Source organism: Ascaphus truei, unplaced genomic scaffold (assembly GCF_040206685.1).
Source record: "Ascaphus truei isolate aAscTru1 unplaced genomic scaffold, aAscTru1.hap1 HAP1_SCAFFOLD_1117, whole genome shotgun sequence".
NCBI classification, from domain to species: Eukaryota; Metazoa; Chordata; class Amphibia; order Anura; family Ascaphidae; genus Ascaphus; species Ascaphus truei.
In genome coordinates this window covers 1-113,750 of record NW_027453983.1, presented here as the reverse complement: position 1 = coordinate 113,750, position 113,750 = coordinate 1, and the positions used below count along the sequence as shown (strand labels likewise).

Genomic DNA, 113,750 nt, shown 5'->3' with positions numbered 1-113,750 from the left:
CTACCTGCCTGCCTGCATGCATGCCTGCCTGCTGGATGTCCGGTGTCCCTAGCGGCAATCTCATTGGTTCCTTGGCCCGCCCGCCCCCGCACACCTCTCATTGGCCTCACACACTCACACCACCCCCTTGGCCCGCCCCCCACACCTCTCATTGGCCTGAGGCGGAGTGACGGGCCAAAGGTCCAAAAAAATAAATAAAACACACACACACACACACACACACACACACACCTCTCTCCCCTCTCCAAATCACCTTTTCCCCCTCCCCAGCGGCATCACCTCTTCCCCCTCCCCAGCGGCATCACCTCTTCCCCCTCCCCAGCGGCATCACCTCTTCCCCCTCCCCAGCGGCATCACCTCTTCCCCCTCCCCAGCGGCATCACCTCTTCCCCCTCCCCAGCGGCATCACCTCTTCCCCCTCCCCAGCGGCATCACCTCTTCCCCCTCCCCAGCGGCATCACCTCTTCCCCCTCCCCAAGCGGCATCACCTCTCCCCGCTCCAAATCACCTCTCCCCGCTCCAAATCACCTCTCCCCGCTCCAAATCACCTCTCCCCGCTCCAAATCACCTCTCCCCGCTCCAAATCACCTCTCCCCGCTCCAAATCACCTCTCCCCCCTCCCCGCTCCAAATCACCTCGCTTCCCGCAGCTGCCACGCGGCGCGTAAGATGGCGGACCCCCTTCCTCCCTCGCGGCGCCGAGTCAGACGGTGGCGGCGCCCGGAAGTACAGGTAGGTGTCGCTCCCCACCTCCGGCGCCAAACGGAACTGAGAAAGGGCGCATCAACTGAGGTGTGTGTGTGTGTGTGTGTGTGTGTGTGTGTGTGTGTGTCACTGTCCACTGCCCCCCCCATCTATCCACTGCCCCCCCCTCCTGTCCACTGCCCCCCCCTCCTGTCCACTGCCCCCCCTCCTGTCCACTGCGTCCCCCCTCCTGTCCACTGCGTCCCCCCTCCTGTCCCCCCTCCTGTCCACTGCCCCCCCCCTCCTGTCCACTGCCCCCCCCCTCCTGTCCACTGCCCCCTCCCTCCTGTCCACTGCCCCCCCCCTCCTGTCCACTGCCCCCCCCCTCCTGTCCACTGCCCCCCCCCTCCTGTCCACTGCCCCCCCCTCCTGTCCACTGCCCCCCCCTCCTGTCCCACTGCCCCCCCCCTCCTGTCCACTGCCCCCCCCCCTCCTGTCCACTGCCCCCCCCTCCTGTCCACTGCCCCCCCCTCCTGTCCACTGCCCCCCCCTCCTGTCCACTGCCCCCCCCCTCCTGTCCACTGCCCCCCCCCTCCTGTCCACTGCCCCCCCCCCTCCTGTCCACTGCCCCCCCCCCTCCTGTCCACTGCCCCCCCCCTCCTGTCCACTGCCCCCTCCCTCCTGTCCACTGCCCCCCCCTCCTGTCCACTGCCCCCCCCTCCTGTCCACTGCCCCCCCCCCTCCTGTCCACTGCCCCCCCCCCCCTCCTGTCCACTGCCCCCCCCCCCTCCTGTCCACTGCAGGAAATGCAGGGGGAGGAATCCATGCCTTTGAGGCGCCCCCCCCCTCCCTTTGACGCCCCCCCCCCTCCCTTTGACGCCCCCCCCTCCCTTTGACGCCCCCCCCCCTCCCTTTGACGCCCCCCCCCCTCCCTTTGACGCCCCCCCCCCTCCCTTTGACGCCCCCCCCCTCCTCTCCCTTTGACGCCCCCCCCCTCTCCCTTTGACGCCCCCCCCTCCCTTTGACGCCCCCCCCCTCCCTTTGACGCCCCCCCCCCTCCCTTTGACGCCCCCCCCTCCCTTTGACGCCCCCCTCCCTTTGACGCCCCCCCTCCCTTTGACGCCCCCCCCCTCCCTTTGACGCCCCCCCCTCCCTTTGACGCCCCCCCCCTCCCTTTGACGCCCCCCCCCCTCCCTTTGACGCCCCCCCCCCTCCCTTTGACGCCCCCCCCCCCTCCCTTTGACGCCCCCCCCCCTCCCTTTGACGCCCCCCCCCCTCCCTTTGACGCCCCCCCCTCCCTTTGACGCCCCCCCCCTCCTTTGACGCCCCCCCCCTCCCTTTGACGCCCCCCCCCCTCCCTTTGAGGCCCCCCCCCTCCCTTTGACGCCCCCCCCCTCCCTTTGACGCCCCCCCCTCCCTTTGACGCCCCCCCCCTCCCTTTGACGCCCCCCCCCCCTCCCTTTGACGCCCCCCCCCCTCCCTTTGACGCCCCCCCCCTCCCTTTGACGCCCCCCCCCTCCCTTTGACGCCCCCCCCTGCCTTTGACGCCCCCCCCTGCCTTTGACGCCCCGCGCGCACACACTGACTGACTGCCGCACGCACGCACACACTGACTGACGCGCACACAAAGCCTGACTGACGCACGCACACACTGACTGAGGCACACACTGACTGTGTGTGCGTCAGTCAGTCTGTGTGTGTTTGTGTTTCTGCCTCAGACTCACTGACGCGCGAGCAAACACACAGTGACTGACGCACACACGCTACATGAAGCTGTAAAGGAGGGAGGGAGGGGGGGGGACTGGATTGATGTGAATGGGGGACAAACAGAGAGAGGGGGGAGGAGAGAGAGGAACGGGAACATTACATCCCGGGCAACGCCGGGTCTCTCAGCTAGTTACTAATAAAGGTGCAAAGCTCTCAGATAATCTTAATAGTTTTCCAAATGTATACCACACAGCAGAAGCATTCTCGCCAGATTTACACACACAGCTTTTGTTAGGGTCTTGAATTAACTGACAAAAGAATGTTGCAGTGATTGGGGCTGATATGAACAATAGAACAAGGGTAGTCGCAGAACCCAAAGAGCAACGTTTCAGGTCCCCTACATGTACCTTTCATCAGGTGCAGGACCTGAAACGTCTGTCTCCGTTGTTTCTAATTTGTTAAGTAGAGCGCTCCTTTATCTTGGTGAGTGCTGTTACCCTTGTCCTATTGGGCTTCTTGTGTGGGATACAGTGACCGTTTCTTCCTTGTTTCACCTTTTGTTTCTCATATAAAGGAAAAGCAATTTATATTCACTGGTGCTCCTGGTTCAGGGAATCATTGTCTGCACTCCAAGTTTCAGCAATCAGATTTTTTTTGAAGGCTGAGTTATGAAAGTATATTTTTTTTAATTTATTTTTTAGAAAATCACCAGCTGTATTTAAGACAATAAAATATGTATTTATATCAATATACTGCAGAGAATTGCAGTAAATAGTGTGATCAAGGTGAAAAGAGCAGCTCTGCTACTTTCTGGATTTTAGAATGTTTTTTTTTATTAGAAGAATAGACACACAACTAAAACTCCCAATCGCACAGCCTCTCCCTCAATGGTAATTGATATGAATGTTCTATAGTGACAATTGCCTCCTTGCAGCTGATGTCTGAGTGGGCGCTCCGCTCACCCACAGAGAGATTCTTCCGGGTCTCAAAACCGAAAAGACAAGAAGACCGTGCACCATAGGCGAGTTGCTAATAACTACAGCTCAACCCTCTTATAACACTGTGCTTGGGGTCCAAAGAATCGCATTGCGTTGTAAGCGGATCGCGTTAGAAATAATGTACAAGTGTATGCATTGAACAATAAAGTATTTAAGATACCAATAATCGTGTTGTAAAGTATTCATAAATACAAAAATTGGGAGCCACGCTTGCATCGCGTTATAAGCGGATTCGCGTTGTGGCGGATAGCGTTATAACGGGTTGAGCTGTATATTGGATACACACAAGTTACTGATGCTTTTTGTGTGTATCCAATACATTTATTAGCAACTCGCCTCCGGTGCACGGTGTCTTTATTTTCTTTTATATATCTATATATCTTCTGACACAGATTTGATGTGACATTGTCTTTGCCCAAATAAAACCTGTAATGTTCCTTCCATTGCTCACAGGTCGATATCCCCAGGGGAAAATCTTGTTGAAGAGATCAGGAGGAGGACCACAGCTGACAGCTGAACATCCACATTTAAAACTGCTCCACTTCACCCTGAGAGAGCCTAGAGCTATAGTCTCTAAAGGAAGAACAACCACTTCAGGGTCAGAGAGAACTGCAAAAAAGCACTTCATTTCCTTACAATTGCAGCACACGTGTACATTATCTACGGACTGCCTCACAGTACAGCCTTTCTCATTGAAACATTTTATTTTTTAATAAGCGCACATAATAAAAGCAGGATGTAACATTACGTTATTCCTTTCTGTTTTGCGTTAGAGGATCAAACTTAGGCTTGAATGTCTAAGTATAACTTGAACACTGAAGCTAACTTTATGCAGGGTAGAGAAGCTGGTACAAAGTTTAGTGCACCCTCTGGTCACCTAACCATTCATTTCTGTTTAGCCACATGTATGTACTTCTGAAACGCCAATGCTCTTGAGAAAATGGTATAGCCGCCTACAATAAATCCAACCAGCCCAATCAAAAGCACAGTCCTGCCGTCCCCACTCTTTTGTTGTTTAACCTACAGATTTATTTAAATAATTAAATGCTGGGGTTCTCCAGAGCTGAATCACACTATTTTTAGCTAAGGGGACCCCTCGTTCCTGAGACGCTTTTAGTGGTAGGCGTTTTCCTCCCCTTTGCTGCTGTTTCTGATACTGCACTTGAGTCCCGCTGCTAGAAACACACCAACCTCATTCTCCCTTTGTACCTTATTGTAGCACCCCCAATTCTCCTACAGGGACTATATAGACCATCCATTAGATGGTAATAAACTGAAGGGAATATTTTTATTTGTTTATGAATATTCCATTTATTGTTGTTTTTTTATTTAACCAAATTTAAATGTCCCTTTCCAGTGTAATAAATGTATATATTTTTTGCCAACATTGGTGTAGTTACTGCTCTGTCCCCTCATCCTCAGGCCTTTCCCTGTGGATGTATTCTGGTAGCTAAGGAATTTGAAGTGCGTTTGGGTATGCAGCTCTGGGTAGTGTTGTAGAATCCAGCGCCTCTGGATTTCCCCAAGTCCGAAGGCCCAGATCCACAAAAGGGTGCTAAACTTCAGCATGCCTTTACTCTCATTCATTAAAGGCGTGCTAAAGCTTGGCACCCTTTTGTGGATCTGAGCCAAAGGGAGGTAACTGAGCTGGGGTTCTACCTATGCAGCCACTATCCCTAGAGTCCAGCACAATAAAGGGAACTGCGGCAAGTCCCTGGGTGCTACCTTATTGTTCCACTCTCCCTTGCAAGCTCTTGGGAGTAGGGCAGGGTTCTCAACTGCAGTCCTCAAGACTCCCCCCAACTGGGTCAGGTTTTCAGGATATCCTTGCTTCAGCACAGGTGGCTCAATCAGGTCTTGAGCCCTTCTTCAGTACTCATCTTACCTACTGTACCAGTGAAGGTTATTTTATGGTTTTATGTCGCATTGCATTGGGCTGTAGAATATGTTCTCTAGTTCTGAAAAACAATTTTAATTCTAAAAAAGGAGCAGGCCAAAAACAATGTTATAAAATGGAGCACAAGAAAGATTATGCATATTATATTGATAAGTTGTATACATTTATTTTTAAAATAGGAACAAAATTGCACCAGTGTTAAAAAGGGGAATCTAGCTTAGGATATTGGGCATTCAGAAATAGGTAACCATACACACAAATCTGGTACGTTAGTGATGCCACGAGCCCAATGTACAGTATATGTATGGTTAGTAGGTATTAGGAGTCCGGCTTGGTGCCCATCGAAGAGTTGCTGCTCAAATAGTGGTCCTGTAGTCCCTTGACTTGGTTGTCTGTTAAAGATGAACGCAAAAACACTTCCAATGGCATAACATGTCATCACTTAATACAAAGTAAATAAAAAATTGCACACACAATTTCAATGAATAAAAATGTAATGTAAGGAGTAAAGGTCCTTAAGCCTAGTTGAGTCTTTTTTTTTTGGTCTAGTGGGGTCATTTCCTCCTACCGTGGGGGTACTGCCTGACGTCCTAGCTGGTCTCTGGAGGTGCTAGCGTCGCAGCCTTCACGATGACCTCTCTAACAAGCCTGCCTCAGTTGGTCTAACCCTACGTGTTTCATGGGGCTCCTCGAACTTCTTCAGGGCTATAATCAGTTCTTAATTTCTGCCTGCTTTGTGTAACTTCCCCCTTAACCCTGTTAACGTAACCCAATTTAATTTAACCCATTACAGCTTCCAATACATGACATATTTCCTAAGTTGGAATGTATCTTTTAAAAGCGGTAAAAATAGAATGTTATAAGAAAATAGAGAAATTAGAACAAAAAATGGATTTGGGCTGCAGCTTTAAAAATATGTTAAAAAAAATCAAATTCAAAAAAAAAAGTACAATATGAAAACGAGTAGAAGATGCAAGGGAACAAGTCCCAAAATACCTCAAGATGGAGTTGCAACAGTCATTGTATAGGAAGATGCTTGTCCCTTTTAAGTGTGGTCACAATTCATATAATACGTGTTTCTTTATATAGCACCTTACAATACATGTACAGTAACATCATATAAGAATGGGAATAAACGCTTCAGACAAAATAATAGAAAAAGGAGTCCCTACCTCAAAGAGCTCACAATCCAAGGCCATAGTGCAGACGCGCACGTGACGGAGCACATGGGGTCACGCGCGCCTGCTCCAGAAGCAATCCGTGGGGGGGGGGGGAGAGATGCGTGCCCGTGACATGAAGTGAGCGGTTCGCTCTCATTGGCTGAACCACTCGCATGACCCGGCCATCGCACCTGATTGAGGTAGGGCGTTTTGTTTGCGCCGCGCGACATCGCATGGACTATGGACACGGCCTAAATTTATGTAGGAAACAATCTATCCCACTATAACACTATAACACTCACGATTTGTAGAAGAATAATAATAACAATTGGCTATTCTTGTATAGCTTGCAGAGACATTTTGCAGGTCCCTGCCACATGGAGCTTACAATCTATGTTTTTAGTGCCTGGGACACGGGGAGATAAAGTGACTTGCCCAAGGTCACAAGAGGCAGCCATCGGGAATTGAACTTGGTTCCCCTCAGTGCCAGTCAGTGCCTTTACTCACTGAGCCACTCCTTCTCCCCATATTCTCTTTAGAATATCCAGATTCACTTCAAACGGTACACATGGATCATGCAGATAAAGTTGCCTTTATTGTTTAAAGGAACACCGCGAAAGCGACGTTTCAGGCCCGTACAGCAATAAGAATAAAATATGTCATCAGAAACCCAACAAGCACAACCTCTAGCATACGAAACAATATACTGGTGTGTGCACGTATCATAAGTCAATAATACATCACCCAAACCAAGTTCAGAAGGAGAATTCCCCAGGGAAATTGAAGAAAATATATTGTTTAAGAAATATATTTCAACCAATATAGTGTGTGTGTGTGTGTGTGTGTGTGTGTGTGTGTGTGTGTGTGTGTGTGTGTGTGTGTGTGCACATTTTATAGCACTGTCAGCAGAGAATAATATATGCACATTAAATCTCTGCTCTTAAACTCTTACAATCTATTGATTCCTGATCAGACACACAATAATTCCATAAACCCAATCGGGACAGCTCAACACTTTGAATTACCCCCAAAGTGTTAGTAAAAATAATTGAGTCCACATAAAAAATAAAACAATGTTGTACGGCTGCAATAAAAGTCACAGTTATTTAGTGATGTAAATGGTTGGCAATAAAACAGCAGACAGAATAATAAAAAGCTGCTCTGTCTTGTCTACATCACAAATAATCTTAACAAAACATCATGTTCAACCTGTCCTTATAGTAAGAGCAGTAAATTGTGTCCTGCTTAGCCCAGTAATACTGTGTGTAGTGGCGGATTTATAATTTTGCTGCCCTTAGGCCCATACAGGGTTGCCACCTTCTACGGAAGGCCAACCCAGAGGGGGAAAAAAACACTTACTTGGCTGCGTCTCCCGGCATCCTGCTGCAATTCCCCCTCCAACTGTAGTGAACATGGCTGCGCCATGGCAACCGGACGTTACGTGACGTCACAACGCTACGCGGCACCGTGATGCCACGTGGCGTCATGTAGCGTCCAGTTGCCATGGCAACACGGCATCATTTGATGCCGCGCAGCCATGTTCACTGCAAGTTGAAGGGAGAATTGCAGGAAAATAACGGAGAATGCCGGAGACGCTGCCGCACCACCCCGCCGCCACCCAGAGATTGACAACAGCAACCCGTAGCCCGGAGGTAAGTGCCCAAAACCCGGAGTCTCTGGGTAAAATCCGGAGAGGTGGCAACCCTGGGCCCATACCTTTTTGCCTTCCCTAAATTTTTCGTCTCGTCTTCGAACCAGCAAATGAATTGATAAAATCATCAAATGACAACGATGAGAGTAGCTGCTGATTCTATATTGAGAATCGCCAAACTATTGCGAATTCGATTTTGAAATTCTGGGGAACCCCAACCCTCGCCCCCCGCCCCTGTCACACACATACTCTTCCACTTACACACACACACACACACTCTTACACTGACACACACCTCTCACTTACGTGACTTCAGGGGCCAGCAGGGAGAGGAAGGATAGCAGATAGCTATGTGGGGCGCCGCAGGGCCTAGGGCAGCATGGGTAGGGTGACCAGATGTCCCGGTTAAGCAGGGACAGTCCCGGTTTTTCGTGCTATGTCCCGGTTTCCAATTAATTAGCAAAATGTCCCGTTTTTTTATTGTAGTCCCAGTTTTTAGTGCTGCAGGAGAAGGATGCGGAAAGTAGAGGATGCTGGCTGCCCTCCAGGGGCGGGGGGGCAGAGATTGCAGGTGAATGCCGGGCGGGAGACGGGGTGGGGGCGGTGATAGCAGGAGAATGCTTTGCTGTGATTGGAGGAAGCTGGCGAGGGGCGGAGTTTTGACGAGGTGGTGCAAGCCGGGCCCTCCACTTCCCTCAGCACCACCCCCCTCCCTTCTCTCCTACTGCAGGCCCCTTCCCATGGCACCGCCCGTCTGTCCCTCCCTTCCTTAGGGCCTGCTGGGCTCTCCTCTGCACCGGCCATGCTGCTCAAGCAGCCCATCCACCGGCCTCAGGTAACCCACATGCCTCAGCGCACCCTTATACCATCCTCTCAGACACCTTACGCACCCCAAGGCCAGAGAGGCGTTATTTTTATGTGTGTGTTTTGGGAGGGAGGCTTATTGTGTGTGTGTCACTGTGTGCGTCACTGTCTCTGTGTGTGTGTGTCACTGTGCGTGTGTGTCACTGTGTGTGTGTGTCTCACCGTGTGCGCACGTATATTGGGGAGAAATGTTGAGTGTGGGGAGGGGAGAAAATACATGGGGGTGGGGGTGTAAGAAAGAGGGGGAGCAATGAAAGTGTGACTGGGGAGTGTAAGAGGGGGGTGAGAGTGAGGAGGTGTGTGAGAAGGGGGGGGTGCACGGCCGCCGAAACGTGGGTGGGGGGCCCCGGTAGAAACGTTGGTCCTTGGCCCCGGGAAAGCTGTCTGCGGCCCTACATGGCTGTGATGTCACTGACATGACATTGACTGCCACGAGGAGAGCAAGAGACCCTATTTTGCAAAGTGTAATATACACATGTAGCCCTGATAGGTTTTGGGCTATTATTCTGTCCTCCTCCTGGCAGTAATTCATAGTAAGGATGGGTTGCCAGGAGTAATCATGGGTTTTCTCCACTCATTGCAGTGCAGTGAGTCAGAGAAGGTAGTGTGATCAGGCCTTGTGTCCAATTAGAGGCACAGGGGTGGTGCCTACTGGATCTGTACTTTATGCATTGTACTTCCTGATTTAGCCAGTCTGCCTCTACCGTGAGAGAAGCAAGATTTACCCAACTAAGCTGTCAGGGCACTGGCAGTTTTGAGGCCTTCCCTTAGGGGAGCGGTGGGAAACCGATACCTCTTATCCCACAAGGGGATAAGGGAAGAGCAAGGACCGCTCTTAGTGCCCTTTGGCTGGGAGTGGATCTAGGGACACCCTAAAAAAGGTGGTTTGTGGATTTCAATGAAATTTCCTGAAACCCCTGAATCCACAAAAGCCTGAGTGAAGATGGAGGCTGGTCCCCAGGAGAGTGAAACCGGCAGGAGCAGCCGTGAAGGTTGAGACGAAGGAGGAATAGAAGAAATGCCCAGAGAATATTCCTCTATCTTTGCTGGGCACTGGAGTTTCCAGATTTAGGACAATTTCAGGCAAGATGACCTTTGAGTCCACAGTACAGACACAGCCCCCTGACACGTCTCCTAGTTCTCTCCTATTCAGGTAATTTGGTATCACCTAATTGCATTGGTTCCTCCTCTGTGAGAGGTATAGTAAGAGGAGTCTGAAAGTGGGGGGCAAGTCGAATTATTGGGGTTTTTGAGGGGCGGTCTCGCTCAGTCTGTCGTTCTCGCATCCGGGGAACCATTCGGATACAGAGGGCAATTAATTCCTCCTTGTCCTTAGGGGTGTCCCGGCAAGTCAGTTCATCCTTTAAACTCCCAGAAAAGCCCCGCCAAAATGCTGCCAGCAGAGCTTCATTGTTCAAGCCCGTATCTGCAGCAAGGGTACGGAATTCAATGACATACTGGCCCACGGTGCGGGTTCCTTGCCGGATTTGAAGGAGCGCAGCACAAGCAGAGGACTGGGAGCATTAAAAACTCTTTTGAATGCTTGGAGAAAGTCAGAGGTTGTCAGTCAGTGGGTATTCCTTTTCCCAGAGAGGGGAAGCCCAGGCCAAAGCCTTGTCTGTGCAAAAAGGTGGTTTTAGGCGCTCCTATACAGAGTGCGATACAGTGATAAATAGAATACCAAAATAAAATAATACAACCACTGAAGGGTGTATACAGTGCACTAGTTAACTTATATAAGTGAAAGTGCAAATGTGTAAATAAATAAATACAGTGAATTAAAGTGAAAAAATCGCAGCTCAACCCTATGAAGAAAAGGTCCAAATTCTCTTCTAGTCGAATTGTAGGTGTAGCTTTGGGGAGCGCAGGTATCACCATATGTGGAATAAACAAATAATATACAATGTAATACAGTGTATATACAATGTTGCACTAAAGTGTCATCTCTGTCCTATTGAAGAAACATCACACTGAGACCACTGTCATCCACCTACCTGAGATTAGAAGTTTTGGATATTCCAAGCCACATCTGTGTGGAAACTGCTGTCTATTATCTGTGAAAGTGTGAGTCCCCATTTTGCTGACACCTAGAAGTCACATACATTCCTGTAATATATTACACTATGTATATTATTTTTTTTTCCACATATGGTGATACCTACACTTCCCAAAGCTACACCTACAAACAAAGCTTTGTCTGTCAGTAGGGATAGGACGTATACTACCCTGGATCGATGGGTACAGAACATGGAGGGCTGGAGTTCGAACTGGATCAAACACTGATCCAAAAATCCTCTACACGTCATAGGGTCCCCTCCATAACGTAGAGGCGTCGGGATCCGTGGTTCCCTGGGCATAGGGGATGATAGAGCTGCGATCTCTCTTCCTCCTCACCTCTCTCTTCCCCCCCTCATGTCTCTCTTCACCCCCTCACCTCTCTTCTCCCCCCCTCACGTCTCTCTCTTCTCCCCCCTCACCTCTCTCTTCTCCGCCTCACCTCTCTCTTCTCCCTCCTTCACCCTCTTCTCCCCCTCACCCTCTTCTTCCCCCTCACCCTCTTCTCCCCCACCTCTCTCCCGCCCTCACCACTCTCTCTTCTTTCCCCCTCACCTTTCTTTCTCCCCCCCTTAGCTCTCTCCCCCACCCCCCTCGCTCCCCCTTTCCCCACTCCATCTCCCCTCCTCACCTCTTTTCCCTGACCTCTCTTTCCCCCCCTCACCTCTCTCTCTTCTCCCCCCTCATCTCTCTCTCTTCGCCTGATGGGGTTCCCCAAGAGCTGCTCCCCTCTGCACAGGATCAGCATGCTAAGGGTTAATATTTGCTATATTGTGTGGAACGTCAACCCCACCCGCTGGAATGTTAATGAGCCAAGAGGACAAAGGACTTTGAATTCACCACTGCATTCAATCTGTACCCCTTCAGGGTACATCTGCGTCGCCCCAAAGGCGGACAGCCTTTGGCGCAGCAGAAGGCCAGCTAAAGAGTGTGAGCCGTTTGCTGATGGTTAAGCTTCTCTATTTCAATCTGAAACTCACCAGCCCTTTTATCCCCTGTACCCAATTTACCAACTCTATCTGTCCATCAAATGTCTGTGAATTGACTGTATAACCTCTGTTCTTTTAAAGCTGCAGTTCAGTCAATATCCTGCATGTGTGTTTTTTTTAATAAATCAGTTCTGTAGTAAGAAAAAATACTTTTAGCATTTTCTGTTTTAAAAAAACAACTTTGAAAGACCAATTTTCTTGTATTCTATTTTAACAAGCATGCTTGTTCCTATAGCAGTGATTTACATTCCCCATATTTAAAGATGTAGCCAAACTTTGCCGATCAATAGACGGAGAACGAATTGACTGGTAGCTATGCAGTTCTTTAGGTAATTAGAGATTGCCCACATGAAACTATTGAAGTAAAAAAAAAAAAAAAAAAAAAGACTGAACTGCAGCTTTAATGTAACCATGTATTATTATAACTCTGTGCCCAGGACATACTTGAAAACGGGGGGGGGGGGGGGGGGGGGGGAGGGGGGTAACTCTCAATGTATTACTTCCTGGCAAAACATTTTTATAAATAAAAAAAAACCTTACTATTACCACTGAAGCTGATGCTGGAATCCCACTCGTAAATGGAATGTAAGTGATTCGGAATCTATGTTGTCTGTTAGGATCCATTTTGACTTGTCAGATGTGTTAGAAAGCCATTCTGTAAGAAAATTGCGAAATCTGCTCATTTGTAGAAATCATAAGAACAAGCGAATTGTTTGTAATACATTTTGGGTACAAAATAGAGCCTATCAACAGGGCCGCCGATAGGGGGGGGGGGAGAGCCGGGACAGGAGTCCCGGAACCGGTGGCTGCGGGGGGGCCCGGCTGGCCGGCACTGCAAGTTGGGCCGAGCTTGTGATGCTGGCACGTGCCAGGCCTCTCGGACGTCGCTGAGCGCTGGAAGCAAGCTGGGCTCAGCTTCCGGTGCGCACCGGCATGCGAGGGAGGCTCGGCGCGTGCCAGCAGCTCGGCGTGGGACAGAGTGAGGGAGGCAACCCCTCCTTTATATTATTTACTAGCTGAAAGTACTCAGCATTGCTCGGGAATTCTAAGAAACCAAATAATACTGAGATTTATAAATGGACAATTACATTTTTTCGTTTACTGGAAAAAAGGTTGTACATTTTTATTTTAACGCTGTTGGGTAAACTATATATGTTTTTAATTAATCCATCAGGCGCAAAAACATACAAATTAGTTATGTCACTACTGATGTAATTTGTGATGTCACGTATATGATGACATCATCAAAGCATGGGGATAGGGTTGCCAGGTGGCCACACGCACACGCACACGCACACGCACACGCACACGCACACACACACTTTCTGCTTCCTCCTCTCCTTGGCCCCACCCCCAGGCTCCTAACACCTCTCCCTGATTGGCTGCATTACCCAGCAGCAGCCAATCATGATGGAGGAAGCTGCCCAGCCCCCTAGCAACAAACCCTGCTAGGGGAAACCCCACGCCTCTTCTCCCCTCCCCTCCCCCCCCCCAAGCCAGTCAGGTCACTATGTCCAGAGAGGTATTACCTCTCATTTTTCACTGGACAGTGTCCAAATACAGGACAGTCAGGGTTCAATACTGGACACCTTTCAACCCTACATGGTGAGCATGGAGTTTTTCAGCTGACAGCTCTGCTTTTGGCCACGTTGTATATGTAGCCCCTTTTGTGAACCCCTGCACTAAGGAACTACTGGTGTTGTGTTTACCTGCGGCTTCAGGAGCTCTGAGCCTCCGCTGTTGGGGAGCCTGGAGTCATACCCTCACTTATCATGGTGCAGCGCCTCCACTTACCCAGAATCCCCATAGTAGAGGATCTACCCTGAGCAAGAAAACATAACAATCGTATTGTGCAACAGGCAACCTTTTACTATTGATACTAACTAATGGAATCATGCAGAGTACACATAACATGCATAAGACCCTTACACTCTACAATCACAACATAATACACTGTGGCTCGGCCACACCTTGATAGGGATAATGTTCTGTACACAGGTGGCTCTGCCACTCTCCCAAGGAGTATGTCCTGCAACTAGTATCTGTATGGAATAGTTTGCTGGCACACTAGTGCCCCCAATCAGTTAGTGGGAGGCGGGATCAGCGCCTGGTGACCGGTGTAGGTGCACTTGTTGACTAACAATACCTCCCGGTCACTGCGGTGACCACACCACTTCACAAAGGGTCCGTAGTGTTGCTCCAGCCTTGCGCCGACACTTCGCTATGCTGTGTGGTCTGTTCTCCAGACCAAGATGGCGTCCGCGACTCCGGCAGCTGAACCCGCACTAATGGAATACGTCCCTAACTGCTACGGCCGTCCCTACAAAAGCGGCACCCTACGATGACAGGGGTAATACTCCTGGGGGCTGGGGAATGTATCTGACCTAAGCGGAAAGGTCACTGACCCTCCGCTCGCGCACACGAGGTTCCGCCACCTTCCTCCTTCACCTCTCACTCGTGTGTCCCACCGCCCACACGCTTCCTGTCTCTTCTCTATCCCGAGTCTCGCACCCTATTGGTCCTCAGCCTCAGCTGACTCTCCCACAGTTCAGAGTTCAGAGTGCAACCCCCAAAGTCCCTCCAGATTGGTTGCCTTTCGCGCGCTTCCCTCGCGCATGCGCAGCCTGACTATTCACACAGTGACCTTACTGGCAAAAGAACAGTATGGCGCTTCCTTTATTAGTGACAGCGCGGAACCCTCATACATATATACACATCCTTACATTCTCCCCTCTCCAGAATCCAACGTCCCCGCTGGACTACCTAAACAACATATATATATGAACTTATTTACACAGCCCTCTCTTCCCTAGATTAGGTTACACATTTCGTTGAACAGTACCACCATAGATTGCATTCTATGCCGAGCCCACTGCTGAGCCTCATAATGGGGTGCCCCAAATTGATTGTATGCCATTCGCATGGGAGGCTGACTGGTTCTTTGACTTCGCCGAGGTGGATTCTCTTCGGCTTCCTCTGCAGAGTGTCCAGTCTCAACTGGTGTTTCCATCTCTACCCTTGAGGGGTTTTCAGCATTAGTAAAGTCTCTCTGGGGTGTGAAACATGGGCTTTGTGGATCTAATGACTGACTCACTGGAGTCAGATTGTCGATGTTCGGGCCAAGAGGCTCTTTACCCGTGGCTGCTTCGGGAGATGCCCCCGCGGCCGGAAGGCCCCTTTGAGAGGTTCCTTCCATCGGATCCTCAGAGGTGGCAAGTTTTACAGTCTCTAGGCCATCCTCTGGGTTTTCAACTTCTCCATCTATTGGTGTAGCGGGTAATTCCAACTCGTCGTTCCCTACTTGAGGTATGGGAAGCAGGTGATTCCTATGCCACACTTTTACGCGGCCTTCGGAGTCCTTGATCCGATACACGGGAAGGCCAGGCATCTGTGACTCCACCTCGTACACACCTTCCCGCCAACGGTCGGCCAATTTATGTTTCCCAGGAACACCTAAGTTGCGTAAGAGGACCGCGTCCCCGGGGTGAATTTCCTTGTGACGTACTTTGTGATCGTAGCGTCTTTTATTTCCCGCATTCAATTGCGCTGCCGTTCGTTCAGCCAATTTATAGGCCTGCTGCAGACTGTCCCTTAGCCGCTGTACGTATCGGAAATGCGTTCTGTTGGATACCCCATCGTTAGATATCCGCAGTCGCACATCCACCGGTAATCGTGCTTCTCTTCCGAACATCAAAAAGTACGTGGTATACCCGGTGGACTCATGCCGGGTACAATTATAAGCATGTACCAATGTCTCCACGTGCTTACTCCACTCCATCTTTTTTTCAACCAAAATAATTTTTATTGAGTGCATGGTACAATAATCACATACTCTTCCAACCCATTATCTTATACAAAGGTATCCATAACAACTCTTTTTGTAAATAAATTCACAAAAGACAGACTGGGGTTACAAACAGACCAACAGGACCTACAGACAGACTACACCGGGGAGGAGGTAGGGAAGGGGGGGGGGGGAGAGGTTGCCACAGAACGATGTCGACTCCGCTGGGCGCATCTTAGAGGCTGTGGTTTTCGTTGAGGTCTGGGTTCTTGAGTTTGGTAGGCTTTTGGTCTCAGAGGACTCGCAGTAACAGCAGCTATGCTTATCTTTTTCTTTACTTAGTTTAGTGAACCTCTAATCTTGTCAAGGATCTAAGGCCTTCTGTCCACTACACTTCATCCAAGGAGAACGCGCCTACATCTATTAAAGCAGTATGTTGGAGGCATTAACCCCTGGGATATCGTTTAGGTCTAGCCATGGTGACCATACTTTGAGAAAATTTGTGCCGGTGTCGTTAACTAGACTCGTTAACTGTTCCATCCGGCAGACGTGCCAAATTCGATTTCTAATTTTTGGGATATTTGGTAGATCCGGTTGCTTCCACAATGCTGCGAGTTCGCACCTCAGGGCAGTTGCAAAATGTGCAATTAATTTGTGCACCGACCTGTTTAGCCCCGGGGTGCCTCTGGCCAGCAGAAACAACCAGGGGTCCAAAGGGATCGTGCAGTCGAGAATTCTCTGAAGCCAATTCCTGAGTTCCTCCCAGATTGGGAGTACTTTGGTGCAGCCCCACAGCATGTGTAGCAAGTCTGCCCGCTCCCCACATTGTTTAGGGCACAATGGAGGGCAACCTTTAACAAACTTTGACAATCGTGTTGGGGTCAGATACCACCTCATCAGGACTTTATACGCGTTCTCCTTTAATGTCGTGCAAATTGAGCTCTTGGCTGCTGCCAGGCTGATCTGATCCCAGACTTTGTCCTCTAATATGTCTCCTCCACTCCATCTTTTGTGGGCTTGTCAGAGTTCCTAACATATCTAACAAAGTGCGGTTGAACCGTTCGGGCAAAGCATCCCCTTCGGGGTGGTACGGGGTGGTACGTGACTTGGCAATGTTCAGTAGTGTAAGCAATTCCTTTATCAGTGTACTCTCAAAGTCCCTGCCCTGATCAGAGTGGAGACGATTTGGTAATCCATAATGAATGAAATACTTTTCCCACAGGACTCGGGCCACCGTTACGGCCTTCTGATCTTTCGTAGGGAACGCTTGGGCGTACCTGGTGTAGTGGTCAGTGATCACGAGAACATTGCTAATGCCCCGGCTGTCGGGCTCAATACAGAGAAAATCCATACACACCAGATCCATGGGGCCCGAACTTTTCAAGTGTGCCATGGGAGCCGCCCTGGTGGGCAGTGTTTTCCTTTGTAAGCAGCGATTACACCTTCGACAATGCTGCTCCACAGACTCTCTCATCCTAGGCCAGTAGAACCTATCCTGTAGTAGCCCAAATGTCTTATCAATGCCCAGATGGCCATGGTCATCGTGAAGGGCCCAAAGGACCATAGTCCTCAAGCGTTCCGGTAGAAACAGCTGACGCCGATCGGGATGGTTGTGATATGGGATCACCCGATATAACAAATAATTGTCCATTTCGAACTTCCCAAACTCATTCAACAGGAGTTTCACCAAGTTTTTGGGGGCTTGCTTAAGTATAGAAGGATTATCTTGTTGTACCGCTTGACGGGCCAGCTCCACTATGGGGTCTTGAGTTTGGTAATGCACTAGATCCCTCCACGAGATGATATTATCTTCCGTGATATTCATCCCTTCTCGACCTTGATAGGCCCGGGGAATGGCTCGCGAGTGGCATCCCAAAGAGTCAGCAACCCGTAATTCCGAGAATGCCACCTGATTATTGACTACCGCAGCCACGGAACAGAGAGCACGGATCCCGGGACCCGGTATTTCTTCCCATACTTCCTCATCAGGGGTGGATTGAAGGCCAGGTCGATGAGACAGGGCGTCGGCACCTATGTTGGTGGGCCCTGGTTTGTATTTAAGGTTGAAACTGTAGTTGGCCAGGGCAGCTAACCAACGGTGTCCCGTGGCGTCCAATTTGGCGGACGTATTTATATATGTCATGGGGTTATTGTCCGTGCGTACTTCGAACTGTACCCCATACAGGTAGTCGTGCAGCTTGTCCACCACTGCCCATTTTAGGGCCAAGAATTCCAGTTTATGGACCGGATAGTTCTGCTCACTAGGTGTCAAGCTTCGGCTCGCATAGGCCACTGGGCGTAGCCCCGTCTCATACTTCTGGTGCAATACAGCTCCCAGCCCACTAAGGCTAGCATCTACATGTAGGACATATTCCCGTTCTGGATCCGCATAGGCCAAGACCGGGGCCTGAGTGAGGCTAGTCTTTAAGTTCAGGAATGCCTGTTCACATTCTGGGGTCCATTTCTCCCCAAAGGGTGTTTGCGCCGTGACCCCCTTTCTCTCGGTTTCTCCTGGATATACCTTTAGAAGATCGTTCAACAGTTTGGCTTTGCTGGAGTAGCCTTCCACGAACTGCCGGTAATAGCCACAAAATCCCAAGAACGACCGCAACTCTTGGATATTATGAGGCCTAGGCCAGTTCACCACAGCCTCTATCTTCCCCGGATCGGTGGACACCCCTTCGGCCGATACGATGTGGCCCACATACGTCACTGAGGACCGACAGAATTTACATTTGTCCAGAGACAGTTTGAGGCCCTCCTCCTGAAGTCTATCCAGTACCTTCATTAGTCTCTCGGAGTGTTCTTCTAGAGTTCGCCCGAACACTATAATGTCATCCAGGTACACTAAGCATTCTTGCGGATTCAGGTCTCCGAGAGTTTTTTCCATTAATCGCTGGAACGTGGCCGGTGCCCCACAGATCCCTTGCGGCATGCGGGTGAACTGATAAAACCCTAGTGGGCAGATGAAGGCCATTTTTTCTTGGTCTTCCTGGCCCATGGGTACCTGGTAGTATCCTGACCTGAGATCGAGTACACTGAACCATGTACTTCCCGTCAGAGCGTTCAGTAGATCCTCTATTCGGGGCAGCGTGTACTGATCGGGAATGGTGCGGGTATTTAGGGTTCTGTAGTCCACGCATAGACGTACGGTCCCGTTCTTTTTGCGGACTACCACGATGGGTGATGCGTAAGGACTTCGGGATCCCTGCACGATCCCAGCCCTCTCCATTTCGGCGAGTAACCTCCTCACTTCGTCTACGTCCCGTGGTGCGAGCCGCCGGGAACGTTCCCGGAAGGGAGTGGCATCGCTCATTCGGATGGTGTGACGGGCACTGCGGCTGCACCCCACATCCATATCACTGGTGGAGAACACATGTCGGCGCTTTTGTAACTCGATCCGCAGCCTTTCCCTCCATTCCTCTGGGAGCGGAGAATCTCCAAAGTCGAATTCTAGCCGGGATCCGGAGGTAGGACCATAGTGACGGGGACGCCCCGTTACGCCCTTCTCTTCGGGGGTCACGGGGTATATTCTGCCCAGCGGCTGGCGCCGATCAATGCTCATGGGATATGGAGAGATGTTCCGCACGTATACCCAGGTGCGCTCCGGGATTTTCCCAGGCCACTTTTTGACGGAGGCCAACACCTCGTAGCCCAGCCGGTGCTCATCCTGGGCCACACTTTCTAGGGAGAAGAGCTGATCCTCCGGGCGTCGGTCCGGGTAATGACATGCGGCGACCATCATTCTTCCTTCCCCCGGGGGAATTTGAGTCAGTCCCCACTCTTGGCTATAGAGCATCCCATGCTCCTCTTCCGTCGCAATTTTTCCGCAGACCTCTTGGAGGACGGGACAGGCCGCCAGGGCTAGCAGCGGAGCCTCGCCCGCTTCTTGCAGATACATTCGGAACACCGAGCGCACAATGTCAGTGTTAGTCCCCAAAATGATTGGGGCGCTGGGGTGATCCTGAGGTTCGGGGCACACTAAGGCCTCCACTTCCATGGGGTGATGTTTACCCGTGTTCAGTTGGGGAATATCTAACTGCACCTTTACTACTCCGTCTATGGGGTAATCCTCATGACTCAATCCCCTTAGTCGCAAGGCATCCGCAGAGAGCAACGGTAATCGATGTAGGTGTTGGTCGTAGAAGGGCCGGTATACGATGGTCACCTGGGATCCCGTGTCCAACAATGCGGCGGCGTAGATGCCCTCGATAACTACCCGAATAATGGCGGCGGGGCCGATTCGGTTGCTTGGGGAGGGCGGCGACGCCTCTCCATCCTCCAGGGTTTTGCACGGCATCGACTGCGCTGGCCGGGACGCCGTTTTCCGCAAGGTGGGGCAACGGGCGCGCAGATGTCCCATCTTCCCACACGCGTAGCACTGCGTTTGGCTGAGGTAATTCTCGCTTCTCCCGGTTGGTGAACTTCGCCCGGTCGTGGGACGAGGTCTGGGCGTCACTGGTGCGCTGGCATCCTCGGGGTCGGGATCCCCCGGTTCGGGCACGTCGGCCTTGGGTTCCACTTTCTTGACTTCCTTACTCCCGGGCTGGAGCTTTTTCCCAGGGGCTAGGTCACGTCCTATGTAGAAGCACATGCACACCGCTGGTAGGTGCTGGAGGGGGGTACTTATCTGCCGGTGCTCTCCTTGATAAAGGCAATCTATTTGCCGAAACGTTGGACCTTTGGTGGCACAATAAACTGCACCTTTAGAAAGACCGTGTGCCTGCTTCCATTCCTTTGCTAGGTCACGTCCTAACAACACCGTCTCGTGCGCTTGGACCCGATCCATTAGGTCGTGAAACGATAAGGCTTGCCCGGGCGTTAGGCAGCTACTGACCCGCACCGACACGGGGTGCAGGGGTAGGAGCCCCCTCAACAGCTGAGTGGTGCGCAGTCCATTGGCTTCCATCCTTGGCAACACGCCCTTCCTCACCAGATTCCATAAATGCAGGTGCAGTCGCCTGAGGAAGTCGGATACCATTTCCCCTTCCTTCTTGGCTAACGCATGGAATTTGGCCATCAACGCATAAGTATCCACCGGAGCCCCATACGCCTTCGTCAGGCAGTAGATGAGATCCGTTGCATCAGCCTCCGGATTGTCATCTCGGTAGTAGTGCACCATGTGGGACGCGGGGGGCCGTAAGCACTCAACGATGCGCTGTCTTCGGACCGCGTCCGTGCAGGTCCATTCAGGCAGTACCTGTTCGGTATGATCCAACCAGTCCTCTATCCCTACTTCCCCTTGGGGCGTGGGTTTCTCACCGGAGAAGGCCTTTAACTTCCTATAATGGAGCGACTGGGTGGTGTTGTGGAGAGCGGCTGCTATCGCGGGAATAGAGGTGTCTCCCGGTAAGCTATCCCCGACTGCGGGGTAGGTGTCCAGTCTTGATAGGCTAAGTCGGTTGAGGCCAGACCGCAGGCCGGGCGGGGTGGACGAGGAGCCTAGGCTCAGGGCTGCCGGCCAGCGAGGCTGCAGGCCACGGTCAGGGGAGTGGTCTGGGCCCCCAGCCGCGGCACCTACTGCGGGTGTATACTCTCTCTGTGGGGTGGAAGTGGCCAATGGTGCAGGGGTGTCCACTTGGACTATGGGGCAGCGTATCCCCGGGGCCTCGGGCAGCAGCAGTATACGGGGAAAGGCCTCGGGGCATATGTCTTGTTCAGTGGCATACAAGACCCGGCGCCAGGCCTGGTCGCGGTCGTAGAAGTGGTCTTGTACTTGGGCATTGTCCAGGAGCGGGAGCTTTCGGACCTGCTCGGTCACAGTACCTAACGAGATCGTGGCGGGGACGTGGCCCAGCGCGAAAGCACGATTCAAGGGAATCCCGCGCCGCTGGGCCCACTTGCGCACCTCGAGCGCCGAGGGCACCGACATGATGTGGGTTGGTTGCACAATAGAGAAAAAAAATGTGGGGGCACCCCAGGTCTAAGATCTCAGCAGCGCCTCCAAATGTAGCCCCTTTTGTGAACCCCTGCACTAAGGAACTACTGGTGTTGTGTTTACCTGCGGCTTCAGGAGCTCTGAGCCTCCGCTGTTGGGGAGCCTGGAGTCATACCCTCACTTATCATGGTGCAGCGCCTCCACTTACCCAGAATCCCCATAGTAGAGGATCTACCCTGAGCAAGAAAACATAACAATCGTATTGTGCAACAGGCAACCTTTTACTATTGATACTAACTAATGGAATCATGCAGAGTACACATAACATGCATAAGACCCTTACACTCTACAATCACAACATAATACACTGTGGCTCGGCCACACCTTGATAGGGATAATGTTCTGTACACAGGTGGCTCTGCCACTCTCCCAAGGAGTATGTCCTGCAACTAGTATCTGTATGGAATAGTTTGCTGGCACACTAGTGCCCCCAATCAGTTAGTGGGAGGCGGGATCAGCGCCTGGTGACCGGTGTAGGTGCACTTGTTGACTAACAATACCTCCCGGTCACTGCGGTGACCACACCACTTCACAAAGGGTCCGTAGTGTTGCTCCAGCCTTGCGCCGACACTCCGCTATGCTGTGTGGTCTGTTCTCCAGACCAAGATGGCGTCCGCGACTCCGGCAGCTGAACCCGCACTAATGGAATACGTCCCTAACTGCTACGGCCGTCCCTACAAAAGCGGCACCCTACGATGACAGGGGTAATACTTCTGGGGGCTGGGGAATGTATCTGACCTAAGCGGAAAGGTCACTGACCCTCCGCTTGCGCACACGAGGTTCCGCCACCTTCCTCCTTCACCTCTCACTCGTGTGTCCCACCGCCCACACGCTTCCTGTCTCTTCTCTATCCAGAGTCTCGCACCCTATTGGTCCTCAGCCTCAGCTGACTCTCCCACAGTTCAGAGTTCAGAGTGCAACCCCCAAAGTCCCTCCAGATTGGTTGCCTTTCGCGCGCTTCCCTCGCGCATGCGCAGCCTGACTATTCACACAGTGACCTTACTGGCAAAAGAACAGTATGGCGCTTCCTTTATTAGTGACAGCGCGGAACCCTCATACATATATACACATCCTTACATATATATTGAATTACCCACTTATTCTATGCATTATGGTAGAGCTAGTACCAGTTCTTCAATTAATGTTGCAGTTGGTAATTTTTATGGCTGAACAATAAAGGATTTAAAAGAAACTACAAATGTATTATTCATTTCCATTTTTCTTTATCTTTTTGTTTCTTTATTTTTCTATTATATATGTTAATAGTGGAGCATCGTCTCACATTGACATTAAAATGCTTTAGAAGCTGGTATGTACATACTGTATATTTTATAAGATAACATCTACGCATTTTTATGACATTGATGTCAACTTCTAATGACCCAAAATATGTGAGATTTTACTGGTTGTAAACAAATTTTTAAAAATTACTTTTTTTCATGTAAGAGTACAGACTTTAGACTGAGTGGGACTTGATTACAGGGCACAGATGCTAAAGATACATGAGACCTGACTGCATGGAGTGATGTGACTACGGTATGTAAGTGACATGTGTGACTATTGTATGTTAGTGACATGTGTGACTCCTGTATGTAAGTGACATGTGTGGCTCCTGTATGTTAGTGACATGTGTGACTCCTGTATGTAAGTGACATGTTTGACTCCTGTATGCAAGTGACATGTGTGACTCCTGTATGTTAGTGACATGTGTGACTCCTGTATGTAAGTGACATGTGTGACTCCTGTATGTAAGTGACATGTGCGACTCCTGTATGTAAGTGACATGTGCGACTCCAGCCCTGTGCTTCCCGCGCATGCGCACGAACACCCGGCGTTTCCCTGCACCATGGCGGACAGAGCGGAGCTCGAGCAGGAGGCAGCGCTGCAGGGAGAGAAGATCCGGCGGTTGAAACAGGACAAAGCCACCAAGGAGCAGGTAAGCACCGCGGACAACTACCCGCAGGCCGCATCGAGCCTCGGGTGGAGTTAGAGCAGCAGCCGGCGGAGGGGAGGGGTCGGAGCCCCGCCTGGCTGCGGGTGAGACCGGGGATTACTGGGCCGGGCAGGTAACTGGCTCATGTTAAGTGTATGAGGAAGGGACTGGCAATAAGGGATCAGGATAGTGACAGGACGTGTGTAACAGGAGGAGGATGAGTGATCATAACTGATAGTATCAGACATTCCTGTTACTCTATATATTTATATATCCCATAGCTCTCTAGACACCCTCTTTATATCACTTTCACTCTTTTCCCCCCACACACTTCAGTGGGATCACCCACTAAAAGCCATCACCCACTTCCTAACATTAGTTGGGCCCCAGAGACATAACATAAGCATCACATCTTTAATGCCACAGATTAATGTCCAGCTGGCATTATAATACATTATATAATATAAATTATATTATAGGAAGGTGAGTTCACCTTCCTATAAATTCCGATAACATTCCTGCAAATATTATCAATCCCATAGACTTCAAGAGGATCACCCCTTGGGGAAAAAATCATAAGGCTTAGCCGTGGTACCGCAGACTGTGCGGGCTGAGCGATCAGACTGTGCGGGCTGAGCGATCAGACTGTGCGGGCTGAGCGATCAGACTGTGCGGGCTGAGCGATCAGACTGCCTTAGTGTTTGCGTCCATACGGCGGGCGCGTGCGTAAGCGGGAGGGAGCGTGTGTTGCGCAAGAAATAAGTTCAAACTGATTTTTTTGGCACGACAGGCTGGTCACGTGAGCGGTTCAAACCCGCTCCGTGATGTCACTGGGACGGCGCGCGTACCATGGCCAAAAAACGCACCCGCTTCAAGCAGGTGACGTACCGCGCACAGTCGAAGGCACTATGGACCTGGCCTTATGCCTGCAACCATGAGTTAGACATCAGTAGGATAATAGGTATATGAAATGTTTGTGCAGTTTCCTTCTCATGTTTTTAAAACACCTTTGGAGGGATTTAGGTCCATATACAGTAAGCAGTGCTATTCCGTAACACACCCTCCGGGTGACAGCAGACACCTTACAACCTATGGAAGGGGTTTGCCATTTACTAAATATTCATCCTTAACACCATTGCTGCTAGATGACTGCAGCGAAGCGATTGCAATCCCTAATTCCAGAAACGATTTCTTTCTGTTGGATTTGTGGTGTTATTCAGTACCAGTGTTATGATTGAACTGACCCCCTGGTTCATCCTCATGTTACTGGCCACTGTCACTGCAATCCAGTCTCGGGGTTTCATCATCTCACTGGGCTCATGGGAGGTGCATTTATTCTGCTGAACAATGTCATGTTTTATGGAGAGAAGTGAAACCAACATTACTTTGATGTATTCACTTGGGAGGAGGTGAATCTTCGTGATTCATGCAATATAAAAGGTTTATATAATCAGACGTAAGCTATCCACAGGGGTGTTGTGTTGCCTTGCAGATGCCTCTGGCAGCAAAAGGGTTAAGTAAAGCGGCGAAGGAGTTAAAATGATGAAAGCCTTTTTATATTTTTGCTTATTACTAAAACCTTTTTACTTTCATGAAATATATTTTAATGTTTGTGTATGTAGTAAGCAGAAATTAACAGTAGGAGAAGTTTGGTTTCTTCAATACAGTAGTTACTCCTTTAATGTCTGTGTCCTGAGAGGGACCTGCTACATCCTCCACAGGCCATGGACAAGGTGAGGAAAAATCTCACTAACCCTAGACCCCAAAGCAAAATGGTTAATTTCTGAAGAAACTAAAGCAACCACATTTTTATTTTACCCTTTTCAGTACCCCAAACGTAGCCGTCTCTCTTATGGCACCCCTGCTGTTTAGACCAAACGCATCCTCTCCTCGCTTACTCGCCCTCCTTTTTACACGCACCTGCACGCATCTTACACACTCCACATTCACCCCCACACGTACTCGCCCTTTTCTCAACACAGGCATTTACCCCCCCTCCTTTGTCACACAGCCCACTCACCCTCTTTCTTAATCATAAACACCACGTTCAACACCCCCTTCTCTTAACCACTCAATTTCTCCACCCTACACAAAGCACTAACCTCGAACTAACCTCTCACAAAGCCATCACACTTTCCTTCAATTACACCTAAAATATGTCTGGTTCGTCATGCGCCGTCTGGAGGTGAACATGGTCCTCTGAGTGAGGAGAGGCGGATTGAAGCCTCCGTCTCCAGGCAGTATGGGACATGCGCGCTGAGTAGCCAGCATCGTTTTTCCCCTGCACCCTTGGCAGAGGGTCTCGGCACACCAGGCTTCTTAGGCACCCTGGTTGAGTAACACTGCTCGATGGGCTAGAAATGCTTGTTTTCCAGAGGGAGGTCGCGTTCACATGATCAGAACAGGAGTGTCCTCAACTTCCCTTCACATCCTGAGGGCCTGCCCATGACCATGTTATCTATACACCAAGCGATCATCTGGTTGAGTACCAGAAGACTAACGGTACTCGGGTGCTACCTGCCTTCTGACACTCTACGGCAGGGGTGCGCAAACTTTTTGCTGTGCCCCCCTTTGCCTGCTCTCCCCCAGTGCTTGTGCCCCCTTCCCCCCCCCTTACCTTCTCTAGCGGTTCAAATGATGCCGTGGGCTCAAGTGATGTCACGTGACCCCGCGGGATCATTTGACACTGCATTGCCATGGGAACGCGTCGTCTGTGTCAAGGTAAGAGAGTTACAGAGGCCTCGCGCTGCCTCCCTACATTTAATTTAAATGCTTTGGGGATGAGCGCAGGGCCTCTGTGAGTGCCGACCACCTACCCCAAATAATCTTGTGCGCACCCCTACTCTAAGGCAGCGGTGCGCAAGCTGGGGGGCACAAGATTAACTGCGGGGGCGCGGGGTTTACAGAGGCCCCGCGCGCTTCCCGAAGGCACTTAAATTAAGTGCCGGGGAAGCAGCGAAGGCCTCTATACCTTACTTACCGTGGTTCAGCCGGCACCTGGAGACGTGTCGCCATGGCAACGCGGGGTCATGTGACGTCACGTTGCTATGGCAATGTAACGTCATGACGCCCAGACGCCGGGAACCACGGTAAGGAGGCAGGAGGGGGGCGCGCGGAGAGCAGGACAGCCGGCAGGGGGGCGCAGAGGGAAAAGATTGCGCTCCCCTGCTCTAAGGGATTAGCACGATTCCATTCATTTACTGCAGTTTATTGCATGGTTATATTGTTCACCCTTTCAAAGCCAACAATCTTGCTCCCGTTCATGTGTTCTGCCCTTCGTTGGTCTTCCTCATCCCCTATATGTTTTCGGTCTGGGATGGGTGTACTCCCTAAATGCCTATTTGCGCTTCTGTACTTTGTTTTCTTGATGAGTAAGTAGCGTACAGAACACCTACAAGCTCATATTGAACCCCCAAAATACCCACAACATATATATAAGCATATAAGTTTCACAGAATAGTGCTACTGAGCATGGCAATATATATATTTAAAACCAGAGACATAACATAAAACACAGACAAAGGCTCAGTGCACATCCAGAAAAACTTATATACGGTACAGTGCCTAAATATACATGTATAAATAACTAATAAATAAAATGGTCTTTTAGTTTAACATTTTGGTCTGCCGTGTAGTTGGCTCAAGGGCTTACAACAATTTGGCCAAAATGTTAAACTAAAAGACCATTTTATTTATTAGTTATTTATACATGTGTATTTAGGCACTGTACCGTATATAAGTTTTTCTGGATGTGCACTGAGCTTTGTCTATATTTTATGTTATGTCTCTGGTTTTAAATGAGTAAGTAGCGTGTTAGAAAAATTTGAAATAAGGTCCCTCTTGCCACAAATGGTTAGGATGTCTCTTGTGTTAATTCTTATAAAATACCTTTTTTTAGTTGGAAGTAATATTCATGTTTTGTCCAAGATTTGGATTAATCCTGCTTGTTTTTCTGGCATTATTAGATTGCTGAAGAAGTTGCAAAGTTGCTGGAACTGAAGGCTCGGTTGGGGACAGATGACGGAAAACAGAAGTTTGTGCTTAAGACCCCGAAGGTAGAGTCACATCTAATCAACATCTAATCAACAGGCACTCCATTCATTTTAAGCAGTTATTAATCAGGCTCCTAATCAATAACAATGTTTTGATTATCCCTGTGCTGGAGAATATTTCCATCCTGTTCATTTGAATGAAACTTAGCTCTACTCCAGCACCACGTAGATGACTTCACAGCCTATTGAATAAGTGCTGTAGTGCGTGGTTATAGCTTTAGTAATACTTAAAGCTTCTGTCTCACTTAAATTATTACAAATAAATAAAATACAACTACTATATAAAGCAGGAGAAATCCCAGTACTGTAAGTAAAAATATCAACATTAAGGGGTCAATTCTATATAATCCGAGGTTGCTTTGGTGCATACAGTATAGAATTTACCCCTAAATGTGCATTCTAACATGAAATTCCGGGGTCTTTGCCGTAACCCCTTTGCTTTCTGTGACCAGATGCGTCGTTGCCAGTGAACAAATCACTGAGAGTTATGTTAATGATATGCATGTCCGCACATCATTTTGTTGCATCAATGTTTGTAAATATTAAGTTTCACAATGTGAAATATGTCCTCTTTTATATAGTCCCTCTTCATAGTCTATTTGGTATTAGCATAGTATAATATTATACTGTGATACTTAGATAGTATGGGACTCCTTTTCCTAACGGTTACTTTGTCTGAAGTGCTAATTCTCATTATGTCTCCTATTATTATGTCGCGTGTATTACGGCTGCAAAGTGCTATACAAATATGAATGCCTTTCTCCTTCTCAGGGCACCAGGGACTATAACCCTAAACAGATGGCGATCCGAGAGATGGTTTTTAACACCATTATCAATTGTTTCAAACGTCATGGAGCAGAGAACATTGACACTCCTGTATTTGAGCTGAAGGTCAGAATTGTGTATAGTACTCATTGTATGTATGGACAGTAACCAGAAATCTACTGAAGTGGGGTGTTCTACTAGAGTTGTTCTTACTCTAAGAAAACTATTTAGCTGTACAGTTGTTCTATATACAGATTATAACAGCATACGACATGTTGGTTAAGAAGGTGGAGGTTTTAGAAGCGCAAGTTTGTAGGTTCGGTACCAGCCCTGGCCACTTGCCTGCCCAATGAGTGACACTGCCTGCCCAATGAGTGACACTGCCTGCCCAATGAGTGACACTGCCTGCCCAATGAGTGACACTGCCTGCCCAATGAGTGACACTGCCTGCCCAATGAGTGACACTGCCTGCCCAATGAGCGACACTGCCTGCCCAATGTGCGACACTGCCTGCCCAATGTGTGACACTGCCTGCCCAATGTGTGACACTGCCTGCCCAATGTGTGACACTGCCTGCCCAATGTGTGACACTGCCTTTGTACAGTTTTGGGTAAATCACTTAACTACTCAATCGCTTAGGATATACACTGTAGTAAAACTATTATACAAAATAGAGACAATAGGCGCACTTGCATATCCGTGTAGTCCTGCCACAGGTGCTTGTGAAAACTAAAGGTAATCACGTTTGTAGCAAAGATGAGAGGAACCAGTACTCGCGTCGACATGTTCAATGGGTGTTAGGTTGAGATTATAGTGCTCGCGACGGAGCGGGCGGCGAGAACAGACCTCTTTCCTGCGAGGCTGCCCATAGTGCGCGCGGCGATTTTTGAAAAGACAAATCATTTTGTCTTTTCACGCGTCACATAAGCGGTTCAGCCAATAAGGGCGAGCCAGCTTTGCGATGCGTCCGCCATGCCTCCCCAATAGCTGGAAGGTCAGTTCACCCATCACTCGGGCAAGAGGTGCGCGTGATGCCATGTGTTCCGTCGCACACGTGCCACAATAATCTCGGCCTTATTCAGGTGAATTCACTTGAATAAACACATTGAAAACGTCCATGTGAGTGCTGACTCTGTAGTCTGTATATTCTATAACAGAATTATAACCTCTTACCCATTCTAGCAGCCATGCCAATAAGCACAATATAAATGTACAGGTAACTGCATGAATACCTAGTGAAGCACTTGGGAATTGAAAGTCTTTATATATCAAAATATACTTTATCCTTGTAACAACATGTTTGACTACAACATAGTTGACATTCCAAGTACAGTAGTTGATTAAATGTATTGCCTGTAATATACCCCAAAGACTGCCACAATGAATGCATCCGAGATATAATTGTAAATCCCTTTAGATGGCAGTAAGAGTAAGAGATATATCTGCGTAAAAAATCCCAAGAGCACAAACCACTGTAGACAAATTGATATTCTAAGAAGTTTCATTCCTATTTTTTTTTTGTCAATTTAACATCACTTTTTCATTATTATTATTATTATACAGGAAACATTAACTGGCAAATATGGAGAAGACTCAAAGCTCATCTATGACCTTAAAGACCAGGGGGGAGAATTGCTGTCTCTACGCTATGATCTCACTGTATCCTTTCCATGGGCTTGGTGGATTTAATAAGATCCTCTTGCTTCCACAGTCTTCTAATGTCAAGCAGACATAGGGATGTTGTTCAAATTTGACACAGCGGTGACGAAAGCAACTGCACTGCTGCAGTCTTATCAGCAACTGAGCAGAAGTATAATCGAAGTGATAAGGCCACCACAATTTACGTTCTGACATTTACATGTTTTAGTTTAGTGACAGACCGATGTACGTTTTAAAATTTGCAAAGCAGCTCTTAATTTCTGCCAATATAAGAGGGGCAAAGTGGGTTTATTAACCCTGTGAGTGCCGGCGGGGCTGTGGTGCCCGAGTGTCACGGCCCCTTTGGCACAGGGTGGTCATGTGACCACGGATGCCATTTTGGAGGAAACGGAAGGGGGACCCTCCTCCGTTTCCTCACTGGTTAGATGGTCCTGCGGTTCCTGGGAACGCAAGACGCGATAACTCAGAACATACAAGCCCTTTGAAAACCGGAGTGCCAGTTCCCATGATGGAGTAACTACTGCCTGGGGAACTCGGAGGGTTGTAGCTGTAGTAAAATCCATACTAACCCTCAATGAGTCTTTTTTTTTTCTTCCAAGTTCTGAAAAGGCTCATTTAAAATAAAGTTTGTTTGTGAATTACTGACCAACAACTAATTGCAGAACTAATCTATCCTGAGTACGTAGCCAGTTCTATTAGTGAACATAGCAATGGAGTGGAGGAGACTTGACTTAAAAAGAGGGCAAGAAATAAGTTGGCAGAAAGAGTAAGATCCAACAGGTGGAAGGTTATTTGCAGTTTCCTGACTGTTTATATGTCACAGTTCAAGAGAAAATGGGGAATAGAAAAACTAGGGGACAAAAACGGTCTGTGTAGCCAACACAAATTGCATATGTAAAACAGTTAACAGATATCCCCAAGCACAAGTCATTCACTACATGCAAACTTCTTGTAGTACATTTCATAGCCGGTTTATTGTGACAAACAGCAGAAGCAGATGTAACGTTTCAGAGCCTATCTGGACCTTTCTTATGTCGCAAAATAATTCCGCTTTTCTTTTCTTTTCTTTTTAATTCTTCCTTCCCACGGGATTTGCAGTATTTGCGCAAGTGCCGATATAAGACGCAAGTTCAACCCGAAGTTCCTTTATTGTCATTCTGGCCACAAGCAATTTCAAATTCTTAAAGAAAAGTGCCTTGTTATCATCCGGGCTCGACAAACTAAGGAAAAACCCACTCGCCCCCGTCCCCAAAAGTAACTCTTCCCCCCCTCCCCCCCCAAAAAACCTTCCTGACCCCCCTCACGACTCTTACCTGCGGCGTGGTGCTGTGATCTCCGTCTTCTCCCCTGCAAATTGTACATTACTTTGCAGGTCCTGCAAAAATGGCTGCACGGCATCAAATGACGCCTAGTTGCCGTAACGTCACGCAACGTGGTGCCGTGTGACGTCACGTTACCATGGCATCGCTGCGCGGCAATTTTTTCAGGACCTGCAGGGGAAAGAGTACCATTTGCAGGGGAGAAGATGGAGATCGCCGCACCCCGCCGCAGGTAAGCACTCGACAGAGGCCAAAATGCACTTGCCCGTGGTGTGCGGGCGAGTGCGTTTGTCGAGCCCTTGTTATCATCATCCATCCTAAATACCTTATAATTCCTTTACAGTATTTGCTCTAAATAACTCAGCTGGGAGGCTGACCCTTCCAGCTACTGCCTTGTTTGTACATACATATATTTCCAGTTTATCCAACTCCGCTCCAGTTTTGGATTATACTCCAAAAAGTATAATTAAAGTCTACTATTGACTAAGTGGCCTTTAGTCAATGTAACGTACAATTCCAGTATTGTTAGCCTTTATTTACAAGGTGGCAACATCTTCGATAGGAGACGGGGTCCTGTGGCAATCGAATATGATATCAGAAGTCCAATAGAGTCCTTGTGTTGATGCAGACGTGGTTCACAATGTTTTCGGGAGAACCCTTCGTCAGGTAAAAAACATACAAGAGGCAACATGTTCCCCAGCAGAGTACAACAGGGGTTTGAAAGAAAGTGACAATAAACGTATAACATAAAGGTACACTGCTAAAATAAGGTAAGGTTGAGACTTGTACAAGGAGCTTCCATTCCTTAACTCTGTGCTGTCAGGTGCCGTTTGCCCGTTACTTGGCTATGAATAAAATTACCAACATTAAGCGTTACCACATTGCTAAAGTGTACAGAAGGGACAACCCAGCCATGACCAAAGGTCGCTACCGGGAGTTCTATCAGTGTGTAAGTTAATTCTATCCAGAAATATATATTCCATTTGTCTTATTATAATTTTTTTTTCCGCCCAACATGGACAGTGGGGTTCACCTGCAGTAATGTTGCCCCTGACTTTCTTTGTACTGGAAGCCTTCACTGGCCAGCCAATGAATAAGGGAGATGTCACTTCGACGTGTAATGTTGCACTTGTTTGTTGGCCATCATTGCTAATAACTGTAGAACAAGGCTTTATAAACGGCACAAAAGGAGAGAAGCCTCCAACAGTTTAATACACTATTTAATAGTTTCTGAGGATAAAAGCAGGTAAAGAGTAAAAATAAAAAGTGTACTTACCTGAACTAGCGGTTCCCTTAGAAGTGATCAGTGGTTCTAAGACTGCGCTTATAGTGCCGGCTACGGATGACGTCACCCGTCTCCCTTGTGAAAGTTGTAATTTGAGTTTTGGAGACGTCTCTTGCTACAAGGGGAGTGACATCAGGCAAGGGGGACGGCAGAGGGACGGAGACGAGCAAGGAGGAAGGCTGAAATGGAGAGGAGTTGTAATTTCTGTTTGTGTGCTGAATTTATTTTACTTTAAATTATGGGAGAATGTGCTATTTTAAAGTTGTTCATATAGTGTGTTTCACTTGACAGACACACAATCAATCACACACAATCAATCACACACTCATCCCCCCTCTCCCTGCACTCTCACAAACATCCCCCCTCTCCCTGCCTCAGAAGCTATCTGATTGGTTTATAGCCTGTCACATGGTGAAACCGTCGCTGTAAAAATCAATTTCTACTGACTACACAGATTTAGGTCGCTCTGTCGCGCCTACTATAAGCGCATGCAACGGATTCAATTAATTTGTTTTGACACGACGTCGCGTCGCTGGCACTATAAGCGCAGCCGAATGCCCCTGATTCCCGCATTGCAAGAAGACTTGCCCACGTGGGCACAAAAGAGCCACAGGTTTAAGCTCGCTCTGACAGCCAATAAAAAGCAGCAATGTCATTGGAGAGTCCATTTTGCCAGCAAACAGGAGGTCCCAATACTGGAAGCACCACCGTTCAGCTCTTTCTGATCCTCCGGTTCTCCTGAGGTTAAAAAAAGATAAGAGGCCTACAGTACCGAAATGAAATTCCTCTGTTTTTTTTTTATTTTTCATTAGCTATTCCAGAAGATGGTTGTTTATTTTTGTGAGTGTTACCAAATGAAGAATTTCAGTAGCGCTGTGATGCGATTGTATGATCCATTCCAGGCACACTTAGGCCGCACTTGAAGTCCTGGCGACGTGAAGGCGTGACGTCATCCGTCGCTGTTGTAGCAGCGTTTTTTGCCTATAGTGTAGGAGGCAAGAGACGTGGGGGCATGGCTATGAGCGGTTCGCTCTCATTGGCTGTACCACTCACGTGTCCGCTGACGTCACACGGCGGTCGCCGAAAAATCAATTTTCATTGACTTCCAGCGATCACGACCAAGCCGTCACGGTCACACCTACTATAGGCGCACGCGACCGCTTAAGTAAACTTGTTTTGATGCGCCGTTGCCAGGACTATAAGCGCGGACTTACCCTTTTAGGCCGCGTCCATAGTCTGCGTGACGGCGCATGCACCCCTACTATATCCGAGGGCTCAGCCTTGCTCTAAAAACCCCTAGTGTATTTTCATGTATACTTCAAGACTCCCAATGTACCATTAAGTGTAAGCTCTTCACAGCACGGACTCCCGATCTTTACTGTATACATTTGATGTAATTCTCCCCATTTTTATTTCTCGGCTTTCTATCTTGTATAATTAGTTTCTCTTCAGTATGGAGGTCAATCCCTTAAAGGTTGGATGTAGGTGGACCTCTGAACTTGATCAAGGCATTTCTAGTAAAACAAAGGTTTTAATTTGACAGATAAAATATTGTCTTGGCCACAGAAATATTTTTGTTAAGTAGCAGTCTGTGGATCTAGGAAAGTAAGGCCTCGTTCAGGGTACAGGCTTCAGAGGGGGGGGCGTGCTTACGTGTGGGCGGACATTACAAACAATGTATTTAAAGTGAATTGCGGTTGTCAGGGTAGCAGCTGCCCTGTCTCCGAAGTACGGAGTTGACACTGGCTACAGTTTCAATAAACAACCCAAGTTGTTTATTCAAGCTGCAGCAGCGTCGCTGGTACTTCGGTGATTTCAAGACAGCAACACCGATCCTTAAGCTGCTGTCTGTCTCGCCCCGCCTCCTCAACTCTTGAAAAAGTCTGCTGGGGATGATGTGCACACATCGCCCAGCAGACTGACACGCGAACGCGCGCCCTCCAACTCCTGCCTCTGGCACCCTGAATGAGGCCTAAGTCCTACATTGTCATGTCTGTAGCGCATTGCTCAATCCGACTCCTCCCTTTCCTTCTCCATTCACATTTTGATTGGCTAAATCAGTGGTAGGCAACACAAATATACTTCTTGAGTTTTTTTGTGTCTCTATCTCACACAAACCAGGTCCGATTAAAAAAAACAAAAACAAAAAAAACAATAACCGTTTCAGCCCACTGTGGGACCTTCCTCAGGGTAGTGTCTATATATACATTTCTACACAGGCAGAATGGTTGCTGCAGCCATGGGTAGGAGCTTCTTTCCCTCCGGCCCAGCTGCTTAATGCCGTTGCGCTGCTTGCGCAAGGAACTAGTGATTTGCACAAGTTTAGAGTGGGCCAGTATTTATTAGCACACTGCCATTAAGCAGCTGAGGGAGCAGTGAGAAACTACTATCCACGCCAACAACATCTCTGCTCCCTCTGTATTGGGGAGAAAGGGAGAGTGGACTGCTGGGGCAGCCAGCAGTTTGGGGGATGGGGGGGGGGCACAGGAAAAGTCCCCGGGCCGCCTGTTGCCCACCAATGGACTAAATGCTCTCACGTCTTCATCTGCATCATTGTAAAGTTCCATCCTTTCCTCTGCTACTTCTAAAACTCTATCATTTCACTTTCCCAGAATAGCGTCTGCTCATTTCCTCCTTTAATGCAGATGCAGGTCCCCCTACTTATCGTCGTCACCTCCCCCTTTTGATGTGCAATTTTCACTCCCTAGGACCACCGGTCTATGAGATGCATACTACTGAAAGTAGCGCCGGTACGTCACCGCTAGTGAAAACAAAATGGAGATTTAGATCTCCTGCGTGATACAGGCCAATAGAAAACCACATGACAGCTTATTGGCCCGCGTGATGCAGGGAATTTAAATAACCCGGACTTACCACTGGCACCTTTCCCGGTATGTATCTCGGGAACAATGGGGTCCCCTGAGCTGAAATTAATGTGGTTCAGCTCAGGGGACACCCTGTTTTCCACCCATTAAAAAAAATGGCCCTGCTCTTTTACATCCCTCTCCTGACTTCCTATCATAATGTATCATCCTCAGAGGAGGATGTGTTGCTGTTGATCGCCTCTTCTCCCTTTGCCACTTGCCCTCTTGATTCCATTCCCTCCCATCTCCTAAAACCTCTTGCTCCTACTATAATCCCTACGCTCACACACATTTTTAACTCCTCCCTCTGCTCTGGAACCTTTCCATCCTCCTTCAGACATGCAACAGTCATACTATTACTCAAAAACAGCAAGCTTGACCCTACCTGTCTTTCTAACTATCGACCTGTCTCCCTCCTGCCTTTTGCCTCTAAACTCCTTGAACGTCTTGTATGCTCTCGCTTGCTCCATTTTCTCAACACCTTTTCTCTCCTAGACCCTCTACAATCTGGCTTCCGCATTGCTCACTCCACGGAAACAGCCCTCACTAAAATAACTGACGACCTCCATGCTGCCAAAGATAGAGGTCATTACACTCTGCTCATATTACTCGACCTCTCTGCAGCATTTGACACCGTGGACCACCCTCTTCTCCTTCACATTCTCCATACTCTTGGTATTCGGAACAAAGCTCTATCCTGGATCTCATCCTACCTCTCCCATCGTACTTTCAGTGTCTCTTCTGCTAACACCTCCTCCTCTATTGATCTCTCTGTGGGGGTACCCCAGGGCTCTGTCCTGGGACCTCTTCTCTTTTCTCTGTACACACTCTCTCTAGGTGACCTAATAACATCTTTTGGGTTTAATTATCACCTCTATGCTGATGACACACAAATATACTTTTCAACACCCGACCTTACACCTGCTGTACAAACCAAAGTTTCTGAATGTCTCTCTGCTATATCATCCTGGATGGCCCTCCGCCGCCTTAAACTCAACATGGCTAAAACAGAGCTCCTCATACTTCCTCCCAAACCTGGCCCTACTACCTCCTTCCACATTACTGTTGGAACTACGATAATTCACCCAGTTGCCCAAGCACGCTGCCTAGGGGTCACACTCGACTCCTCTCTCACATTCGTCCCTCACATTCAAAACATTTCTAAAACTTGTCGCTTTTTCCGCCGCAGTTTCCTCTGTTGCTCGACTGCTAAAACTCTGACTCAGGCCCTCATTCTCTCCCGTCTTGATTACTGTAACATCCTGCTGTCCGGCCTTCCTGCCTCTCATCTGTCTCCCCTACAATCTATCCTAAACGCTGCTGCCAGAATCACTCTACTCTTTCCTAGATCTGTCTCAGCATCTCCCGTCATGAAATCCCTCTCCTGGCTTCCGATCAAATCCCGCATCTCACACTCCATTCTTCTCCTCACTTTAAAGCTTTACACTCTTCTGCCCCTCCTTACATCTCGGCCCTAATTTCTCGTTATGCACCATCCCGACTCTTGCGTTCTTCTCAAGGATGTCTTCTTTCTACCCCCTTTGTATCTAAAGCCCTCTCCCGCCTTAAACCTTTTTCACTGACTGCCCCACACCTCTGGAATGCCCTTCCCCTCAGTACCCGACTAGCACCCTCACTATCCACCTTTAAGACCCACCTTAAGACACACTTGCTTAAAGAAGCATACGAATAGCACTGTCGATATTCTGAACACATGATACATAAAGCTTGGCCCCCTGCAGACGCTCTTACCAGAACTCCCTCCTACTGTCTCTGTACGTTCTCCCTACCTACCAATTAGACTGTAAGCTCCTCGGGGCAGGGACTCCTCTTAATGTTACTTTTATGTCTAAAGCACTAAGGGGCCTATGCAGAGAGCAGCGGTAGAAATAATTGGAGAGTTTAAGAAAAACTACACTACATTCGGGTCACCCGTGAGATCCGCGAATGAGAATGTATGTGACTTTAAAGAATCATTCCCTGCTAAAAATGAGGGGGGGAGGTTACTCTTTTCGGGGAGTTTCCGTTCATTATAGGGGTCCAGCTGGCAATATGTCAGGTTATATGGCAGCCAATAAAAATCCAAAGCTTCAAAGGAATGTTTAAAAGCACTCCAAATGATAACACTATTTGACACAAAAAGGGGACTTAATACTTATAGTTTCTTTTTTATTTTTTACCCACCATAACTTTTTTAAATATCTGGTTTTACACGCTATCAGAATTGTTTGTAATGTTTCTCCCTGCCGCTCTGTTAATTAAAGGATACTTTGTCCCAGAGGTGCTCAACTCCAGTCCTCAAGCCCCCCAACAGGTCAGATTTTCAGGATATTGCAGTTTTTGCACACTGGTTGCGAAATCAGTCTCTGCATCAGCACAGGTGGCTCAATCAGCCACCTGTGCTGAAGCTGGAATATCCTGAAAACCTGACCTGTTGGGGGTGGCTTGAGGACTGGAGTTGAGCACCAATGCTTTGTCCTACCGTACACACTCTACATTTTTCACTATCCCTTTTATCCATTTATTGTTTGTTTATTATTCCCTCTGCCATTACCTCTCTACATCATCTGCCTTAGATTGTTATCTTAGATTTAACATCTGTTAACCTCTGTGTACAGCAAATAAAAATGCCACTTGTGTGCTTGTTCAGTCACAGAGGTCGGCAACCCTGCCCTTTTTAAGATGTTTTCTAATTGACCCCAGGATTTTGACATTGCTGGCCAGTACGACCCCATGATTCCTGACGCAGAGTGTCTGAAGATCGTGCACGAGATCCTCAGCGAGCTGCAGCTGGGGGAGTTTCTCATCAAGGTAGGTCCAGAAATCAGATTTACAGCAGCGGTTCCTCCCCCTTGGTTTCTATAGATGGGAAGCAGGTGTGTGTGTTTCAGCTCTGGGCACTGCCTGCTTTCCATCTATATTAACCCCTTCAGTGCCATAACGACGGAAGTTGCACGTCAAGATTTTTTTTTTTTTTTTTAAATCAGTTGTATTGGATTCAACTGTATTTTTTGTTCAATCTTTGCTGTGTTCACTTTTTTAAGTGCATTAAGCTTCCTTTGGATTGCTATAGCACTGTGGGGAGCGACTTTGGAAACTCCTGCTGCAATTGACCGCTATACCACCCTTTCTAAGTGCGCAGTCCCCACACGGGCTCAGGAATCCATTATACTGCCTGACTTCCGCCATTACATTAACTTGGTTTGTGGCGAATCCCTTGATGGCACCACAAACCCCCTGTTGAAAATCACTGAACTAGATGATGATTATAGTCCTATGTCTCTTCTGAGGACATCTTCCATGTTGCCCAACTCATCACGTAGCCTAAACAGATAATACATTTTAGTGATTACAACTTTCACAGTTCTTGCTGACTCAAAGGCTGCGTCCATAGACATTTCTCCCGTGCGGAGGCTGAGGGAAAGCGGGTGCTTTCCCTGGCCATGGTACGCGCGCCATCCGTGGGGGCGTGTCTATGGGCGTGCCAATCACGTCACGGAGCTGGTTCGCCCTCATTGGGCTGACCGCTCGAGAAATCAGTTTTAACTGATTCCTTGCGCCCCCTCCTGCCTCAGCACTTCCGCTACATATACGCGATCACTGCCTTTAGGCAGTCTGTTCGCTCAGCGTGCGGGCGCGTCCGCGCTGTCTGCCACAGTATGGACGCAGCCTAATTCTGCATTTTTTTATGAATCTACTGCTTGCAGTGTGCCATTTATTTTTACGAGTAAAAAGCATCTGGACAAAAAAAGGTGCAAAACAAACCAAAGACAGAAGATAAAGGAACTAAACTTCCATGTTCCAATATACAGATGTAGCCGACGGGATTACTCCTGCTAATGTGAGTGATAATGCAAAAAATATAATACACGCGCTAACTAGGGTAATAATGCTTGCTACATCTGTACAATACGACAGCAATAATCAGCAATACATAATCAATGAAAAATATGCTATGTGTTAAGTTTGGTCCTGGTGGCAGCTGCAATTGAATGCCAACATGATGTCAAATGCATAAATTAAGAACAATGAGACACTTGGGCTGCAAAAATCCAAAGGCAGAAAATGAAATGAAAAGTGGCACTATAATGTCATCTACCGTAGTCATTTCATGTTACTTCATTTCAAGTAATGGGGAAAGGGCCAGCAGGATGCTAAGTTGTGTAGGGAGAGGCAGTAGTAGAAGAAAGATAGAGGTAAGGATGCCAGTTTAAAGATCGGCGGTAAGACCTCACCTAGAGTATGGTGTTCAGATCTGGAGATCATATTTCCAGAAAGACATGAGTAGCCCTTCTTTGCAAGATCTCTATTTTAAGGGGGCCTCAACTCCAGTCCTCAAGGGTCACCTACAGGTCATGTTTTCAGGATATACCTGCTTCAGCACAGGTGTTTGAGTGATTGAGCCACCTGTGCTGAAGCAGGGATATCCTCAAAACCTGACCTGTTGGTGGCTCTTGAGGACTGGCATTTAGCACCCCCTATGTTGACCATTTATTGAGAAAGATGAAAGGACCTCAATCTGTACAATCTGGGAGTATAGAATGGAGAGGGGCATATCATTGTAATGTTCAAAGGGTTTTAACAAGTTACAGGAAGGAGGCATATTTCAGAGGGAACGCTAAAAGAAGTCATGCTGTGGAACTGGTGGGTGGCAGGCTCTGGTGAAATTGTTGGATGTAGGTCTTGTTGTAAAGGGTGGTAGATTCATGGAAGAGCCTCCCACAAAGGGGATAAGGGCTAATACATTAATGCAGCGGTGGGCAAAGTGGGGGTGCGCCCCCCAGGGGGGGGGGGGGGGCGGGAGATTTTGTTGCGGGGGCAGTTGCAGAGGCCCCGCGCTCTTCCCCCAGGCATTTAAATTAAATGCAGGGGGATCGCGTGAGGCCTCTGCAACTGTTTACTTACCGGGATTCAGCCGGCTGTGTTGCGTCACCATGGCAACGTGGCGTCAAATGACGCCGTGGTGCCATGTGACGTCACTCTCGGCAAATGACGCGCGGGTCACGTGACGTCACATGACCCACGGCGTCATCTGACGCAGATGAAGGTAGGTGGGGGGCGCGAGAGACGGTGGGCGCAGCACTAAAAGTTTGCATTCCCCTGCATTAATGGAATGCAAACATTCTTGGGATAGACATTAGACAAAAGGTGGCCAACTCCAGGGTACCAACAGGTCAGGTTTTCAGGATATCCCTGCTTCAGCACAGGTGGCTTTGAATGATTGAGCCACCTGTGCTGAAGCAGGGTTTTCCCCAATACCTAGCTTGATGGTGTCCCTTGAGGACTGGAGTTGGCCTCCCCTGGTCTAATGTCTATCCTAACTATGAAAGAAAGCCAAAGACCAAACGGGTTATAAGGTTTTACAGCAGATGGGAAACTGGGCAGACTTTGTGTGCCAACAGGTTCTTTTCTGCCGTCAAATTGTGTTGCATTGGGCTGCACCTATCTTCTAGCAAATGTCTCCAAATCCATGTAGAATGGGGGAAAGGGGAAGTTTAGCAAGCAAGGAGATACCAATATTAAATTCAGATAATACTAGAAAACGTCTAAAGACTAAATCCAATTGGAGTAGACAGGCAGGAGCAGATAAGATAATAGTACAAACTGAATAAAACCTTAAATGAATGCTTTGCTTATGCAAGAAGCCTAACAGAAAAAATGGGGGAGCTTGAATTGATAGCTACAAGGGAGGAGTATGATATAGGCATTACTGAAACATGGTGGGATGCAACGCATGACTGGGCAGTTAATTTAGTGGGTTATTCCCCATTTTGCAAGGATCAAGCAAATAGAAGAGGAGGTGGGGTAGGTTTTACATGTTAAAACGGATCTTAAACCTATTATAAGGGGCTATATTTATGAAGGGAATTATGAACATGTAGAGACTTTGTGGATAGAAATTAGCAGTGGAGGTAAAAGTACAAAGAAAATGTATTAATGCTATAAACCAACAAATATCTGTGAGATTAGAGGAAGACAACAAACTTTTGCAAATGGAGAAGGCATCAAAACTAGGTCATGTTTGCATTATGGGTGATTTTAATTATCCAGACATAGACTGGGGCAATGAGATTAGCATTACAACGAAAGGAAACAGGTTTATAGGGGTGCTTAAAGACAATTACATTACCCAAATTATTGAGGAACCAACCAGGAGAGGGGCAATACTGGATTTGTTAATATCAAACAATGTAGAAGTAATAACAAATATTCAAGTCCGGGAACATTTGGGTAAGAGTGATCATAACTTGGTCACATTTGAAATACATTATCAAAAACCATATTACTTGGGTTCAACAAAGACTTTAAACTTTAGAAAGGCAGATTTTAATAAACTGAGGATTTCATCTACAAGGAATAAATTGGGATGAAGTTTTTGCAGGGAAAACGTGGGAGATAAATGGACAGTCTTTAAAACATTGTTAGAAGAGCACACTTATCAGTGTGTACCCTTGGGTAATAAGTATAAAATAAATAAGTCTAAACCAATGTGGCTAAGTAAACAGGTAGGGGAGGAAATGGATAAGAGGAGGCAGACTTTTAGATTCTTAAAGTCAGAAGGGATGGAGGCATCATACCAGAATTAAAAGGAATGGACCAACAGTTGTAAAAGGAGAATCAAATTAGCAAAAATAGATAATGAAAAAAAGATTGCAATAGAAAGTAAGATCTTAAAAAGTTCTTTAAGTACCCTAATAAAAAAAAGTTGGGGAAAATATAGGACCCTTTCAGTGTGAGATGGGCAGGCAAATTATTGGAGATAAGGAAAAAGCAGAGGTATTAAACAAACTCTTTGCCTCTATTTACCAGAGAAGAATCAATTGCAATAGTAGTGCCGCAGGAGGAAGCCATAACCTCTATATTAACGAACAATTGGTTAACTGAAGAAGTTCATAGGCGGCTTGATAAAATTGAAGTAAATAAGGCACCCGGCCTTGATGGCATACATCCAAGAGTTCTCAAGGAGTTAAGTTCAGTAATAGCCAAACCATTATATTTAATATTCAAGGACTCCATTTCCACAGGCTCAGTACCACAAGACTGGCTTAAAGCAGATGTGGTGCCTATATTTAAAAAGGGAACTAAATCCCAACCGGGGAATTACAGACCTGCAAGCCTGACATCAATAGTGGGGTAGCTACTTGAAGGTTTAGTACAGGATAATATTCAGGAATACCTAATGAAAAACAAAATTATTAGTAATGGTCAGCATGGATTTATGAATGATAGGTGGTGCTTAACTAAGCTTATTAGTTTCTTTGGGGAGGTAGGTAGGGATTTAGACCAGGGTAATGCAGTTGAAGTGGTCTACTTAGATTTTGCAAAGGCTTTTGATACAGTTCCACACGAGGAAGTGTACAAATACTGGGTAAAAATATTTGCACCTGGATTGAAAACGGATTGAAGGATAGACAACAGAGAGTTGTTGTAAATTTAACTCTTTCAAGTTGGGCTAAAGCTGGAGTGCAGTACCTCAAGGGTTGGTACTGGGACCCCTGCATTTTAACTTTTTATTAATTACCTTGAGGTTGGCATAGAGAGCAAAGTCTCCATCTTTGCTATTGACACTAAATTGTAGAATCAGAGCAGGATGTAATTTCTCTCCAGAAGGACTTGGATAGACAGGAACCTTGGACCGGTAAATATCAGATGAATTTTAATACAGATAAATGTAAGGTTATGCATTTGCGAAACAAAAATAAACAGGCAATTTACAAAGAAATGGGGATACATTTGGAGACTCCTTGATGGAGAAAAGATTTAGGAGTGCTTGTAGACAGCAGGCCTAGCAATAGTGCCCAAAGTCATGCAGTAGCTGCAAAGGCAAACAAGATCTTATTTTGCATGAAACAGGAAGTGGATGGAAGGCAAATAAACATAATTATGCCCCTTTACAAAGCATTAGTAAGACCACACCTTCAATATGGAGTACAATTTTGGGCACCACACCATAGAAAATACATTATGGAACTAGAGAGAGTGCAGAGAAGAGCCACCAAATTAATAAAGGGGATGAATAATCGATTGATAAGGAGAGGCTAGCTAAATTACATTTGTTTACATTAGAAAAGAGGCGTCTAAGGCTGCGTCCATGGTGAATTGTGCCAGGCGGAGGCGCGCTTAGGCTGAGGGAAAGCAGGTGCTTTCCCTGGCCTTAGACCGCGCGCCGTCCGGGGGCGTGTTGGGGGGGGCCTGTGACGTCACGGAGCTGGTTCGCTCTCATTGGGCGAACCGCTCACGTGACCGGCCCAGCGCTCCCTTGAGCACTTGAATTTAAATTTTTGGTAAGACTTATGCTTCCGCACGCTTGCGGAAGCGTAAGCGAGCCCCTGCTAAAGCCGCTCTCATTGCGGCTGCAGGGGCTCACTGCCGAGCAGCAGCGCGCCTCAGCTGACCATGCCCGAGGCCTAAGAGGGGATATGATAACTATATACAAATATATTCAGGGACAATACAAGGAGCTTTGAAAAAAACTATTCATCCCAAGGGCAGTACAAATGACACAGGGTCATCCCTTAAGGTTGGAGGAAAGGAAATTTCACCAGCAACGAAGGAAAGGGTTCTTCACAGTAAGGGCAGTTAAAATGTGGAATTCATTACCCATGGAAACTGTGATGGCAGATACAATCGATATCCAACTTTTTAAAAAAATATATATCTTTTTAGAAAGGAAAGTTATAAAGGAAAGATATACCAAATAAGTAAACATGGGAAGAATGTTGATCCAGGGAGTAATCCAATATTTGGAGTCAGGAAGGAATTTATTTCCCCCCTTATGAGAGATCATTAGATGATATTTCACTGTAGTTTTTTGTTTTCCGCCTTCTAGATCAATATACTGTAAGTACAAATATAGGATAAAGTATTTGTCGTCTAAATGTATCATAAGTTGACCTTGATGGACATATGTCTTTTTTCCACCTCATCTACTATGTAACGTGATATACACAAGGACTGTGGTATTAAAGATGCAGTCCCTCCCCAAAAATACCGCTTTTAAAGCTTTCCTGAACCAGAATCCCTTAGAGCAGATCTGTGGTTCCCTGCCACACAAACTACAAATATGGCCATAGTCCCATATAGAAAGTTACGACATCATCTCTAGATGACGTTGCAACTTTCTGTTGCCCTTGAGAGTGAGCCCTGACCGTGCAGCCATTTTGTGTCAACCGAGCAAATATTCTACGGGTGGACAAAACAGTTTGCCGTTTGGCAATAAGGACCTGCTAGGTCAAACAGCACCCGGATCAGCTCTCCCCACCGGTTCAGGCAAGAAGAAAAAGAAATTGCGAGCAGTGCGGATTGTTGCTTTAGTGCAGGGGTGCGCAAACTGGGGTTGGGGGCGTGAGATTTTTGAGGGGGGAAAGCGGGGCATGGCGGTTACAGAGGCCCCGTGCTCTTCCCCAAGGTATTTAAATTAAATGCTGGGGGACCGCGCGAGGCCTCTGTAACTCACTTACCTTGATTCAGCCAGCTGCGGGCAACTCATCGCCATGGCAACTCGGCATCACATGACCCAGTAGTGTTATTTGATGCCGGCACAAAGGTAGGGGGGGGGGGCGTAAGCAGGGAGGCGCAGCACCAAAAGTAGGTGGTCTCCGGAGCGGATCTGTGTTTAATTCTTTGCTCTGGAACCCCCTGGTTTCAGAGATACTTACCTGGGAGCGTGCCGCCGGTTACTTCCTGGTTATTTAAATCTCTTGCGTTAAGTGGGCCAAAAGGAAGCCCTGACGAATGATGTTGCAGCTTCCTGATGGCCCGCATTACGTGGGAGATTTTAACCACATGTAGTTTTCCCTGGAGGGGATGTTACCGGGAAACCTGGGGGTCCTCAAAGATCAAATAAACATGGTTCAGCTCCCGAAACCTCTGGGAAATGACATGCAAATGAGCACACTGTGTCTCCTTTTGCCTGAAATCCATTTTTACATGGAACCCATATAAGCTAATGCTCGCTGTTAACACAGCTTTTAAGCACAGCATGGGAATCAGATGCTAAGCCAGATATATATATATATATTTTTTTAGTTTTTTTTAAATGTTGGAACTGCTCCTTTAAGACACCCTCCCTATAATTGCAAAGGGGTGGTTTCTAATAATAATATTGACTTCTAAAGACTCCAGTCTAGAGGGCTTAACCCAATTGCTGGCCTGCCAGCGAAAGGAGGGTTAATATAAGTGCAGTTTAACTCGACAAAAAAACACCTTTAGATTATGGAGAAGCCCAGGAAAGAAAGATACTTTGTAAAGGAAGAGGAGGAGAGGTCAACACACATCTGTAATTCTCTAATCTTCTGAACAATCTGGTGATATATTGACTAGTAGAGAGAACGGTCAACCTATTTTTTGACCCTGGGATCATTTAGAACACTAAATCTCCTTTGGTTGCATCCTGGACAGTTTTAGAAGTGGAGAGGCATGGAGAACTAAAGTTATCTAATAAGCGATACTTGTAGTAGGTAAAGATTAGGTTTTTCTCAGCAGACCAACAAATATAAAATAAAGTCATAAATGCTACCGGATTTACACACACAACCGCTCCCTGCACCCCTGCTTTCCGAGATGCTTATTCAGAAGGGGGTGCGGGTAGGAGCTACTTGGGGCTATCATAACTGCAGCTTAAATGTCCCGCAGGCCAATATGAAGCAGTGACATCATCCCTTGCAGCTTCCTATTGGCCCACGTGGGACATTTTTAAACTGTGCAGAGATGCCGGCATCCCCTTCCGAGGGAAGCATGGGGTCCCCGGAGCTAAAACTAACTTAAGTTCAACTCCGGAGATCCCCTGCTTCAATCCTATGTAAACAAAATAAATACAATTTGTGTAGTGCTGCTTTAGTCCCTTAACTGGAGACGGGGAACCGGAGTGTTACAGCCCCATGTGAAAAGTCGCGATCATGTGATTTGCTCCTTCTGGACGTGCCAAGATATCCATAGGACACTAAAGGCCCTATACTTAATGTCTTTCCTTATACAAATGTAACCACATTTAAAGCAAAGACTGGCCTATTGTTTCTTTGTACAGGTCTGCAACCCTGTCTTTCCCCATTATCTCTTAGCATACACTGCTTCCAATGCATCCAGGGATTCTGGGTAATGACATGCAAATGAGCACACCTTTTGCTTCTTGTCCATTTGTTTCTTTGGAAATTGAGCACTGGTTCCTTTTTTCCCCCTCAAGTATGTCCTCTACCCATATCCCACCCTGCTCTTATTAGCGAGCCAATGGAGATGAGGAGAAAATGAGGTCTTGCCCGTGCAAATTCTTGTTTACCACACATTGACATCCCACAAAACCTAGCCAGAGAGAATGAAACCCCTTCCCAAGTCTCAGCTCACCTTGTTTACAAAGTAAGGATTCAAAATTGGAGTGGCTCAGTGAGTAAAGACACTGACTGAGAACAATGACATTGAGTTTGATTAAGGGGAACCTGGTTCAAATCCTGGTGTTACCTCCATGGGACCTTGTGCATGTCACTTTATTTCCCTGTGTCTCAGGCACCAAAAACATTGATTGTAATTTCATCTGGGCATAATCTGTGTCTGTAACAATCCTATGTGCTGAGTACCATGCGTTATATATTGCTTCTTGGCGATCCGCCAATACGGTGGTACCGAGAAGGGGGCTGCCATGTCTGCGCATGCGCAGAAGGGGGACGGCCGAGTTCACGCATGCGCAGAACGGAGGACTGCAAGCATGCGCAGAAGGGTATGAGCCGCTACTTTGGCACTTTGTTCCGCTTTTTGGCACTTTGCGGCGGCGCCATGGAACGGAACCCGCCATATGAGCGGGGGGCCCTACTGTACTGTAATTGTGAAGCGCTTTGAGTCCCATTGGGAGAAAAGCGCTATATGAATAAAGTTACCAAAATATATACAGATTTATTATACATATTAAATATAAATGTATTCCGTTTCTGTACAACCAAGAAAATAGTTGGAATTTCCTTTGTAGGAAATAATGGTTTCATAAATAAATGCACATTCTCTGCATTTCATATAGAAATTACAAAAAAATTAGAAGGACGCCTTTTTGACTTCTTAGGTCTGTCTTTATAAAACTTAAAGATGGAGTCTCCCATAGGACCAAAATGAATCCATGAGTGACGAACATTTCCAATCAGTTCCAATCAGTCCCCACTGAAAAGTTATTTCCAAAACAGCCAGTGCATGATTGTTTGTTAAAACATGCAGTTTCCCCTGCAACAAAATGGCGGCTTAAATGTCCAGTGTTACACTGGCCAGTAGGAAGCCGTGACATCATCCCTAACGGTTTCCTTATGGCCTGCTTGCTGATTGGACCTTTAAACAGAAGTGACATACGGGCATTCAGGTGTAAGTATCTCTGGGAGCAGGCGGTCCCCGGAGCTGAAATGAACACTGGTCGGTTCTGGAGACCCCGTGCTTCCCACGTAGGCAGGGGGACGGACGCCGAAAAGCTTTTTAATATATATATATATATATATATATATATATATTTTTTTTCTCTTTTAAACGGACAGTCCCACTTACCTCGCAATTAAAGAAAATCTATGATGTGATTGTATACAGGTGAACGACAGGCGGATTTTGGATGGCATGTTTGCAGTTTGTGGCGTCCCCGACTGCCAATTCCGAACAATCTGTTCTTCTGTAGACAAGCTAGATAAGGTAAGTGTCTCTAATTATCCCAAAATCCGGTTGTTTTCTTATTTTTCCGATATATTACTGTGACGAGTTGGGCAATATACCAGTATGAGCATAGTATCGCAATAATAATATTTTCTTAATGTGGTATTGCTGTCAGTCAGTGTACTGGAACCATCAGGGATAAATCGGGCGCTCCGCAGAAAATATTAAGTATTACAAGTGCAATAGTGAAATAAAGTGATAATACTTGGCACTATAAATAAAACAAATAATGTGCCAAAAATTGTGCATAAAGTGAGAAAAAGTGGCAAATAAAGTTGCAACTCCCTGTTCAAACCCTCTGGCAGGGACTTTCTTCGCTGGTCCCAGAAAGGCTGAATTGTTCTTTAAAGGCCAGGGGGAGCATCTCCCGTGCTCCCCCTGGACTTTGAAGAACAATTGCTATCAGTCAGCCATGGGAGTTGTTGGTACTTTAGTGATATTCTGTTTTAAATACCTCGACTTCAAAAATTGCAGAGGTACCAATGTAGATTGAAACACAGAACCCTTTCCTTTGTCCCCCGCGTCCTCTTCATCGCTGTCCCGTAATGCCTTTTGTAATGACCTGGTTTAACATTTATTATGAAAAGATGTTCTTAAATCTATGAAAACTGTTAATATCTAATTTCCTATTGAACGGATTTATCGCTATAGATATCATTTTTACAATAGATTTCTTAATATTATTGTGGAAAGTTGTCCAACCTTTCATAATGGGACCTAGTGAAATCTGCTAAGGCTTTAAGGCCTTGGCTCAGGGGTTGCCAACTCCAGTCCTCAAGGGCCACCAACAGGTCAGGTTCTAAGGATATCCCAGCTTCAGCACAGGTGGCTTAATCCGTGGCTCAGTCAAAGATTGAGTCACATGTGACGAAGCAGGGATATCCTGAAAACCTGACCTGTTGGTGGCCAATTAGAACTGGAGTTGCCCACCCCCGCCTTAGCTAGACATCAGTAGCACTGGGTATACTGGCCCCATTCCTACATAAATGAGCTAATAGTTCTGGGTAATGTCAAAGCCGCAGTAATCAGGGCCCATTTATAAAATCATTTTTAGAAGCTTTACTTAAATTCACTAATTTCATAACAGACATTTTTTTGAGAGGCCCTGAAGTAAATATGATTCGTTATTATTTTACATAAAACTACTGGAGACTTGTAACAGTAACGCGTGTGATAAGAATAAAATAAAAGTCAAGTATTTGCATGAAAAATCCGTTAAGAATGTACAATTGTTTATTTTTCGTTCATTAAAGTAGCAGCTCAAGCAATATCCTACATGTGTGGTTTTTTTTTTAAGTGAAACTTCTTTCGTGGCACCTAGTCCTGATACAACAAAACTGGATAGATGGGGGCGAAATGTGAAACGGAAGTGACGTCACGTAATGGACGTCGCTCCTCTCACATGTCCCCTATCGCCGCCGGCGCCGCTCCTAATCGCCCCCACACACCCGGCTGCTGACATGCGGCGGCAATAGCCGCCGCCGCTCCTAACGGCCCGCCTAACTGTTCCACGACCGCTGCCATGCCGCGCATGCGCAGTTGTGATGGCGCCGCTGCCGGACGCCAAACATGCGCAGAAGCGGCTGGCAGCGGCGTTGTTCCACCCCCACGCTCCTAACGCCCATTGGCAGGGGCGCCATTCAGCCCTCCACTGACGCGGGCGTTCGCGGGCCCCCCCAGGAAGCGGTGGCACACGGCGCATACTGGGGCGCAACCCGCGCGGCACAGGGGCTCGGTCACTCATGCCCGTGCCGGGGGCATGTACCCCGCAGGGGGGTGTGTGTGCAGAATTTGCGTGCGGGGGGGAGGGGGGTGTGTGTGCAGAATTTGCGTGCCGGGGGGGGGGTGTGCGCAGAATTTGCGTAAGGGGGGGTGTGTGTGCAGAATTTGCGTAAGGGGGGGGGAGAGAGGTGGTGCGCAATGTTACACCCCGCCCCTGGCTGCAGCTGGACACATACACACTGACTGACCCACCCACACCCCCACACACACTGACTGACCCACCCACACCCCCACACACACTGACTGACCCACCCACACCCCCACACACACTGACTGACCCACCCACACCCCCACACACACTGACTGACCCACCCACACCCCCACACACACTGACTGACCCACCCACACCCCCACACACACTGACTGACCCACCCACACACCCCCACACACTGACTGACCCACCCACACCCCCACACACACTGACTGACCCACCCACATCCCCACACACACTGACTGACCCACCCACACCCCCACACACACTGACCCACCCACACCCGCACACACACTGACTGACCCACCCACACCCGCACACACACTGACTGACCCACCCACACCCCCACACACACTGACTGACCCGCCCACACCCCCACACACACTGACTGACTCGCCCACACCCCCACACACACTGACTGACCCGCACACCCCCACACACACTGACTGACCCGCCCACAACCCCACACACACTGACTGACTCACCCACACCCCCACACACACTGACTGACCCACCCACACCCCCACACACACTGACTGAACCACCCACACCCCCACACACACTGACTGACTCACCCACAACCCCACACACACTGACTGACTCGCCCACACCCCCACACACACTGACTGACCCACACACCCCCACCCCCACACACACTGACTGACCCACCCACACCCCCACACACACTGACTGACCCACCCACACCCCCACACACACTGACTGACCCCCCCCCCACACACACTGACTGACCCACCCCACCCCCACACACACTGACTGACCCACCCACACCCCCACACACACTGACTGACCCACCCACACCCCCACACACACTGACTGACCCACCCACACCCCCACACACACTGACCCACACACCCCCACCCCCACACACACGCCCAATAGAAAGCCACAGCCAATGACATTGTGGCTTTGTATTGGTCTGCAATTGAGCAGCCATTTAGTTTCCTCTGGTAACTACACCGGCAAGAATCGCAAGAACCAGAGGGGGGGGGGGGTTCTGGAGCTGAAAATCGTGCGGTTCAGCTCCGGAATCTCCCCTCACCCAGATCCCATCCTGCTAAAAAATAAATAATGGGAATAATAATTTAAAAAAAGTAGGGGGATTGCTGCTTTCAATTCATTTATTTTTGTTTCTCAAATGAGAAATCGGGGGGGGGAGGGGGACGCGTTTAGCCTCACAAGTCTCACCCCCCTTGTTTTGGAGCCATTTTAAAAATGATGGAGAATCTATCAATTTTAAAATAGTTGTCTTCAGGTTGCTATATAATATAATATATTACCAAGGGGAAATTGTACTAGAAAGCATGACAAAGGCTGGTCACAAAAAGCAAATAAAACGCAGTATTTTAAAAGCACCCCCCTAAAGTTTCACCCCAAAATATTTGTCGTTTTTGGAGACAAAATGGCCATTGGGGTCATCCTCGCTCTGGCTGCCACGAAGACGTGGCTTTCGCAGGCCACGACTGTCAGAGGTCTGTGGATTGGTGGGAATTGCTGCTATGAATCATGCGGCTGCTGCTTTGCGTTGTTGTTCTATTTCCTGTATTTGTTACACATTGGACACTCGAGAAACATTCAGGGCTGTATACAATGTAGCAATCAACCTATATGCAGAATTAATTATTTGCATCTGTTGAAGGAGCAATTTGTGCCCTTTTTATTTACTATTTTTTTTTAACATAGGATTGAAGCAGGGGGGTCTCCGGAGCTGAACCCCATTAATTTCATCTTGGGGGACCCACTGCTTCCTGAGATACAAACCTCCAAAGGGGGTGCCGGTCTCACGGCAAAGTTTAAAGCTCCCACGTCACGTGGGCCAATAGGAAACCGAACCTGATGACGTCACTGCTTCCTATTGGCCCACAGGGCACAGGAGCTTTGAAACTTCGCCATTGCGTGAACCCTGCTAGCCGAGTGGAGTAGCTACCAGCACCCTCCCCTCCCCCCCCCCCTGCTGCAATCCTATGTTTAAAAAAAATTTAATGTAAAATCGCAAAAAAAAAAATCATGCTTGGATTGCCTCTTAAAAATATATCCTGCAGTTTGAAGGAGGAGAGATTTATCCCGGGACCATTAATAAATCTGGGTTTCCCAACCTCTCTTTGTTGGCCCAGGATACTTAAATCTGGGGCTCAGAGTTGGGAGCACAGTACATATTGGGAGACAAAGAATGTAGCCAAGTGAACAGGGACACATAGGGCCTTAGGCCACGCTTATAGTAAGTAACTTACGACGCGACCGATGACCATTGCGAACGTTGCATTTCAAATGTAGGCGACGTTGCTGGCTACTAGGCCAGTGACGTCACAAGGTCTTGTTCAGGGTACAGGCTTCGGAGGGAGGGCGTGCTTACGTGAGGGCGGCAGTCCGAAACAATGTATGTAAAGTGAATTGCGGTTGTCAGGGTAGCAGCTGCCCTGTCTCCGAAGTACGGAGTTGACGCTGCTACAGTTTCAATAAACAACCCAAGTTGTTTATTCAAGCTGCAGCAGCGTCACTGGTACTTTGGCAGCCAATGAAATCATTCTTGAGAATGATTTCAAGACAGCAACACCGATCCCTAAGCTGAGGTCTGTAGCCCCGCCTCCTCCCCTCTTGAAAATGTCTGCTGGGGGTGATGTGCACACATCGCCCAGCAGACTGACACTCGCACACACGAACGCACGCCCTCCAACTCCTGCCTCTGGCACCCTGAATGAGGCCTAAAGGGGGAGGGCAGAGGGACAGAAAAGCTCCTGATTGGCCGCAAGGGGAGACCGTCGCCGAAAAAAATCAAATATCAGTTAGTACCAGATTTTTGGCAGCATTGTCGCTCCGTCGCTTTGTTGCCGTCGCATGCACTATAAGCGCCGATGACGGAGACAATGCATTTGTTTGGACGCGACGGTCGCCGTCGCTGGCACTATAAGCGCAGCCTTACTCTGTAAACTATGGCACAGAAAGCCCTATTGACTTTATTGGGGCTTTCTATGAAATTGCATAAGATTGGCTCTATCACAGTTTACAGAATAAGGGCCATAGTGACAAAGACCGTGAGATAGGGGACAAAGAGACAGAAGCCAATTTTCCTACAACAATAACCTAATATATTTCATTCAATCCTTACCAGTTTTACTTGAATTTTTGGGGCATAACGCCCAAATCTTGACGAACTGAGTACAGAAGGGAAGGGGATCACAAAAGTAGAACAATTGCTTTTGAAGGGCCCAGTTCAAAGGAATTTGGGTACCATTGGTTACATGTTCCTATCTTCCAGACTCCATGGGAGGATGTGAAGAATGAAATGGTAGGTGAGAAGGGGCTCGCCCCCGAGGCCGCTGACCTGATAGGAGAATACGTCCAGCGTAATGGTGAGTTGCAGCGTGGAAGGAAGCGGTTATATGGTGCAAGGTTATAAAGTGCGCTATTAACCTTGTTTAATGTTAATAAGTCTAACTAGAAAAGTACCATTAGTCTGACCTTTAAAATAATCACATTTTGGAACCATGCTGCACTGTATAAGGATCCTTTCCACAATAATGTACACTAGAAATAGCCAGGGGTACAAATTCATCATAAAAAAAACAATGTTATTTGAGTCTCTGTTTTGCAAGAAGCAGACGCCGTACCCAGTAGGAAATATACAGGTATACTTGAAGTTTTAGTTTAAATGAAAGATACATTATTCAGAGAGCTGTTGCAAATGATGAACTTGGTCAAATCTAACAACCAAAAGAAGAATGGTTTTGTTTCAGTAAATTCTGTGTTGGTATTTGGGCATTAGAACACATTTGGGTTAAGCAGTTGAATGTCTAGTTATGGTTCTAAGACACACATGTCTGTACATTTTTGGGTTGATCATTAAATCACAAATATATATTACTGCGCAGTTTAAATGCTTTTAATATAAATTGGCCTAGCTGAGCAATAGAAGACCTATATTACAAAAGAGGATATCAGATTGATGAATTGTCGATAATTGGGTAACTGCCTTTATACAGTATATATCTTGTGTTACTCTTGAGAAAATTGCCTTCAGGAAATTTTAATCAAAACGTAATTTTTGATTATGATCCCCTTCCTCATTTACTGCAATTAGGAAGATTTTAGATTATGGTTCCCCTTTTTCATTTAAATAGTTTTTTTTAATTATATTTTTGAGTACTTTTCATCTGACTATTATTATAAAGTATAGAGACATACATGTAGTTATTATTGATTTTTCTGTATTCTAGGCTGACATATTTGTAGTATTTTAAAATCTAAATTTAATATATTCGCTGTAATCCAAATGTTTACTGCTGATTTTTGTACTTCATATTTAATACAATATCTAAAATAAATGTAATTCTAAAAATGAAAAATTATTGAGCCTGTAAATTCAAGAGAGTGTGATATATTGTAAAATAAAAAGCCACTAAATTGTAAATTGCCCAGTTAGCAAAAATAGGTACTAAAAGTTCATCTGCTGTAGGTAATTTGGGGTAAGTCCATTCAGCTACAAACAAAAGGGCTTCTATTTTGTGCCTACTCATGTTTTTTTATGCTCTTGAACTCCCCCAATTTTGCAAGAACATGTAACCCAGAATTCTCACCAAAACTGTTCGTGTTTGGCCAATTTTCCCAAAAATGTCAATGCAAATGTTGCAAAGAGAGAAGGATATGTTGCTGATGCAATGACGTGTGTAATGAAAATATAATTAACCAGAAAATCATCCACAATTCGATTCAAGTAACAATAGAGGTGCAATAAAATATATATTTGATTTTTTACTTCTTAACCTAACTTGATCATTTCATATTTACATGTTTGAATACCGTTTGCATTTTGTTAGTGTGGTCCAATAAAAAGATTTTGCATGGGTCCTTAAGGACAACTGGACTAACACGGATATATATATATATATATATATATATATATATATATATATATATATATATATATATATATATATATATATATATATATATATATATATATATATATATATATATATATATATATATATATATTCACCTAATACTGTACTCATTTATTCTGCACTACCACAACTGGACCAACAGCTTTTCATTCCTCATAAAGAATAATTGAAATTTGACTGTGGGACCCATTCCTATTGGGTTCTGAAAAACTTTAATTATGATGATATTGGCTTGTACAGGTGGGTTGAGTCTCATAGAGCAACTACTGAAGGATCCGAAACTCTCCCAGAACAAGTTGGCCTTGGAAGGACTGAGTGACATGAAGGTCCTCTTCCAGTATGTGGAACTCTTCGGTGTGACAGACAAGGTGGGTAGATCGGAACATAGTACTGTACACACATCACTGGCCATATGCGAGAAGCATTGGGGTATAATACAGGAAAACACCATACCATGAGAATACCAGACATGCAAAACAGCACCAGACATAACATTTCAACAGCAATCTGACGTAGGACTGCCATGGCCAAGAACTGGAAAATGCAATTCTTTAATAAGAGGGCTTTTGTGGTATTGTGGTAGTGATCCCATAGATCATAGCGCTGAACTGTGCGATCTGTACGGAAAGTCCCATTGACTTGAATGGAGCTTTCTGTGCAGATCGTACGGTTCAGCGCTTTTTGAACTTGCAGAATAAGCCCCCAGGAGTTAATGGGGACCAGCATGTAGTATGTAGGAGAACCAGGAGTTAATGGAGACCAGTATATAGCATACCAGCAGTATGTAGCATAGTGCCTCCTGGGATGTGTATATTGTCACATGGAGGTTTGGAGTCTCCAATAATTTTCTAACTATTACAGGTTGAAGTCCGTGGGCTTTGGTTATTTCTCCAGTGTAATCTGATCTCTCCCCATACTTTAGATCTCTTTTGACCTGAGTCTGGCCCGTGGGTTGGACTATTACACAGGGGTGATTTACGAAGCCATACTGCTACAGAATCAGGGAGAACCTCAGCGACAGCAGAATGATCATATAGAGGAGTCTGTCAGTGTCGGCAGCGTGGCCGGAGGCGGACGTTATGATGGACTGGTGGGAATGTTTGATCCCAAGGGAAGGAAGGTGCCCTGTGTGGGGGTCAGTATTGGAATCGAGAGGATATTTTCCATCATGGAGCAGAAATCAGAGGTAAATATTGAATTGAAAAACCAACTCTAAATTCAAGTACATGCCAATCTCTGCATGTGGTGCTATTTTGTGTATATCCATTCAATGACCTTGCCAGAAAGCTTGCTATCTAATTGTTGGTATATAAAGTTCAGGGAGATAAAAGGCTTAGCAAAGATGACCACGATTGCACTTCCACCTTGAATAATTTCTTCCCAATTAAAAATGCTCTTATGACGTTCTGTGGGAACGCAGTCCAGTAGTGACCCGTACGACATTCAGGCAGCGTCATGCTATTTTTGATAATTATCAAGGGGGACATTGTGTTCATCACACCAGAGGAACAGTAAACAAAATTGGGCAGAAAACAAGATTGGAACAGAAGACGAAGACCCTCCTGTTCTGTTTGCATCATGAACTGATGTGTTACAACCATGTGATAACTACTGAAACGAATTATGTGATCTCAATTCCAGAGGTCCATTGGCCTCTGGTGCTGGGTTTTTGGTCTTGTAGCTTGTGATTGATTGCTAAGGAAATACACTATTTACGGTGTCCAAAGTGCAGGGGTGGGGAGAAATATACATGCAGGAATGTATGTGGGTACCCATTGCAGAAATTAAATATAGGCCCATGTACAAAAACAAATAACAATGTTACAACTCAAGGAAGAAACAATAGAACATTTTTGATAACACTTTCTGGATAGATCTTTTTGCGTTAACCTGTTCTCTGTTGGCGGAGCAACAGTTCCCTTAAGAACAATGCATAGGTTGTTGTTTTTAAAAAAAAAACATAATTGCAAATACCGACAAGAATCAATATGTTGCTATATAAAACAAAACCAAGTATGACAATGAACATTGACAAGATTTAAAGATTTATTGGGAACAGAGGCTGAAAAACATGATTATAGTTGTTCACCCAGTATTTCAAACCTTTTCATAAGTACTTTGTTGTTTAAGTTCCAAAATTGTACAGTACTGTAATACTCAGCATTGTAGTCCTGTTCTTTGGTTATCATAACTTCTGCGTAGCCTTCCGGTTGAGCTTTTGAGCATTGTGGATAGCACCTCCTTCTCACTCGTTCTTAGGCTTCAGAAGAGAAGGTTCGGACCACAGAGACACAGGTGCTGGTGGCAGCTGCTCAGAAGAAACTTCTGGAAGAAAGGATGAAGCTTCTATCTGAGCTCTGGAATGCTGGGATCAAGGTACATGTTATTAGTATATATTTGAAAGCTGTACCTATCATTTGAGATGGGCGAATTTGTAGCTGAAATTCAAATCTGCCTCAAATTTGCACGTTACTTTGAGCTGTGGATCAGTCTTTTAAAAAAATGTAAAAAAATGCACATTTGACACCCGCCACAATTGGCTAAATCATTAGTGGATGTCATAAAATCCGCTCACCAATTTGTGTATGAAATTTGTCTGTGAATTTTACAACGTTCAATTCCAGACCCTGAAATATGGGGGTAGGGAGAGTGACCTATTTAGGGAGGGAGAGAGGGCGAGAGAGAGATAAAAAAAAAAATAATAATAATATATCTCTCTGAAGCAGGGATATCCTTAAATCCTGACCTGTTGGTGGCCCTTAAGGACTGGAGTTGGCCACTCCTGGCCTAATATATAAACCCATAAGCATGTCACTGCCAATAGTACAATTTGATCCCAGACGGGTATGCCCCTTTCAAAGAACCTACAACACACACATATTTCAACATTATTTTACACCAATATGGTATTAAAGTAGTAACACTACTGTAGAGTTTGATTTCTATGTGTAGTATGTGATCAGGGTGAAAAATAAATAAAATAAAACCCAATTTGTACGAAGAAAAAATGAAGTTGGGGTCCAGCAAAGTAATCCTGCACCTTTTTATTATAAATTCTTTATTTATTGGGTTTCTCAGAATAGAAACAAGATGTACAGAATAAAGAAGAAACAGTCTTAGGCTGTGGCCATAGTGCAGCGGGACAGAGCTCAAGGAGGCGTGTGCGCCTGTCGCCTGAGCTTTCTGTGTTATCCGTTGACGCGTGCGACGTAACCAGGTTGAACAATTGAAGTTCTCCCTCATTGGTTCAAACTTGTCACGTGATGTGGCCATCGCGCGAAATATCAAATGGATTTGTCTCCTCCAAATCCTGGCGCGCCGTTGCGCTTCCGCGCGCGCAGTATGGCCGGATTGCTTCACATACTGTTTTTGTTCGTGGCGCGCACTGTCTGCAGCCTTAGGCATGTCTATATTGTCTTAAATCTTACAATCAATTGATATATACTCCCCCTGTGTTCTTTCATAGCACCTTTTAGAATAAATAGTTTTGTTTGTCTTAGACCAAGGCTCCTCAATGTATTATCACAGTCTCCATATAACTGCATTTATAGCAGCCCAGACAATTGGGCACAAGACCCTTACCTCCTGCTGGTTTATAAGCTGTGTAGCACACAGGAGGCCACTTTTGCAGAGTATAGGCCAAGTGGAATTAACTGCTTCAGTGCCTGCCTGCAATGCAGTGTGTTAAAGCAGCAGTCCCAGATGTTTTTGTTCATCCATATGATGCTTTGTTCAGGGGGATATACACATTTGAAGTATTAAGTGTCCGGGAGGTTAACATGAACCTCTGCTCACAGTCCATTGCAGTCTACAAGTTACAGTAAATAAAAGCTAGAGATTAGCATAATCATTTTAGTAACGCTAGAAAAATATAAAAAAAAAATAATAGCAGGACATTTAGGGGGCAAGATACATATGATTTAAAGGAGCGTTCCATGATAAAGTATAATAAAAAAAAATTCTAACAGTTATGAAGCGGGCGTTAGTGGTGCTGAACTTTTATTAATTTGAGCTTGGGACAATCTGGATCCTCAGACACTTGCCTCTGTTGCTGCTGCTAGTACTTCCTGATTCTTAACTCTGCTGTGGGAGATTTAACCCTTAGAGGAGCGCAGGGCCAGAGTGCCACAGGCCCTCCGATCACGTGACTGCTCCGTTGCTGATGACGGGCACGGGAGGAGTCGAATCCCCCTTCCGTTCCTGATCCGGCTAGATGGCGTCACAGAACGCAATCTTCCCGAGCGGGACATGGAGTGCCAGACCTCATGATGTAGTAGCTGCATACTGGGGTGTCCAAATGGTTAAACCTCTGTTTTGGACATCTATTTCACAGCCTAGCACTTTAACCACTGCCCCATTTGTTCCTGGTAGAAAAGGCTGGTTATCTCAAAATGTGCTCTGGGCTTCTTCGCAGGCAGAGATGCTGTACAAGAAGAACCCAAAGCTACTGAACCAGCTACAATACTGCGAGGAAACTGGAATCCCAATTGTGGCGATTATTGGGGAGCAGGAGCTGAAAGATGGAGTGGTGAAGCTCCGAGTGGTCGCTACAAGGGAAGAGGTGAGCAGGATCAAATTGTACTGTATTGCTTTTTAACTCCTCCATGACCACTGCAAATTGGATATTGCCACAGCAGTATTTCCACAATGTTGGCTGCACATTATGAAGCTGGAAACAGAGTGTTGACAGACTAACAAACCTTTGGCATTCTCTGTTTCACATTACTCTAATCGTTGAAACATTCTTCTGTGTTCCATCCCATCAATCTACAAAGCAATGTCATTGGTTTGGAGGGCAAGATAGTTTTCCCTCTCTGGTGGCTTTGGTTCTCGAGTCAGTAGACAACCTTCATCAGAGCGTCCTGCACAGATGACCCCTTATCCTCCAGCTCAGAGGATGGCGTGCTAACAGCCTCCTGGCATGAAAGGAGAGACTCATTCCAGGTGTTTAACTACTTTCTTTCCTTTTTTAGGCCGATGTTCCCAGACAAAACCTGGTCGAAGAGATTCGAAAGAGAACCAGCAAACCATAAGAACAGAGTCATGCTGAAGCACAATGAGCAAAAGGAAGCCGGGGACAACAGGCGCCAAATTACTACTTTAGCACCCATAACACTAGGGCCCAGATCCATCAAAGGGTGCTAAACGTTAGCAGGCCTTGCCTCCCATTATTTGAGCCTTCTCTGGCAGTGAAGATGTTTAAGAAATGACAGTTACACATGCTACAAGTGATATATTATGAAGACATATTATTCTAAACTGCCCACTTTAAAAAGGTTTATTGCCTTCTAAAACCACTGAAAATTATTTTATTTACTTTTTACCACAAAAATTGGTTATCTGGGTCTTAAAAATACAAATTTACTGGTGAAAAAAAGTAATTTCAAGCCATCATCTTTGTGTTTTTGGTTTACAAAGCTCTAGCAACAAAAACGTTTGCAGGTATTTACCAATATATAAAAAGCTGCTAGCTCTTGTTGAACACTCATGAGTTGGGTTACCACCAGGTAATCTAATCCTAAAGCATGAAGTTGATATTTCTACGGATAACTCAACATCTAAATTATTATTTATCTTTTAAATAGCAATTTGTAATCTTGAGTGTTCCTCCCAATATGTTTTTTTTTATTTTTTTATCCCAGGTAGCAGCCCACCAACTACAGATCTAATCAGCCTTAAGTATTTCGGGGTATACATGGCCTTGAGCAGCTTTCTGCCAAATGCCTTCCATTCACTTAAATGTCCTATTAAACCCAATGTTGATAGTTACCTTACATTACTTTGCCTAAACCCTGGTTCAGATTTGCTTAAAAAGAAGCTGGATTATTACTTTAAAAGGAAGTGCAACAATACTTTAAGGCAAGGGTTCTCAACTCCAATCCTCAAGACCCCCCAACAGGTCAGGATATCCCTGCTTCAGGACAGGTAATGGATTGAGCCACGTGTGCAGAAGCAGGAATATCCTGAAAACCTGCCCTGGGAACTGGAGATGAGATCCCCTACTTGAAGGGAATGTTGCAGCCCTCTCCTTGCCCCCTTGTTGCACCACTACTGAGACCAAATATTAGTTCTCGCTTCTACAGTATATGGAGCCAAGGCATAATTCAAGCCTTTTAAGCACTGAATGGGGTTATACCCTAGTCTGAAATCCTTTTGGTTTCCTGTAATTATTTATGGACAAAAGCTGAATGACATTATACATTTCTCTGCTGTTACTGTTGAAAGAAGGGACACAAACATAACCGTATAATAAAATGCAAAGCTTTACCTTGAATAAAGCAGGTAGTAGGACTAATGTTTTTTTTACGTTATGTGCAGTCATTTATTTTCCCAGTTTAGCTCATTTTAGGAGTGATTATCTGTTTCCACAGTGCTATACTGATGCAAAAGAGGTCACCAAATTGATTATCTTTGATAAGTGTAGTATTGTTTTGGGTACCAATTTTGCAGATAGGGACGTTTGTGGGTGAGACCAAAGTGCCGCCGGCGGTCCGCCGCCACTACAACTCACCGCCGGGCAGGTCGCTGCGTGCCACCCACGCACCCTCATCTATATCCAACACACCGCCGCTCTGATGCAACATCTTTAAATGTCCAGTGCTGACATTTATCAAGGCGATAAAGTCCCAACCGGTGCGAAACGCGTTGGAGGATTTTTGTGCCTCCTTTTTATCCATGGCTTAATAAAAAAGATAGTTTTTCTTCAACCTGACCCTGGCTCACTTTGGCTTTGCGCTGCTTCAATACTTTCCTATACCTATTTTCATGGCTGATCTATATTAGATGAAATACATAAACCAAGGAGCATTGCAAAAACGTATCACAATGAAATTGCAAAAATACCAAACTTTCATTGTACTTATTAAAAAATGTGGTATGCGCTGCGATATGAGAATGATGTGCAAGTGGGTTTGTAAATCTCCACTACACAATTGTGGCACAATTTGGAAAAAAGACGAGTTGTTAAAACGTGTTTCTACGCCAAAGTTAGTTGAGGTCTTAGGGCTCGTCCAGGCTGAGAGCGAGCGCACTCGGCGTGATCACACACATTGCGACGATGAGGGTGAACCAGGCTCGGGCGCCTGAAATCACGGTGCTCGAGCGCGCTCAGTCGCACCCTGGCCGCAGCCTTAGCTGTGGTAATACATTTTTACAACTTCGGGGAGAATGTCATTAGATTACAACACGCGATGCATAACATTTCTGCTTTAGATAGGGACGTGATGCGTTACAAGACTTGAATAAACTGCTCTAAAAGAGATTTTTCACCCCCGCAGTAGAACAATGGACATGGTGCAATTAATAATTTATACAATGTTAACCAATAGCAGTCATTTTCCCCTAAATACTGGCTTGTCTTATCTTTTCATCCAGATAATATACTTCATTTTTAAAGTATTTGCTTGGGAGATAATTTACTGTAAATATATAGAAATGATTTCCTTTATTGCCAATCGTCCCATCATTGGGATTTGCCGTCATGTTTTACACACGCACACGCTAACCTCCCCCCTCCTCCCTAATTAGAGCAGCATGCATTACATATTCCATGATATTTAATTAGCTTTTCACAATTTGGCTGTAGACCTAAAATGGTATTACACAGCCCATACAGTACTGTCAATCTACGCACCTCAAACAAATTGTGGTTGTGTATGTATAAGAGAAAAAGCCAATTACCTGTGCTGGAAGATTAAAATAATGCAATGTTAACATTATGTTGCAATGTGTTCATTTTTATTTTCTCATCCGTTCTGTAAACTGATTTTGTGCAATGATTTTTAGCAGTCATTATGCCAGCAGGAAGTGCCATCTAATCAAGGCAAACACAGCAGGACTTGTGCAAACATTAGTTAGGTGTGTAATGCATGTATCTGGTTATCTCCTTGAAGGACTTGGACAACAAGACTTTTTTTTTTTACCACTCCCAACCTTAGAGGGTTTTTTTTTCCCCTTCTAAATACATATCCAGGATCCAACACGTTTTTGATTCAAATATCAGAATTCTGTTGATTAACTCTTAAAAGGGAAGCTGATTGATTTGGTTCCCAATACCAAGGGTTCATTGCTAACTAAGTATTACAACTCCAGGGGTTTTGTGATCACGCCTGCATATTCGATTTACACCTGAAGCTCTTTGACACCTGTTTGGGAAAGTAATCATTGCTCCTGTGGATGGGGACATAACATAACTTTATACACCTGGCTTTTCTGGTCACAGCATCTTTCAGCAATTAGTACATGGGACCAGTACTTGCATCTCATTTAACACCTACACTGCTATGTCTCTGTGTGTAGGTTATACATGTTAATCCCTGCAGTGCCTTGACTAATGCAAAGCAATGTGTTGCAAATCAGTGGAGTATGGATCTAAATGTGTTGAACCACTACTATCAAGGGGGCATACAAGGCAAGCCAACAATTGGTTAATGAGCATTGCGACTTTGTCGACCAGGAGAGGCCAACTCCAGTCCTGAAGGGCCACCAACGGGTCAGGTTTTAAGGATATCCCTGTTAGCACAGGTTTGAGCCACCTGTGCTGAAGCAGGGATAGCCTTAAAACCTGACCTACTGATAGCCCTTGAGGACTGGAGTTACCCTGTTCTAGACAAATTGATGATAAGCAGAAAAATGATGAAGATTTAACGCATTGCAGCTCTGTGTTTCACCCAGTGATAAGGCCTTTACAAATGTGTAGTCATTAGGACTCTACAGCTAATTTCAAACTGATAAATCAATGTGCTCAGGACAGACTGGGCTGTAATTTACTTCCTGCACTACATTGCACACATCAAACAGCCCTGGTTTTAAAAAAACAACATTCTTTGCTTACATTTTTAAAATGCCTTTTGGGTCAAGTCACAGAATAGAGTACACGACTGGTACAGGTAAGATGGTCCAGCTTCACCTCAATTTGTGTTGGGGGATGCAACGTTCCTATATCATATGCAGAACAAATTAGTATCGGGAAATGCTTATCGGATGTAAAAATATTTTGGGATTGGATGGTTAGGGTTCACTGAATGATCTGGACCATTTTCAAGATTAACCCCTTGGTGTTGGGAAGGCTTTTAGCATTCTGTTGAATATGTTGTATCCCTTTTCGTAACAAACATGGTTAATAGCCTAACAGCCAAGATCCCTTTAATTAAGAGAAATTAAAGGTGCAGTCCTAACTTTTTCTTTTTGCCTCCATGTTCTTATTTTCATCTGAATCATATACTTAATTGGAGAAACTAGTTTTCCATTTGTCTAAATCCTGCTATATAACTCAGTCCTGATCCTTATTACAACTTTGGAATTGCTGTTAATTTGTATTTTCTTCCAGGAGAAGTTCTTAACAAGCATGGATTGTCTATTGCACACTGTATAGGTTTAGTTTCTTGCAATGAGACTTTCAGTCCTCAATTTTAAACACTAATAAACATTTTACACAATGAAACAACCCTTCAACAAAATGAGGAAACATTGCAGCACCTATTTTGCAAAGTAAAACTATTGCTAATGAAAATAGTGGTTTATGTCATGTTTTAAACCAAGTTGCATGACCTATTCCTCAACCATAACAACATATTTACCACCATGTAGGTCGGACATATCAAAACACCACTGATTTTTACCACATGTAGTCTCAATGATCACAAATCTTTTAAATGCCACCTCTCTTTCTTTGAAACCTATTTATTATGGTCATTATTTTTTAATATGGAGTTAATCGATTTAGACAATATTGTCCACAAAGGACTAAATAGATGTTGGGAATGATCTATCCCACTGGGCTGCCAGGACAGTGTACATCAATAATAAAATATTTATCACATTAAAGTCTCAATGGACAATAATGAAACGTTTTGGTTCACACATGTGATGCTATTTTTCCTCTTGTCTTTAGGCTTAGTTGATTTAATGCGTTATTGTGTAGGACTAGGGAGGGAGGGGTTATAATGGGTCATTGAAGGAGACCCATGCAATCTGTCTGGAGGGATGGTCATTTTATGATTGGCTGATGGCTCGCTCGCTAGAAGATTCTAACACGTGGCTAAAACTATATAATAGGCTGGGTGCAGGGATTATTTTAAAGGGTACCAGTCTAGATTTGCAGTTGATCAGTCCGGACAGAAGATTAGCAGAGTTTTGCAGTTAACGAGATGGCGCAGCAAGACCTTGATCCAGAGCTGGTGAGCCACGTAACTTTAAATAAGGGGTCATTCAAATGCGTGATATGAATATAGGGCTATATACCCAGCCGTGCCTCTTCTGCCCCTTGTATGTTTGATATGTCACACATTTGATATATTTTATCTTTCAAACTTAATTGTTGCTTTTTAATTAACCCAGTATCTGCTGGGTAAACCAGGCTCATGTAGAAGATGTGGGGGTTGATTCAATGCTCTTATGGGATTTTGGTGTCCATAGGTTGTCTGACTTTAGATTAGGGGTGGCCAACTCCCAGTCCTCGGCCTACCAACAGGTCAGGTTTTCTCAATGAGCCACCTGTGCTGAAGCAAGGGATATCCTGAAAACCTGACCTGTTGGTAGCCCTTGAGGACTGGAGGTGACCGCCCCTGCTTTTAGTAATACTTGGGTGTGGTCCAATGGCTATTGATGCAGCTTTATTGAAAACTTCTTGTATTGGTATTTCTCGTGTCTAACTTATTTTTTTTTAACTAAAGTGTGATCTTGTAGAGTGGGTCTGTCGCGATTTCGATCGAAACTTAATTTTCTCTTTTTTTTTTTTAATCAAATGTTTGGCGCAAAGATTTAGCTAATTGGCCCAATTTTTAAAAAAAATGGATAATTCACTTAATGTTTAAAAAAAAAATGCAGCCGCCTGACTTAAATGTTGTTAGAAGTGCGTTCTAATTTTAAAACGAGTGATTCTAACTTTTGGATCAGAGCAAAACGGGGGGCGACCCCCAAAAATGGGTGAGATATTCGTAAAGTTTGTTGACGTGTCTGACATTTTTTTTTTTTTTTTTTTTGCACGTCTCTAACCATGAATAGAATGTAACATTGCATGTGAAGTGAAGAAGGAATATTACGATTTACATAATACATGCAACATCTCAACAACGCAGTGAAAGTTAAATGGTTATAACAGATTTGTGTTGGTAGTAATTCAAATCCATATTAACGTGTGTGTGTGTGTGTGTTTGTGTGTTTTATACACATGCTGTGTGAGTACTATATTAAATAGTTTGCCATAACTCTGTACAAGTGACTTAGTTTAAAAAAAAACAAAAAAAAAAACCCCGATTTTACCGTTTTTAAAGCTGGGGCACTAAGCAAGCAAGTTTTGTTAGCACTTGTTCAGCCTTTAACTGGCTGCAGAATACATTGGACTTGATTTCCCTGATCCCAATATGCCAGTTTAACACCTAACCAGCCCTCTTGAATCTGTATCTGGTAGCAAGTCATTGCTGGATAAATAAAGTTAAGGTAAATGGACCCTCTTATAAAATGCAAGAAAAACACATTTGTAATGGCATATTGCGTAGTTTAACCTAGCACGAACGACATATTTTATATAATAAAATGACTTATGGACTTTAATTAAAGTCATTGTCTCTCCCTCTCTCCCCTAAACAAACAAAAAAAATAGGCTAATCTTACACAGGCATTTCAACTTGGTAGGTCAAAGCATTTTGAACAGTTTATCAATAATAAAGGTATTTCTTCTAAAAGTTAAATTTGTCTTTAAAATGTCCTGCCTATTTTTATCTTGTGAAAGCTAAATTACATGTTGCTTCTTGCTGGTCACTTTGTAAATATTGAAATTAAAAATTAAGATCTGGCAAACTATCTTCTCACCAAAAGACATAAGTTTAGTTTAAGACCCCTGCAAAGCATTTACCATCAAAATATTCTCGGTGAGGCCGAGCTCAGACTGGCTGCTACGTGCGTGCCTCCACCGCGCGCTCCTGTAGTCCAGCGATCTGTGCTCCTGCTGCAGGAGCTGGGTGGGGGCGTGACGAACACGTCACGGAGCTGGTTCGCCTTTATTGGCTGAACCAGCTCACGTGACGCGACTGCAGACCCAACTTTTAATTTGGGTTGTGGCGGCAAAATGTTGCAGCGTCAACGCTGTAGTTTGCTGCCAGAAGCAGTTTCTAGTGTGACAACTGTCATCCACTAGCCTCGAAGAGTGACGAACGTGCGCGCTCACGCCGCGTAGCATCCTGTATGATCTGGGCCTAACCCAGGGGTGTGCAAACTTTTCCCCGTGTGTGCCCTGCCTGCTATCCTCGGTGCCTTCCCCTTTTCTCCTCTCTCTCCTCTTTCTCTTCTTTTTCTCACCTGAAACTTGTGTTTAAACCAACTATAATCTCCTCCAGCACAGGTTTCAATAGGCTATAGAAGATGACATGAATGAATGGACAGAGTAATGGTCAAATGGGGTTGTTGGAATCTTTGAAGAGGAATTAACATTATTGTAGAACAAATAAGAGTAAAATGCAATGGTCAGTTTAAAATGGGGGTACATACATGCCCCACTGGCAGTTAAATGGATCAGCCTCCATAATAAGGGTAGTCAATTTGTAAAAGGAATATAAATAAAGAGTGAGAAACGGGGAGATCAAATATTTAGCACTATTTGTATTTTTGAATATTTAAGTCTGATAAAACAGCAACATAAATCCGGTAACCCATTCTTAGCCAGGGCCTGTGATATATATTTTACAAAAAAGCGCAAATCGGAGACACAGGAGCATGGATATACAACACCTGAAGGATAAATACGTGAACATGTCCTATATTCAAATTCCACAACAAGATGTACCTATAGATGAAAAAGATACCAATATGGTGAAGTACATTTATGAATAAAATTATTGTGCAAGCAACAGAGGATACTTACAATGTAGCAGAAATAACAGGCATATCCGTAAAATGCTTTCAGATCGCTGCATCAAAGGGGCTGATAATCTCAGGAACCGCTCACTCCGTCTGTGTGCTCGGACGCAGAAGCTTCACTGCTCAGCTGTAATCAGCAGTTGCGCGGGTCCTCTGATGGTGACGTCACTCCCCTAAACGGGGATACCGCTGGCTCCGTTCACTCAGTGAGATTAACCACAGGGCTCAATTCTGAGATTGATATAACAGTCCCAATAGCCTTTAAATAAGGCTTTGCAGCAAATAGAAAGACTGTTGTCCTGAATAATAACAGAAAATAGGGAGATCTACTAAGAGACCCTCACCCCACTAGTTTCGTCTGAGTTTAGACTTCTTCTGGGGCATTGCATTGATCTCTGCTCTTTAACAAATAATACACTTCATCTTATATTGTGACATTTTGCCACTGAAGATGCCCTCTTTTCTAATCGCAGTAATTCTACTGACGAAGAATCTGGATATGCAAACTTGTCACTTTGGGCTCTTCGTGTCTGGCATCTGGCTTATGATGCCAATGTTTACTGATGCCTTTAAGCAGCAATCTACTCTAGTCACTATAAAATAAATAAATAAATGTATCCTTTCCCTTTCTCCCCCCTCCCCCCAAATTGCCAAGTCATTTTGAGCTGCTTTCAGCAATCCCACCCATTTTGAATTCGGTAGTTTAATCCTAGAGTAATCGGTTGCTGAAAATGAGTGTCTTGGAGCTTTAAATGGCTACTGCCATGAGAACAAGAGGTTGCCACGGTAACAGCTGGTGCCAGTGAAATAATAAACTGTACAAAAAAAATGCAGGTTTTGTAAACCTTGAGGGGGTTTGTTGTGCAGATCTATTTCTATGATGTTATGGGATTTGTTTTTTGGTGGGGCTTGCGCTTTAATATGTGATGGTTAAGCTTGGAAAAGGGGTGGTAACCACAATTCAACCCTTTGAGTGCCCCACTACGTAGCTACCATGTAAGGAGGTCTGGCATGTCGGGGACCCCATGATGTAACTGCTACTTTTAATGGGCATTTTGCTTGGGTGCTAAAACTTCAATTTCTAGTAATGTTTGTAAGTGCCGGTAGACGCTGTGTGTGGTACCTTTGTACTGCGGTTTAATTGCATTGTACTTCTGCTGCACAATAGTTCTGTAATGCTCTGAGGAAAAAGGAGACTTAACTGCCAAGACCAGACAATAATAGATGGGCAGGACTAAATAGGACAAATATCAGAGCAGTGGTTTTCAATCCTGTTTTCCAAGGACGCTTCACTCATTGCGATCATTTTATTTGCCATATATTCTGTCACAATTTTATAAATGGTTTATTTAATGTTTTACTGTTACATTTTGAATAAAGTAACCACTTTCTGGTATAAAACTTAGAAGCCCTACCACAGCAGCAGTGTTTTTACAAGGCGTGTGCGTGTGCGCGCGCGTGTGCGCGTGTGCGTGTGTGCGCGTGTGCGTGTGTCGAAGGGTTTCTGACAATAGACTTTAAGGTAGCAGGACAGTGCTTTCTTAGTGTTTTTATAGAAGCATTATGCTGTTATAGAACGGGGACAATTTAAAAAAACCCAAAAAAAAACCATGACTTTAGTCAATTCAATGTAGCAGATAAAACTTGCCTACCCCTTTTTTGGGTGTCCCTGGCCAGTGTTGCTGTGATGCAGTAATCACAATTTGCCTGAGGTGCCATTGGCCCCCAGGGATTACACCAGGAGTGGTCCTTAGAACCAGACCTGTTGGTGGCCCTTGAGGACAGGAGTTGGCCACTCCTGGTTTAGACCATATCAGTGTAATTGGCTTCCTTGGAAATATTTAATTTTCTTTTTTATATAGCAAGTATAGTTATTTTAAAAATAACTACTTTGCACCTCTGGGAACACTGGATTTGAGCCTGTTCACCCATTGTTTATCTGTTTGACCAAACATGGCTTCATAATTAATTTTGGAAACGCAGAAGATTTTCGAGATCTCCCAGATTTTGTTTACCATGGAAATGTTCCATTTTAAAATAGAAATGGTTGTAAAATATTTTCTTTTTTACAGTTTTTTTTTTTTTTTACTATATAAAGGGCTCCAGCTGTATCATTGAACCCTATTCAACATGCCCCTGTCCTTTGTTCACTTTTGTCCTAGGCATGACGAGACCCTTTCTTTAAGGAGATAGTAAAAATATGTAAAGAAAAGGTACTCTTGGTTTGGAAGTAGTAGGGGGGGGGGGGGGTACTCCTTACCTTGTTATTACAATGACACCTTTGACAATTGGTAATGGTCACTATAGATTAGTGATGCACAAGTTTGGTTCTCTAGGACAGGGGTGTGCAATCTTTTCCTGCTCTTCTCCCTCTCCCACCCCCCCCCCCCCCTTACAGATCTCTGCGGGGTCATTTGACGCTGCGTTGCCATGGTGACGCATCGCCGAAAACGAGGGAAGTTGCAGAGGCTTTGGAAGAGTGGGGGCTGTACAACCGCAGCGCACCCCTGTTCTAGGAAAGTAAAGACCATGTTTTCCAAACGCCTCCTAAACTCTTGGGCCGCGCTTATCGTGCCGGTGACGTCAGGCTGCGGTCGCTGGAAAAATCAAATTGAGATGACGTTCAGCGATCGCGACCAAGCCGTGGCGCTTACTATAAGAGCCCGCGACGGCGGCAGTGCATTTGTTTTGATGCAACGTTGCTGTCGCCGGCACTATAAGCGTAGCCGGAGACTCCCTGCGCATTTCATACTGGTTCCTAAGTGCTGTTTTTCACACCGAAATACACTTGTAAATTAAGGAAATGTAAAGATGCTCAATGCTTGCAAAACATTAAAATAGACTCCATTTTTCAGTTGTTAAATGTATCCAAAATGGCTTTGGAATAAGCTTGTGGCTTTTGTACTTTTACATGTCTTCTGATTTGGACAATTTTGGATAACCAGTTGTAGGACTTTCCTGACACTAGTTATAAAGAATATGATCAACAGGGCCGGCTTTGAGTTTTGCCACTATAGGTCCACTTTTTCCAACCTGGCCTGCTCTTGAAGCGTCACGTGGCAACGTGTCTCGGTGTCAACACATTGTCATGGCAATGTGTCGCCTGGACACTGGAGATCTTAGAAGCCACACGCTCTTATCCGGCAATCGATTTTAATTGTTGTAGGGGGAGACCTCTAACAGCAGCACCAGCCTCCCTGAAATTTGCTGCCCCAGGCCTTGTCTAGTAGGACTATGCCTAAATATGGGACTGTTCATCACTAGTATCAAGCAGGGCTATTTTTGTGGAGGAACTCGCAGAAACAGGATTCTGGTATTTTTTCAGAAATTTACAAGAAACTCCATGTACACAAGATTATTGTGTGTCCCCCTGTTTCTCTCACATAGGGTCTCATAGGGGAAATTCTACTCTGTTTACATGGCTTTGTGTGGTGCATACCTGCTGGTAACAGGAGGCCCCGAGTTTCCCCGCATGGTTTTGTAGGGGAATAACAGGACAGGATTCTGGGGGTCTTGCCCGAAATTTTACTCACAGGTGCAGCGCCTACGTCTTGTGCAGCCCTTAGCTGTATGGGGTGAAGTCTCTGCAAAAGAACACGTTCCTCTCCACCCAATATACTTCAGTCTTGGCAGGAGGTATTTTATAAAAGGGTCAGGATCTTTATTTGGTCTTACATTTATCAGCAGCCACAGATCACAGCAGTTGTTAGGGTATCCACCCTCGGGATGTCCCTGAACCTACTTCCAGCCAAGGGCACCGAGAGCGGTTCTTCCTCTTCCCCTATTCCCTTGTGGAATAGGAGTTATGGTTAACCCACACTCCACGGAGGGAGGGCCTCAAGCCTGACAGCTTGGTACGGGTAACCTAGCCAGTGTCACGGTAGCGACAGACTGCCTAAATATGGAAGAACAGTGCATTAAGTAGAGCTCCTGTAAGCACCACCCCTGTGTCTCTAATTGGACGCAAGGCCTGATGACACTACCTTCACTGACTCACTGCACTGCATGAAGTGGTGAAAACCCATTATTACTCCTGGGAACCTACCCTTACTAGGCTTTATTGCCAGGAGGAGGACAGAACAATAGCCCAAACTACCCAGGGCTACATATAGATAGATGGATATCTGGCATACTAATGGAGGAGGATAAACGCATTAATGGAAATGTAAGAGTTAGGGGGAGGTGGTATATTTGTGTGTGACTTGAGTATTACAAAATAAAATGGTAATGGTGTACAATTTATTTTTCTACAAAATGTGTGAAATTACTTTTAATGACCCTTTTTTAACCCTTTGCATACTTTAATATGAAACCCTTGCATAGTTTTATTTGAACTAGTTCAAGACTCAATCGTGGTCATCTTCCACAAAATTTAGATTTTTGGGTTTCAGGCGTAAAAGGCATTTTAATGACCAAGTACAGAATCGTACGTATGATTTTATTTGTGTACATATTGCTTCACAAAATTACCATACAAGGTAAATGATGAGATTGGGTAGCAAGAGGCCGCGCCCTGAAGTGAGACTGCCATCAGACTGCTGATGTTAAAGAAATCGGGGGCACTGACCCCAAATCTGTAAGAGATGGGCGAATTTATCAACTTTAAATTCGTGTCGTGTTTTTTTTTTTTTTTTTGTGGTCGTTTTTGGATATTCAAGAATGTGCATACACTTTCGCTTTGAATTTAGGTTAAAAATGTGCCATCTCTAATCCGTAAAAATCTTTTAATCATGTGGACGGGTGTCACAAATATAGTTGGGTGACCGTTGCTTCCAGTTGATGCACAATGTGATGAGGCCTCACTGATTTCTAAATGCAGCCCTGTGCCTCTGTCCTGTCCCCACAGATGTGGATTAATGCAGTGAACACTGTCAATAAAATTGCCCTTAAGACTTGGGTGAAGACGACGGGAATCAACCTGGTCCAAGTGAATGGGCAGCGGAAATATGGGGGGCCCCCACCAGGTAAGTGCTGATCATGTAGCTCAGGCCTGCACAACTCCAGTCCTCGAGGGCCGCAAACAGGCCAGGTTTTTAGGATATCCCTATCTCAGCACAGCTGGCTCAATTAGTGGCTCAGTATGACTGACCCACTAAATGAGCCAGCTGTGCTGATTTAGGGATATCCTGAAAACCTGGCCTGTTTGCGGCCCTCGAGGACTGGAGTTGTGCAGGCCTGATGTAGCTGAAGGCTTCTTCTTTTTTGACTTCTGCTCTTCATCTTCAAGCAACATCTTCACGCCTACTAGATTTTAAAGTGGAGGTGATGGGGCTTAACCGGCACTGCATTCTCTTTTAGCTGCCTCCGGGTTTCTCAGATGGTTAGTTGCTGGTATATTCCTCACCTTTTTTTAGGGGTGCTGAACCTTGCAGATCCCATGTGCCAATAGGAAGCTGCAATGTCATCAGGAGGATGATGATGTGGCTTCCTATTGGACGGCTGTTTAAAAGTCGAGGCGTAACATTGGTTCGACTGTAAAAGTAAATTAGTCTGGATTGATGCAGGGCTATTTTAAGATTGCATGTAGTGACTAAGACCCCACCACAGAGGGATCTGCATGAATACACCAGACATGCATTTAATATACTATGTATATGTAATATGTATGTGTCCACCTGTGTATGCAAAGGTATAGTACCGATAATTGGTTATTAATAACTTTTGGCAAATCAACATTTTGGTCTCCACTGCAACCTGTCTCCATCTTGTTTTAATTCACATGTAAAGAAATCAATGAGTGCTGGTATTCCCAGTCATATGGGATCAGTGGTTCCACTTCTGGAGATCTCCTGATTTCAGTTACACTTATGGCAATATTAATTCTAATATTGGGTTTGGGAGCTTGCAGGTTTTAGAGCAGCACGTTACTTTATTTTATGGAGGTCGCTGGTTGTAGTTCCTGGGGGGGGGTGGTTTACCAGTTTTTGCCATTTTAATGGCTTGCTCTCTCTGCAGGCTGGGTTGGTGAGGGTCCAGGCTGTGGGTCTGAGGTGTTCATCGGTAAATTGCCACAGGATATGTACGAAGACAAACTGATCCCATTATTCCAGAGCATTGGGAAGCTCTATGAGTTCCGATTAATGATGACCTTCAGTGGGCTTAACCGCGGCTTTGCCTACGCCCGCTATATGAATCGACGCAGTGCTACTGCTGCCATCACTGCCTTGAATGGCCATGAGATCCAAAAGGGCAGTCGCATTGTGGTGTGCAAAAGCACAGAGAAGTGTGAACTCTCCTTGGATGGTCTTCCCTGCCTCTTGGAGCAGGAGCAGCTAAAGCTATTGTTGCAGAGCATGACCACTGGGCTTGTTGAACTCTCGCTGCATCCTAGCCCTGCAAAGAAAATTGAACTAATGGCTGTAGTGAAGTACAGCTCTCACAGAGCAGCTGCCATGGCTAAAAAAAAGCTTGTTGAAGGTAAACTCAAACTGTGTGGGGTTTATTTTTTCTGCACACCACTTTGTTGTTTTTTTGGGGGGGAGTGGAGAATTTAAAGATTGGGAAGGGAAACATGGGTCTCTGCCATTTCACATATGTTGCACCATTAAAAAGATGTCAACAGTTTTCAATTATTTTTTGGTTTCCTATATGTTGGTATCAAATTGTTTCTGATTTTACGATACTCTTCATTTCTCAAAATTGCTCAGCTGATCTTGTACTGTAGGGGTTCCAATTTTAGCCAAGGTTCCTAGAGCAGTGTTAAGTTTGATAGAATCTCCTTTCGGACACTTGTTTGGGCCGTGTGTGCCAAATCTTGTTCTAAACAAGATTCATGGTTGGGACTTCTAAAGTCTGCCATTTGGATGCAAAAGGGACATCCAGCCTGTATTAAAGTTTGTAATTAGTTTGTTCTCTTTTTGTCACATTTCTGAACTGGTAGTCTCAAAATAAAAACTGAGGGGGGGAGAGGGGGAAAGAGAACCTAAATAACCCAGAATATCATGTTAAAAATATGGTCCCGGTATTGATGATCAATGGACATGACCACCATCTGTGTATAGCCACCCACCTGGCCACAATTTTTCCAGCATGAAGGGGAGATCTGTATTATAAAAGTGCAATCCTTGAAGGTGTAGAGTACCACCAATACATTACTTTAACATTTTACTTTATATACTGTACACATGGCCAACCTTGCTCAAGGCGTCTTCCCAGTCAACTCTGGTCCCTCTCCTAGTCTTATATTTTATCACCTATTCTTTTTATAGAAGTGAAATCAAGGTAAATGTTTGGTATCGCACCTCTTTTTTTTAAAAATTGCATAATTACATACGTTTCAAGGCGTGTTATGGGACAGGAATTTTGTGTAAAGAGGTCTAATCTAAAAATGTCCAATTATGACATGGTAATCTTTGTCTAAAAATAATCCCTCTTTACTCCCAAGAGGAGATTTATTTGGGCATGGTTTAAAGTCTGGATTACCTAGAATCTGTGACAGTGGAGACTGTCTTGTAGATACATTTTATATTTAGGGCAATCCATTCCACAGCGAGAAGGAATATAATAGTGAATGGGATAATTTCAAGTTTTTGATGCATCTGGCGACCCCCACAATAATGCTTTTTATGTGCCAGGATTCGGCTCGCCCGTTTCTTAATGTAGCATTTTTTTTTTTATTTTTTTTTATTGACCGGGTGTAAAGACCATTATGCCACTTGTGAGCTCAAAAATATCTTTTAAAACAGGGTGCACTTAGACACCCCGCCCCATCCAATATACAGCTGGTTTGAATATTATAGCGCATTTAATTTGAGGTCTGGAACCAGCCCATATATAAATCTTGATCCATCTTATTTTAGGTCTAGCAATATATTTATACACCACTTTAAGTGGGTTTTGTACCCTCTTGGGAGAGAAGGCCAGGGCAATAATAGGTTCTACAATGTTTGAGAGATAGCTAGATAGATAGATAAATAAATATATTTATGTTAAATCACCTTTATGTTAAGCTATTCAACAGCACACCCTGCTGCGACGCCGGGTTCAGGGACAGCTGGGAGAGTTCGCAGCTCTCCCACTCCGCAGGCGTAACCCCTGATCGCGGTGCGGCTTTGGACTCTGAATGACTGGTGCACACCCTGGAGAGTATTTATGTATTCTGACACATTGCTACAACTGATTTTGGTGTTAAAGTGCATAGTTTTTTGTTTCTATAATAAACAGGGACCTGAGGCCCAGGCAAATATTAATTTGACATCTTCTTTGCATACTCCAGGTGGTGGAAGTGGATAGAGATGACTTGCAATTGAGTAGGGGTTAATATTAATTCGCTGGTTCCTTGCTAAGAAGAAAGGTGGGGTGGCTAAAGTAGCCGTGTGTATTAACCCTGGTTGCATATCCAAGTCACATGCTGTTCGTGGTGGTGGTATATTGGGATGGATTGAGGAGAGATACCACTCATTTTGTGGGACCTTTGCAGAGGTGAAGGGTGGGGCCGCTTGCGGGTTGTGTATTGCTTCTTGATCCTATAGAGTAGGTATTGTCCATTTGACTGTACTTTTGCGGAGGTGAAAAGTGGGAACGCTTGCGGGTGTGAGTATTAACCCTTGTCGTATGCGACAGTGGCAGCAGTGTGTGTGTGTTTTTTTTTTTTTTTTAGGGTTAATTTTATTTAACTTGTTGTTCCAGACACCCAGCTTCTTTGTGGGCATCCACTGACTGTGGACTGGCTCAAATGTGACCTGAAGCAGAAACTTTGCAACCCCAGTGCGCATGCCTTGGACTCCCGTTGGCAGATCAATCCCCAACCATCACTGTGTGAAACTACTGCCAGCCTGCAGTGTGATCTCTTGCTTGGTGCTGTAGCGACTCTGAATACTCTCTGCCAAAGGATGAAGTTCGGCAAGCCTGTATTCCTAACAAAGTTTTTAAATCTGAGCTCCTGTGGGTGGCTCCGCTTTTGGTACCAAGTGGTTATTCCGGGTTACGTGGTGCCTTTTAGTGGCTATGAATGGTTCATAGGGGAAAACCTTCCCGTTGAAGAAAAGCATGAAAAGGCAAAAGAGGTGGTAGCCCTCAAGATCTTGACAGCACTAGGTGAGTTTAGTCTCCTTACTAAGGGCAGCTATGTAGAATTGGCTGTTTGGAGTGGTAACCATATGCAATGCATGTTTAAACATTGTAACACAACCTGCAATTCTACCTGACTTTTTTTATTAATGCAACCTCTTGTAGAACTACATAGGACTGCGATAAACCGTGCAACCTGAAGTTTACGGTGGCGCTTGCTGCCATGTCTGGCCCTTTTGGTCTTCCTAGGGGTGGTCATTTGGCATGCAGTGAGCATACGTTTTATCGCATCATAGACCAATTCCAATCGTTTGCAGTATACAAACTTTTGGATCTTCCCAGGGGGTTGAGGCACTGCAGCTGAACAAAACCATTACTGCGCTCCTACTAATTTGGGCTGAAATGTACTAGTGACATTTTTACACGTAGAACCTAAGTTTGTATAACAGTCATTTGGTTGCATCTTTTGATCAAAACATGATTCAAGCTGGCCAATCTTGTCAAAGTAGACTCTGTTACAGCAGGTAATATATGCAATTTCTTATTGTCCTGTGAACTAAAATTTCAAATATGTGAAAGTGCCCTGAAGGATTTGTTTTCCATAAATGTAAGGCCAATCCTTTTACTAGCTGCATACTTCACCTAGGGCGGAGCACAGGTAATATGTACAGTAATTGTTGTTAATACAGCTGAACTTTGTTTTGAGAGCTTGTGTACTGCAAATCATATATTGGTCCAAGAGATCTAACATTTTAAATGTTCCCTGATTTTTGTTAAATTACTTAACCACTCAGGCGAAGCAATACAATTGTCATCCAAACGCCCTTGCACACATTCAGTTCCAGTTGGCAATGAAAATCAAACATTTCCAGATTTCCAAAATCGTTCAAACGTATAATTGCTTTGGTGCTTTTTAATCGCCTAGTTTTAACTTTGACAAATCTATCGCCGTGATTAGTTCAATTTGATACAAATGTATATAATCTCTCCCACCAGGCAGGACATTGCACTCCAGTTTTGGATTAGACTAGGTGCAGAGGTAGTGAGCTGCAGTAAAGAAACCGGATCGTGGTTCATTTTAAATCAACTTTAAAGTGATTTATTGAAATGGATCAATGTTTTGGTCCCAAGTGGTACTTTTGAAAAAAGCTCCCACTGGGGACCAAAACGTTGACCTTTTTTGATTTTAATATTATTTGATATTTAATTATATACACCTAAATTTAACCTGGTAAAAGTGTAATCCCATGGAACGGCTTGGAAACTTATTTTTTTATTTTTATTTTTTGAGCATTAAAGTATTGATATGCTTAACCAACCAGTGTTAGGCCATGTTGCAAACTGAAACCTTCACTTTAAAAATAAGAATATTTCAGTTGCTTATTTTTAACCTAAATAGTTTCTTAATACAAAAAAAAAAACAACAAGTAAACGTGTGAAATGATGTATGAATGTATCATGTTGAATGATTCCTTTGCCTACATTATCAATGCCTGATGATGCTTTGTTCTTGTTCTTCTTGTAGGGTACACTATTGGGTAAACCTCAATACCTCCACAGACCAGAGAAGATAATGGCTCGGCAATCAAGCGAATACACGTTCACCTTTTTGTTTGCCTTAATTTTGATGAAAAGGATGTCACTTAGTGTAGGTGTGGTTAATGTTTTGTTTTCACAAATGTTCACGCGATCTTATTATGTTTTGCACTTTAATGCCAAAAAATCACATCTCCAGTGTAAATTCTTCTATGTACCCAAATTGTGCCTTTTAAAACGGCATGAATCGTTCAGCAGCGGGGTCTGCAAATTGGACTTCTCTTGCTGTTTTTAAAAGGGGCAATGAGATTTTGCCCAATGGGGAGATGCGCTGAGCCACATTGTGGGGTTGGGATCACACCCCGGTGCAGTAGTATCTGCAGTCCAAGTTCACACCAGATTGGTTTGCGATACCCTCCACTGGTGCTTGGTGGTTTTCCGCCCAATGAATGTATGTAGTCCTTAATATTTTACTGTGTATTAATCTACCTAGAAAGAGGTAATATTAATCTCACCAATATTTTGCCTTTTCACTGTCACGATTTATGAAAGAGGGCTTGCATTTTTGGCAAACATGCAGCCAAATCAATGGCAATTAATGCCCAATTATATTTAAAGCCTCATTTCGTTTGGATTTCTTTTGCTTTAAAACAAGGTGTCAACCTGATTGACAAGCACACGAGTCTGACGAGCCATAAAGCGGCCGTATTTTTATTTTTAAAGGAAGGTGTGGGGTTTTTAACACATCACGTACACAAGATATATGCAAAGGTTTATTACAGAAACCGCATGAATGGAGCGGAGGCAGTCAGTGCCATATTGTGTCTTCTGCAAAGCCACTGGTTGGCCCAAGATATGGTTTTTATGAAACTTGTTTTTAACGAGCCTTTTTGGTTTAATTTGTTTTGTAATACAAAGTATGAATAGATGTATATTTTGTTTTTATTGGTTTGTAATACAAAAAAAAAGCAGCATGTAGAGGTTTCGTGTCTTTATTTCATACAAGTGAGAATTGCAACTTTATTTTTTACTAAATTACCAAGACAGATGCAGCTTCACGTTTTTTTTTTTATGAAAAGTCTTGAAGCTTCACACTGAGTAAGTACTGCATGGAACGGGTGGTGGGTGAGCCTCCCCAACGGGTGGTAGGGGCTCAGACAGTAAGGTCATTACAAAATTCTTGGGGTGGACCCAAGACTTTCAGAAATAAGAAAGATAAAGATGAAATTGAGATTTTTACAGCAGATTAAGTGGGGCAAGTTGTTTTCAGATGTAAAATTGTTACATGCTTATATATAAATAATGGTTGCAAAAATATAAAAGGCATTAAAAAAAATTGTACGTTGTTGTAAACAAAACATGTAAAGTAGATCATCTTTAATGGGGTTTCTATAAAGTACTCTTACACCTGGTATGGGTTGGGGGTTAAGGTAGAACTAGTGAATTTATCCTCCATTACTGTAAAATAGGGCCTGGTTATGGGTTCTCTATATAGGTGTGGGCATCCTTAACAGAATGTAAAATTATTTATATTTCGCATTCACCGTGCTTCTCCATGTAAGGAGAATGCTTCTGGTGAAAAGATTGTCCATACATATGTGAAAAACCAAGTGAATCCCTGGGATTCGTTTCCTGTATTCCCCCCCCTCCTCCCCCAAATGTGCAGCAAGGATTGGTTCTTGGCTACCAGTCTGCCCTCCTGGGCAGTGAGTACTGGCAGGCCTGGTCTTACCAGGACTTATCATGGATTTTCCCCACTCCCAGCAGTACTCTTTAATGACAGGGGAGGAGGTGGAACTAGGCCCGGGTTTACCCAATTCTGGTGCCCTCCTCCTGGTTGTACTTAAGGGGATTGCTGCCCAAATTTGATCAGTGCCTCTCCCCACTTGAGAAGCATTTTGCCTGATTACTGGCTTTCCATATTCCTCTTCCCTTTTTTGGGGGGGGGGGAGGCGTGTGTGTGTGTCCCTCCTGATAGAGGATCAGGGAAGAGCAAGGACTGGTGTGTGTGTGGGCCCTTAACCCGTAGTGAAGGTCCAGGGACCATACTACACTTGATTACTGAGACTGTTTGGTAGACGACTGCATTGGGCTGAACAGAATAAACCGTTCTAGATATACCTCCTGCCTGGTGTGTAATCATTCCGGAGAGGGAATTGTGTTGTACTGTAGGAGATTGCCTCCATACATCTGGAGGCGCTGTTCCACTAGATCTGTCAGGTATGCACCCCAGAAGCCTGTCCTGTGTCCCCACAAACATCGGCGGATGACTCGGCCCTCCTGCTTGCCAACAGATAGCATAAACCATAATCTGTAATGGCAGAATCTCCCATCGGGTGGGGGAAACACTGTTGCATAATGTATGGCCAATCTTTTCACCAGCAGCATGCTCCTTACATAGAGATATTTTTTTTTTCCCCCACAGCACTTCTCCATCTATGCTCATTTGCATGTCTAAGGCCTGGGACATAGTGCCTCTACAGTGCTGAGGCTCAGGGAAAGCTGGTGCTTTCCCTAGCCTTAGACAGCACGCCGTCAGGGGGCGGGCCGGTGACGTCACGGAGCTGGTTTGCCCTCATTGGGCGAACCGCTCGTGTGACCGGCCCTGCGCTCCGGCGAGCGCCAAATTCTCAAGACTCGGTGAGACACACGCTTCCGCAAGCCCCTGCTAAAGCCGCTCTCATTGCGGCTGCAGGGGCTCAGTGCCGAGCAGCAGCGTGCCTCAGCGCATAAGCGCTGACCATGCCCGAGGCCTTAGGCAGGTCTGCAACCCCGCCTTTCACCATTATCTGGTATATAAGCTTATGCTTACTTTATTAACCCCTTCAAGGTATACTTCATAGAACATTTGTATGCATTTAGCATGGGGACCTGCTACTGAGACTTACCTTGATGGTTAGCAGGCTTGTCATTATATGATCAAAGGATGTAACCAAAAGTCTCCTTTTTGTCTTACAGAATTGGTGAAACCTATGTATATTTATTTTCCCATTTATTGTTAGCCCAATGGGAGAAGCACAGGGATTTACTGTCTATTCTTAACAGAGACTATTAACCATTCTAAGAGGCAGCTCTAGGTTTTGTGGGGCCCTAGGCTACCAGACATGTGCAATGGTTAACACACAAATCTTCCTAACTGGAAAATCGGCTGGTAAATGGATTCCTGGCTGTTTCCAGCACTGGAGCAATGCGGAGGTATGACTGCTCTTACCTCCTTTTCTGGCCACGCTTCACGAAAGAGGATGTGTGAAGTGCTGCTTGATCAGATCGGCATGGGGTTGGTGGTTACTGCAGCAAAGGTGGGGGCCTGATTGGAGGGGGGGGGGGGGTCATGCCACTTGCCGAGGCTGCTGCCTGAGTTGAGAAGAAAGGAGAGTTGCTCTGGTACAGGTGCGTGCCCAGGTCTGTGTGCGTAAGCGGCTTCTGTTCTTGATAGAACAGTAAGAGTATAATCACTGTTCCTGCCGATAGCTTTACATATTTCACTTAATTCAGACCCCAATGAACCGCTCGATGCACAAGCTACACGTAAACGTTCTCTTGCGGCTCTATTTTGGAACGGTTGCTAGAGGTAAATGGCACAATCTGATACACCTTCATTCAATGGTCTCCACCTGGAAAAGCAAACCTCTTGTATTAATATTCATAGGCCACTATGTAGATGCCAATTTCTTGCAAAAGATCTAGAACTATTGCGATAGCGATGATTAGTAATGAAGATTAACGTGGTGAACCTTAACGTTCTAACTATTTCTAGGTCAAACTAACCTGCAGCACGTGTAATTCGCAAGATGACGGGTGCAACCAAATGGGGTCATTTTATTGAAAGGATTTGCAGGGAACCTTCTGCAGCAAAGGACCCATGAACCTTTTAGCCAGCACCACTGCAGTGTTTACAAAGGCATTAAATATATATATATATATATATATATATATATATATATATATATATATATATATATATATATTACAGAAAAGAGAGAGCGCATGCCCCATAGCATAATACTGCATAAAATTTATTAAAAAATGGGGAAGGGGGTGGGGGGTGATCGTGGTTCCTGGTGATCGTGTCTGGCAGTCCTGAAGGAGTCCACGGAGACGTGTTCCAGTATCCAGAACCGGATGGTGGTGATATAATCACAAACTGCCTTTTAACTATTTGCATCTTGTGAGTGCGATTCCTACCCCCCCACCCCCTTCCCCATTTTTTAATAAATTTCATGCAGTATTATGCTATGGGGCGTGCGCTCTCTCTTTTTCTGTTTTTAGATATCTGTGGAGTTGGTTTACCCTGTGTGAGAGCAGCCCAAAGACCCCTTTATCAACATTTGAATACCCATCATTATGGACTAACTATTGAAGGACTGGTTGGACTTTTTTATTAATTTTTTCTGTTTCTTTTTTCAGCACGTTTATGCACTGTTAATATATTTAATATTGGTTGTGGTTAAATAGAATTTAAAAGGTTACACTATTCAAAGTTATATACACTATTCATAATTTACACACTTTACACAATCATCTATTGATGTAAGTATAGTCTATTCATTTATCTATTTATATTTATCACAGTACTATTTTTTGGCGCTACACTTTTTTGTTTGTTTATATATATATATAATGTGTACAGTCCCTCTGAAATAACTTATTTTAAACTTGTGCAAGTAGTTGCTGGTTGCACTGATCAGAGAAGAATTGCGCACTCGCGTACTGGGAGGAATATGTACAGTTACTTGCAAAAATGATTAAATTACAGCACTTTTTCCCCTCCATACAAGTGCTCTAAAAAGGTGATCTTAAGGAATTTAATTCTGGAAACGGATTTATTCGTTTGCCCCTTTCCCAGTAAGTGTGTTGATGTTGAATTGTGTAACTTTGTGTGTCTGGTAATTTATTTCTTATAAAAAAAAAAGAAATTTATTTTACCATCTTGTTTTGCTCAATCAAATAATCCCAGTTATAAAAAGGTGTTGTAAAACCTGGTCTCCCATGACAATACCCTCTACAATTCAATATGCCGTTTTGTTCTCCAATGCAACTACAAGACACTGAACAAGCTCCTCACCCCAACCACATGCAGCACTTATCTCCGATCTGAATCAAAAAGACTGTTCATGGTCCCAAGGTTCAGCAAAGTATCCGGCCGCTCCTCCTTACCATGGACCTCAAAACTGGAACGATCTACCGGATACTCTCACATCCACCACCAGTTCTTTCTAAACTAAAGCTGTCTCACATTGTGGTCTTAAAATAAGGGGGGGAGACCGATTGTTCAGTGAGGTTAGAAATCCCGGACACAAAGTAGTAAGTTTGTTTGAGGAGGTACCCGGGCGCTATCTCTATGTAGTTTATCTGATGTGCAGAAGTATAAAAAGAGTGGTGTAATACTGCCTGTAAATGGTTTTCGAGTGGTATCCTCTCGTGACTCGGAACCCCAGCAGGATCTATCCAGGACCCTTATAGGTAATGAATACAAAAAGGATGGGGGAGCACAATGGTTGGAAACAGACAGTGTTAGAGAACTGGTGATTGCTTTTTAAGGTGAAGCGGTTATATCTTGAGCGGATGTGTTAGCTCAGGTGTCTAATCTCTAATTGGAAGGATAGGCACACATGGGTGTACGTGTGTTGGTGTGAAGGTGAAATAAAATAAAGATATATAAAACTTACACGGCCTTGTGTAAGCCCTGTCACATCAAGGTTTCTTTGGGAGTCCCGTGTGCTTCTGATGAGGCTTTTCTTCTTGCGATGCGGGTTCTTCTTCTTGATGTAGCGGCCACTTACTTCGTTGATTCACAGTGCCACTCCAGGGGGATTTCCTCTCGTATAAATAGAAAGGAGGATAGGGTTAACACATATAATTATATATATACGTCAATGTGGGGGGGGGGGATGGTGTGTTTTATGAACCACCAAGAAGATTGTATACTATATATTATAGTTTAGCACTCACACGGACTAGTGTGAGTGTAATCCTATCTTGGTATCTTGTACACTTCTAGGTGTTGCCCAATCAAAATATCAGATGATGAAAGGGTGGGGTATAAGGGTATTAATGGTAAATATAACACGATACTCACACGGGCCAGTGTGAGTACACACTCTTAGCGGTATCTTGCTCTTCTATTCCAGTTGTAGGTGCTGGTGAAGATGGGGTTAATATAAAAGACACTAATGTCTGGAGGGTAAAAACACTAACTTTAATAAAACATGAAAAATAAAAAACAAACACAGAATATAATTCTGTGGAAAGTAAAAGCAAGGGGTAGACAGTGTGGTGTTTAGTTGTAGGGAGTCTCTCTCTTCCGCGTCCGGATGGAGAGCTGCAACTGCACCTCCGCCTCCTCTGAAATGTGCTTTAAAATGTTCCAGGTGAAGAGCAACGCGTTTCGTCCAAGTACTGGACTTCCTCAGGCTCTGTAGATGTGGTCCTGCTGTTCCCAATCTCTTTTATGCCGAGTTGGACCAATCCAGATCGTTGTGTTGGTCCGGTTCCGTTTCTCTAATGCGACATGATGTCGCCATCTTGTGAGGTGCGCGCGCATCCCATCTTCTGCTGGGTCGCGTTTGTGTGGTGATCTGATTGCTAATAAAGTTTTGTCCATGTTGATGTGTTACGTGTTCTTTCTAGCTCAGCCAGTAAAATCATTAATGTCCTTGTCAATGTCCAATTTGTTTCAATAAAGTTCTGAGTTGATAAAAAAGGGGAGAAAGTGCGCGCGCAGTCCCTAATGTACTGCGTGATAGTATTGAAAGTCCCTGGCTTCTCGCAATTGCCTGAGGGGCTGAAAAAATTATGTATATATATCGTGGAAGGTATTGAATATACCTAAGGTTGTTACTACATAGGGTATAGTTGCTATACTATGCCATAAGTCTCTCAGTGTGTAATTTAATAAAATTATCTATGTGTGATAAGTTATGTGTCTTTTTTGTGTGCTCATATTGTTGTAAAGTGATTAAAAAGTTGATCTAAATTTCAATTAAATTATTTTGCTCCAAAAATTGAAAAACATGATTCAATCTTGTGTTTGTTGATTTATAAATAGTGTATGTTTTAATGTGAGTTAATCTGGTTTTGTGTTGATAAAAAGGTGATTAAATATTTAATGTGTAAAGTGTTTAATTTAATTAAATTAGATTAAGTGGTTTATTGTAGAGTGATGGATGTAATTTGTGAATAATGCATAACTTATTATAAGTTGCATCCAAAAGTAATATATATAAAAAATGACATATATAAAAAATATATTGTCTTTTTACTAAAAGTGAGTGTTTGAAAATTTAAAGTGCAAAGTGATTAAGGTTAATTTTGTGAGATTAGTTTAAATACCTATTAAAGTTTAGTGGAAAATGGTGTTGATAGGGATAATAAAATAATGATATTCAACTAATAATGGTAAGCAACATGCTGAATTAATATCTTATGTGGGTAAGTATGGCAGGTGAAAAACCATGCTTTAAATGTATACTAACCAAGTTTAAAGCGCACTGCTGAATAAGGCAGGTGGAATTAATAGTGCCTAAAGCAGGCTAATGTAAATATAAAAAACAGCAAACCTTCTGACGTATAAGGGAATAGAGAGGGTAGATGTCAATTGGAGAGGTGGGGATCGCCTACGTAAACTATGCCAACGAGAAACCTTCTGGATATACAAATTAAAGACACTAACACCCAGAGGACTCAATATAGACATAGATCTGGGGGCCTTTATGTGAGCACCCAGGCTACGGCCCGCATATTCCACTCATTGGACAACATCTATGCTTAAATCCATGACAATCACTAATCTGCTTTTTTTCTCCAACAAACAGATATATCCACTCAAGATTTTGGAATTCCCTCCGCTATTTAGGATTGGACAGCATTTACCACGACTGCCTTTTAAAATGCAGGACCTCATATTTTAATATTTTTATCTTAATATTTTCATTTTATGGAATACAACTTTTAATTCTACTTTTGCTCCGATTTATCACTGACAGAGACACTTCTCCAGTTTCATATGTATTTACGCAGGGATTTTTAGAACTGTTTGCTGTTTTTTATATTTACATTAGCCTGCTTTAGGCACTATTAATTCCACCTGCCTTATTCAGCAGTGCGCTTTAAACTTGGTTAGTATACATTTAAAGCATGGTTTTTCACCTGCCATACTTACCCACATAAGATATTAATTCAGCATGTTGCTTACCATTATTAGTTGAATATCATTATTTTATTATCCCTATCAACACCATTTTCCACTAAACTTTAATAGGTATTTAAACTAATCTCACAAAATTAACCTTAATCACCTTGCACTTTAAATTTTCAAACACTCACTTTTAGTAAAAAGACAATATATTTTTTATATATGTCATTTTTTATATATATTACTTTTGGATGCAACTTATAATAAGTTATGCATTATTCACAAATTACATCCATCACTCTACAATAAACCACTTAATCTAATTTAATTAAATTAAACACCTTACACATTAAATATTTAATCACCTTTTTATCAACACAAAACCAGATTAACTCACATTAAAACATACACTATTTATAAATCAACAAACACAAGATTGAATCATGTTTTTCAATTTTTGGAGCAAAATAATTTAATTGAAATTTAGATCAACTTTTTAATCACTTTACAACAATATGAGCACACAAAAAAGACACATAACTTATCACACATAGATAATTTTATTAAATTACACACTGAGAGACTTATGGCATAGTATAGCAACTATACCCTATGTAGTAACAACCTTAGGTATATTCAATACCTTCCACGATATATATACATAATTTTTTCAGCCCCTCAGGCAATTGCGAGAAGCCAGGGACTTTCAATACTATCACGCAGTACATTAGGGACTGCGCGCGCACTTTCTCCCCTTTTTTATCAACTCAGAACTTTATTGAAACAAATTGGACATTGACAAGGACATTAATGATTTTACTGGCTGAGCTAGAAAGAACACGTAACACATCAACATGGACAAAACTTTATTAGCAATCAGATCACCACACAAACGCGACCCAGCAGAAGATGGGATGCGCGCGCACCTCACAAGATGGCGACATCATGTCGCATTAGAGAAACGGAACCGGACCAACACAACGATCTGGATTGGTCCAACTCGGCATAAAAGAGATTGGGAACAGCAGGACCACATCTACAGAGCCTGAGGAAGTCCAGTACTTGGACGAAACGCGTTGCTCTTCACCTGGAACATTTTAAAGCACATTTCAGAGGAGGCGGAGGTGCAGTTGCAGCTCTCCATCCGGACGCGGAAGAGAGAGACTCCCTACAACTAAACACCACACTGTCTACCCCTTGCTTTTACTTTCCACAGAATTATATTCTGTGTTTGTTTTTTATTTTTCATGTTTTATTAAAGTTAGTGTTTTTACCCTCCAGACATTAGTGTCTTTTATATTAACCCCATCTTCACCAGCACCTACAACTGGAATAGAAGAGCAAGATACCGCTAAGAGTGTGTACTCACACTGGCCCGTGTGAGTATCGTGTTATATTTACCATTAATACCCTTATACCCCACCCTTTCATCATCTGATATTTTGATTGGGCAACACCTAGAAGTGTACAAGATACCAAGATAGGATTACACTCACACTAGTCCGTGTGAGTGCTAAACTATAATATATAGTATACAATCTTCTTGGTGGTTCATAAAACACACCATCCCCCCCCCCCCCCCCACATTGACGTATATATATAATTATATGTGTTAACCCTATCCTCCTTTCTATTTATACGAGAGGAAATCCCCCTGGAGTGGCACTGTGAATCAACGAAGTAAGTGGCCGCTACATCAAGAAGAAGAACCCGCATCGCAAGAAGAAAAGCCTCATCAGAAGCACACGGGACTCCCAAAGAAACCTTGATGTGACAGGGCTTACACAAGGCCGTGTAAGTTTTATATATCTTTATTTTATTTCACCTTCACACCAACACACGTACACCCATGTGTGCCTATCCTTCCAATTAGAGATTAGACACCTGAGCTAACACATCCGCTCAAGATATAACCGCTTCACCTTAAAAAGCAATCACCAGTTCTCTAACACTGCCTGTTTCCAACCATTGTGCTCCCCCATCCTTTTTGTATTCATTACCTATAAGGGTCCTGGATAGATCCTGCTGGGGTTCCGAGTCACGAGAGGATACCACTCGAAAACCATTTACAGGCAGTATTACACCACTCTTTTTATACTTCTGCACATCAGATAAACTACATAGAGATAGCGCCCGGGTACCTCCTCAGACAAACTTATTCAGTATCCACACTACCTGTAGGCAGCTCTTCTCATCCTTTAAAGAACTGGTCCCTTAAAAATGGAATCAGACTCCAATATCACAGATCCCGATCTAGAAACGACATTTATAGAAGTGGACACCACAGAATTGGAAACCACAGTAATCACCCCCAATATCTTTGAAAAAAGATTATTAAGGGATACGGATATGGAGAACATTATGAAGATAACCGAAGAGAGAGATGACTCAGAAGTTATTAACGAGGAATTTGATCTATTAGACAAACTCCTGAAAAAAGAGATTAGAAAACTATTAGACAAAGCCTATTTAGAAGAGTACATTAAAGCTAAAAGAATACCAAGAGGCCTAAGAGTCAACAAAAAAGCCTCCTTTGATCTAGAGGAAATCGAATTTACGGTGAGGTGGGAGAACATATTAGACACCTGTGGCAATAACCTTATTAAATTATTAATTGAACACCATCAGATCACTCTTAAAAAACTAGACGAAGATATAAACGGGATAAGAACCAAATTAGAACCTCTAAAGAACTGTAGTACATTCCATGAAAGAAATAAAAAACTATCTACAGAGATAGACACAATAGAAAGGGACTTAATCATTTCTAAAAATAAAAAATTTAAAAGAGATGAGGATGACTACACAGAAGGAGTATACACCAACAATAAGAAATGGGATAAGAGTGGAATAAATAAGACTAACGATAAAGGTAGAGATAGTAGTACACACACACCGAGAAGACCTAGAATAAACTCCACAGACACTAGAACCACTAACCACACAGAAAATCAAGAACGAGCGAGAAAGTCCCCTGCTAAATTAGAAAGAAAAAGTCCAGAAAGAAGAAGAGATAGCAACAGAAGGGAGAGAGAACGACCAAGACCACCACAAGAGAGAGAAACGTATGTTCCCCATAGACACTATCACCAAGAAAGGTCACGACATTTCTGGGAGGGGGATAGGAGATATGACCACAGAGACAGGAGAGACCACTATCGAAGAGATCATCATAGCCAGGAGAGACGTCAGGGATGGGATAATAAACCACACTATGAAAGGGAAGATAAAAGGGAAAGACCCCCATGGAGAGGGGAAAGGGAACATTTTAGAGACAGAAGAGATCACTCAAGACATAGAGATAGGGAACCAGAGAGGGCAAGACGCACTAGCAGATCACCCGTTAGATCACCCATTAGGAGCCCCGTATGGGAAAGAACAAAAAATGGAGCATCAGTGGCTTTTTTAGAGCAAAGTACACCACACCCCCCTCCGTTAAAAAACAAATTCTCAGTTTTAGCGGAACCAGACACGGAGGAAAGGAAAAAGGGACAGAAAAGAGAAAGAGAGGAAAGAGAGGGAGAAGGAGGGCTCCAAAAGAAATATCAAAGATAAAAGGAGTTTTTAATATTAGCAAAACCGTTTTAACAGATGCACAACATGCAGTTATAGCGAAGGGCCTTAACTTTGCACCCACAACAAAATCCAGTGGCTTTACAATGTTCATGGATGCGAACAAATTCTTAAGAAATCTAACTATGAAAAGATTTTTTCTAAATAAGGACGCAGTAACTAGGGACACCATTAAAACACCCGTATCGGCAGGGGAAGAGGGAGTGAACTTTGTACATTCCGGATTAAAGGAAAAGTCAAATTTCAATCCCATCGGGAGCAAGGGACACTATCTAGAGGTTTATCACCAACTGATCTTAGAGGACCTTGAAAAATTGTCGCAGGATAAAAAGAACCCTAGAAATAACGTCAATAAAGAAGAAACAGCAGCTCTAAGGGAACTGTCAGACAATAGGTCCATCACCATCAAGCCAGCGGATAAAGGAGGAGGGGTGGTGGTGATGGACACAGAATATTATTTACTCGAGGCCAACAGAATATTGGGGGATGTAACCACATACCAACAACTAAGGAATGACCCCACAAATAGTCATAAACAAGAACTAGATAGGATTTTCAAAAAAGGAAAACACTTAGGAATCCTAAGCGATAAAGAATGGGGCTATTTACATCAGGAGAAACCCATTTTACCGGTATTTTACTTCCTGCCTAAAATTCACAAGTGCATGGAGAAACCACCAGGTAGACCCATAATATCGGGCATAGGGTCCTTAACTCAGAACCTGTCGGAGTATTTAGACTTCTACCTACAGAAATATGCTATCAGAGGGAGATCATACCTCAAAGACACCACTCAGGTCTTAAATCTCCTTAAAGATGTAATTTGGCAGGAAGACTTCATATTAGCCACCTGCGACGTGAAGTCTTTGTACACATGCATCCAACACACAGACGGTCTTAAAGCAGTAGAAAATGCCATCAGTCAGGACACTAACATCCCAGAAGAACAGCGTAGCTTCATTATCGATAGCATCAACTTCATTCTAACGCATAATGTTTTTTGGTTTAATGGCCTGTTCTACCTCCAGATGTGCGGAACCGCGATGGGGACCAGGTTTGCGCCCAGTTACGCGAATATCTTTCTAGCGGACTGGGAAGAATCCAACATCTGGTCTAACAACCCCTTCAGCGCAAACCTGGTCTCATGGCATCGCTATATAGATGACGTACTGTTTATATGGAAGGGGGACCAACTAGGACTGAGAGATTTCATTACACACATTAACCAAAACAATATTAACCTAGAGTTCACATCAGAGCACAGTAAGGTAAATATCAACTTCCTGGACCTCAATATATACATAGAAAATTCAGAAATAAAGACGAAAACATTCTTTAAACCAACGGATGCCAATAATTTTTTAATGCCGAGCAGCTGCCACCACCCAAAGTGGTTAGACAACATACCGTTTGGTCAGTTTCGGAGAGTCCGGAGAAACTGCACTGATGATAGCACCTTCAGGGATCAAGCCGATATTCTGAAAGACAGATTCCTTGAAAGTGGCTACCCTCAAGAACTCATAGAATCAGCAGTAGCCAAAACTAATACACTACCACGTAGCGACATGCTGACATCCAAAGTGAAACAGGGTAATACACATTTTCAAACCCCATTCATTAGCACATATAATGCAGATGCTATGAAAATTCCAAAAATAATAAAAAAACACTGGCATGTGGTACTACAAGACCCTGTCCTTAAAGACAATATCCCCAATGTCCCAGAGGTCATATTTAGAAAGGCGCCGTGCATTAAACTTCAATTAGCACCTAGCGTCTTCAAGAAAGAAGAACCAAAGATCCAGACCTGGTTACCCCCAGTAAAAGGTTTCCACAGCTGCTTTAATTGCAAAGCATGCAAACAAGCAGCTAAGGGAAACAAACTAGAATTCACGTCGAACGTCACAAAAGAAGCTTTTAAGATAAAACAACATCTAGACTGCCGCACAGATCACATTGTTTATTTATTGTCCTGCCCCTGTGGACTCCAGTACGTGGGCCGCACCTCAAGACCTTTGCGAGTCCGCGTACTGGAACACATGGGAAATATAAAAAGGCAGCTAATGACGCATAGCGTTTCTAAGCATTTTAGCTTATTCCACGAAGGTAACCCAAACCTTCTGACGTATGTAACCCAGGTCTCCAGCAGCTCCTAGAGACCCCCCTCCCTTGGAGCAGCGTGGTCGCGGGTGCCGCTGGAGCCAGCGACGGACCCGACGGCTGCTTCCAAAGGTGGGGGCCGAAGCAGGGAGTAGCGTGCTATCTCCGCGAGCAGGCTGGTTGCCGGGGACGCGATCGGGCCGTTGCTAAGGCCGTGATCGCGTTGCTGCGGTCCCGGCAGCTAGCGAGGAGGGCGCCGCCATTGCGGAGAGACTCGCGCATGCGCAGTGATCGCGCAGGCGCAGGTAAGGCCCCAGAGCTAGGGAGAAGTCGCGCGAGTGTAGGGAAAGTGCAGGAAGGGTTGAGGTGGCCTCCAAAGACTCGCGCATGCGCAGGGCAAGTGCGCACGCGGCCCCAATGTATTTGCAGCCTCCACGGGACTACAACTCCCATGAGGCTTAGGGGCAAGCACATCAGGTGCCTCCGTGTGGCCAATAAGGGCCAAGGATCTCCAGAGGGAGCAATAAGATACATTTTGCGCGCTGAGAACGGCAGTTGGAGCTGGGGAGCTGTGAGGGAAGGAAGGGTGCAGAGAGCATGTGCAGCTCCTGCATCGAGTAAGGTCCCCCACATCCCAAGTAAGGCCCCAACTCCCCACCAGGTTAGTGGGTAAGTGCTGAGGGACGGCCCAGATAGGGACGCTGCCCTTAGTGCGTGTGTGTGTGCTGTCTTGTCAGGATCACGGCTGGCAGTGCTGTGAGGCCTGACAAGAAGGCATAGTGCTAGTGTGCAGCAAGTTGCTGTACGCGTTACGAAGTTTGCAGTGCGTAGCTGCTAGTGCGTAGCTGCTAGTGTTAGTGTTAGTGTTAGGGTTCAGTGAGTGTCAGGACTGGGATGAGTTAGGGGAGTGGGGCAGGTTATTACCCCGCAGGCCCTAGGAGTTTTCCCCAAGCCACCCCAGGTTGCGGTTCATCAGGGACAGGCCCTAGGTTAGGGTTCCTGTCGCTTTAGGGTTAGTTAGGGATAGCGGCGGTTGCTGTTCCCGTGATGCGGTTGGTGTTGCCGTGATTCGGTTGTGTTCCCGTGAAGCGGTGGGACCCTCGTTGGGGTTCCTGGAGAAGTACCTGGATAGGATCAGACGGATGCATCGCACGTCTGACCCTTTTAGAAGAGTGTTGCAGGCCCGAGCATCGGAGTGCTCGGAAGGTATTCAATATATATGTGCACCAACAGGCCTAACACATTAATTAGTGACTGCGCAGTCACCCACGTTCTCTCCTAGAGTGCGGGACATTGGGTGGGGATTCTCGGGACACTGGGTGGGATCACCTAGTGTTGGGAAGCGTCCTGCGCGACGCAGTAAGTGTCTCCTTTAGAGAGGGACACAGGTTATGATGTTGATATTGCTGTGATCTGTTTCTTGCATGTTGAGTAAAGGCCCTAGTTAATATATATATCTGTGTGAGTATCGATTATTGTGATTGTCCTGCGAGGAAACACTCCCCCTATGGTGGGAGCCATCGCAGGTGGAGGCGCTGCATCGTTGGAAGTAAGTACCCCTAGTATAAATGCCCCAGGTTCCCCATGGCGGACGCTCAGCCCTCCTGTGAGCCAACAGGTATAGCACCACACTAGAAGTAGTCAGATACACCTACACACCCCAATCTCACTTAGGGTGGGGGTAAGAGGGCTACATTTGGAGGCGCTGCTGAGATACAGACCTGGGGTGCCCTGTTCCATTTTTTTTCCCAAATTGTCCAAGTCTCAATTTTTTGTCGCCATGTTTGTGAAGTCCGGACACGAGGTCCTTGCCTGGGCTTTGAGGCAGTATATGGAGCCTGGCCGGGTAGTGGCAGTAGGAGGCCTTCCCGCAACTATGCCCGCGGTTGAGGTTCAGTACTCTATGCGTAAAATTCCAGGGTGGCCGCACGCATGTGTTTTAGATGAGGAACACGATTCCACGGCCCCATGGAAAACAATACTTTTTGTAGCAACCCCCACCGCGGATATATGCCTGGCAGAGGCACCGTCCGCCCTGTGTATGCCCGGGGGCCCGTCTGAGGGATACCCCCTAGTTTACGCAGACCTAGTAAAATGGCGTCTCCCGCCAACGCAGGAGAACGCACGTGCTGCTGACTGCAAGCCGGCACTAGATTGTGTTGAGGAAAACTGTCCGGGATTGGCGGGAAAACCAGAAGGCTACCCCCCTATCTATACAGAGAGCCCTAGTATAATTGCCCCAGGTTCCCCGTGGCAGAAGCTCAGCCCTCCTGTGAGCCAACAGGTATAGCACCACACTGAGAAGTAGTCAGATACACCTACACACCCCAATCTCACATAGGGTGGGGGTAAGAGGGCTACATTTGGAGGCGCTGCTGAGATACAGACCTGGGGTGCCCTGTTCCATTTTTTTTCCCAAATTGTCCAAGTCTCATTTTTTTGTCACCATGTTTGGAAAGTCCGGCCATGAGGTCCTTGCCTGGGCTTTGAGGCAATGTATGGAACCTGGCCGGGTGGTGGCGGTAGGAGGCCTTCCCGCAACTATGCCCGCGGTTGAGGTTCAGTATTATATGCGTAAAATTCCATGGTGGCCGCACGCATGTTTCTTAGAGGAAGAACACGATCCCACGGCCCTATGGAAAACGATACTTTTTGTGGCCATCCCCACTGCGGATATATGCCTGGCAGAGGCATCGTCCGCCCTGTGTATGCCCGGGGGCCCGTCTGAGGGGTACCCCCTAGTCTACGCAGACCCAGTAAAATGGCGTCTCCCGCCAAAGCAGGAGAACGCACGTGCTGCTGACTGCAAGCCTGCACTAAATTGTGTCGAAGAAAACTGTCCGGGATTGGCGGGAAAACCAGAAGGCTACCCCCCCATCTATACAGAGAGCCCTAGTGTAATTGCAGAGACTGTGATTAAAATGGAGTCTCTCTCTAGCAGTGAGTCACACCTAAGATGGCGGCTCCCGCCAAGTCGGGAGAGCACCAGGACTGTGCAAGAAATTGTTGCAGAGTATTGTCCGGGTTGGGCGCGAAACCCTGAACCCCGCCCCTGCACTGTGAGTGACTCAGCACAGAGCCAGAACCACTCCCTTGTAGAAAGTGCCCCATCTTCAGATTCCACCAGGGGGAGCAAGCCTTGTTATCTTCAACCATACAGTGATGCCGTAATAGACTCTTTCTTCTCTGAGGATGAGGATGAGAGAGACTGTCAGGACATACACCCCAATGTGTATGTGGCCTGGCGAGCGCCAGGAGTAGATGGCCTTATGTTAATGTGCCCCTGCCTGCAAGAAGCCTATGACGAGGGAGCCGAACTGTCCCATTTACCGCTAGACTTCAAGACGACTGAGGTATGCGGAGAACCGGGTATACAATGTTTTAGTCCCACCTGTGACTGCTCTAGAGGTGCATTGGCGTGGGAGCCCGAATGTGAATGCTGCGGTGTGCGGTTCTTGAAGCCTATTACACCCCAGGCTACGGAGGCAGTTAAAGAAGAAGCGGGGAAGCCTGACCCCTCTGCAAAAGTGAGTGACATTGCTAATCCATCTGTCCTAATTCCAGAGGCCTCAGGGGACCCGTGTGTCCAAAACCATGTGGCAGAAACGGTTCCAGACCCTCTCAAAGGGGACGGCTTAGTGGTGGACCAGGAACCACAGAGCCCAAGCCAGCCGATGCCGGAATCACAGAGTAAGGTGTCTATACCCCCATTTTCTTTTAGTGATTCCAGCGACCAACCTCTCGTGGTGATGCGCCTGCCGGCGGACCACTCTAGTGAAGTTATCGAACCAATTATTTCGGCGGATACAGACCCTGCTGTGGGCTCGTGCGCCCTACAATGGTCAGTCCGACCTACCACCGAGGTACCATCGGTCCTAGAATGGGGACCAGTACCAAACGACGATGAGGGTGAGTCGACTGCCCCAGGGGTGTCGGGGGTGAGCCTCCAGGGGACCGCGGAGCACGATGGCTCCTTAAGTCTGGTCACCCGGGCGAAGGGCTCCCCTCTACATCGCGTCCTGGCGGAGGTGTCCTCCTTGGGAGAATCCGTCCCAAGCCAGTGGAGTGGTAAGGAACACCCTAACTCCCCACAATCTCCGATGGAGCTGGCCGTGAAGAAGGCCAGAGTTGCGGCTTCTGAATGGAGTATGTGCCCGTGCGCTCCGACACAAGTGGTCCCAGGACTGGGATCCAACGCTCCCGAGTTTTCAGCGCGTAAGTGGACTGCCCCAGAAGTGCCGGGGGCAGGTCCCAAGACAGCCGAGGCGGGAACTGACAGCGTCCCCGAGGACCTGTTGGCCCCCGTGAATCACCGCAGGGGTAAGGTGTCTACTCTTTCCCCCCTGCCAGGTGAAACCGAGACATTGTCCAGTGCTCGCTTCTCAGTGGAAGCCTCACAAAAATATAGGGACAAAGACTGTGAGGAGAGAGATTCAGGGAAAGCTGCCTCCTTTAAGCCCAAAAAGGAGTGTACCATTCGCCAAGTCGTGGACCGCGGAAAAGGTCCTGGCCTCCTGGTCTGCCGCATCCCTGCCGCGGATGACCGGGTAAAGGCACAATTAAGAGACACTGTGCTATTCCTTTCACCAGGGGGAGGAAGTAGTACAGAACCAGTGACTGTCACCCCAGAGCGTGCTCTACAGGAGATTTTTCTAGCGGAGGCTCACAGACGCACAAGTGAGATACCCCCACATGATCAGTTAGGGGCACCCCACAAATGGTCTCAGCTAGCCTCGGGTATTATGTGTGAATTTCATTGTACCCAGTCATATAATTGCCAGGTGATGAGTTGTATTTTCTATGCTGTGCATTTTGATTGTATAACTATTATGTTGATTGATGGCGTTCCCCAAGCGGGGACGTTGGATTTTCCACCAGGGGGAGAGTGTAACCCAGGTCTCCAGCAGCTCCTAGAGACCCCCCTCCCTTGGAGCAGCGTGGTCGCGGGTGCCGCTGGAGCCAGCGACGGACCCGACGGCTGCTTCCAAAGGTGGGGGCCGAAGCAGGGAGTAGCGTGCTATCTCCGCGAGCAGGCTGGTTGCCGGGGACGCGATCGGGCCGTTGCTAAGGCCGCGATCGCGTTGCTGCGGTCCCGGCAGCTAGCGAGGAGGGCGCCGCCATTGCGGAGAGACTCGCGCATGCGCAGTGATCGCGCAGGCGCAGGTAAGGCCCCAGAGCTAGGGAGAAGTCGCGCGAGTGTAGGGAAAGTGCAGGAAGGGTTGAGGTGGCCTCCAAAGACTCGCGCATGCGCAGGGCAAGTGCGCACGCGGCCCCAATGTATTTGCAGCCTCCACGGGACTACAACTCCCATGAGGCTTAGGGGCAAGCACATCAGGTGCCTCCGTGTGGCCAATAAGGGCCAAGGATCTCCAGAGGGAGCAATAAGATACATTTTGCGCGCTGAGAACGGCAGTTGGAGCTGGGGAGCTGTGAGGGAAGGAAGGGTGCAGAGAGCATGTGCAGCTCCTGCATCGAGTAAGGTCCCCCACATCCCAAGTAAGGCCCCAACTCCCCACCAGGTTAGTGGGTAAGTGCTGAGGGACGGCCCAGATAGGGACGCTGCCCTTAGTGCGTGTGTGTGTGCTGTCTTGTCAGGATCACGGCTGGCAGTGCTGTGAGGCCTGACAAGAAGGCATAGTGCTAGTGTGCAGCAAGTTGCTGTACGCGTTACGAAGTTTGCAGTGCGTAGCTGCTAGTGCGTAGCTGCTAGTGTTAGTGTTAGTGTTAGGGTTCAGTGAGTGTCAGGACTGGGATGAGTTAGGGGAGTGGGGCAGGTTATTACCCCGCAGGCCCTAGGAGTTTTCCCCAAGCCACCCCAGGTTGCGGTTCATCAGGGACAGGCCCTAGGTTAGGGTTCCTGTCGCTTTAGGGTTAGTTAGGGATAGACAGGGATAGCGGCGGTTGCTGTTCCCGTGATGCGGTTGGTGTTGCCGTGATTCGGTTGTGTTCCCGTGAAGCGGTGGGACCCTCGTTGGGGTTCCTGGAGAAGTACCTGGATAGGATCAGACGGATGCATCGCACGTCTGACCCTTTTAGAAGAGTGTTGCAGGCCCGAGCATCGGAGTGCTCGGAAGGTATTCAATATATATGTGCACCAACAGGCCTAACACATTAATTAGTGACTGCGCAGTCACCCACGTTCTCTCCTAGAGTGCGGGACATTGGGTGGGGATTCTCGGGACACTGGGTGGGATCACCTAGTGTTGGGAAGCGTCCTGCGCGACGCAGTAAGTGTCTCCTTTAGAGAGGGACACAGGTTATGATGTTGATATTGCTGTGATCTGTTTCTTGCATGTTGAGTAAAGGCCCTAGTTAATATATATATCTGTGTGAGTATCGATTATTGTGATTGTCCTGCGAGGAAACACTCCCCCTATGGTGGGAGCCATCGCAGGTGGAGGCGCTGCATCGTTGGAAGTAAGTACCCCTAGTATAAATGCCCCAGGTTCCCCATGGCGGACGCTCAGCCCTCCTGTGAGCCAACAGGTATAGCACCACACTAGAAGTAGTCAGATACACCTACACACCCCAATCTCACTTAGGGTGGGGGTAAGAGGGCTACACGTATAAGGGAATAGAGAGGGTAGATGTCAATTGGAGAGGTGGGGATCGCTTACGTAAACTATGCCAACGAGAAACCTTCTGGATATACAAATTAAAGACACTAACACCCAGAGGACTCAATATAGACATAGATCTGGGGGCCTTTATGTGAGCACCCAGGCTACGGCCCGCATATTCCACTCATTGGACAACATCTATGCTTAAATCCATGACAATCACTAATCTGCTTTTTTTCTCCAACAAACAGATATATCCACTCAAGATTTTGGAATTCCCTCCGCTATTTAGGATTGGACAGCATTTACCACGACTGCCTTTTAAAATGCAGGACCTCATATTTTAATATTTTTATCTTAATATTTTCATTTTATGGAATACAACTTTTAATTCTACTTTTGCTCCGATTTATCACTGACAGAGACACTTCTCCAGTTTCATATGTATTTACGCAGGGATTTTTAGAACTGTTTGCTGTTTTTTATATTTACATTAGCCTGCTTTAGGCACTATTAATTCCACCTGCCTTATTCAGCAGTGCGCTTTAAACTTGGTTAGTATACATTTAAAGCATGGTTTTTCACCTGCCATACTTACCCACATAAGATATTAATTCAGCATGTTGCTTACCATTATTAGTTGAATATCATTATTTTATTATCCCTATCAACACCATTTTCCACTAAACTTTAATAGGTATTTAAACTAATCTCACAAAATTAACCTTAATCACTTTGCACTTTAAATTTTCAAACACTCACTTTTAGTAAAAAGACAATATATTTTTTATATATGTCATTTTTTATATATATTACTTTTGGATGCAACTTATAATAAGTTATGCATTATTCACAAATTACATCCATCACTCTACAATAAACCACTTAATCTAATTTAATTAAATTAAACACTTTACACATTAAATATTTAATCACCTTTTTATCAACACAAAACCAGATTAACTCACATTAAAACATACACTATTTATAAATCAACAAACACAAGATTGAATCATGTTTTTCAATTTTTGGAGCAAAATAATTTAATTGAAATTTAGATCAACTTTTTAATCACTTTACAACAATATGAGCACACAAAAAAGACACATAACTTATCACACATAGATAATTTTATTAAATTACACACTGAGAGACTTATGGCATAGTATAGCAACTATACCCTATGTAGTAACAACCTTAGGTATATTCAATACCTTCCACGATATATATACATAATTTTTTCAGCCCCTCAGGCAATTGCGAGAAGCCAGGGACTTTCAATACTATCACGCAGTACATTAGGGACTGCGCGCGCACTTTCTCCCCTTTTTTATCAACTCAGAACTTTATTGAAACAAATTGGACATTGACAAGGACATTAATGATTTTACTGGCTGAGCTAGAAAGAACACGTAACACATCAACATGGACAAAACTTTATTAGCAATCAGATCACCACACAAACGCGACCCAGCAGAAGATGGGATGCGCGCGCACCTCACAAGATGGCGACATCATGTCGCATTAGAGAAACGGAACCGGACCAACACAACGATCTGGATTGGTCCAACTCGGCATAAAAGAGATTGGGAACAGCAGGACCACATCTACAGAGCCTGAGGAAGTCCAGTACTTGGACGAAACGCGTTGCTCTTCACCTGGAACATTTTAAAGCACATTTCAGAGGAGGCGGAGGTGCAGTTGCAGCTCTCCATCCGGACGCGGAAGAGAGAGACTCCCTACAACTAAACACCACACTGTCTACCCCTTGCTTTTACTTTCCACAGAATTATATTCTGTGTTTGTTTTTTATTTTTCATGTTTTATTAAAGTTAGTGTTTTTACCCTCCAGACATTAGTGTCTTTTATATTAACCCCATCTTCACCAGCACCTACAACTGGAATAGAAGAGCAAGATACCGCTGAGTGTGTACTCACACTGGCCCGTGTGAGTATCGTGTTATATTTACCATTAATACCCTTATACCCCACCCTTTCATCATCTGATATTTTGATTGGGCAACACCTAGAAGTGTACAAGATACCAAGATAGGATTACACTCACACTAGTCCGTGTGAGTGCTAAACTATAATATATAGTATACAATCTTCTTGGTGGTTCATAAAACACACCATCCCCCCCCCCCCCCCCACATTGACGTATATATATAATTATATGTGTTAACCCTATCCTCCTTTCTATTTATACGAGAGGAAATCCCCCTGGAGTGGCACTGTGAATCAACGAAGTAAGTGGCCGCTACATCAAGAAGAAGAACCCGCATCGCAAGAAGAAAAGCCTCATCAGAAGCACACGGGACTCCCAAAGAAACCTTGATGTGACAGGGCTTACACAAGGCCGTGTAAGTTTTATATATCTTTATTTTATTTCACCTTCACACCAACACACGTACACCCATGTGTGCCTATCCTTCCAATTAGAGATTAGACACCTGAGCTAACACATCCGCTCAAGATATAACCGCTTCACCTTAAAAAGCAATCACCAGTTCTCTAACACTGCCTGTTTCCAACCATTGTGCTCCCCCATCCTTTTTGTATACAAAGTAGTAAGTACATTGACCAAATATTGCGACCCTTTGTCAATACTTTACCATCTTTTTTAAGGGACACGAAAGACGCATTGAATAGACTGAATGATATTATTTTAGATGAAGAAACTTTATTAATCAGTCTTGATGTAGAATCACTTTACACCTCTATTATACACATGTAGGAATAGAGGCTGTGGCCTATTTTCTCAAAAGCAGGAGCTGTGAATATATAACATACAATCAACTGGTGTTGGACTTATTGAGGTTCATTTTGACCCACAATTATTTCACCTTTAATGGTACCATCTATTACCAACTTAGAGGTATGGCGATGGGGACCACCTGCGCCCCCACCTACGCTAATCTCTATCTTGGCTGGTGGGAGGCGGAGGTGGTCTTCCAAGAAACAAATGAGATATTTACGACACATATCTCACTATGGGTCTGCTACATAGACGACGTCCTGATCCTGTGGCAGGGGACACGGGCATTGTTTATTGAATTTATTAAAGTTCTCAATACCAATTAATTTAATTTACATCTGACCTATGAGATTAGTTCACAGGAGATAACCTTCCTAGATCTGAAAATCACGAGGGGTACTGATAAGAGTAGAAATGACTATACACCGCAAAACAACTGCCACTAATAGTCTTCTACGCTATGAGAGTCAACATCCGAGACAATTAAAGGAAGGTATCCCCATTGGTCAATTTCTGAGAGTTCGCAGAAATTGCTCGACTGACAGCTTTTGAGATGGAAGCAAGCACGATGAGAGAGAGGTTCAAAGAGAGGCTGCAGCCAAAGGTCTATTTCTAAAGCCTACCGTAGAGCAAAATTCACTGATAGAAACTCTCGAGTGAGAAGTAACCAAATTAAATCTCAAGACTCTAAACTGATAAGGTTTGTGGGAACATATAATAATCAGTGGTCTGAAATTAATACCGTACTGAACAGACACTGGTATATTCTCACTGAAGATCAAGACCTGAAAGAAGTCTTGAAATCTACACCTACACTGGTCAGTAGGAGGGCATTGAACCTCAAGGATAAATTGGTTCATAGCCATCTAAAACCACCTCTACTCAACACTTGGTTAACGAATAGATCTACTGGCAATTTTAAATGCCAGGGCTGTAAAGCCTGTGCACATATCTCTGTGACAAATTCTTTAACTGGAATGACACCAAGTCCTTTACGGTTCAGCAGTTTATTAACTGCAGAACGAAAGGCGTGATTTATCAGGTGATATGTCTGTGTCACAAAAAGTACATTGGCAAGACAATTGGAGAATTTTGCCAACGTATTTTAGAACATCTGGGGGCCATTCGCAACCATCTTGACAGCCCCCTGGCCAATCATATTCATCAAGTGCACGAAGGAGACACCACTAATTTATCATTTTTGGGAATAGAAAGCATTCCCCGCAATCTGAGAGGTGGGGATTGGAATCGTTTAATCCTTCAAAAAGAATCCAAATGGATTTATACCTTGGGCACATTAGCTCCAAGAGGGATTAATGAGGGCTTTCTGTTTTCCCCTTTCATCTAATGGTTAATAATCCTGAGTTTACACCTTGTCAGTGGTTATACCCTTCCTCTATACCTCTGCATCAAAGTCTACACTATTTTACTCACCTGGTTAATACTTAATTCTTTTTTGCGTCCGGTAGTCATTTACTCCTTCTGACACAATTACCACACTGTGTCTTTAAGACACGATTTGGGATTTATTATTTATTTATTTTTTATTCCTAGTTCTCCATTTGGTTTTAATTGTATCCCCTTTGTTTGAATGGGCTTAATAGCCATTAGAGGGTTAATCTCAGCTGCCCTGCATCACTGTCCCATTGGTGATCAGTTGCATATATATACCTCCTCTGTCTATCTAGACGTCACCACCTTTGACAAAGCGCCTCTGCGAAACGTACGTCAGGTGGGAGGCAGGACTAGACTGACGGCATGACGTTTGTACGCAGCAGTAAGGGACTAGGCGCATCGGAGTGCCGGTAGGACTCATAAGTCGCCTTGATGCAGGTCTGATACTTTAACTTGCTGCAAGCCTTCATCTCTAAACATTGATACTGTACTATCTAAGCATGGCGCAATAAAATGTGCCTAACGCCACTTTACGAGGGGGTTAGTAGCAATATATTAGGCAGTTGATTTAGACACATTTTATAGTGTTGTCTGATTGTTGCATTTGGCACTATATTCAGCTAGTATGTTTGCTGGTTGATTTACCAGCTCTTGGCTACTTGTTTTAGTTACCCTATCTGTCTGCGATACCCTTGTTCCTGATTACTTTTAATCATTTTGTGATAGCTAATGATCTGCTTGTTACTAACTATACATTTATTTAGGAGGCTATAATTTGATACGGATTCGATCCATGCCTCTGTGCTACATAAACACACTTTGTGGGCTCATTATAGTTGTTTTACATGTGTATTTCTTAAACAGTATCTTGCTATTCTGGTTGTTTTAAGGGGCTATAAATTGATACGGACTCTGATTCGTGCCTCATGGCATCTATACACAATTTGTGTGCCTATACAAAATAGCTGTCACATATGGTAATTACAGATTTTTGGAGTAACAAGTATATGTCTTATAATTATACATAAGCTATCAGTCCGTACGCTACCTGATCATTATATACAGGTTTCTTTTAATCTTCACCATTAGTGCTGTACCCAAGGGCTATTAATGATTAATCGTGACCTATTTAGTTCTTATTCATCATTAGGAGTATCTTCACTCGTTACCTAGATATCCCTTGGTTCTCAGTTTTTGACATTTATGTACACAGCGTTTGTCTTGTTTTATATGTTTGGTCACCACAGTGATTTACTCACTTTGATACACTTTAGATGTATTATAATTTATAGTGTAACTTAGTATATATTTTTTACTTTAATATCATTCAAATTGATTTTAAATAAACAATAATATCATTGAATACATTGAGTGCTTGTAGAAGGGTGTGCTTTTTCTAGTTTTCACATTGTGGTCTGTAAGTGTTACATACGCCTATCTTATACTATATTAGTGAAAGCACTGTATGTTTGCCTGCCTGGATGTCCGGTGTCCCTAGCGGCAATCTCATTGGTCCCTTGGGCCGCCCGCCCCCGCACACCTCTCATTGGCCTCACACACTCACACCACCCCCTTGGCCCGCCCCCCACACCTCGCATTGGCCTGAGGCGGAGTGACGGGCCAAAGGTCCACAAAAAAAAAAAAAACCACACACACACACACACACACTGACACACACACACACTGACACACACACACACACACACACACACACACACAGTCACACACACACACACACACACACACACACACACACACACACACACACACACACACACACACACACACACACACACACACACACACACACTGTCACACACACACACACACACACACACAGTCACACACACAGTCACACACACAGACACACACACACACACACGGGGGGGGGGGGGGTGTTACATACATTAGCGGGTTAGCAGCACATCTCCCGCTATCTTCCCCACCGGTCCCGGAGGCTCCGCCTCTCCCTGTTTCCCGCGCTTTCACCCCCCCCCCCCCCTCCACGTGGGAGCTGCCGGACGGTGAGTGAGCGGTCTTCACGTCCCCTCACCCCCCTTCACCTCCCCTCACTCACTTCCCCTCCACCCCCCCCCCCCGGTGCCGCTACAGTCAGCGGGGGAGCGGAGTGATCACCTCCCCTCACTCACTTCCCCTCCACCCCCCCCCGGCGCCGCTACACTCAGCGGGGGAGCGGAGTGATCACCTCCCCTCACTCACTTCCCCTCCACCACCCCCCGGTGCCGCTACAGTCAGCGGGGGAGCGGAGTGATCACCTCCCCTCACTCACTTCCCCTCCACCCCCCCGGCGCCGCTACACTCAGCGGGGGAGCGGAGTGATCACCTCACTCACTTCCCCTCACTCACTTCCAATCCACCCCCCCCGGCGCTGCTACACTCAGCGGGGGAGCGGAGTGATCACCTCACTCACTTCCCCTCATTCACTTCCAATCCACCCCCCCCCCGGCGCCGCTTACACTCAGCGGGGGAGCGGAGTGATCACCTCCCCTCACTCACTTCCCCTCCACCCCCCCCCCCCGGCGCTGCTACAGTCAGCGGGGGAACGGAGTGATCACCTCCCCTCACTCACTTCCCCTCCACCACCCCCCCCCGGCGCCGCTACAGTCAGCGGGGGAGCGGCCACAACACGCTGCCTCCCGCCTCAGATCCACGTGGGAGCTGCCGGACGGGTGAGTGAGCGGCCGGACGGGTGAGTGAGCGGCCTTCACCTCCCCTCACCCACCCCTCACTACACTTCCCCTCCCTTCCACATCCCCTCCCACCTCCCCTCCACCTCCCCTTACCCACCCCTCACTACACTCCCCTCCCTTCCACATCCACTTCACCTCACCTCCACCCCCCCCTTCACCTCCCTCCACCCCCCCCTTAACCTCCCATCCACCCCCCCCTTAACCTCCCCTCCACCTCCCCTCCACCCCCCCCTTCAACTCCCCTCCACCCCACCTTCACCCCCCTTCACCCCCACCCCCACCTTCAACCCCCCTTCACCTTCCCTTCACTCCCCCTTACAACCTCCCCACCTTCCCACCACCTCCCCCTCTTCCCACCACCTCCCCCCCTTTCAACCCCCCCCTTCCCACCTTCCCACCACCTCCCCCCCCTTCCCACCTCCCCCCCCTTCCCACCACCTCCCCCCCCTTCCCACCACCTCCCCCCCCTTCCCACATCCCCCCCTCCTCCCCCCTTCCCACCACCTCCCCCCTCCTCCCCGCTTCCCCACCACCTCCCCCCTTCCCACCACCTCCCCCCTCTTCCCCCCTTCCCACCACCTCCCCCCTCTTCCCACCACCTCCCCCCTTCCCACCACCTCCCCCCTCTTCCCCCCTTCCCACCACCTCCCCCCCTCTTCCCACCACCTCCCCCCTTCCCCTCCTCCATCTCCCCCCTTCCCCTCCTCCACCTCCCCCCTTCCCCTCCTCCACCTCCCCCCTTCCCCTCCTCACCTCCCCCCTTACCCTCCTCACCTCCCCACTTACCCTCCTCACCTCCCCACTTACCCTCCTCCACCTCCCCCCTTTCCCCATCCCCCCCTCTCCCCTCTTCCCCCCCTCCACCCCCTTCCCCCCCTCCACCCCCTTCCCCCTCCACCCCCTCTTTCTCCCCTTCCCCCCTCTTTCCCCCTTTCCCTCCTCCCCCACCTTTCCCCCCTTTTCCCCTCCCCCACCTTTACCCCTTCACCCCTCCCCCCCTTCACCCTTACCTCCCCCCCTTCACCCTTTCCCCCACCTCCCCCCTTCACCCTTTCCCCCACCTCCCCCCTCCCCCCTTCTCCTCCCCCCTTCCCCTCCACCCCCCTCTTCCCCCTTCCTCTCCTCCACCTCCCCCTTCCCTTCCTCCCTTCAACTCCTGTCACCACCCCCCCCCTTCGCCTCCTGTCACCCCCCTCCTGTCACCCCCCCCCTCCCTTCACCTCCTGTCACCCCCCCCCTCCCTTCACCTCCCAGCAACCCCCTCCACCTCCCGTCACCCCCCCTTCACCTCTCCCCCTTCACCTCCCCTCACCCCTCCTTCACCTCCCCTCACCCCCCCTTCACCTCCCCTCTGCCCCCCCTTCACCTCCCCTCCACCCCCCTTCACCTCCCCTCACCACCCCCCCCTCAGCACCCATCCTCACCTCCCTCCGACCTCCCCTCCGCCCCCCTTCACCTCCCCTCACCACCCCCCACCACCCCTCCGACCTCACCTCCCCTCCTTCAACGCCTTTCGTCCGCCCTCCCGCCTCTGCCTTTCGCCCACCCGCACTTCTGCCTTTCACCCGCCCACCGCTCACATCCCCGCGCCACACAGCCGCCGCACGCACTAAACAGACCTGCCACACTCGACACACACCCGCCGCCTCTCACCCACCCCACACACTCGACACACACCTGCCGCATCCTGCCCCTACGCAACAATATCACTGACCAGCTGTCACCTGCACTCGCCACACACCCGCCGCCTCACACCCTAGCAGGACCCCGACCCACAGCCAGCACTCACTACCCACGCGCCACCCGTACTGAACACCCACCCGCCGCCTCACACACGCTCACACCCCTAGCAGGACACACGCCTCACATTTTCACATCACTTATGTCACCAAAATATTCATTGTACTGTGGTGTGTTTACAATAAACCATTTTTATACAACATCGTATTACATTTTCTTCCATCTTTCTTTTCAACATTATTATCCAACCTTTACAACAAATAGTCATCTATTGTTCAAACGATTTATAAATAATACGACCTATTACGCATTTACATCCCGGGCAACGCCGGGTCTCTCAGCTAGTAATATATATTATCTCCTACTGTGTATGCAATGTCTTGTATCTAATGTATACACTGTTCACTTATGTAACTATGTATTTCTTCCTGGTAAAACATTTTATAAAGAAATAATCAAAACAGTTTGGAAGATTTTCCACGATCTTATGGGGAACATGAACTAATAAGGATGGTAGAGTGGTTTCATAATTCTGATGGTGAATGAGCACTTGAACAGCTTTTCTGTCATTGAATCCACATGGTGCTATTATATATACAGTTGTGTGAAAAAGAAAGTACACCCTTCTATGGTTTTACATATCGGGATATAATAACTATCATCCGTTCCTTAGCAGGTCTTAAAATTAGGTAAATACAACCTCGGATGAACAACACATGACATATGACACCGTCATGATTTATTTAAACAAAAATAAAGCCAAAATGGAGAAGCTATGTGTGAAAAACTACTGTACACCCTTACTGCTTCCATAGGAATTAAGATGCTAAGTAGCAGACAGGTGCTGCTAATCAAATGCCCTTGATGAATTGATCAGCAAGTGTGACCACCTCTATAAAAGCCGAAGTTTTAGCAGTTTGCTGGTCTGGAGCATTCAGGTGTGTGTTAACACAATGCCAAGGAGGAAAGACATCAGCAATAATCTTAGAGAAGCAATTGTTTCTGCCCATCAATCTGGGAAGGGTTATAAGGCCATTTCCAAACAATTTAAAGTCCATTCTACAGTGAGAAAGATTATTCAAAAGTAGAAAACATTCAAGACAGTTGCCAATCTTCTCAGGAGTGGACATCCCAGCAAATTCACCCCAAGTTCAGACCGTGCAATGCTCAGAGAAATTGCAAAAAAAAACACTTTAATCTGGTCTGTAACTGTTTCATACGCTCATAATATATATTTTCTTTAACTGTGCATGCAATGTCTTGTATATAATGTATACCCTGCTCATTTATGTAACTGTATTTGTAACCATGTATTATTTTGTTTTACTCTGTGCCCAGGACATACTTGAAAACGAGAGGTAACTCTCAATGTATTACTTCCTGGTAAAATATTTTTATAAATAAATAAATGATTCCAAGCACACCAGCAAATCTACAACAGAATGGCTGAAAAAGAAAAGAATCAAGGTGTTGCAATGGCCCAGTCAAAGTCCAGACCTGGACCCGATTGAAATGCTGTGGCTGGACCTTAAGGCCTAGGACATGGTAGAATCAGCGTCGCTGAGGCGGGCTGAGCCGCGCTGAACAGATGCACAAAGCCCCTGCATCTGTCATCAGCGCGGCTATAGTTTCTCCCTCCGCATGCGCGCTGATGCGTGCAGAGCCTGAGAAACTTTGCCGAGACAGGCAGGTTTGAAAATTGCCACTCGGGGAAGCGGAGGAGCGGTCACGTGACCGCTCCCATCCAATGGGAGCGGGGGACTAGCCCCGCCTCCCACTCCGCCTCCTGGCACACCTCCGCCCCTGAGCGCACTCACTGCCTCGCTTGCAAGGACAGGAAAAAGCTCAATTTTGAAGCAGACGAGGCAGAGCAGGGGCGCGGCTCAGCGCTGTTTGCTCCTCTATGTCCCAGGCATAAGGCTGAGTCCACGCTGCTGCTGAGCTCGCTCATGCTTGGAGAGCGGTGATGTCACCAGCTCTCCAAGCATGAGCAATCGCTGTCCTGCAACATTTTTAGAGCAGGAGTGGGGGGCGTGGCTATTAGGGGAGGGGGCATGTCATTGGCTGAATAGGGGCTGTGTGTGTCTGTGTCTGTCCATTTTCTCTCTACCCCCGTCCCTCCTCTCCCTTCTCTCTCTCCCCCCATTGCTCTCCCCCCCCCATTGCTCTCTCTCTCCCACCATTGCTCTCTCTCTCCCCTCCATTGCTCTTTCTCTCCCCCATTGCTCTCTCTCCCTCTCTCCCCCCATTGCTCTCCCCCCATTGCTCTCTCTCTCCCTCCCCCCATTGCTCTCTCCCCCCCCCCCATTGCTCTCTCCCCTTCCCCCCTCTCTAGCCCCCTTTCCTCCTTGTTTCTCCCCCCCTTGCTCTCTCCCTCTCTCCTTTCTCCCCCTCTCTCCCTCTCTCCTTTTCCTCCTCTCGTTTCTCTCCCCCCTTGCTCTCCCTTCCCCTCTCTCCTTTCTCCCCCTTCTCTCCTTTCTCCCCCCCCTTATCTCCTTTCTCCCCCCCCTTATCTCCTTTCTCCCCCTTCTCTCCTTTCTCCCTCTTCTCTCCTTTCTCCCCCCTTCTCTCCTTTCTCCCCCCTTCTCTCCTTTCTCCCCCCCTTCTCTCCTTTCTCCCTCCCTTCTCTCCTTTCTCCCCCCTTCTCTCCTTTCTCCCCCCTTCTCTCTTTTCTCCCTCGTCTCTCCTTTCTCTCCCTCTTCTCTCCTTTCTCTCCCCCCTTCTCTCCTTTCTCCCCCCTTCTCTCCTTTCTCTCCCCCTTCTCTCCTTCCCCACTCACCAAACCACTTATTTTGCTCCCCCCACCACTTTTTTTGCCCCACCCACACCACACAATCCGTCTCGCCCCCCCACATCACAGTCCATTTTACCACACACCAGTCTGTTTTACCCCCCCCCCCCCACACTAGTCCGTTTTGTCCCCCCCACACCAGTCATTCCCCCCCCCACACCAATCTGTTTTGCCCCCCCCCCCCACCAGTCCATTTTGCCCCCCCCCCCCTTCCAATTTCTCGGCTAGAAATCCCATGTTTGTGTTTGCAGTAGTGACAGGGCATTACAACACGCCCTCTCTCTTCCCATTGGTCAGAGCAGTGTCATGTGACCCTGCTCTGAGCCTGTAAGTATCTGTGCCTGTAAGTATCTGTCCAGTGTCTCCTCAAGCACAAAGCTTGGGAGAGCGTGCACATGAGCGCCCACCGCACAGCGCGAGCGTGAACGGGAGGATTCCCATTCACAGAGGTAAGCGCGCCAAGCGCATAGCGAGCTCAGCGCCAGCGGGGGACTCAGCCTAAAAGAGCTGTGCATAAACAAATGTCCACAAACCTCAATGAACTGAAGCAACGTTGTAAAGAAGAGTGGGTCAAAATTCCTCCACAAAGATGTGAGAGACTGATAGACATACAGAAAACGATTACTTCAAGTTATTGCTGCTAAAGTTGGTTCTACAAGCTATTGAATCATAAGTATACTTAGTTTTTCAAACATGGCGTCTCCATTTTGGCTTTATTTTTTGTTAAATAAATCATGACACGGTGTAATAAGTTGTGTTGTTGTTCACCTGAGGTTGTTTTTAAGACCTTGCTAAGGAACAGTTGATTGTTTTTATGTCATGATATGTAAAACCATAGAATTCAAAGAGGGTGTACTTTCACACCAGTGTGTGTGTGTGTGTGTGTGTGTGTGTGTGTGTGTGTGTATATATATATATATATATATATATATATATATATATATATATATATATATATATATATATATATGTATATAATATATAACAAATGGAAATATTCCTGTATGCTCATTTGCATGTCTTAGGCAGGTCTGCAACCTTGCCTTTCACCATTATCACCCCCAGCACACAGCACTTCCACTGCAGCAAGGGATTCTGGGAAATGACATGCAAATGGTCACACAGTGTCACCTTTTGCTTCAAAACCATTTTTAACATGGTTCCTTATAGGCTTAAGCTTGCTGCATGGTCACAGCTTTAAGCACAGCCAGGGTTAAGATGCATAGCCAGAAAACCCACCCACAGACAGCCGTTTCGACCTTAATGGGTCTCATCAGTGTGGGGTTGGTTAACTGGCTATGCAATGAAGCAATGAGGATGGGGTTTACCATACTTAGTTAAGTTCTGGTGGGTAAAGAAAAGTGACAAAAACCTGTTTGTGTCTTGCCAGGAGATAAGTAAGGACAAAATACAATTTGGGGAGGGGAAATATTATGATGGGGGCCAGGATGAGATGATATGGGGGGGCGGAATAAAATGATGATCGGGGCTAGGGGGAGATGAGATGATGATGGGGGGATAAGATGATGATGGGGCATGGGGAGGGGGAGAATAAGATGATGATGGGGCCAGGGGGAGATGAGATGATGATGCTGGAGGAAGGGATGGGATAAGATGCTGATGATGATGGGGGGGAAATAAGATGATGATGGGGTGGGGGGAATAAGATTATAATGAGCAGGGAAATAAAAGGATGATGGTAGTGGGAAATGAGGGGGGACTATGATGATGATGGGATGGCGGGAGATGAGATGATGGGAGTGGGAAATGAGATGATGATGAGGTAAGATGTAGCCTGCAATTGGCGTTGTAGTAGTCACACAGTTGGTGCTATTGTTAGTGTACAGTTTTCATTAATATTAAAGTTAAAACATTAAAAATAACATTGGAATAGTTGTTTCAATTGTATTTATAGTGCATTTTTAGGTCAGTATTGTTCACCATCGGCCTGTATCACTGCAGGTATATTATTTATATATGTCATATTTTTTCTAAATTTCACTCCAAGTATGCACCATTTCGCACCATTTCATATTCTATTTTGTTTAAAAAATTCTGGGGAGGGCACACTCTCCACAGACCCCACCAACTTTTCTCGAGCGCTTCGTACCTTTCACTATTGTGCCCAGTATTTTTGGATGACACCTGGCAACCCTAGTGTGTGTGTGTGTGTGTGTCTGTCTGTGTGTGGGGGAGGGAGAGAGTGTGTGGGGGAGGGGGAGAGAGAGAGAGTGTGTGTGTGTGTGTGTGTCTGTGAGTGGGAGAAGGGGAGAGTGTGAGAGGGGAGTATGTGTGTGTGTGTGTGTGTAAGTGAGAGGGGGAGAGTGTGTGTATAGAAGAGAGAGGGGGAGATAGTGTATGGCTGAGTCCCGGTACCTGCTGCAGCGCGCGCTACGGTGTGCTCGCCACGCACCAGAGCACAGCCCTCTAGGGGGCAAGCCCAAGTCGCCGTGCGTGCGCACGCAAAGCTGGATGACGCGTCCGCTGGCAGGGAAGAAAATAATTTTGTCTTTCCTCACCGCAACGCGATCACGTGGTGTGTGGGCAGCCAATGGCAGGACAGATAGTGTGGACCAATAGGAGTGCAGGTAGTGCAGACCACTGGCGGCCGCCGTGGCCACTGGGGCAGTAGCCTTAGGGAGAAAGTGTGGGGGAGAGGGAGTATAAGGGGGAGAGTGTGGGGGGGGGGGGAGAGACACGAAAGATGGGGGTGAGGGGGTGAGAGACAGGGGCGGAGGTTGGGGTTCCCCCAGAATTTTACAATTGAATTCTGGGGTTCCCCCAACCAAAAAAAGCTTGAAAACCACTTGGCTAGGGTATAAGGGTATAATAATTACACAATACATGGGTAACAGTTACACACAGGGATGTGGGGGTTAGTGGGCGTCTCTCAGCCTGTGACAGATGCTGATATAGTGTGCAGCCAGTTCTGCTGTGGTTTCATCTTCTCCAGGAGAATCACTATTTTTTGGTTCTCTTTTATATTATTAAGTCTGGATAAGAGCTGTGAGTTTCTCCAGGTAGGCACTCCTCACTTCAGAGTATTGTGTGTGTCTCTCTCCCTATCTGTCTCTCTCTCTCTCTCTCCGTCTGTCTCTCTTTCCCTGTCTCTCTCCCTCCCTCCGTCTCTCCCCCTCCCTCCGTCTCTCTCCCTTTCTCTCCGTCTCTCTCTGTCTGTCTCTCTCACTAACTGTCTCTCCCCTCCCTCTGTCTCTTTCTCTCCCTCCCTCCCTGTCCCTCTCTCTGTGTGTGTCTATCTTCCTGTCTGTCTTTCTCTCCCTGTCTCTCTCTCTCTCCCTGTCTCTCTCTCTCCCTGTCTCTCCCTGTCTCGCTCTCTCTCTCTCAAATCAACTAAGCTTTATTGGCATGACGAAAGAACATTTCAGTATTGCCAAAGCATG

At 45.8% G+C, this 113,750-nt stretch overlaps 2 protein-coding genes across 2 annotated transcripts; both read left to right on the top strand.

The window, feature by feature from the left end:
* Positions 1 to 23,507: 23,507 nt before the first annotated feature.
* LOC142475228 (histidine--tRNA ligase, cytoplasmic-like) lies at positions 23,508 to 61,899 on the top strand. The gene is made up of 13 exons (XM_075581188.1): positions 23,508 to 23,662; positions 27,625 to 27,714; positions 28,483 to 28,602; positions 30,040 to 30,135; positions 32,278 to 32,403; positions 38,307 to 38,414; positions 48,156 to 48,254; positions 53,543 to 53,636; positions 55,428 to 55,555; positions 56,110 to 56,373; positions 57,447 to 57,563; positions 59,602 to 59,748; positions 60,161 to 61,899. Exons 1-13 carry the CDS (start codon positions 23,510 to 23,512, stop codon positions 60,218 to 60,220), a joined length of 1,602 nt encoding a protein of 533 aa, XP_075437303.1. The 5' UTR covers positions 23,508 to 23,509; the 3' UTR covers positions 60,221 to 61,899.
* A 3,280-nt stretch (positions 61,900 to 65,179) lies between these two features.
* Positions 65,180 to 79,555, top strand: DND1 (DND microRNA-mediated repression inhibitor 1). The gene is made up of 5 exons (XM_075581187.1): positions 65,180 to 65,365; positions 72,889 to 73,006; positions 73,998 to 74,459; positions 76,671 to 77,078; positions 78,577 to 79,555. Exons 1-5 carry the CDS (start codon positions 65,336 to 65,338, stop codon positions 78,591 to 78,593), a joined length of 1,035 nt encoding a protein of 344 aa, XP_075437302.1. The 5' UTR covers positions 65,180 to 65,335; the 3' UTR covers positions 78,594 to 79,555.
* The last annotated feature ends 34,195 nt before the right edge of the window (positions 79,556 to 113,750 follow it).

Bases quoted from the DNA above. Each gene is read 5' to 3' on its own strand.
- LOC142475228 (XM_075581188.1), top strand. From the start codon at position 23,510: ATGTGCGACTCCAGCCCTGTGCTTCCCGCGCATGCGCACGAACACCCG. The intron at 28,603-30,039 runs GTCAGAATTGTG...ATTATTATACAG, and splicing joins CTCCTGTATTTGAGCTGAAG to GAAACATTAACTGGCAAATA. The intron at 30,136-32,277 runs GTATCCTTTCCA...CTGTGCTGTCAG, and splicing joins CTCTACGCTATGATCTCACT to GTGCCGTTTGCCCGTTACTT.
- DND1 (XM_075581187.1), top strand. From the start codon at position 65,336: ATGGCGCAGCAAGACCTTGATCCAGAGCTG. The intron at 65,366-72,888 runs GTGAGCCACGTA...CTGTCCCCACAG, and splicing joins AAGACCTTGATCCAGAGCTG to ATGTGGATTAATGCAGTGAA. The intron at 73,007-73,997 runs GTAAGTGCTGAT...CTCTCTCTGCAG, and splicing joins ATATGGGGGGCCCCCACCAG to GCTGGGTTGGTGAGGGTCCA.